The sequence below is a fragment of the Schistocerca americana genome, chromosome 5 (genome assembly GCF_021461395.2).
Source record: "Schistocerca americana isolate TAMUIC-IGC-003095 chromosome 5, iqSchAmer2.1, whole genome shotgun sequence".
Lineage (NCBI taxonomy): Eukaryota > Metazoa > Arthropoda > Insecta > Orthoptera > Acrididae > Schistocerca > Schistocerca americana.
Window position 1 is genome coordinate 407,770,678 of NC_060123.1, and position 144,179 is coordinate 407,914,856.

Below are 144,179 nucleotides of genomic sequence, written 5' to 3' on the forward strand. Positions count from 1 at the left end.
GCTGGCTTCTCACTCATGAATGCACTACAAAACAAATTACAGCATAATATAACATGTGGCAAAAGTAATAAATTTCTGTGGTCAGGTGTGTACAAACTCCAGCGCAGAAACTTCTTTAGATAATACTTATTTTATATTCCTTAGATGATATAAGAAACTCTTATATAAACGGAATAACAAAACATTGTATGTTGACTATATGAACACCACTCGGCACACTATGAATAGCATCCAGTCTGATTTAAAAGTTCTTTGTTGAGGACAAAGAGATGTTTTACCTAATGTAATTGGTGGAACTGAAATATATGTCAATCAAAAAATTACTGCATTAACTAACTAAATGAACAATGTGAGTCACACAACAGCACCTATTTTGACATCTTCAGACATTTTCTATGACAAAGCGCTTCTGGATGCCATTTAGGCCCACAATACCTCATCATAATTTCCTTCACCTTCATTATCAGAATTGTGCTTCACATCAATAGCAACCACATCACCCACTGATGTCAACATAGCCCAAAGGATTCCCCATCCCACGATCTGGTCTACACTATTGTCACTGGTAGGCAACCTGATCTCATCCAACTGCTGATGTCAACTGGGCTGCCTTACAAACTACAATGTTCAGGGTTCTCGATGTTTGATTTCATCTTTATACCACCATTTACTTTCTTACATTTTTATTCTAGCCACATTTATATCTCATATCTTCAAAGTTATTTTAAATCATTTTATTTTCAGTATAATGTTCAACACTATATGGTATCATCTATAAAGTTGTGTTGCAGCTGCGATGTGATGTGCCATTCTGTATGTAATGCTTTTGTGATCCAGCTGTATAGATAAAGCCTTAAAGTGCATTTTAAACTGGTTTTATGTTTTTAATTTTTATCTTACATGACATATTCCATTCTTTTGTCACGTGTGAAATTAGCAGATCTATAGCTTTTACATATATTAAATTTACATATAATTAATTTAGTATCTGTTTTTAAGTATAAAGATTATGTCTGATTTTAGAAAAGTATATATGGTAAAGTATTTCATTCTACATCTTCTAATATACACTATAAGTATTTCATTCTACGTCACTATTTTTTTATTTTCTTTATTTTTGTATGTTTATAACTTCCAATCATTTATAACTGGAATTTTGTTAGTGCCAGTCATTGTAGACTTTTTTTAATTTATAAGTAAGCACACTACCAGTCATTGTAAACTTTATTTAACCTATAAATATGCACTCCTTGCTATTGTTCTTGTATGTAATGATTATGTCCTGATGTTTCACTGTTGTAATTTTGGGTATCTTATTCATTTTATTCACACAGTTAAAGTCCGTTCTCTTGTTTCATAAATCTGTTGTTTTTTACATTCAGAAGTAAAATTCTGACGATGGCTGCAAAGCCAAAACCAGTTATCAGCTTCAATAAAGTAACATGTGACCAAGACAGTGACTTCTATAATCTCGTCCCATCTATAGGAAAAAGAAGTAAATAGTCTGTTACACTTACGATATTCCTTATTTTTTCCTTTTGTGCTATTTTGTCCTATAAGTTTATCTATTACAGTGGTATAGTGCTAACTGAAAATGGATTTGACTTCACATGGGTCTGAAAAATCCTTTTCTCCGTTGTAAGTATTAATCTTCCATTGTCTGTGCTACTTATTGTAGAGTCACCATTTTTGCTGATGGCACTACACTACTTATTGATAACTCAGTAGATAAACTTGAGGAAACAGCAAATTAGGTTTTAAGTGAAACAGTGAACTGGTTTAACATTAATGGCCTTTCTTTTAAATTACACTAAAACAAACTATGTTCAGTTCAATGCAACATTCAAAGATGAAGAAATAGTAGCAAAAATAGTTGAGCAGGTGATAACCAGGGTGGATACCTCAGAATACCTAGGCTTACATATTGACAGCAAACTGAACAGGTCAAACCACATGCTGGATCTATGCAAAAGACTGAGTTCAGCAACTTACGCATTATGCATTGTTTCTTCTTATAGAAGTATGGAAATCATGAAGTCAGCCTATTATGGTTATTTTCATGCCATTATGGCATATGGAATTATATTTTGGGGTAATCAGTCATTGGCTAAAAAAGTACTGTGTGCACAAAAAAGAGCCATAAGGATCATGTGTGGAATCCATCCTAGAGCCACATGCACAAATCTTTTTAAGAAACTTGGAATCCTTACATCCACTGCACAATATATATTCTCTTTGATGTGCTTCATAAGGACAGAAAAATCCATTTTTAAACTGAATAGTGAGTATCATAGTCATGAGATGAGAAGAAAACATGATATCCACTATGAACAGGCAAACCTAAGTATGGTAAGAAAGGAGTCCATTTCACTGGCTGTAAGATTTTTAATGCCCTCCCTTCAAGAATTAAGTGTTTGGTAGAAGATGAGCTCTTGTTTAAAAAAAACTTTAAGGGAGTTCCTATTAGAAGGATCATTTTATATGATAGAAGAGTTCCTGAATTACAGTGTATAGCATTTCTTGTAGTGTTAAATGCAAATATGTCCCAAAATCTACATTTGCAATGCTGACTATTCTTTATGGTAAAAACATATTTTGCAATATTTATTTTCTATAACACTTATTTTTTAATATTTATTTATCTCTCAAAATTGATTTTCTGTAGTAGAACCTAAGTTACTGTTTACTGTAATATGAAATCATTTTGTTTTGTTTATATGTGCTACCATAGATTTCTGACACATTCCATATCCTGTGATACTGTCACAACATGGACCACCAGAACATGAAATAAACAAATAAATAAAAATAAATAAATAAATACATAACTTACTTCTTTTCTATCTGCATTTGTGAAAGTCTGGGCAGTCTGTGCAGTATTAAGTGAATTTTCAATTGCTTTACATGGTTTGGTTCCTCTAACAATCTGTGGTAAACTCTCTTTCTGTTCCTGGAGACTCCATCATCATTTTATTTTATTATTTTTTTAAAATCACTCATACAAAAGTTTCAGTTCCACTCTTGCTCCATTGAAGTTTGGTGTGATTCATCCCTCAGCCAACTTCCTCTTCAGATTTTTGCTTCTCTTACATCAGCTTAAAGATGAACAGAAAGCTTCTCCAAATTTATCAATGGATTTTGCCATGATCAAATTGCTCTATTTTTATGAATTTAAGCATAACATTTAATATATTCACATTGTTCTCTGTTACCTGCCTTATGGTACTTCCATAAATGTAACTTCACTGTGTTCTGAGTTGTCTATTATTTCTAGTACTAGTCCAGAAGAAAACACTGACAATAAAGAGGAATAGGATGTTACAATATGTATTATGGCATTTGCGAATGTCTAATTTTATATTGCCATATTGAACATAAGACACAGTGTAGCTGCATAACTGGTATGTTACACTTGAAGAAAACTTACTAGTTACTATAGAAATCGAAAAAAAAAAACTCCTGTGAAAGTAGCTGAAAATTGATAAATATGGTCAAACATTTTATGTATCTATTGAAAAGGGGAAAAATGTGTAGTACACAACAGAAATATTCTGTTAATAAAGTCATGTGAGGATGACACATGAAACACAAGTTGTAACATCATATTTCTGAAGTAATATTGTATTTCTTATTAAGATGTGTCCTGGGTGAAATTTTAGCCCAATTTGGTGGGGAATTTATGATAAGTTTACACTTCAAAATCATTTACATTATCAAACTTAATATTTCAAACTGAAGTCACAGTGACACATTCACATTTACTTCCCAAATGGTTTGTGTGCTGACCCAATTTATTAGCATGTTTTTGCTTCTGTTATCACATACTTTTACCTGTGTCAGATTTTGCTACTACTAACGATACACCATGTATAGAAATTTTGCATTTGGCTGACCCTGGCAACCCTCCCAGCTTGTCGCTTCAAATGGCTGCTTGTATTGTTTCAGCCTTAAACCAACCCTGACTGTATGTCAGCTAGCAACTGAGTTTTTGAGTATTTGATATAAAGTCATAAGAAAAGGAAGTAAAGAAAATAGAACAAGATCACTGACTCAAGGACAGCTAATGAAATACCTGAAAATATCTACAGATGGCTGAAGGTAAATGGATTATCATTAAATTTGAGTATGTACAGTTTAGTACTTCCCATAGTACAACACAACCTGAGCTCATAATTTATTCAAGCAAAGAAATGTAGGGAGTAGAGGGTTCAGTTCTTTGAAACAATGAAGTGACCACAACCTCATATGAAAAACACGAGCCGGCCATGGTGGCTGAGCGGTTCTAGGCGCTTCAGTCCGGAACTGCGCGACTGCTACGGTCACAGGTTTGAATCCTGCCTTGAGCATGGATGTGTGTGGTGTCCTTAGATTAGTTAGGTTTAAGTAGTTCTAAGTTCTAGGGGAGCTGATGACCTCAGGTGTTAAGTCCCATAGTGCTCAGAGCCATTTGAAAAATGGATGTGTGTGATGTCCTTAAGTTAGTTAGGTTTAAGTAGTTCTAAGTTCTAGGTGGCTGATGACCTCAGGTGTGAAGTCCCATAGTGCTCAGAGCCATTTGAAAAACACGAATCCTGGGTGTAATGAAGTGCCTTAGTTCAATTACATCTGTAGTACCTCATCATCTGTACATTTACGAAATCTGTGCGCGCTAACACTTCCCTTCACCAGCAAATTACTGAATTATATATTGTGGCAGCTTTAAAGTGTTAAAATTTCAAATTACAGAGTATGTCATAAGAATGGTATTCTGTGTTTTTCCTAGAACATCATGTTGATGCCTTCTTAATAAATGGATTTCTGACAACTGTTTCACAATACTCATTATCGTGTATATTTATCTTTCCTCAATAATAATAATTATTATTATAGTAATAATAATGCAGCTAACAATAAAGTATACATCTAAAAAGAAAGATGATGAAACCCACCAAACAAAAGCGCTGGCAGGTCGATAGACACACAAACAAACACAAACACACACACAAAATTCCAGCTCTCGCAACCAATGGTCGCCTCGTCAGGAAAGAGGGAAGGAGAAGGAAAGACAAAAGGATACGGGTTTCAAGGGAGAGGGCAAGGAGTCACCCCAATCCCGGGAGCGGAAAGACTCACCTTAGGGGGAAAAAAGGGAAAAAAGGACAGACTTGTGTCTGTGTATGTGTGGATGGATATGTGTGTGTGTGCGAGTGTATACCTGTCCTTTTTTCCCTTTTTTCCCCCTAAGGTGAGTCTTTCCGCTCCCGGGATTGGGGTGACTCCTTGCCCTCTCCCTTGAAACCCGTATCCTTTTGTCTTTCCTTCTCCTTCCCTCTTTCCTGACGAGGCGACCATTGGTTGCGAGAGCTGGAATTTTGTGTGTGTGTTTGTGTTTGTTTGTGTGTCTATCGACCTGCCAGCGCTTTTGTTTGGTGGGTTTCATCATCTTTCTTTTTAGATGTATTTTTCCCACGTGGAATGTTTCCCTCTATTATATTCTTAACAATAAAGTATTGTTCATAAAGTGAAGATAGTCACTTTACATGTCAAACACACTTGTGTAGAAGAAAATCAGGAATAGATGCTATAAAACAAAGTGAAACATATATGGTCTAAATAAGATGTGACAGTCACAGTGGTATATAACTTTTCACAAGCTTGCAAAAGAAGGATTATACATGTTTACATGAACTTTTATGCATGTGATGAGATGTCTAGCTTTGAACAACTTGCTTTGCAACACTTTCATAAAAATTGCACAGCTCACATATCATAGTACACAGCGTTTTATGTTAGTCAGGTTTATTATTTAACACTGAGACATAACAGTCTTTTTTAAACAGCATAGAATAATGCCGTTACTGTTAAATAACATAAATTTACTCCACAATCATGTGCAAAAAACCTAACAATGTTGCTGATAGATTGTAGTAACCTCTACTCCAGACATGGATAACAATACTGAAGGAGCATGTTAACATACTGATGTGCCAGGCATTAATGTTGGCTTTAAAAACTGGAACTACTATCCTTGGGGCAGTTCCTCATCATTATATGTCTTTGTGGACTGCACTGCAGCCCGCTCACCATGGAAAATTCCTTTACAGTACTGAAATATAAGCCCTCATCATTCATACAACAATCAGCCAGTTGGTCATACAGAAGGCATGCTGTTTAGAAAAGCCATAACACAGTAAGCAGATGAGGTAGTGAATGTACTTGCCAGATGTGAGATCTGCTGGCCACACCAGCAGTACAGGAAGAGCTGGCCCACGGCTGCAAGGAAGAACTGCGCCGAACTCCACACCTGCATCTGGTCAGCGACTGTCTGCACACAAGATGTCATCAGCAGTTGCAATTACCTCAATAAACCCGCAATAATAATAATTTCTTTTAATTTTATAAAATTTTCTTGGGAAATGAGCAACAATGGAATTTTAACATGGATAGTGGAAGAAATCAACAATACGTTATTGAGAAAGCTATTCCAGAATTTGTCTAGAGTGATTCTGAGAAAATAAGATTCTTATTAATGTTGGTGCATTGATTGTTATTTTAATCCAGCTGCCACCAGATTCATTTTTTTTTTAATTTTATTGAAAACGGTGTAGTCAGGCACAAATTTTGTTTAGTGTTACATCTGAAGTGCAGCTTACAGTTATTTTAAACATTTATAAATTTACAAGTAATAATATTTCTTTCATTAGAGATTTATAACCTCTTCTTGCAGATTACATGATATAATATGTTCAGCATTGTTGACTTATTAGGGCTTTAATGTTTTGAACTGGGGAATCAGCATGTTCATGAGGTTTTCTCACAGTTTCTATTGATGTGGAGCTTATTTAGGAAATCTCAGTATAAGAAATTTCTGGACTCTGTCAACTTCTGGATGTACGATGCATGAGGTAGAGAGGGTTTACTACTATAATCCTGTGGTAACCCTCTGTTACCACTCCCATAACATTGGTACCTCATTGGCCATTACCATAATAGGTCACAAAATGCTGGTTCATTATGTTACAACACATTTCACCTGCACTGGTGGCTCATGTCTGGCCACCACATGGCAGTATGATCAAACATCAAAGGCAGCATCATACTGAGGTTGAATGCACAGCCAATGGACAGTGTGACCTCGAGAAACTGACTATAGCCTACATGATATTAACCTGGAGTGGAGAGCACTTACTCTCCTTCTGTTATGATTTGTTCCCACACACATTTGACTCCGGTCTCAGGACTCTTCGTACTTAATTGGACTCAACCTGGCATTGTGCCTGGACTTTGTACTGAACTTCTAAATTATGTTCTCATTAAACTGACTTTGATGTTATATGCACACTTGTTTGCATGTGTAGTTACTACAAGTGATGACAAGTGCAGCTGATCATTCATCATTTTTAATAAAATGATGATGCTGACAGGCACATTGCTGGATGTAGTGCTTCAGAATTTAAAGCACCAACAGCAACTGGAAAGCCAGAGGCATTTAGAAATGCAGCAGTAGGAGCACATGGGCATGCTAAACAGACCAACCTATTAGCACAACCTCAACACTTACCAGCTTACCTGCCACCTTTCCCTACCTACGATGAAACTGCAGAAGACTAGGACTCACACAAAAAATGTCTATGACAATTTTTGACAGCCTTCAAGGTAACGGATGCCAATTCCACTAAAGCCTTCTTTCTGCAGTGGATATCTTCCTAAATTTTCTTGTTGGGGAAGTTGGGCTAATTTAACTAACAAAAAAATTTGGTAAGTAGAGGTTTCCCTTGTGTAACAGGTATTGAGATGGATGGATTGGGCAATTGGCTCTCTGCTTATTCTCAATCATAATCAAACGTGTAGCCAGTCTGCAGCAGGCAAATGGCAGGTGATGGACATTGAACCTTGGACCCAGGTAAGACACTCTACTATAAGCATTTCCTGAAGAGGCAGTTGATAGCAATGCCAGCAGTTGGCTGCTGCTTGGTCAGGATAGCGTGATAGTGACATGGCATCAGGTGACTGCAGTTTGGTAGGCCAGTGGTGTACTCCAGTGCAAGATGCCAGTTTTGCCCAGGTTGACAAACACTGGACCAAAGACTTGAGAGCACTGGTTGGCAGTGTCTGACCCCCACGATGCAGACCTGGCAGGACCTCAGTTCATGCTCGGACCATGAGGCGAGAGTAAGAACCCCGGCATGCAGTCTCATGGTGGCAGTGGCAGAATGCTGTCATTGATGGTGAGGCCATCAAGCAGCGGTTGTTGGTTTGCAGCGCAGCTTTAGGAGAATGTTGTTGAACCCACAATGAAGACTACACAGGGTGGGCATTGTGCATGGCTTTTCAGTGTTGATGACCTCCTCAGCTAGCCTGGGGGTATATGAATGCCCAAAGTGAGCTTGTATATGCAGAAGACAAGTACTGCCGCCTATTTGCAGTGTCATCAAACTTCCTTGCTACTGCAGAAGATGATTAGGAATGTAGACGCTTCATGAACATGCCTGGAAAACTGGGTCACTACCAAAGGTATCAAAATGCTTTGGATGGCTGGAATTAATGCCATGGAAATGGCACTGAGCCCTGGCTGTCACCTGTGTTATTACAGTTTTTAGACCCTGTCTAATATCTAAATATGCCAAATACATGAATACCCCTTTACCATATTAAATAAATAGTTTTATTTTATATTTTAGCTTTCATTTTAACTGCACCACCACATAAAAATTGTTCCTTTTGCAATGTTCACATATTTGCGGTAGTATTTGCGAATATGAAAATTTTTCACTGTATATATAGCAAGGCAATAGCATGCATAACCAATGCCTGCCATCTTTGGACTTATCAGAATATATGCACTGCTGAGCAGAACATAAGGACAAAAGTAACTTTCAGATTATGTGTCACTGCCTGGTAACATAGATCAATGAAACTTGGACCACACATAGGAATAACTGCTACAGTGTAGTACACATCTAACTATACTTCCTATACTTCTATACTCTGCAAACTACTGTGAAGTGTGTGGCAGGGGATTACATTCCATTGTACCAATTATTAGGAATTTTCTCATTCCATTCACTTATGGAGCATGAGAAGCATGCTAGTTTAAATGCTGCCATGCATGCTGTAATTAATGCAATGTCATCCTCAATGTGTTGTAATATATTCCTAGACTATTTGACACCTGTTCTTGGGACTTTATAAGTAGGCTTTCTTGACATAGTTTACATCTATCTTCAGCAATCTACCAGCTCAGCATATTTTAGCTTCTCTGTGATACTCTCCCTTTCTAGATGGTCTGTGGGGGGGGGGGGGGGGGGGGGGGGTAGTATGAAAGAACTTTTGATATTTCTGGAGAGGGATGTCAGCTTGTAAGTCGCCATAAAAAGTTCCAGTTTGAACACTGCTAAAATCTTGCTTAATACAGACTTTTTATTCATTTATTGAAAGGAAAATACCTGACCACACTGTATTTTTTCTTTCCCGGAGAGCTGGAAGCAGAGGGGGCTGGCCTTCTCTGTATACATTCAACATCCCCCATCAGTCCTATTTGGTACATGTCCCACCCACTTAAGCTATATTCTAGGATGAAACATGTGAAAATTTTGTAAGCGATCTCTTTTGTAGATCGATGGCATTTTCTCCATATTACACCAGTAAACCAAAGTATAGCTCCCAGCCTTGCCCAGGACTGAGCCAATGTGATCATTCCATTTATATCCTTAAAAAAATGTTACACCCAGCTATTTGTACCTAGGTTAACCGATTCCAGTAGTCACTCTTTGATGTTGCATTCATAGGATGCTACACTTTTTTCATTTTATGAAGTGCACAGTTTTACACTTCTGAACATTTAAAGCTATTTGCCAATCATTGCAGCACTTTGAAATCTTATCAACATCTGACAGAAATATTTATGCAGCTTCTTTCAGACAGTACTTGTAGATAACTGCAGTATCTGCAAAATGTCTTCGGCTACTATTAATATTGTCTGTAAGGTCGTTAATATACAATGTGGGCAGCATGGGTTCCAACACAGTTTGCTAGGGTATATTCAAAGTTACTTCTACATCTGCTGAAGATTCTCCATCCAGATAATTTGCTGCATCCATCTTATCAAAAAATTCTCAGCCCAGTCACAAATATTGCTAGATACACCATACAATTTTACTTTTGACATAAAGTATAGATGTGGTATTCAGCCAACTGCATTTCAGAAATTAATCTACCTGACTGCCTTGATCCAAGGCTTTCCGAATGTCATGTGAGAATATTGCGAGCTGGGTTTTGCATGACTGATGTTTTCAATATCTATGCTGGCTGGCATGGAGGAGGTCATTCTGTTGAATATACCTCATTAAGTTTGAGCTCAGAATATGTTTTAAGATTCTACAACAAATTGATATCAAGGATACTAGACAGTAGTCTAGCGGATCACTTCCACTACCCTTCTTTTAAAGGGGTGTGACCCATGCTTTCTTCCCACTACTGGGCACAGTTTTTTGTAGGAGGGATGTATGACAGATTATAGTAAAAAGGAAGGCTAACTCAAGTGCAAGTCCATAGGAATTCCATCACCCTTTGCAACTTCATTCAATTTTAACAATTTCAGCAGTTTCTCAACACCACAGACACTAACACTTATTTCCCTCATGTTTTCAGTGGTACAAGTATTACAGTGGACCAATCCTCCAGGGTTTTCCTTTGTAAAGGAACATTTGAAAATGGAGTCAATCATTTGTGCTTTCTCTCTGTTGTCCTCAGTTTCAGTCTCTGTCTCATCTGTTGGTGTCTGGACACTTACTTCGACACCACTAACAGCCCAGAATTTCTTTGGGTTTTGTGAATGATCGTTTGGCAATATCCTGGTTCAATATTCATTGAAGACTCTTACCAGCCAAATGCGTTTCATTTAGCATCTCTCTATCTACACAATGTAACCGAAAGATTTTTTTGTGTTAAGGTCCTATGGAACCAAACTAAGTCACCATGATTTAAGATGGTCCCCTGGACATTAAAAAAGATGGGACATGATTTGTAATAGTGCATGTGATCATCACACATGGCAATGGGTGCTCTGCAACGTGCTCCCATGCTGGCCACAAGTACAGTAAGGAGTTCTTTCATTAGGTGGTTTTGCTCCTCCAACTGCATAGTTGACAGATACTGGATGGTCCTTAATGCATGTGGACATGCTGCAGTCATACCTGAAATATGTGATGTGATGTGATGGGTGGTGTGTGTGTGTGTGTGTGTGTGTGTGTGTGTGTGTGTGTGTGTGTGTGTGTGTGTGTGTGTGTGTGTTATAGTTACACCTCCATCAATATGCAGTTGCACATGGCAGTTTACTTTTATGTTCGCTGTTCTATGAACAAATTAGAGAATGTGTGCTTCAAGTGAGCCATCTAAATTGGCTAGTCCAACAAGTAAGTATGTGGATGCCACATGACTAAAATTACATTATTAGCTCAATAATGCTATATCACTTCTAATGCCATGCGACTGTTGCTGAAGACTGTTGTTAAGCCAGCACTGATTGCTTTACTTTGTTTTTAGTAACTAATTATTCAAATGAATAGAAATTTTACCAACAGAAATGCTTTATTTAGAAACAGCAAATTTAGTCATCACTGATATAGCAAGCTGAATTTTTGCCTGTATTCTATCCCAGTTATCAGTTAATAGCTACTTAAAAATATATATGCATAGCTGGGACCAATAAATAACCACAAAACTGGTTAATAACACCAAAAAGCTGGCAGATTTTTTCATATCACTGTTTCCTAACACATTACATGTCAATGGCAGACAGCATCTGCCAATTCTGAAGTAAAGAATTATTTTAATTTTGCCATCTCCAGGATTCCCCTTGCTGTTCCTTGCACACACTTCATACCTGTCAGCTGCACCAAGAGTAGAGGAAATACCGGAAGGAGTAATATTGTATGGGCTATAGTTTCATACACAGCAAGACCAAGAACCAATAGCACTGCACCTCCGCCTTGTCTAGAGATCTCTGAGTTTGCAGCACTGCCAGTTATTTGTTTACCAATTTTTGACAGTTGTGAGTTTGGTGTGCAAGAGTGAAAGCTTAATTTTATTGATATTAACATTATGAATTCTAAACACAAGTCAGTGACAGTGAAGGGAAAAGAAAAAATGAGAGAGAGAGGAGAAAGGAAAAAAGATCAGGTGAGTTTATTCAGCCTCAAATTTGTTCCTACCTCAAAGTACAATCATAAAGAAAACATCAAAATCAGTCATCTGATGCTCAAGCTGCAAAAGCGGAAAAGAATAAGGATAAATCTGTTATTTGATTGTGCAATAATTATTTTTTATTAATTTCTCATTTCATATAATTTTATTTTCTCGAATGCATTATTGTAAGTAATTTCCATTTGTCGCCTAATTGGTATGATGTCACTGCAGTGTCCAATGGTACGGCACAAAACATAACTTGTTCAACTGATGTTCAAGGTGCCTTTTAATTTAATGAGAATCATGCTGGAGTTAAACCAGTGAAAAATGGTAAGAATAAACCACTTTTTACTCTCTAGCAACTACAATTTAGTCCCTACCTCTGATCGATATTTGTTGATGGATGTCAGAAGCCATCGTCATTGGAACAACTGACAACATATGCAAACTAACAGTGGGCAGAGCTGTATTTTTACCAGTGTATTGATTCATCATACAGGGACTGACAGTGAGTGACCATGAATGAAGAGCTATTGCACACTTTCACATAACACTGTTCCTTCCACGCATAATTTCTACGACAGCTATGAGACGAAGTAGCCAGTACTTCACATTACTGTCTCCTCACACCATTCCTCTTCATTCTGTTGCCATTGCAGTCAAACAGTATAGCGTGTTTACTTTTTCTTAACACATGGCAGGGTGCTGCATATGGAAAAAAAAGGATAATTGTCACTGGCATCACTGGAAGTGGAATTTTGCAGGGGATGGTCTCCCATAGTGCTGGCAACCTTTTCAGTTCTTGATATTTTCTGATGTTAATGGGAAAAAATGTAGATGTTCATTTGTATGACACATGAAATAAGGGGCAGTGGAGAATACACCATAGAGACTGAGAGCTGCTGAAAAAGGTCCTCGATATTCAGATGTACAACTGGTGAAGCATTTTCCTAAATGTCTACAGGACAGTATGAGAAAAAAGACATTCCAGAAACAACCAAAGGATTACTTAATGGAAAAAGAATTTTAAAGTGTAGATGAATGTATGTGTTAAGAACAAGGAATGCTGTTATTATTTGTACGTATGTACTGTAATCTAATGAAAAATTGTAGTTTGATGTATGTAAAAGCTTCTGAATTCTATCACAGACTTCTGAGCAGCACTAAGGAATTCATACCTAAAGAAAAGTTGAAAATCCAATAAAATGTTGAAGAGTCATTGCTTATTAATTTGTCAGCCTGAATAGCTCATTCATTAGCAAGTTGGCTTTCAGGTGTAAAGGTACTGGATTCAGTTCACCAAGAACCCCCATCTTCAAAAAAATTGTAAAACAGAGATGTTATTTTAACGACAAAGAAAAATGTACGATAAAAATTGAATCATGATATAGGATTCAATTAATTACTCAACTCCAAATTTGAATGCACGATATTTATTATTATATCCACACATAACACGTTTTAATGAAAACAAACGAAAGTGAACTTATATTGAATTGAAAATGAATAATAAGTGTATTCTGTGAACCACACACTGGAATACAAGTATATGAACCTCACTAATATAGCAATTAAACTAATTTTTCAAAATTTCTTTCTGATGCACGTATTATTTCATTCCATTCTGTCCAAACAAAACATTGCATCTAACACAGCACTTCCTGGTTGATTTGTTCTGTGACCTATTATACTTCCAACAACTTCTCTTTTTCTATTTGTTTTCTCTTGTGGCCTGTATACAGTCTCTTCCACTCCAAGCAGTGAAAGTCTGCATGCCACCTGATCTCCTTAGGAACCTCTGGTGCTTGACATCTCCATTCTATTTGGTGTTTTATAAGTTCTCATGCCAGATTGGTTAGGAAAGTAATTCTGTTCAGTGCTTTATCTTCCTTTTTATTGAATTTTTAAATGCAAAATGAAATTATTACAACTAAGTTTAATAGATTGTAGTACATTACAATAGGCCAGTGCCTTTTATTTCTCGTCACATCATTGAGACAGATGGTCAACAAAGTCCATGCCAACTTCTGTCATGTTGTAAAATGTTATGATCGCAGACTTTTTCACATTCCCTGTATTGATAACATCATCATTGTGCATTGTAGAAACTACAAGGACAGCTTTTTTTATTCTTAGGAACAGTACCACACAGCAGTCTGGTCCCTTCAATCCCACAACCAACCAACCACCCAACAGTACCACACAAGGGTCTTGTCCTTTTGAAAGCTGAAGATTTTTCTGTTCTTTGTTTGTTTGGAAGAAACTCCACAGGTACATTGTGTTTACTTCAGTAAAGTTTTCCCATGTAAGTAACGACCTTATCTTTAAGGCTTTCAGTAAGAGAATACATCAGAAACCAATTATCGGTGCTTACATTTCTGTTACTGCCCACAATGGTTCCACCATTCTTATTACTACATCAAGTGGTTTATTGCTTTGTTTAAGTCTATCAGCCTGCAAACCAACATAGGTTTCAAGCATATTATACAATACTTAGTATAAACCCATTAATATAGGCACTTAAGACTGAAAAATAAGTAACTTACCTATCAAAATAGAAATGGAAATGGTAACACTAATAGTCACTTGGGTGACAATTGTCAACCAGGGCACACAAAGTGGATGAACATATTTTTATATTTCCTACCAATATCTATGTACAAAGGACAATGGTGAAAAACTGACCTTTAAAGTGTAACTCGACACTATACAAATTCATGTCTGTGGACAACACGAATGAGCGAGAAGATAACAAAAAGAAAATTGCTGGGTGAAATAAACAAGCATTGTGCTACTTTGCACTGTCACCAATCTTTACAATCTAACACTAGGTTATCAATATGCTAAATTTAATATCATATTCATTACTACACGTAAAAGTTCCTGCCACAGTTTAACAGGAGTATCTGTATAATGTGCCTTCATGAAACCTCATTACTTCTGCATTACTTTTCTGCCAAAACAGATGATCGACATTGTTAAAACTCCGCAAAATGGTTGGAACTGCTTTCCTCTGCACTAATACTCTTCCTCAGGAATTTATGTACTCCTTTTCCTCTAAAAGCTGTAATCAGTGGAAGTTTTACAGGCTGTACAGCTTGTCTCACTTCTTTTATCCCCATGTGAGTCCTACCTGAACTCATCGACAGAATTCGGAAGACTTCGTGTTGTTTGCAACTGCTGACAAGGTACGTGATCGAAGCTCACCAAGCAAAAAATTAGTCACCCCTAGAGAAAATATTACAAGCATCATTTAATACCCTGTAATTCCACCCCTGCACTTGATGACCACCTGGGTTCAGTTAGGAAGTGAGTCCACAAGGTTTTGCACATCCCCACTGAGGATTTGATCATGCAATCCCAACAATTTGCGGAAATGCTGATGTTGGCACTTTACTCACTGTTCCAACATGTCCCATAGATTTCCTATGGGATTCAGAACATTCAAGGGTGGAGGAGTGTTCAAAAAACCATTTACTTATTCTTCCAGTCCGATGAACTATGCTGTTGTCATCCTTAAAAATACGGGTATCAATAGAATATTCATCACGCAGATGTTGATTGATCATTCAGAAGTTTTAAGCAAACACGCTGGTTCATGTTAGTGGTCACCTCCATGATCAGACCCAATTCATGACAAGAAAAATACCTGAAAAACATCACAGACCCACCTCCAACTTGAACCTGACCTTGCTCACATTCAGGATGAAATACTTCCTCTCCACTCGATGACACGCATCATTTGAATATAGGCAAAAACACGATTCATCAGACCATATTACATTCCACTAGTCAGCCACTGTCCATTTTGAATGATTTCTAGCCCACTGAGGACACACAGCTTTACATGCCTTTGTGAGCAATGGCCTCATATGAGGTGACTGACTTCAAACTCTCATTGCATGCAGTACCCGTCATAGTGTTCTATCACTAATAAGTTGAGATGGACCTTCACTTAGTACCTACAGCAATTCCTATCAAGTTTGGAAAAGATTTTGATTCATAAGATGTGAAATGCATCTCTGGTCGCTCTGAGTAGGATTTTTTCTGACCACAGTTCTGATGACAATGTGTTTTGTAGTCATGTGTGTTACACCACTACTTGTAGACACACTGCAACAGTCTGTTGTGAAACACCCAGAAATCCAGCAACTTCACACATTGTGTGGCCATGTGCACAGCCAAACACAGTTGCCCACTTTTTACTACACTCCTTACGTTTACCCATGTTTAAGTACAATGTCCACTCGAAACATAAATGTCTCACTGATAACTACTTTTTATGCTCACACAGAAGCAGTGCTCGTATGGTTGATCACATGACTCAATCACTGATTGCTAGTTCCGTATGCTCAGAGAGAGGCAGTGCTCATATGGTTAATCACATGACTCAATCATTACACCATCTGTAAAGGCTTAATGCTTCAACTGTGAATGTGCACTGGGATGACAAACTTTTTTATCAGGAGAGTTTATCAACATGAGGCACTGCACTAGCTATTACTCAATGATCTGCGTGTTACATCTCTTTAGTAACATTCTCACAAAATGTTGTTACTTATGTGCATCACTTCCACCACAGCAAGTGATCAGTATAAATTGTGAACTGTTTGTGAGTGTTTGTGTGTGTAAAAAATCTTCTATCTTCTCATTGCACCATTCCTCAAGCAGGGGTGGTCATCTTGCTCCCCTCTGTGCTAACTGTGGCCTCATAATCTCAGGAATTAAAAAAAATAAGATAAGCTACATATTTGAGTGCTCAGTTACTGAGTTCATAGGTGTGAATGATAAAACATTATTTATACTGATATTTTACAAGTAATGCCCTGACGTTACTCTTTTACCATATTTTATTGAGTGATGTCAGGCAATTCTCCAACATAAACTCCTTCAGGGCACTCTGTTTCAAATATGCCCTCTCAATAGAGATTTTCTTGCATTTTTACGTTTTCTAATTTTAAATGCATTTCTTTGGTTTAGGAGAGTCATTTGATAATTGTTGGTGAAATTGTCTTCTTACGTTAGATAATTTTTGCCAGTTGACTCATTACTGTAATAGTTTAGGAAATTACATCTCCCAGTGCTAAAAACTTATTAATAAAAATTATTTAAAATATATTGAAATAAAATATTTTCCAACACTCATGGCGAAACTGCTAATGCTACAGATACTGGATCCAAACTGAAAAAAAACTCCTGGACTAAGATGTCAGGTACAAAATTTTGTGTCAAATATATGACAGAGGTAAACACTACTCCAGGGATAGGAATGAGAAGGTTTTAACAGTTAAATGATATTCCTTACTTCAAGGGCACTCACATCCCATCAACTGATATGGGGTGCAGCTTTTCAATGTATACAGTCTTGTTGGCTAATAACAGATGATCGTTCACTTTCGACAACATGAGAATGTCATTGCAATGCACTCAGAAAGAATAAGGTGAATTAAAAACTTTACTTATGGTACTGAAGATCTTAAGTTTATGCATACGGTATTAATTTGTAATATAATTCTAAACATTTATTATATGACAGTTTTCTTCTTTTTATAATGCGTCTTCTTAAGGTTTAGGTGATTTATTAAGATCTTCTTTTTTTAGGTGAACCACCCAAAAAAATTTCTGGCAGAAGTTAATTATTTTTAATTTTCTACAGCTCTACTTCAATGTAAACTTCCAAACACTGAATGTGTGCTGCATGACTAACTAATTACAGTGAAAATCAACAAGCATTATTTTGTTGTCTTTGTCATCTTTTTTCTACTCAATATGAGACAGTTCAATCATACTTCTCTTCAAAATCAGGGCATCAATATCAAAAGCAAAATAAATAAATGACTGGATCCCAGAACATTAATTTTGCAATCTTCATAAGGAATGTTACTCAAAATGGCGAAACTATGAGATTCTGTAAAAATCGGGTAGCAGATTGAAAACGGAACTTGTGTTTGGTAACATATACTAATATGTTTATTTGTTGTGATATTTCTTGGTCAAAGACACTAGGCCTTCAGAGGTTCACCTCAGAATATGGGAGATCCAAATTTGCTTGGAACATTAGAGCTCTTGAGTCACTACATTCCAATTCTTGCAAAACAGATTAGCAAGATCAGAGATGACCATGAAGCTGGAATTTACAAGTGAATTATCCGTGTAATGATAGAATGAATTGATTTCTAGTTGTGCCCTTTATGTATGTAGAGCCATCTTGAAAAAGAGAGAGAATACAAACTATTTTTCTATTATTGTAGGTGAAACTCCTGATTCAAAGCATGTTAAACACACAACATTCATTTGCATTATACTTTCTTCAACTTGGAAATTGATAAATATGAAATAAACGAACGGTTTTTGGAATTTGTGGATTGTCATAGCTACTTAATTCAATCAGCACTTGCAAAACAATCAATTCTTATTAGTAAATTATGCGAGCGAATGAGTTAATGGAAGTAATATGAGTGGAGTCCTATTGCAAAATTGTCTCCATCTCCAGTCATAGCATTAACTTACGTGGGGATCATGCAGCTGAGAGCTGTCAGGAAACAGATCTGTTAGAACTTCTCATCAGTATGTAAGGTTGTTGAATCACCTCAAATAAAGTAGAGATACTTTATTCGAGGTGATTCACAAACTTACATACTGACGAGAAATTCTAAATAGTGTGTTGGAATTTTGTTATATTCCACGTGTAATACCCGTCAGAGTGCTCAGGTTGAAACTGTTAAGACCAATAGCACCTCACCTGGGTAAGATTGTCATTGCTGTTGAAACTTTCAGTCAGTTAAATTTGTCAGCTGAAACACATTCTATGGCATGGGGTACTTGGGATTATGTGGAATCATGGCATTAATTCGGCTAAAGCTTTTGTTATCAATTGACTACAGAAGCAAATTACTACAAGTCTAAATACTAACACTGATGTTGAGGTAAGAAAAACAGAACTCATTAACTGATTTAAAATATTTTCGCAAAAGTTGGGACACTATGCTCTCTGAGTCGAAAGTTGCTGACAGTGCATTTAATATGATCTGGAACTTCAGGCGACGACGATGAAATCATTTAAAGATGAAATCAGAAATGAAGTTACAGACGTGAATTCAGAAGATTTATTCAACATAAATGTTTTTTGTCATTATTGGCATCTTGTGTGACTCCGGTATGAAACAGTGAAGGTTTCAGATGAAACATTTATTAGATCTTTATCGAAATACTAAAAGATGACAGATTATCGTTGAGGCATGGACGTTATCATTGACTATCATAATGATGTCACAACAGATTTAGAAGATGAGATTAAATATTTAAAAGAAGCCATACTTCAAACTCTGAAGAATTGCTTTGGAACCATTAGATCTATTAATAAGACGCATGAGCTTAAAGTTTCAAGTTTATTTCCGAATGCATGTGCAGCTTTCGCACTTTTGGTACTCTTCCAGTGACTGATCTGGAGCAGAAAGATAATTACGCACTCTGGCTCGTGTTAAAAATTGTCTCCGATCGACTATGCCTCAACGTCATCTCGCAGATTTGGGGACCTTGGCAAGCGAATTTAATTTGCCAAGGCAACTAGAATTCGATAATGCTTAGCGAAAGGCTCACAACGCATGCTTTGCAGCGTGTTCCTATGCCATAACGTTGAGGGTACTCATATATACATTATCGTTAATACGTGCGGGTTGACTCATATTGAATAAATGTAGTAGGGAAAAGGCGGCAGCTTGACGGCGTTTCTGTTCGTCTCGTCGCGTCTTTCTTTCATTTACGTTCTGTGCAATATTGTAGCAGTTGTACGTATGTCCAAGTTTCGTCGAGCCATTTTGCTTGGCAGTGACACACCATACGAAAGTTACTTTCTTTCTTAAGCTTTGCACAATTAACAGTGACTGTTTCCATAGATGACTATCTGAATAAATATCATATTCACTGTCTTCAATCTTATCATGTTCGAACTCAGTGAAACATCTCACCGATTCATGGTCACCACTGTCGCGAAGTTTTCTGCAATAATTTTCAGGCATTTTATATCAGGAAAACAGATACCGCTTATCACCTTCCTTACGACTAAGGGAAGAATAAATTATGCATAAAAATATTCGAGCATAATTCCGTTTACTTACTTAAAAATGAATATATTTTTTACGCGATATTCTTTAGACTGTATCTTACTGCAGCAAAGAAACGCTCACTCGTACTGGGTCATGTACAATAATAGAAGAACGCACACTCGCGTCAGGCTACTTGCTCAATAACAGCAGTTTTATCATCAATGTGGAACTATAATACCAACAATGACTCTGATAACACTATTCCAAACATGCATACAATAAAAGAAAATAAATTTCAATAGAAAGTTTCAAAATACCGTAGGCAAAATCTCTCGGGCCATTTTTGACGTGAGTAGGCCCTATTTTTTTGCGTTACATAGAAAAAGCGCCACACACAAGAACGTGAAATCGCAGTTACATGCTTTAACAAACGTTACAGTCGTGCAGTGTTGTTACATCTACTGTTTTTGCATGAGATTTCCGGCTTTCTACAGAAAAACCTACTGCTGAAAAGCAAATAACAGAGCAAAGCTCTTGTTTTTTTTTCATACTAATTTCTATCTCTTCAAAATAATTTTTGGCGAATTTTTAAACATCACTTGATAAACTCTTTCTTTCTTCCATATTAATCAAGTTTTGACCATCTCTTAGGTGCATTCCTCACCCCAGAGACTTCTCTCATTCAACTCACGTGCTGCGTCAAGTTGCTTTAAGTTTATCCATCGCATGGATATTACTTAAAACCCCTTTTTATATGTTTATAATACTTGCCTGGGTAACAGTAACCCACCGTATGCCTGACTGCGAGAAGCTAAACAGATTCTTATACCATAGGATAACGACACCTAATAGCCCAAACTGGAAATAAAATGTCATTTATTTTCTTATAATGTTTCTAAGCTGTCAAATTAAGTCTACAGTTGCTCATTTGTTATTCGTTCCAAAAAATAAAGCTGCTCACATGGTATCTGTATTTTCGTAGCTAAAATTATGCGAAAAACGTGGGTACCAATGACTGACACGCTTCAAATGTCAAAGCATTATAGGGTAACGAAGGTAGTGAGATGTGTCTTTTGGTGTAGACTGTCCTGAGTTTCTGTAATGGTATGAATGAAGGGTTCGGAAACGTAAATAATGTAAGCTGTTATTGCGATGCATACTGCTAATAGTTACTGTCTTACAGCGTTTCATTGTTGACGTTATGATTCCTCAGTTCGTTGTTAGTTGCGCGTGGTGTGTTTCTGTCCCTACAGTTAGTGAACAAAGGTTTGAAACAGTTTGTTTTCGTGATAGTTAAATGTGGAAATCAGTGCACCTGGAGCTCGGAAAAGGGTAAAGTACACTTAAAACTACAAAAGTCGTGGGAAAATAAAGCTAAATTGCAGTATTGCCTACAACGTATGAAAAAGGGCTATATTTTGCGTATTGTATGGTGTGTGAAAGTGAAACAAATATTTCTTCGGGAGGGAAAACTGCTCTTGATATACGTATAGAAACGCGAAGGCATGTTGTGTGATATGCTGCAAGACCGGAAAGGCATAAAACTTTAACTTCATTCTCATTCCAGGACCCAAATGTCAGCAACAAAGTTAATTACGGTACCTGTATGACGAAAACAGCAAAACTGAAATTATATTTCTATCGCCAGATCTTTCGGAATTTTAAAATTTGTTAACAATTCGTAGCTCATAAGGAAAGAAAGATTAAGAAGGATATCCCGGGTTATAATCCGTTTCAGAAATGCTTGCCTGTCTAGGGAACGAAAAAGTGACCCTCTCGGTTCCCACGTCGTTAAGTGCTCTCATTTTCATAAACTTGAAATCGCTACGTATGTAATAAAACAGTTGAATGACAAGAATGCTTCCAAAAATTACGCCTTAAAAATTCAAATAACGGTTAGAACCTGTCAGGCAGTAATCAGTAATTTAAAGTAGCTTAATGATGTATTTCTTTTCACTTGCTGAAAGGGTTATAGCATATCTTTTATTGCAGATGCAAGGGTAACTGTTGTACCTGACTGAATAGTAAAAAAAAATGGCTCTGAGCACTATGGGACTTAACTTCTGAGGTCATCAGTCCCCTAGAACTTAGAACTACTTAAACCTAACTAACCTAAGGACAACACACACATCCATGCCGGAGGCAGGATTCGAACCTGCGTCCGTAGCGGTCGCGCGGTTCCAGACTGTAGCGCCTAGAACCGCTCGGCCACCCTGGCCGGCACTGAATAGTCCTAAAGGGACATGATAACAGTAACAATGTCAAGTGATATTCCTGCGTTTGGTTTGCCATATAACATTCCTAATATTACGGTCCGCCCCCGGTAGCTGAGTGGTCAGCGTGACGGAATGCTAATCCAAAGGGCCCGCGTTCGATTCGGAGATTTTCTCCGCTCAGGGACTGGGTGTTGTGTTGTCCCAATCATCATCATTTCATCCCCATCGACACGCAAGTCGCCGAAGTGGCGTTAAATTGAAGGTGGAGGTGGCGGGGAGGGGAAGGGGGAGGAAAGATACTGATGATAACAACTGCATCGTGACTTTATGCGGAATCAGCGGCACCGAGTGAAAATAGATGTCGTATCGTGACTCGAATCCGGGATATCCTGCTTGCTAGGCACTTGGCGATCACTGCGCCACCCGGATACAGTGTTAATCGCAAAATGCGCGGACTATCTCGGCCGACCCACATACCGACCGAGCTCCACCACTTATCAACAGTCCTCGTCCATGCTCCCCGTGTTCGCTAATTTTAGTTTCCATCCAGAGGTCGAACGTAAATATGTGTCTGATCTGATGGTTGTGGATTCACAGACCATCGAAACACCATGCATTCATATTCCTAATATTATGTCAGTTAAGTTTGCTAGATTATACGAGTTCCATTGAGCGGGCGGAAAAAAAACCATTTCTTTTGTTTGTACTTATCAAAAAGCAAAGTCTTGGAAAAATTAATATCTCTAAGACTGATGTGCCAATTAGGCTATTCTTGTTATGGCATCAACACTACATGGATGTAAGTGTACTCAGTGCATCATTTTGCCAGTAATAATTGGATCATTACATTTCAGACTTGTTTCCATTTTATAAAACGACAAACCTCTCAGTCCTCTTGTTTTAATTATTCATAATTCAATTAAGTTCTGGCAGTTTAAATTAAGTTGGAAGAGACTTGCTTGGTGGCGCAACGACAGAGCGCCATAAGCGTTCTATTGTTATTTATGTTGTTATTAAAAACCCAAATATGCATTTTAATTCCAAGTCCGAGTAACATTTTACGAAATGATTTCTTTTGTATGAACTATGTGCATCGTCACTCATCACTAAGCGCACAGTTAACTAAAAATCACTTATTGGCGTGAAGCTCAGTTTTATTCATTCTACTAAAGCCAATGAAGATAAGAAAAAAGTAATCGGCATTACAACAATTTCAATTACAAATGAGAGTAGTTGAACTTCCAATTTTTTATCGCCTTTGGAGTGGATCCGTTTGTTTGAGTCTTTATGATACTTATAATCTGGGAAATCAATCAATTTATTTATACTAAAGAAACCACTTTAGGGTCATTTGTATTGTGTGCCCGCTGGTTGTGCTTGTCAGTAGTTGTTGGTTGTCGTCATTGGAACTATTGCCATCCTGTGCGATCTTAGAGTGGGTGGCGCTCATTGAATAATTTTTGTACAACAGCCACCATTTAGTCAATTTCATGACTACCGCAAATAAGTGCCACATTTGAGCTTGAAAACCTCTTTTATCTGGTGCCCATTGCATAACTGCTGTACGACAGCCATCATCTGTATTCTTCTGGGCCTGCTGCGTAGTATATTTATTTATTTTTTGATCCAGCATCAACTGATTACAAAAAATAATAAAAGTATTCTGGATGTTGTGTTATTATAATTCAAAGTACGCTGCTAAGTTTGTTTTATTTTTACAGGAGGCCTATTTCAGCTGAACAGGCATCAATAAAGTTATGTCTGTTGTGGCATCCATGCAGTGGTTCTGTCACTGTGTATCTGCTGGTTAATTACGTTTCTTTGGCGTTACTGGGGTAATAATCGTTGATTATTACTAGACGGGCGATTTTTAGGTCGTAAAAATGCACTACATGCGCCTAAAATAAGCTTTTTCAGTACCTCATTTAGGCTACATAATACCTATAATAGACCCTAAAAAGTATTATGCAGGGAAACTAAACAATATAAAAAACTGGTTGCACATGAGCACACTGTTATTCATTCAAAACAAGGAAAATGAAAATACACGCAGTTGGATAACATAGCAAACAGTACACGACTGTAATGTTCAAACTGATACCAATCTTTTTAGGTTTTCCAAGATAAAAATGTAAGACGCTTAAACCATATATTGAAATACGTGTAATATCTAATTAAATAAATGCGCGATAAACCAGTAGTTTCAAATATTCAAACCATTCAGCTTCACAGTAAACAACTGAAACCTTATCTAGATTTTCCAGAGAAAAACTATGACACTTGTCAGTCAGTGTTAATTTATATGCCGAAAAAGAATGTTCTACATCAACGGATGTGACAGGGGCATACTTCACTCTCGCCACATGTTGGACAGGAATGCTGCGATCAGCTGGCCGCTGTGACCAAACCGTTCTAGGCGCTTCAGTCCGGAACCGCGCTGCTGCTGCGGTTGCGGGTTCAAATCCTGCCTCGGGCATGGATGTGTGTGATGTCCTTAGGTTAGTTAGGTTTAAGTAGTTCTAAGTTCTAGGGGACTGATGACCTCAGATGTTAAGTCCCACAGTGCTCAGAGCCATTTGAACCATTTTGAAGCTGCGATCAGGGGAGCTGGATTTTCCGCCAAGCGTGTATGTGTGCTGCAGCGCGCAAGTCCTTTAGGCCGGTGTTCTTCTGCAAAACTTTCTGAATTTTTGCCCGTAAATTTTCTTTTTAACTTCTTCCAGTAAAGAAAAATTCTTGTAAATACGTCTCCCTGAGCAGTCTAACTAACTCGGGGATAATTCTTGGCGCAGATGTGTAGTTGGCTCTAATATAAGCCAAGTCCCTTGGATTGAGGGATCTCTGAGTAACTGTTTCGCTGAAGTTACAAAGGCCGGCATCCTCCGGTAGTTTTTCAGTTACCTTCTGGAATGCTGGAAGATTCTTACTATAGTATTCCGCTGCTGCTAACCACGTGTCCCATCGAGTAATAACAGGTTCAGGTGGCAATTGGAGATTTTCCTTTGAATGCTTCTACCCTTGATAGTTCTTTAACAAAAACTTACTTTACCGTGAAGATTAATTTATTTCCCTTAGGGAATTCTAGCTTTGAAACATCCTGGCAGATTTTAAAACTGTGTGCCAGTCAGAAAGTCGAATTTGGGACCTTCGCCGTTCGCGGGCAAATGCTCTACAAACTGCCAGGAAATTTCATATCAGCGCACACTCCGCTGCGGAGTGAAAGTTTCATTCTGGAATTCTAGCTATTCTTGCTCTGCTATACGATTGATATAATGTGCTACAAAAATTACATACGGCATCTAAGGGTAGAATACTTTATGCATTTTAAAAGCTGCAACCGCATATGCAGCGGCATCTGTGAAGGCCAGAAGCACCTTGTTTTCGTCCACCTCATTTGGGTATAGCTAACGTGACCATGCATCCCGCTTTGGGCGGGACAGTCCCGTTTTCAGGCTGTCTGTCCTGTGTCCCCAGCCAGAGCAAAAATACCCCGCTTTTGCAAACAGACCAAACGATAACTGATTAGACGTTCCCCCTACCCGTTTATATCCATTACATTCGAAAGGCGTTGTTAACGGCGGCGGCGCGAGCGGCGCGGCGTGAGAAGCGAGAGCGAGTAACATGCGCGAGCGAGACAGATGTGACGCTCAACTCAGCCAGGTCCGTAAATACAGGACGTACATTAAGCCGGGGAACACTTTCAATTACTTATTGCACAAGAACTAAACATTGTACAGATGTCATTCATATTGCATTTTGAAGAGAAACACTGGAAGTTTTTTTTTACAAACATTCGATATGCGAACCATGAGTGACATGGCAGATGTCAATATGGTAATCGAATTCTTGCCATACCCGTCCCAGTATGGCATCGTTGACTGTGGCAGTCGCTTCCCGTATTCTCTCCCGGAGCTCTGCTACATCGCGTGGTAGAGGCTGCACATACACCAAATCTTTAATGTGTTCCCACAGAAAAAAGTCCACGGTGTCAGATCTGGTGCTTTTGTCGAACTCCAACATACAAAGCTCGCTCCGCACCTGAACTCGCCATGTTTGCGACTATCGCTGACTATCGGAAATCTACCAAACTACGCTGTGGCGGCATACATGAAAAAAAAAATCTGGGTTACTCTTCAAATTGACACATGTATTATATCTGTACAATGTTTGGTTCTTGTGCAGTAAATAATTGAAAGTGTTCCCGGACTTTATGTCAACCCTGTAATGTTTAGTTTTAGCTTGTATTGGAATGTTAGGGCGCGCGTGCACAATCAAAAAGCTCATTCAACGTTTCGTGTTTGTAAATGCCTAAACGCAAGTATAACTTTAACATTACTGTTCTTTGCAAAATAAGTATACATATATAAAACAAAGGAGTGATGCATCTGATGTTTCGTGTGAAAAGTATCGTACTGATTTAAGTGTTGCTCATGATGGTGCTAGCGATATCTAGAAACATTTAAAATCGGAAAAATACAGCCTTTTCGATCAAGCTGCTGCTTTCATCCCGTCAAATGCTTTCTTGCCCCCCCCCCCCCCCCCCTTTTCTTTTCGATGTAACCGATATGCGGACATTGAAGGATTTGGATGTAGCTGCAGCGGAAGCTGCATGGGCGTATCACACGATTCAAGAAAACCACAGCTTTCGCTCAAATGACTGTGCCTCTAATTTAATCCAAACATGTTTTGAGAAAAAAAATAGATGTGCTGGTACAAAAGTCCAGGTTATTGTAGTAAATGTGCTGTGCTGGATGAACTGATAGAGCATCTTTGTGAAGCCCACTGCATTTCTTTATTAACGGATGCTTCAGATCATGGCTCAGTAAAATTATTCCTGTTTTGATTCGATATTTTTTACTTTATGAAGGTGTGAAAATCAAGATTTTAGAGTTTCAAGAGCACCCTGCTGAAACATCGGATATTGTTGTCGATTATTTCAAGCGTATTTCATCGTACGATGATTTAAGTAAGAAAATTGTGCCACTTTGTGGAGACAATACTAACTGCAATTTTGCAGGAGACAAAAAGGGAGTAACAATGTTTACGCAAAATTGAACCTATCACTCGGCAGGCGACTCATTGGGATTCGATGTCGAGCGCATATACTTCACAACGCGATCAAAACAGCTTCAGATTGTCTCCATAGGAACTTCGGATGTATCGTTGTGAAAATTTACTAATTTTTTTACAGCTACAGCGTTCGGGTGGAAGATCTCAAAGAGTTCTATGATTCCAATGACACAGAGCAGCAGAGACTGCTGGGCTACAGCAAAACAAGGCAGCTCCCGTTAAAGCCGGAGCTAGAAGGAATTTTAAAAATATGCCAGCCCTTAAAAAGGTATTTTCGGTGTATCGATAAAAGCTCAAATATTTCAAAAACATTTTTCGAAAATATTATACAGGGTGATTCAAAAAGAATACCACAACTTTAAAAATGTGTATTTAATGAAAGAAACATAATATAACCTTCTGTTTACATCATTACAAAGAGTATTTAAAAAGGTTTTTTTTTCACTCAAAAACAAGTTCAGAGATGTTCAATATGGCCCCCTCCAGACACTCGAGCAATATCAACCCGATACTCCAACTCGTTCCACACTCTCTGTAGCATATCAGGCGTAACAGTTTGGATAGCTGCTGTTATTTCTCGTTTCAAATCATCAATTGTGGCTGGGAGAGGTGGCCGAAACACCATATCCTTAACATACCCCCATAAGAAAAAATCGCAGGGGGTAAGATCAGGGCTTCTTGGAGGCCAGTGATGAAGTGCTCTGTCACGGGCTGCCTGGCGGCCGATCCATCGCCTCGGGTAGTTGACGTTCAGGTAGTTATGGACAGATAAGTGCCAATGTGGTGGCGTTCCATCCTGCTGAAATATGAATTGTTGTGCTTCTTGTTCGAGCTGAGGGAACAGCCAATTCCTGGGCTGCAAACAAATGCTTGCTGGATGCGTGCTACATTTTCATCACTCTTTCTCGGCCGTCCAGAACTTTTCCCTTTGCACAAACACCCATTCTCTGTAAACTGTTTATACCAACGTTTAATACACCACCTATCAGGAGGTTTAACACCATACTTCGTTCGAAATGCACGCTGAACAACTGTCGTCGATTCACTTCTGCCATACTCAATAACACAAAAAGCTTTCTGTTGAGCGGTCGCCATCTTAGCATCAACTGACGCTGACGCCTAGTCAACAGCGCCTCAAGCGAACAAATGTACGACTAAATGAAACTTTATAGCTCCCTTAATTCGCCGACAGATAGTGCTTAGCTCTGCCTTTTGTCGTTGCAGAGTTTTAAATTCATAAAGTTGTGGTATTCTTTTTGAATCACCCTGTATTTGATTATAGTTTTCGCATGCACACACTAGTGAGTTTCCATCAGACGGTGTTAAAAATTGAAACATAATGTCTCCGAGATATGACACGTAGAGATATTTCGCTTTTTCTTCTCCACACCGCCCGTAATCATATAACAAAATTACAAGAAAATGACGCTGTTGGTCAGAGCGTAGAAGTTGCGGCGGCTGAATTTTATAAGACTAGTAAAGAATACTTGGTTCTGTGGTGTCAGTTTAGTGGAAACTTAGAAGTGTTTGATTGGGCAAGTTTGACAAAAGTACCTACATGGGAAAAAGAAATACAGAATGTGACAGACTTGCTGATTACACAAAGATTTCTTAGCAGCGACCAACATACGAACGTGTTCAATGAGTTTTCGCTTGTTTCGAACTGCGTCACAGATGAAAAAATACCAAGCTGGAACGCTAAAAATGTTGCTACTGAAGACCATCTGGTGAAGTTGTTCACACATGTCCGTGAGAACAATCTGGACTGTGCGGAATTTCGCACAAGAATTCAATACATTTTATGCTTGCCTGGAAGTAACGCACCTGTTGAAAGAGTTTTTACTGTAACGAATAAGATTTGGGTAAGTGACAGAACACATTTAAATGTGGCAGATTTGAAAGTCAGTTTGATTACCAAGACTAACATCAGCAAATTATGTGTTAAGCTCCAATTCAACTTGAAAACTGGACCCGACATTTTGAAACTGGTTTCCTCCGCCGACAAATATTAAACAAATGCCCCTGCAACTGCAATTTAATGTTGATTAATTCAAATTATATATAACTACTACGTTTTTTGGATAAATTATAAATAGTAAAATAAGTTTTTTCCTAAATTCTGCAGGCGTTCCGCTCATGCAAAAACAAATAAATAAATAATCACATTAGGTATAGCACCTTCATGAGCCCATTGTTGACAAAGTGTGCAATTGTTTCTTAGTTAGTTTTTGGGAGTTGTTTTGAACAAATGAAATAACCCCTGGAAGGTGCATCTTGCAAACAATCAGATTTGCAATGTACCTGCCAAGACTGTCAGTAGTTTTATCAGCAGAAAACCATATTTAAGACTCCATAATATCTTCTCGGATTCTGTGCAATGCGTCAATGTAAGTTGAATCCACATAATTTTATACTCAACGCTGACTCTGCAGGAACAGACTGATGACAGTACTTATAAAGAAAACCTTTGGAAACAGGACTTTCTAGTTTTTCAAAAAGGGGCATTTGCTGTCCAAATAGCACAACACATACCACTACAGAATCGGTTGTTTTTGGTGGATTCACCAGATGTCTTTACTAAAGACGTTTGTTTCAGTTTTGGTATGCCTGAACATTTGCCACATGTAACGCTCCATCTTTATGTTAAGTAGGGTTCTTTATCACTGGAAACCTAATGTAAGAAAGAAGATGCTATATAGAAGTGTGTATAAAATATACTTGGTATTTTTAGGGTCAACGGTACCTAATTTTAGCAAAATAAAATAAAAAACTTACATCACAGTTTAGCAGTTTAAGTTTTCCAACTATCCTGTATTGAAAAAAGATTTTTGTTACAACACAAAACTTTAAAAAAATAAAATGCGTGCCATTTTTTTAAAAAATATCATGCTTTGTCCTATAGGTACGACATTTTCAGATTACTTACCTTTCCTTTACACTATCAAAACTGAACTCAGCAGTGTAGGAATTATAATAGAAGTGTTCAATTGAGTCCCGGAGATTCATATTACAATTTTACATAAAATTTACAAAATAATCTGCTTCACAAATGCTCTGGTGTCGAAAGATGTGAGAAGAAATTCGCAATACTGAACTGACAGGAAAAAGTAAAACGCATAAAAAAATTAACAACTGATCGCTTTGTTGCGTGCTTGGTAGAAAATTATTTTTTACTTCTGTCGTATTGTACGGTAACTTTGGCAGCACAGCCTTACATCAGAAAACTTGGAACTAGCTCTTTTCTTCCGTTGAACTATTTTCGCGCACTGGAACTAGAATAGATTTTGAACAATGACACTTCCTACGTTCATTGATACGCTACGTATTACGTTAGTTTGGCGGTTGGATAGCAAACATTTGCCTCGCTTTCCTACAGTGAGAGTCAGTGAATAACAAAAGAGAGAGGCGAGGATTTTCTTTTTTTTTTACTAGGCAGTTTTAACTTTCCCCTGTCAATATCTATTTTTTTTTCATGTGAGGTCAGTTCAAAGCCTATTCTTTGTAGAGACAGGCAGCTGGTCAGGATTCTATGTGCTACAGGTTTTTATATATATCGCCTTCAGTTCTCTTATCTTCGATTCTTGTACGCAATTGTAATCTTCTGGAAATACATGTATTTTATGTCTCATTAAGGTACAGGTAACTTCTATGATTTTAAAGCAAAAATAAACAAAAATAAGCAATAACTTCGAAATGAGCCGTTTTAGGTGCTGTAAAATTAACAGTTTCGAGTTTAATTAGTAATGAAACGCGACAGTACAAGTTTATTTGCAACTAGGAACTCAGGAAAAGACAGGGTTCAACCAAAATGTCCACGTTCTAATAATTACACATACATCCTCTGCGCACCATAGTATTAAAACAAAGACTTTTCGAATTTCGTTTTTAGCTTGCAGCCTAGACACTCGCTGCTCAATGATCCTGCACTGGTAATGAGCCCGCGATACATGACGCGGAGTACAGCAAACTGCATGTGATAATACTAATACCAAGTACACTTTTCATAATAATCTTGGAAATTTCACACGAACATAAAGAAATTATTCTCAACACAATTATTTGTCATGTGTGAACTAAATATTCAATGTGTTAGCTAATGACGATGAGCAGTAGTGAACACGACACTTTATCAAAGAACCACTAGACGGTTTTGAAAAACGAAGCCCTAGATGATTGTAAGCGTGCAAATGTTTCCAGATTTCGCTGCTTTGTGAATATTAAAAACAACTCAAAAAGAAATTTGGGCATTTATAAAAAATAGTGTAAGATAGCTTACTGTTGTGGCCATGAAAGCAATCATGCACATGCGGATTGTATTCTCGAAGCACTGGAGGAAGAAGCTGGGACCTGCGCATGAATTGAGCTCTTGGATTGTGCTGTAACACACGCAAAGAAGGCCATAGAAATTTTTATTTATAAAACATTATTACACATCAGTTTACAGCCCTGCACAAGAGTTTGACATGTCACTATTCAACATTTGCTGTTTGTTTTTTATTTTTATCTTCATTTTCATCACTCTAGATTACATAGCACTTTATACATTTTCTTTCGTTGTTGCTACTTAAGTTTCCAGGACTTTTCCCCCATATTGCTTCTGATGATGGTGTTGATGAAGTCCCATACTCCTTGACAGAGCGTAGGGGACGACGCGGGAGACCCGCACCGCTGTACTAGGCAAGGTCCTAGCAGAGGTGGCTTCCCATTGCCTTCCTCTGACCGTAATGGGGAATATTGCTTCTAACCTCAGTTTATTTTTTTCCTGTGTTCTTTATACCTTCGTAGCATCTTAGCTCATTAACGTTGTAACCGTTAAAATTTTCTAGTTATATTAGTTATTTAAGAGCTTTGAACTCCTTTCTTATTGTATTGCTTCAGGCTGTTGTTTACTTAACGTTGGCAGAAATGCCAGAAATATATCTATTGTTTAGTCAGTTATCATTTATTCCAGGGAAATGGTAAAAAATATTAAACTTTTGCTTTGTCACTGCTTTTGATATTTTCTGCATATTTCAATACATCTCTTGATTATTTACTGTTCGTCTCCCCTCTTCTTTTCCATGACAATCTTCATTTTTCTTACACTCAATCTGCCAAGCGTCAGGGGCATCCAAAAAGTAAAGTAAGATTTTTTTCTGAATGCAAATTGGTTTTATTTATGATTCCAATGCACTGTATTATTCCGCACTCTTTTCCCTACAAAACTCTAGTTTTAAGCATAATCTCCGTTCAATGCGACTGTCTTTTGCCACCTTACTAGAAGGCCACGTATGACCGCATGGCACGACTCTACTGGTCGACGTCAGAACCAACGTCTTGCTACCTCAATAACCTCCCCATCATCCACGTACTGCTTCCTGTGGAGCCCATCCTTCATAGAGCCAAAGAGATGGAAGTCGGAAGGTGCGAGATTCGGCTGTAGGCTGGATAAGGAAGAACAACTCAATGAAGTTTTGTGAGGTCTTCTTCGGTGCGAAAACTTACGTGAGACTTCGCGTTGTCAGGAAGGAGAAGTTCGTTTGCATTTATGTGGCGACGAACACTTTGGAGGAGTCACGACTGTGTGCGGCCGGCGGGCACGCGGGAGATAGGACAGGTCTGCACGACTTTGTTGCGGCAATAGATGCCTCGCCCAACGACTCACCGTGCTTTTGTTTACTGCCATTTGCAAGTGCCTTTGCACATCCATATACAATGGAGTTTGGCGTCGTCCGCTAACATAGGAAGTTGATCTATTCTCACTATGCTCACTCATGGTATAATAACGGATTTTGTGCTTTTATTTCCTATCAATATTTTTCTGGTTGCTTTGTTTCGTGACACATTGCAAAGATTGCACGGAGAGGTAATATTTTTCCTTCAAGAGCGACCAAATTTATGGAACCAAACAAATATTCACGTTTCACAATATTTATAAATAAAAATGTAAACAAATAATTTTTTAATGAAAACTGATTCAACAGTAAAAACGTCAGATCTACTGAAGGACGAAAATCCTTGATGTTATTTTGCACGTAAGAAATGATTCAAATGGTTCTGAGCACTATGGGACTTAACTTCTGAGGTCATCAGTCCCCTAGAACTTGGAACTACATAAACCTAATTCAATTAAGGACACCACACACATCCATGCCCGAGGCAGGATTCGAACCTGCGACCGCAGCGGTCGCGCGGTTCCAGACTGTAGCGCCTAGAACCGCTCGGCCACTTCGGCCGGCTGCACGTAAGAAATAAGACACAAAGGATAAAGTAGAAAGGCGCTATTTACTGTCGTCTAAATATTATTTGATGTGTCTGTAGGGATGCTACATACTTTGTCGAGCAAATATATGTTGGTATTGTGAAATGTTTGGACGACACTTTTCGTACCCCTTCAGTTCTCAGCGGCATGGAGAATTTATCACACTACTTCTGTCAAGAACACCCGCTTTATATTTTGCTTTGGTATTAAGAAACTCTATTGTCACTGCTAGTCCCTTAATTCAGTCCGTAATTTCGACTTCATAAACTTAACTGTACCGTTGACGTGCCAAACTGCACTGCAGACAGCTCTCACAACACAATTTTGGGGTTGACGTGAACGATTACACGCGACAGAAGTTACTCAGTACAGGAATAATACGCCAGGGGCGGTGCTGTACATTTAGTCCTCGTGTAAGAGGGGCTAGGCTGGTTGTTCACTGGAAGCAACTACGTGCGCCTATTAGAACAAACGATTTTTGCCAGTGCGAACAGGACGGAGAGTTTTGCGTCTGCACGGACGCAAAACGTAAATAAGTTGTGAATTTGCGTTTTCCTAGAAAATGAAACCGCAAGCACATTAAGTATTCAGTCCACACGTGCATTCTGGAAAGAGCGTTCAAATAAAGTGTTTTTATTTAACGATGATGTTAAGATAGACCGTTGATGGATCGCTAGGGGTAAAAGAAAAGGAAACTCCTGAGTTTGCTGATAGCTAAACTGGTAAGTGACGATGAAGAAGAGGATAATTTGCTCCACACTTATACGAAGCGCTGAAAAAGAAACAGCAATATGCTTTTGACACTGCGTGAGTTAACAACTTAGTTTCCTCGATCTTGAAACGCACCTGTAGTTTTTTGTTATTTGCTTATGAATTTGACCGTCTTGCAGCAACCGTTTCGCCGGCCGGTGTGGCCGTGCGGTTTTAAGCGCTTCAGTTTGGAACCGCGTGACCGCTACGGTCGCAGGTTCGAATCCTGCCTCGGGCATGGATGTGTGTTATGTCCTTAGGTTAGTTAGGTTTAAGTAGTTCTAAGTTGTAGGGGACTGATGACCTCAGTAGTTAAGTCCCATAGTGCTCAGAGCCATTTGAAACATTTGAACCAGCAACCGTTTCACTAGAACGCTGCATGCAACGGATTAGACTCTTTTAGAGCTAGTTGGCCTGTCACACTTCACGTGAAGTTCTAGCGCACTACGCATTGTTCTCTATCGGAAAACACCTTCACTATTTTGTCACTGACAAGGAGACGACGCTTTTCCTTGGACGCATGACGTACTACACGGTGCAACAGTATCGCTCCTATGAAATTCCCTGGCGTATTAAAAATTTGTGCCGGACCGAGACTCGAACTCGGGACCTTCGCCTTTCGCGGGAAAGTGCTCTACCATCTGAGCTACCCAAGCACGACTCACGCCCTGTCCTCAGAGCTTTACTTCCGCCAGTACCTCGTCTCCTACCTTCCAAACGCTACAGAAGCTCTCCTGCGAACCTTGCAGGACTAGCACTCCTGAAAGAAAGGATAGTGTGGAGACATGGCTAAGTCACAGCCTGGGGGACGTTTCCAGAATGAGATTGTCACTCTGCAGTGGAGTTTGCGCTCCTAGGAAAACATCGGGGAACCGGCTTAGGAGATATCGGGGAGAACACGCACAGGCTACGTACCTGAGGAGGTCGCTGTGATGCGCGACACAGGCAAACAGTAGTTTCTTGTGCTCGTCCGTGTCTGTAACCCGGCGAAGGCGGCGCAGGTTCTCGGCGAGGTAGCGCAGCTGGGCGCACAGCAGCAAATGCAGCCACAGCACGAACAGGTCGAAGAACACGGACAGCAGAATGTTCTGGAGGCCCGCGACGTACTGCAGGCAGTGCACCACCTGCGGAACGACATCTCCACTTTCAGCTACTAGGCCTGGCGCGTCCAACTGCGCGGAAGGAGGTAGAGCTTATGGCGTTCTGAGTGTCCTTGAACACTTGGTGACGCTCACTCATGTGTTTAGCCTTACCCACGTGCCAGAAGTGAAGGTAACAAAACCGCGAGATGGGTAGCGATCTGTCTTCTGTGGTAAAATGGGTGCAAAATCAGAGACTAAAATTGTACTATCTTTTAGAAAGTGTCCTGAGACCAATATACAACGCACAGTTGGCCATTAGATGTCACGAGAGGCGGATTTGCCAACATAAAAGGAGGCGGGGAGTAATGTGTTGTCAGTAGAGAAGCAGTAAGAGCAGTGTGGATCGGCAGGAGAGCTCAGTACCTTCGAACGTGGACTAGCCGCTGTATGTCACCTGAGACACAGTTCTATTAAGACATTTCAACCGTTCTAAAGGCACCCAAGTCGACTGTTGTGATTGTGAAGTGGAAACGCGAAGAAATAATGGCATCTAAATCAAGACCAGGCAGACTTCATCTACTAGCCGACAGGGACCGTTAAGTATTGTGGAAGGCAATTGTAAAAGTTGCATGACATCGAGGAAGGAATAAGTCGCGAGTCCCAAAGTGCTATCAGCAGTCCCCAGGTCGTTATAATTAAATTTTCTCTATTTAACACGTTATAACACGGAAAATAACTACTGAACGAGTACCAAACTTGTAGCATTAGTGTCCAGAGTACGGGCTGCATGATTTCCACGCATCACAGCGCCACCGTCCAGTTCCAACTATGGCAACCAGGTGCCGTGATAAGTCATCATAATTCATAGTCTCACACACCCGTCCAGTCGCAGTGCACTTGTTTCCTGCCAACATGAGATTGGACAATAGGAGCAGGGCATTATTGGTGAAGCTCCATTATCAAAACAACAGTAATGGTGCGGCCGCACTTCGAGAATATCGCCGGCTGAAAGGATTATGGAAGGGACATCTTTCTGCACCTGCTGAACTAGAGAACTGGGCGTCGCTCTGGGAAGAGGCCGACGACCGTTTGCACCACAGGTGGTTGATGAAATCGCTGTTGCTATGGCAGACAACGCTGCGTGCAATTCCCGTTCGTCGGGCAGTACTCGTGGTGTGTCGCGACAGTTGAACATCCTATGATCCACTGTACGTAAGGTGCTTCGAACCATTCTAAAATGGTATCTGTGCAAGATCCATATTGTGCAGGAGCGTTCGCAACGACGTGTTGACTTCGCCCTACACTTCCTCCCAAGGACTGAGGTTGCCAAGGATTGGCCCTGGACCATTCTATGGACAGAAGAAGCTCATTTTTCTCTGATGGGTGAGGTTAAAACACGGAATTGCCGAGAGTGGGGATCTTCACCTCCAGTAACTATGAATGAAGTTCCTCTGGATGGTGAACATATAGCGGTATTGTTTGGCTTTACGATTACGTTCGTTATCGGCTCCTTTTTTGAACAGGCTGGCGTTCAAAGACGTGCACTGTGACTGTCCAGCGCTACTGCGATGTGCTTCGCCAGCATGTCATACCCGCCCTGCAGGAAATGAAATGCCGTGTGGCTAGGGCCTCCCGTCGGGTAGACTATTCGCCTGGTGCAAGTCTTTCGAGATGGCGCCACTTCGGCGACCTGCGTGTCGATGGGGATGAAATGATGATAAGCACAACAGAACACCCAGTCCCTGAGCCAGAAAAATCTCCGACCCAGCCGGGAATCGAAGCCGGGCCGTTAGGCATGACATTCCGTCGCACTGACCACTCAGTACCAGGGGCGGACGCCCTACAGGAGAGAGACGCATTTAACTCAATAGTTTTCAGGCAAGATGGGGCCCCACCGCACATCGCTCGTGAAGTTAACCTGCTTCTTTGAGATTTTCTGCCGATCGTCTGCAAATGCTTAGCCTGCACGAACGCCTGATCTCACTCACTGTGGTTTCTGGTTGTGGGGCTACCTGAAGGACAGTGTTTACCAAGGGAACATTCACACGTTTGCTGATCTGAAGCGCAGCATATTAACAGAGGTAGCCAGCATACCTAAGGACCTGCTTCGTTCTGCTGAGCAGAATGCAATCCTGCGCTTTCAGACTCTTCTGGGGCGCTGAAGGGCGCCATACCACTAGCCATGCTACAAGCAGTAATCGTAGCGGTATGTAATGGTACGATGTACCGTTGTAGCACATTAAAAGTGTTTCAGTTTATCTGATTCTGCATTATTTCTCTTCACCATGTCCTTGACATTAATGCTACCAAGTTTGGTACTCGTACGGTAATTAGTTTCCGTGTTGTAACGTGTTAAATAGGAAAAGTTTAATTATAATCACCTCGTATTACTGTCCGTAAGGAGTTAAAAAAAAAAGAATGGGGTACATACGCCACAGATTCGTGTCGTCATTGCCAAGAGATGCTTGTGGTGGTGCGAAGAGCGACGCCACTGTCCAGTAGACGACTGGAAGCAAGTGATATGGAGTGATAAATCACGCTGTACCTTACGGCAACCCGATGGTAGGGTCTGGGTTTGGCGAATGCCTAGAGAACGTTACCTGCCATCGTCTGTAGTGCCAACAGTGAAGTACAGAGGAAGTAGTGTTACAGTATAGGGGTGTTTTTCGTGGTTAAGTTACATGCGGGAGAATACGAATGCGTTTTACAGCACTGTGTACAGTGTACAGTAGATGAGCAGTTCGAAGACAATGGTTGATTTCATCAGCATGACAGCGCAGCCTGCCATAAGCCAGCATCTGTAAGGCAATGATTTATGGACATTAATGTTCCTGAAATGCACTAGCCTACAGAGGGTCTCGATGTGAACCCAACTGTACACGTTTGGAATGAGTTAGAGCTTTAACTTCGTTCCGGACCCCATTGTCCAAATCTACTACCTTCGATATCTTGCCACAGCATATTGTTAGCAGCGGGACAATTTAGTTGAAGTACAAGAAATTAGGATTCCAGAACAACTGATAAGTTAGATCTTAGAGACTGGAAATTTGATGGATGGCAGACAGGTTGGGACAGTGGAAATACTGAATGTTGGGTATACTTCCAAACATCAGAGAGAGAATTCGGATGAATCAAACGTCCCCAGCAGAGGTATGGTTCACTTTACGACAGAGGACGGTCCTTACCCTAGTACATACATAGAATAGGAAAGATACCGCCAGCACTGCCTGACTGTGGTGATTTAGAACCTCCAGAGTATGCAGCGTTCGCGCGCCTATTCCAAGTGGAAGTTAGGAGACATGAATCCCCTCAGAGCGAAATGACATACCTTATTAGGTATGCTTACACATTCCATTTACTGAACATAGTCACGAGTAATATATCTAGGAATGAGCTGAACAAGTTCAGAACAGCTTTTAGAAACATAAATACGCGTATAAGAAACATCAACGGAAGGGAGGGGATGAGTGAGCGGGAATATGCGAATGATGAGGAGGCATGAAAGGACGACAGTAGTACCGATAGTGAGGAAGAGACAAACACTGCGTGATGAGTTACATGTTGTGCGGAGTCTGTTAATGATTCAAACGGCTCTGAGCACTATGGGACTTAACATCTGAGGTCATCAGTCCCCTAGAACTTAGAACTACTTAAACCTAACTAACGTAAGGACATCACACACATCCATGCCCGAGGCAGGATTCGAACCTGCGATCGTAGCAGTCGCGTGGTTCCGGACTGAAGTGCCTAGAACCGGTCGGCCACTGCGGCCGGCAGTTTGTTAATAAGAGCGTATTCATCTGCAATTTAGTATTAATATAAATACATTTCTTCCTAGTTATATTAATTTTGATGACTCGAAGTGTTTTCCAAGTCGCTAAAAAACTAGACAATTGATTACACATGGCAGAAGTTAGCATGTTTTCCCACTCAGTGCAGACAAAGCTCAAAGATGTATCGAAGTAGCCGCAATACACAAATAGCTAAAAAAATTCTCATAAGAATTAACACAAAATATTTTAATTCTTTCGCTTTTTGTTTCATTACCTAATTTCGTCTTATTTTCTTTCTAATTACTTACGTTTTCCTTAGATATGTGCTTATTGTTAAGTTTTATTGTATAGTTTAACATCTTCGTATTGCATCGTTAGAGCTAAGAAAAAATGTATCCTATTATGTGGAATATTTTCAGTGTACTGCTGTATGGTATGACATGTTTTAGATACATTGGAGGGCAGGCGTATGAGGACAATGAATATATAAATTAAAATCACTATCGTATCTGGTTTTGGCTCTTAAGGAAAAATGGGCTGCCACTCTTACATAGAACTTCAGACACCTCACTGAAAGTGTCGTCAATAAGAGTTCCAGCTGTCTTAAGGAGAAGGATGGTCACAGCCTTTACTAATGCCCACTAATGGGTATCCAGATATTTTTGATAAGATAGTGTACATCCCACAGAGAGCTCACATTTCTTTTGTCAGTAGTTGCTTGGCCACCACAGGGCTCTGGCCCTTGCAGTGCTACTTCCCTTTCTTTGCTGCAAGTCTACTATTCAGTTGTTCTTCTCCCCTGTCTGCCTTTCTATCGGAGGGTGTCGTTAATGCTTGGATTTCATTTATGATCTTGGATACTAGTTTTTTTTTCTTTCTCTCTCTCCCGGTACTTTATACAATATTTCATTCTTCATTACATGGTCTCTATTGCTGAGTTTGACCTACCGTTCCTCTTCCAAATTTCACATAAATGCGGATTGTGTAGTGAAGTCACTCCACCATTTGCGTCCTTCTATCTTAGCATCTTTTCCTTCTGCCAAAACCAATACACGCAAAACCCAACACAATAACCATCCCATTGTAGTAGGACCGTCAAGTACGTGCATGGTAGTAGACTACTGACCACGCAGGGAACGGACTATTGGTGCCTAAGCAGAAAACTCTCCGCGTATGTCACGTAGTACATGCCCGTTGTGCCCGTGGCATGGGGATCGGGGCGACAGCTATCTGGCCAGGTTGCCGTGGCTGTGGCTGTGTGGCGGCTGTGAGGAGAGCCCTCATTTGGAGTGGGTGGCACCAAGGCGGATTACTCGCAAAAGAAGCGGATCAAACTCTGTTCTGCTGGTGGCTGCACTTCTTCAGCAGTCTCTTCTGAATGAAAGGATTACTGCAATGCAGAAAGATATGACCCCACAATGTTTCTTTCCCTGGCTAAGCAATGGGAGCAATGTAGAGCTAAGAGATAAGAGGAGAAATACTCCCTACAATACTTTGTTTGCTCTAGGACAGACGAGGATTTCTTTATGGCCTCAGAGCCATAATTATTTAGTGAATACCTTGAGAACAGGTCTGAGGAAACAGCAGCTTTTTCGAAAACGAAAAGTGGTTCACTTCTGATTAAAATGGCATCCAATGCTCAGTCACAGACGCTGCTTGCCTGTGACAAGCTGGGTGATATTATTGTAACTATCACCCACCATAAAAGTCTTAATATACCTAACTGTCACCAACAGAGTTCATGCCATCATAAACACACAGTCTATTGATTCCCATTAGTAAGTGTCCAGATACTTTTGATCACACCTGCAAGATTGATGACGAGTTGTAAGACAGTTTGGGGTGTTGGGTGTGCATTTTATGTCCTCTTCAGAAGGGACAAAAGGACAATAAGGTTGATACTGGGGCCCTCATCTTGATCTCTGAAGGCAACTCGGTACCCGAAAAGATCAAGTTGATGGTGTATTTTCCCCCTCCGATGACGTGATTTAAATGCCTGAGATTCATCCATATGGATTGTGGATGTCAGTTGCAAATGACTGCTCTTACTGCCTCTCCCCTCCCCCCCCCCATACTCCCTCCCATCTGTGTCAACTGTGGGGAGCATACTACCCCTGATTACTGGGCTGCATCGTCTTTCAGAGAGAAAAGAAAATCCAACAATACAAGATTCTGTACTGACTTGATTATAAGGAGACCAAGAAGAAATATGACTGTTTGCTTCCTGTGTGTATGACAATGATATATGCTGCGGCTGCTATAATGTTATCCTGTCTCACTACAGTAAAATTCCTGTATATATGGTTCTCGGGCGAGACGTCGGATGTCATAATGAAAACTCCACAATATTTCATCAGCGCAACTGGTCGACATCTTCAGGTGCGACGAACACACTGCTAAGGGAGTTTTTTTTTCCTTATTGTTATTTAACACCTTACATAAGGTGGGCTGGCAGCAGCACACTACGCTGCTCTTCAGCCACAAGTTTTACAAAGAAAAACAATGGAGACACAGAATATACAGAACAAAGTGGGGGGCAAAGAACAGTAGACACAGTAGCGAATAACACGTAGCCGTTCACATGCGAAGACAATGGTTCAAATGGCACTGAGCACTATGGGACTTAACAGCTATGGTCATCAGTCCCCTATAACTTAGAACTACTTAAACCTAGCTAACCTAAGGACATTACACAACACCCAGTCATCACGAGGCAGAGAAAATCCCTGACCCCGCCGGGAATCGAACCTGGGAACCCGGGCGTGGGAAGCGAGAATGCTACCGCATGACCACGAGCTGCGGACATGCGAAGACAACTAAAGAAACTGTTGGCACTGCACATGGACACTGATGATGGAGACCACACGTGAACGATGGAGCGTGGGCGGCGAAAAACACTGAGGCACAAACACGATGGCACATACACTAAAACGATGGCGATGATCTCCGGCGTGCGATTATCCACTTAACATGTGCGAGTCTGGGGAACTGCCAAGAGCGGAAGAAGGTGGTGGGGGAGGGAGAGGGGACAGCAGAGATGCCAATGGCAGAGGAGATGGTGGGAGGAATGAAGATATGGGGGTAGGGGAAGCCCGAGGGAGGAAGGGGGAGAACTGGAGGAGGGAGGGAAGGGGGAGAGAAGGGAGAGAGGGTGCCCATAGGAACAAACACAAGAAGTGGGAGGGGAGTATCAAATTTGGTAGGAGGGGTAGATGGAGGAGGGCATCATCAGGGAGGGGGAGCTGGCGGAAGCCACCTTTTGGAGAGGGTAAGGAGAGTGGAGAGATGGAGAGCAGGTGGGACGTGGAAATACAGGCACGGCAGTGGGTGGGGCGGGAGGGACAAGCGGGTGAGGAGGATCGAGTTTATGGGAGGTGTAGAGGATCAGTATCCATTCGAGGAAAAGGAGGAGGTGGGGGAACGGAATAAAGTTGTACAGGATCCGCATGGGGGAGTGGAGATGGATGCAATAGGTGAGGCGAAGACCATGACATTCAAGGATCTGAAGGGATTTGTAAAATGTAGGAGGAGCGGAGATCCAGGCAGGGTGAGCGGATAGGGCTGATGACGGATTTATGGGTGTGGAGGATGGTGGAGGGGTCCAGACACCATGTACAGCCAGAAAGGAGCATGAGGAGACGGAGTCGGGAGCGTGCCTTGGCTTGGATTGTCTGGAGGTGGGGGGTTCAGGAGAGGCGACGGTCAAGGGTGACGCCAAGGTACTTAAGGGCGGGGGTGAGGGCGATAGGACGGCCATAGACTGTGAACCAACGTCCTAAGTACGCCACTTCATTGCAAAAGCCACATCAGACTCAGATAGTTTATCCAATGAGCTACTCCGTTTGCGTACCACTTTCCAACAAGATGGATACTGCGAACGGGAGATTCACCGTGCCTTACACCCAAAGCGGGTTACCCAACGTGAGTATCTGGAAGAAGGCGAAAAACAGAGGGAAATGGTCTTCTTGCCATGCATCGGCGGTGTCTCTTCAAAAATAGGGAGATTATTGAGGAGGTATAAAGTTAAATGTGTCTTTCGTCCGCCGGCAAAATTCAGAGCTCTCTTGGGCTCATCTAAGGACAGCCTTGGCCTAAGAAGACCCGGTGTTTACGAGATTCCTTGTAGCTGCGGCATGTCGTACATCGGACAAACTTGTCGCACTGTAGAAGAGAGATGTACTAAACACCGACGCTACACTCGTCTGGAGCAACCAGATAAGTCTGCAGCGGCCGAGCATTGTCTCAGTACAGGCCATTTTATGAATTATCAACACACCAAAATTCTCGCACCGACGAGTTCGTACTGGGACAGTGTTATTAAGGAAGCAGTGGAAATACGTAGTTCGACGAATCTTGTAAACAGAGACATGGGCTTTCAGCTCAGTACAGCTTGGGATCCAGCAGTGGCCATATTGAAGTCGCATCGAGCAGAGAGGAGTACTATCGGTCATACGACGGATGACGATTCGCCAGCAACACAAATATTCTGTTGACAACGGGAGGATGGTCACGCGCATATGTAGACGCGCATTTTTGCTTGCAGCTTCCGACAGAGGTCGCTGGGACGGCCGATGGCAGCGCAGAGCAGCAGCGACAGCCTGCGCGCGTGTGCCGAAGTCTTTGGTTCTTCATCCTGTAGGTGACGTTGCTGTCCTTCCAGCTATCGGTTGATATCGTCGCTATTGGCCATCGAATTTGGCGCCTCCATGCATGCGCACTTCCTGCCTAAGACTGGCATAAATAGGGGGCTCTGGTCCTGCCTTAGCAGTGTGTTCTTCGCACCTGAAGATGTCGGCCAATTGAGCTGATGAAATATTGTGGAGTTTTCACTATGACATCTGACGTCTCGCCCGAGAACCATATATACAACATGTCCGTCGGGAAACCCTCAAGCAACACAGTAAAATTCCTCTTCATGCCTTCTACGTTGGACCTTTGGGCCCACTTCACTACACCTGTTCCCTTGGTTATTGGATGCCCTCCTGCTGATGCTTCCTCTCACCCACTTTGGGAGTTTTGATTCCCCACCCACTGGGGACATCATTATTCAGCCTCCAGCAGGGGAAGCATCACCCAGCATCTCTCCTCAGGAAGTGGTTTCTCTGGATGCTCCCTTCCCAGGATTCTGCTGTGGACCAGCCAGTGGTTGAAGGAGCCACAGGTTGCTGGTTGTAGGCCTTCAGATTCCTCCTCTGGCCCTGAAACTAGGCCAGACAAACCCTCACGAACATCAGAATCATCCAGGTAGAAGAGGACAAAGAAAGAAGATCTCCAAGACATAGGAGGTTCTGGAGGTTTCCACACCACTGGACTCCCCATTTTCTGACTCTGTGCACAATACAGAGTTCCTGGTGGCCCCTGTGGCACTGAAACCTCCCCACACAACCCTATTCAAAACTGATGTGCATCAATAACGTATCCTCACAACCATTAGCAGCAGATGACCCTAGGGCATACCTGCCTCCTTGGCCCCTTCACATTCCCAAAGTATACTGACAGCATGATCCTCCAGTGGAACTGGATATTTTCTCCCAACACCTGCCTGTGTTATTTGTCATATGTATTTTCCCTGCTTTCTGCACTGAACCATGGACCTTGCCGTCGGTGGTTAGGCTTGTGTGCCTCAGCGATACAGATAGCCGTACCGTAGGTGCAACCACAATGGAGGGCTATCTGTTGAGAGGCCAGACGAACGCGTGGTTCCTGAAGAGGGGCAGCAGCCTTTTCAGTAGTTGCAGGGGCAACAGCCTGGATGATTGACTGATCTGGCCTTGTAACACTAACCAAAACGGCCTTACTGTGCTGGTACTGTGAACGGTTGAAAGCAAGGGGAAACTACAGCCGTATTTTTCCTGAGGGCATGCAGCTTTACTGTATGGTTAATGATGATGGCGTCCTCTTGGGTAAAATATTCCGGAGGTAAAATAGTCCCCCATTCGGATTTCCGGGCGGGGTCTACTCAGGAGGACGTTGTTATCAGGAGAAAGAAAACTGGCGTTCTACGGATCGGAGCGTGGAATGTCAGATCCCTTAATCGGGCAGGTAGGTTAGAAAATTTAAAAAGGGAAATGGGTAGGTTAAAGTTAGATATAGTAGGAATTAGTGAAGTTCGGTGGCAGGAGGAACAATACTTTTGGTCAGGCAAATACAGGGTTATAAGTACATAGTCAAATAGGGGTAACGCAGGAGTAGGTTTAATAATGAATAAAAAAATAGGAATGCGGGTAAGCTACTACAAACAGCATAGTGAACGCATTATTGTGGCCAAGATAGACACGAAGCCCACGCCTACTACAGTAGTACAAGTTTATATGCCAACTAGCTCTGCAGATGACGAAGAAATTCAAGAAATGTATGATGAAATAAAAGAAATTATTCAGATAGTGAAGGGAGGCGAAAATTTAATAGTCATGGGTGACTGGAATTCGGTAGTAGGAAAAGGGAGAGAAGGAAACGTAGTAGGTGAATATGGATTGGGGGTAAGAAATGAAAGAGGAAGCCGCCTGGTAGAATTTTGCACAGAGCACAACTTAATCAAATGATTGAAATGGCTCTGAGCACTATGGGACTTAACTTCTGAGGTCATCAGTCCCCTAGAACTTAGAACTACTTAAACCTAACTAACCTAAGGACATCACACACATCCATGCCCGAGGCAGGATTCGAACCTGCGTCCGTAGCGGTCTCGCGGTTCCAGACTGTAGCGCCTAGAACCGCTCGGCCACCCTGGCCGGCAACTTAATCATAGCTAACACTTGGTTCAAGAATCATAAAAGAAGGTTGTATACATGGAAGAACCCTGGAGATACTAAAAGGTATCAGACAGATTATATAATGGTAAGACAGAGATTTAGGAACCAGGTTTTAAATTGTAAGACATTTCCAGGGGCAGATGTGGACTCTGACACAATCTATTGTTTATGAACTGTAGATTAAAACTGAAGAAACTGCAAAAAGGTGGCAATTTAAGGAGATGGGACCTGGATAAACTGACTAAACCAGAGGTTGTACAGAGTTTCAGGGAGAGCGTAAGGGAAGAAATGGCATGAATGGGGAAGGAAATACAGTAGAAGAAGACTGGGTAGCTTTGAGGGATGAAGTGGTGCAGGCAGCAGAGGATCAAGTGGGTAAAAAGACGAGGGCTAGTAGAAATCCTTGGGTAACAGAAGAAATATTGAAATTAATTGATGAAAGGAGAAAATATAAAAATGCAGTAAATGAAGCAGGCAAAAAGGAATACAAACGTGTCAAAAATGAGATCGACAGGAAGTGCAAAATGGCTAAGCAGGGATGGCTAGAGGATAAATGTAAGGATGTAGAGGCTTATCTCACTAGGGGTAAGATAGATACTGCCTACAGGAAAATTAAAGAGAACTTTGGAGAAAAGAGAACCACTTGTATGAATATCAAGAGCTCAGATGGAAACCCAGTTCTAAGCAAAGAAGGAAAAGCAGAAAGGTGGAAGGAGTATATAGAGGGTCTATACAAGGGCGATGTACTTGAGGACAATATTATGGAAGTGGAAGAGGATGTAGATGAAGATGAAATGGGAGATATGATACTGCGTGACGAGTTTGACAGAGCAATGAAAGACCTGAGTCGAAACAAGGCCCCGGGAGTAGACAACATTCCATTAGAACTACTGACGGCCTTGGGAGAGCCAGTCCTGACAAAACTCTACCATCTGGTGAGCAAGATGTATGAGACAGGTGAAATTCCCTCAGACTTCAAGAAGAATATAATAATTCCAATCCCAAAGAAAGCAGGTGTTGACAGATGTGAAAATTACCGAACTATCAGTTTAATAAGTCACGGCTGCAAAATACTAACACGAATACTTTACAGACGAATGGAAAAACTAGTAGAAGCCGAACTTGGGGAAGATCAGTTTGGATTCCGTAGAAATATTGGAACACGTGAGGCAATACTGACCCTACGGCTTATCTTAGAAGCTAGATTAAGGAAAGGCAAACCTACGTTTCTAGCATTTGTAGACTTAGAGAAAGCTTTTGACAATGTTGACTGGAATACTCTCTTTCAAATTCTGAAGGTGGCAGGGGTAAAATACAGGGAGCGAAAGGGTATTTACAATTTTTATAGAAACTTAACGGCAGTTATAAGAGTTGAGGGGCATGAAAGGGAAGCAGCGGTTGGGAAGGGAGAGAGACAGGGTTATAGCCTCTCCCCGATGTTATTCAATCTGTATATTGAGCAAGCAGTGAAGGAAACAAGAGAAAAATTCGGAGTAGGTATTAAAATCCATGGAGAAGAAATAAAAACTTTGAGGTTCGCCGATTACATTGTAATTCTGTCAGAGACAGCAAAGGACTTGGAAGAGCAGTTGAATGGAATGGATAGTGTCTTGAAGGAGGATATTGATGAACATCAGCAAAAGCAAAACGAGGATAATGGAATGTAGTCGAATTAAGTCGGGTGATGTTGAGGGTTTTAGATTAGGAAATGAGGCACTTAAAGTAGTAAAGGAGTTTTGCTATTTGGGGAGCAAAATAACTGATGATGGTGAAAGTAGAGAGGATATAAAATGTAGACTGGCAATGGCAAGGAAAGCGTTTCTGAAGAAGAGAAATTTGTTAACATCGAGTATAGATTTAAGTGTCAGGAAGTCGTTTCTGAAAGTATTTGTATGGAGTGTAGCCATGTATGGAAGTTAAACATGGACGATAAATAGTTTGGATAAGAAGAGAATAGAAGCTTTCGAAATGTGGTGCTACAGAAGAATGCTGAAGATTAGGTGGGTAGATCACATAACTAATGAGGAGGTATTGAATAGAATTGGGGAGAAGAGGAACTTGTGGCACAACTTGACTAAAAGAAGGGATCGGTTGGTAGGACATGTTCTGAGACATCAAGGGATCACCAATTTAGTACTGGAGGGCAGCGTGGAGGGTAAAAATCGTAGAGGGAGACCAAGAGATGACTACACATCAAACCAGTCTCAGAACTGAAGACCACAACAACAACAACTGACAGCATGATCCTCCAGTGGAACTGGATCTTTTTTTCCCCAACACCTGCCTGTGCTATATCTCATATGTATTTTCCCTGCTTTCTGCATTGTGCTCCAGGGAACTTGGCTCTCAGTGTTTTAAACTCCTACCCTCCATAGCTATTTGGGCTGCTTTATTAATCGAGCTGTCTATGGTAGAACGTTGGGTGGAGTTTTCATGCACATCCTGGAATCTGTCTACAGCAAACACTTGCCACTTACTACAAATTTGAAGCTGTGGCTGTTCGTGTAAGGATGTTTCTGGATTTTACCACCTGTAATGTGTATCTCCCTTCTGATGGCAAACTGTCTCAAACTACATAGTCTGCACTGATTTCTCAGCTCCCACCACACTTCTTCATTTTGACTGACTGTAATGTCCACAACCCTTTGTGAGGTGTAACTATGACCACTGGCCACAGTAAAGCTAACGAAACTTTGGTCACAGAGATTGATCTTTGTCTCTTGAATACAGGTGCTCCCACTTTTGTCCAGCATTTGGATGTTATTCAGCCATTGATCTTGGCATTTGCATCTCTAGCCTTCTCCCCTCCATCCTGTGGAAACTTCATGGTGGCCTATGTGACAGTGATCATCTTCTGATTGTCATGTCCCTCCCGCACCATCACTCACCTGGACATCTACCCATATAGGCTCTCAACAGTGGTAACTGGAATGCTTTTGCCTCTGCTGTCATCCTAAGCACTCATCACATGGAGGTATAGATGTGGTTGCCCAGAGCACAATTGCAGCCACTCTGTCGGCCATAGACTTAGCGAACCCTTGTTCCTTGGGATCCCCCCACTGAAAGATGATACTTGGTGGACTTCAGAAACCGATGGACTCTCCAAAAACATAAGGCACATACATCAACAGAGCACTTCATTGCCTTTAAATGGCACTGTGCCCAGGTCTGCCATCTAATAAAACGACAGAAACTAGTGCTGGGAATTGTAGGTTACTACCATCGGATTGCAGCCGGCCAGCGTGGCCGAGCGGTTAAAGGCTCTACAGTCTGGAACCGCACAACCGTTACGGTCGCAGGTTCGAATCCTGCCTCGGGCATGGACGTGAGTGATGTCCTTATGTTAGTTAGGTTTAAGTAGTTCTAAGTTCTAGGGGACTTATGACCACAGCAGTTGAGTGCCATAGTGCTCAGAGCCATTTGAATCATCGGATTGCATGCCCGTTCTTCGCAGATCTGGGCAAATGTTTGATGTATCTGTGGACGCCAGTATACCACAGGTGCACCTGATGCCTCCCTGAATGGTATTGTCTGCACTGACTCAGATGCGGTCGCTGAATAAGTTGCTATGAATTATGCTAGAGCCTCTGCATCCGAGAATTACCAACTTGCATTTTGTGTTCTCAAACAGAGGGTGGAGCAAGTTCACTTACCTTTCACTACACATCACAGAGAACCATATAATACTCTGTTCAGTGAGTAAGAACTCCTCAGTGCCCTATACCTTTGTTCTGACAGGGATCCAGAGCCAGACCAATCCACAGCCAAATGCTCCATACCTATTGCTGGACTTCCAATGTCATGTTCTAGCCATTTCCAACAATATCTGGAGCAAAGGCGTGACAATGTGATAGTCCCAGTACTGAAACCAGGTAAATATCACCTTCAGATGGACAGCTGTCGTCCAGCTAGACTCAATAATGTTCTTTGCAAATTGCTCCAGCATATGGTGAGTCAGAGGCTGTGTTGGTACCCTGAGTCTTTGGTTCCTTTGGCTTCGTACCAGGGCAGTTTCCGCCAAGGTCATACTACTGCTGACAATCTGGTCTGCCTGGAGTCTACTATCCATTCAGCTTTTGTCCAGCGCCAACACTTTATCACCATTTTCTTGGACCTGCAAAAGGTTTATGACACCGCATAGTGTCATCACATCCTTGTTACCCTACATGAGTGGAGCCTCTGGGCCCATTCCCAGGTTTTGTCCAGAACGTCTTGTCATACCGGTTTCCTGCAGTATCCCCCTCCCCCCCCCCCCCCCCAATACAAGAGAATGGGGTCCCACATCGTTCTGTATTGGATGTGCTCCTTTTTATAGTGGCTATTAAATGTCTAGCTGCAGTTGTGGGGCCTACAGTGTCACCTTCCCTGTATGGTAACTATTTTTGCACTTACTGTTGCTCGTTCACTGTGGTTATTGCTAAATGTTGACTGCAGAGTGTTGCACTAAAGGTCTAGTCCTGAGCTCTCACCCATGGCTTCCAGGCTTTAGCCACCAAGACATGCATCATGTATTTCTGTCACTGTCCATCCACAGCTAGAAACCTTTCTCAACGATCAGCTGCTCAGTGTGCTGGAGTCTTATCCCTTTTTGGGGCTGGTCTTCTACGCCCATTTGATGTGGATTCACCATCTTCACCAGCTTAAGCAAATATACTGGTCACACCTAAATACTCTTCGTTGCCTCAGTAACACCAGCTGGGGTGCAGACCGCTATACACTTTTGTGGCTTCACAAAGCTCTGATCCTGTCTCATTTTGATATGAGAGTCTGGCACATGGCTCAGCATCGCTTCGAGCACTGCAGTTGCTGGACCCAATACACTATGGTGGGGTCTGATTGCGGCAGATGCCTTTCGGACCAGCTTTGTGAACAGTCCACTCATATGGGCTGGGCTCCTTTCACTACACTACAGCAGACAACAACACTCCTCAGCTAGGTGATACACATTCGCTGCTCCCCTGAGCATCTGAACTACTATTATCTGTGCTGGTGGGGAGATCCACCTCCCACAACAGAGCCTCACACCTAGAGTTGCGATGGCAGCGTTACAGTTAAGTAAATACAACTAGAGAATCACCAGTAACCACTCGTACTGCTGTGTCTTCCACACAACGCACTCAACCTTGGCTTGCTAGGTTGGTAGTAGTGTCCAGAAGGCGTCGGTGATGGAGGTCAGGCAGGAGTCCCTACAATGATAAAAAATCCGCTCCAAGTATAGAGTGCGTCACATCTGCTACGATAAATTGCCATTCAAATTTGCACCGCAGGTTCAGGTTCAAAACTAATGTGACACGACCATACGTTGTTATTGTGGAACCACTGGCTGCGAAAAGGTGGCAGTCATCACATTTGCGACGTGGCAGACAGGCAGATGGATAGACTGACACTCAACACCCGTGTCTACCAAGTACTGTAACTTTGTGCTATGTTCCGCTAAAAACAGTCGACGGCTGCCGTCTGGAGAGCCAATGGCCGTCATCACTGCCTTCCTGCTGAATTTCCCTGTTCACACAGCAGTTTACACTTTCGCGCCTCAGAACCATACCGTCGGTGATACCAACAGATTCTTGTTGACGAAGGTGAGCGGCTGCGCTTACCTGGTGAGCGGTGGCTACGAGATCGGCGGCTGGTAGTCTGGGACCGTAATGCAGCTACTTGCGGGGTGAGCTCGGCAACCTGTGCTTGTAACTCGTCAAGATTATCTGCCCGAGGTTGTGATCAAACTGTTGCGACGCATGCGGATGGATACATTTCCGCTATGCGATCCGCGGTTTGCGCGAGTACATCCAGATCGCCGGCACACACTGTCAATATTTTCTGCGAGTCGGGTGGCAGGCGCGATAGCCAAATATTCCGCAAAATGTCGTCATTGACCACGTTGCTCGCTAACGTACGCAGTCGGCGTAGTAGCTGCGATGGTGTGCGATCGCCTAGCTCCTCTGTGCGGAGTAGCTTCTCCAATCTCTTCGCCTTGGACCGCGAGAGCCGGGTAATCAGAGCGTTATTGATGGTTGTGTAACGATCAGTACTCGGTGGTGACTTCTGTTGCCATATCTTCATTGAGTGCAGCAACTACATAACTGTACTTCGTTTCGTCTGCGGTGGTGTGCGGTAGCACAAATTGACTTTCTACTTGAGCAAACCACAGAACGGGATTCTGTTGCCAAAACGGTGGCGGTTTTACTGCCACGCGATTAATTACTGTGCCAGCAGACACTTCTGCAGTTGGTGGTGGATCTGCCATCGTGAGTTACGATGAAATGGAACACAGAAGATGCGCGACGCGGCTTACGCGGATGTTCATATTTAACGCGAGGCGGCACGATACGGAGCGTTAGTGATCTTCGAATTTCACGTTAGTGACCGTCGGACATCCCGTCGGGGTCACCACTACATGCTCGACCGCGCCGCTTGACACCCCAGAAACTGAGATGGTTAAGCAGGAATTCTCCTACATGCTAGCACAAGGAATCTACCACCCATCGAGCAGTAGTTGGTCATCTCCTCTACACGTGGTACCAAACAAGAATAACGGATGGCGTCCATGCGGCGATTACAGACATCTCAATGCCAGAACCATTTCAGATCTTTATCCAGTCCCGCAACAGCAGTTTGCATGCAGTGTCCCTGCTCTGAAGTCCAACTTCCACCACTATCGCCATTTGCCAGAGAACAATCAGATATGTCTAGATGGTGTGTTTTCTGCCCTCGGATCTACACTCCTGGAAATTGAAATAAGAACACCGTGAATTCATTGTCCCAGGAAGGGGAAACTTTATTGACACATTCCTGGGGTCAGATACATCACATGATCACACTGACAGAACCACAGGCACATAGACACAGGCAACAGAGCATGCACAATGTCGGCACTAGTACAGTGTATATCCACCTTTCGCAGCAATGCAGGCTGCTATTCTCCCATGGAGACGATCGTAGAGATGCTGGATGTAGTCCTGTGGAACGGCTTGCCATGCCATTTCCACCTGGCGCCTCAGTTGGACCAGCGTTCGTGCTGGACGTGCAGACCGCGTGAGACGACGCTTCATCCAGTCCCAAACATGCTCAATGGGGGACAGATCCGGAGATCTTGCTGGCCAGGGTAGTTGACTTACACCTTCTAGAGCACGTTGGGTGGCACGGGATACATGCGGACGTGCATTGTCCTGTTGGAACAGCAAGTTCCCTTGCTGGTCTAGGAATGGTAGAACGATGGGTTCGATGACGGTTTGGATGTACCGTGCACTATTCAGTGTCCCCTCGACGATCACCAGTGGTGTACGGCCAGTGTAGGAGATCGCTCCCCACACCATGTGCCGGGTGTTGGCCCTGTGTGCCTCGGTCGTATGCAGTCCTGATTGTGGCGCTCACCTGCACGGCGCCAAACACGCATACGACCATCATTGGCACCAAGGCAGAAGCGACTCTCATCGCTGAAGACGACACGTCTCCATTCGTCCCTCCATTCACGCCTGTCGCGACACCACTGGAGGCGGGCTGCACGATGTTGGGGCGTGAGCGGAAGACGGCCTAACGGTGTGCGGGACCGTAGCCCAGCTTCATGGAGACGGTTGCGAATGGTCCTCGCCGATACCCCAGGAGCAACAGTGTCCCTAATTTGCTGGGAAGTGGCGGTGCGGTCCCCTACGGCACTGCGTAGGATCCTACGGTCTTGGCGTGCATCCGTGCGTCACTGCGGTCCGGTCCCAGGTCGACGGGCACGTGCACCTTCCGCCGACCACTGGCGACAACATCGATGTACTGTGGAGACCTCACGCCCCACGTGTTGAGCAATTCGGCGGTACGTCCACCCGGCCTCCCGCATGCCCACTATACGCCCTCGCTCAAAGTCCGTCAACTGCACATACGGTTCACGTCCACGCTGTCGTGGCATGCTACCAGTGTTAAAGACTGCGATGGAGCTCCGTATGCCACGGCAAACTGGCTGACACTGACGGCGGCGGTGCACAAATGCTGCGCAGCTAGCGCCATTCGACGGCCAATACCGCGGTTCCTGGTGTGTCCGCTGTGCCTTGCGTGTGATCATTGCTTGTACAGCCCTCTCGCAGTGTCCGGAGCAAGTATGGTGGGTCTGACACACAGGTGTCAATGTGTTCTTTTTTCCATTTCCAGGAGTGTATCTCGACATAGCCTTCAGATCGAAATACCCATCAAGATGGACAACCAGTAGTCTTTATCTGGATCCCACATCATGTTGGTATCCCAGGAAACAAAGTGCTGACTGGTTGGCCAAGTTTCCCACGAGGATGCTGACGTTGGAGATGGGGATACCGAAACTGGACCTTTGGTCGACTGTATGTTGTCAATTGTTGGACACTTGGAACAAGGGTTGGCGTGCTCTGGTTTATCCAAACTAAATGTGAGCAATAAAGGAGACCACAACTATGCGGTTGTCTTTGCTTTGTGTTCCTTTCAGGGAATCTACCATTCTCTGTAAGCTTCACATTGACCACAATTGGCTGACCTACGTCCACATCCTGAGACGTAAGGATCAATCCCACTCTGAGTGTGGTGCCCAACTGATGGTGGCCCACAGCCTACAGATCTGCTCCAAGTTCGCTGCCTTATGGCAAACCTTAAACTTGCTGACACACTGCCTCTGATGCTAGCGGACTACTCTAAAGTGGCTGATCTGGCTTTACGTTTCATCATGAAGGTGGTTTATACTCCTCTTTGAGAGGAGGGATGTCCCATTGCGTGATCCACCCATAGGGCTTGGGGCTGCCCTTGCTCAACGATCCATCCGGCCCTTGCCTTCCCACCTTTTCAGTTTCTCTTATTCTTTTGCGTCATTTGTTTAGTATTTCTATGTCATTGTTCTGTTTCCTGAGATTTTAACAACCTGTCCATATTTCTAGTTTTCTTGTGAATAGTGGAGGTGAGGAAACGCTGGTCAGGTGCAGAGGGTGAGTGTCCCATCGCCTAAAATCTCCTGGGGGCCTTCATCAGCTTTCTGGATGGATTTGTCTTCTGTGTTCTTCCCCTTTAGGACTCTTTTTAGCTTGACGTATGTAGGATGGAGGGACTGATGACGTAGTAGTTTGATTCATTTATCGCCGTCAATCGAATCCACTTAGTGTACGTCGTAGGGTCAGCATGCAGTGTGTGTTCCTACATTTTTCGGAGCCCAAACTGAGTTTCCTCTAGGTCAGCTTCTATTAGTCTTACCACTCTTCTACAAGTATTTCGTAATACTATTTTCCAGTCACGATTTATTGAGCAGATAGTTCGGTAATATTCTCAATTACCAACACCTCCCTTCTTTGGAACTGTGACTATTACATTCTTCTCGAAGTGTGAGGCTAGTATTATTTGATTAACAGAATTATTGCGGATAGCTTCATGTGCCATTAGCAGAAATACAGGAACCAACCTAGTTTACTTACGTGTCGTAGTGGCGGCAGGCTGGCGTCGAACAGATAGAGAGCGTCGAAAGGCAGCGAGTTGTCACCGATGATGAGGGGGACGAGGCACCAGTGTGTGACGCCGTACACGCACACCCACAGCCAGAAGGCAGTCGCCCACATGCTCAGGCGGCGACACTCGCTCAGCTGTTGCTGGAGCCTCGTCACGGCTGCCTGCCGCATTGTGATACCACAGCACATGAAGAGGAAAAGAATTTATTTTTATGTGAGGGGGAGCCTGTCCGCAGCTGAGAAAATGCACGTGACAGGAATGTGGCAGCCAGTCGGATGTGGATTGTGACAAAAGCATGGATCCAGTGTTCGTTCTGGGGTGGACGGATTACAGTTTGTTACGGTCTATCCCTCGCCACTAAAAAAGTTAACTAGCCATCACCCTCACCTTTAATGAGCAATATATGCCTACGACTATAAAATAATAATAATAATAATACTTGTATGCTCTATGTGTAAACGGACGGACGGATCTCTGACGCCGATTTCGTTTAGGGCCACATTTACAACTTGCGCGCGTGGGTTCGGAGTGCACTGGATGCACCCGTGGTATAAGGGCAGTCCGTTATGAGACGCTTACTCTGCCCTCACGGGATGGTGGCGTCGGGCTCGTCAATGTCCGTATGCGAGCTGCAGCCTTGTTCGTGAGTACCAGGAGAAAACAGTGGATGGGCCAGGGTACATCTCTAACACGCAGCTTGCTTGAGGTCCTCCTACCTGCTTCCACCTCACCACCGGTGTCTGTCGGCCATATCGTGCCTCATTTGTCCCATATTTCGACCTTTTTTGTCGACTACAGTTACATACATACCAGTCTCCCAGATACGCGCCCACACAGGACTAAGGATTTTTACAGCCTGCTGCTGCGCTGTGTTCCCCGGAATGTGATGGAGACCAAACATCCCTCCATCCAGTGGCCCATAGTGTGGACTACCGTCCACCAGCCCTTCCTCCCTACGAACGTCCGGGCACTGTGGTATCACATAGTCAACAGGAAATTTGCCACGAAGCAGCGACTGCACAACATTGGCTTGTCAGAATCCCCTCTTTGTCTCCTTTGCCAGCAACTGGACACTGATGAACACCGCCTGACATGCGCCTCATCGCAAGACGTACGGCGCTTCATGCAGCAAATCATTGCCTGCTATCTCCGGGTGCCACCAGACACAATCGAACCTCGAATGTTTCTATACCCGGAGGACAGACATTTTCCCGCTGCCAAATGTCATGATATTACGTTGGTTAAAGGGTGGTTGGTCGCTTATCTCTTTCATGAGGGACCTAAATCCCTCCTCGACTTCTGGACCTATTTACGAACAGCCCATGCAGCTCTCTAAAACACGCCACGTTACCGAACATTATTTTTTTTTTTAAAAAAAGAAAAATCTTTATTTACCATCAACAATAATTATACATCCAACCCACCTCCTTATTTGATTAGTGGGTCTTACTTGCTACTGCTAGTTACAATTAGCAGCTAATTCTATTATATATTAAGTTGTGAGCTACAGCTATAAGTTAGTTTGAATGGGCAGTTGTACAATTTATTTTAACTTCTAAGTTCTTAGCTAAACCTACATTCTACTTCCTGCAGCGTCACAGGTGTGTCAGCAATGTACAAACCTACTGTATTGCCTTGCCCATCGAGCTAATCCCGATGGGCGTGCCCTTGACACTGGGCTGGCCAGGATGTAAATCGCTGCAGGTTCCTAAATCTAGATTTCTAATCTAATTCCTACTAACTAGTTCTAACCTACATCATCTCCAGTGTATTGTCAATTCCGGGTTATTCATATTCCCCACCCCCTCTAATCCTGCGCATGGCGGATTCCAGACTAAGGGTTGGCCTATCCACGCGCAGGCGGAATGGGAGTAGGGAACATTAGTCATAATCGGTGCTATTTAGTCTTGTTCCCTCATGTATTCCCTCAATACCTTCTGTGATACCTCGTTGGCAAGTCTATTTATTATTTGGAAGGTGTCTTCTTGTCTTATTAGGTTGTAAGTGTTATGGTCAGGTAGTTGGTCCCGTAGTGTAGAGGCAACATCATTGAAGAGGGGGCACTCGTAAATCACATGATCGGGAGTGCCCTCCGGTTCACCACATTCACACGCGGGTGTGGCCCTTTTCCCAAACCGGCATAGGTATGCCGGGTAAGGTCCATGTCCAGTGAGAAAATGGATTAGCGCTCTGGTGGGTACGAAGTACTTCAGTTTTAGCCGTTCCCTAATACTTGGTATCATCTCATGTGTCCTGCGCCCTGTTCCATTCGCATCCCACAGTTCTTGACATAATTGTACTCCTCTTTGCCGAATCTCACCCTTGTCCCTTGCCCCAATACCTAAGATCTCCTCTATTTTTGTTATATTTCCCTTTTTAATCCAGAACCATGCAGCTTGCTCCCTAATTTTGATGTCCAGGGGGCAAAGCCCCATTATGACTAGTAGTGCTCCCCCTGGTGTTGTTCTATAAGCACCTACCGATGTAAGAATCATGCTCCTTTGAACCCTTCTCACTGTCATGGCGGGCACCACCCTCGTGAGCCTGTGTGCCCAGACTCCCGAGCCGTAACCCACTATCGATGTTAATATACTGTTGTGATAAAGTTTTATAAGATGTGGTGGAAGGTGAAATCTTCTGTGTCCTATGGATATGAGGTTATTCAGTGTTTGGAGGGCTTTCTGGGTTACGGTTTCAATGTGTTTCCCAAAATTCCACTTCTCATCAATGATGATGCCCAAGTATCGTGCGTCACGTCTCCGAAGAACCGGCGAGCGGTTGATTCGTACAGTCGGGTTACGGATTAGTTGTCCCTTCAATAGTAGATAGGTGGACTTACTTGGTGACACCGTCATTTTGGTGTTTTGGCACCATAGTTGTAGCTTGTTTAAAGCACTCTCTATTTTAGGTTCAATGTCTTCGCGGCTACGGCCGCCGACCAGCAGGAGGAGGTCATCTGCATAGGCTATCACCTCTAGCACTTCTTCACTTTGTTGTAGTGTGTCTAATAAAGGCTCCATATGGATGTCCCAAAACAGGGGCCCTAGCACGGAACCCTGAGGACAACCCTTTGTTATAACTTTTCCAACTCTCTTGCTAGAAGATGATAGCCAGACCTCCCGTTCCTCACAATAGCTCCTCAGACAACCATATAGCGGCCCTGGGCACTCCTTCTCCCGCAAGCAGGAGAAGAGCGAAGGCCACCACAGGTTGTCGAAGGCGCCACTGATGTCAACCATAATGCCCACCACGTACTTATGTGGGGTAGAGCCACAGACCTCAGCAGCCAGGGCGATCACATCAGATGTCGATCGCCCAGACCTGAAGCCGAATTGCCTGTCGCTCACCCCACGCAGCACTCTATGTGCAGCCAGTCTGTCAGCAAGTAGCTTTTCTAGTATTTTCCCTAGTATGTTGATTAGACAGATTGGTCTATAGGATTTTACGTTTGTAGGATCTTTATCTAATCCTTTCCGAATGATGACTACGTTTGCGGACTTCCACACCCTTGGAATTTTTTGCTGTATCAGACACTCATTATATAAGTGAGTGAGTGGTGCAGTCAGCTGGGGAGCTAGGAACTGCACCACCTCAGCTACAATGCCGTCTGGCCCGGGAGCTTTGCCCCTTTTAAGTGATTTTATGTGGGCAGCCACCTCTTCCTCCGAGAAAGGGTAGACTGCCATATTGTTGGTGTATTCATTAAGATTGTCTCGTCTTAGTTGTTGTTGCTGAACAGATTCCCCATCCGCGCTATCGTCAGGCAGCAGGGACCGGAGGAGGACCTCAGCAGTTTCCTGCCAGGATTCCGTCATCCTGTCCCCGTGCCTGACTGTTGATAATTTCAGTGGAGAGCGGATCTTTTCTCGTACTAATTTATACGGTGTACCCCAGGGGTCCAATGCCAATTGGCTCTGGACGAAATTTTCCCAGCTTTGTATCCTAACAGCCTGGAGTTCTTTCTGAAAACGAAGTTTAGCCTCCCGATACTGCATCAGCCATCTTTGCCGTTCTGGCCAGACGACACTGCGCTGGTAATACCTTCTCAGCCTTCTAACAGACCGGCGCATATTCTCTAGTTCGGGCGACCATGGTGATGGAGAGGCTGCAATGGCCCTCCTCCTGGTTGGTACGGCAGCTTTCACCGCGCTGGTTATTGCATTGGTCAGTTCTTCTGCTCGGTCGTTTACGTCAATGTCAAAGTCTGCTTCACCCTCTGGCAAGGCAGGAATGACGCACTCCGGCTAGTCGTTCCCAATCGGCCCTTCTGTAATTAAACTGCATCTCCCACCCCATGGCCCAGCAGGACCCCCTTCCACCTACAATGAATGTAATTAGGTTGTGGTCACTTGTAGTTGCGTTTTCTTCCACTTTCCACTCTTGTATTGTGTTAATTACATTGGGGGTGGCTAAGGTTATATCAATATTCGTACCTGGTCCTCCTCCCGCCGCATAGGTTGGAGGATTACCAGGTTTGTTGGCTATCACTAGTTGTGATGCCATGATAAAATCCTCTACTTTCTCTCCATTGGTGTCCCTTGTGCTGCTGTGCCACAGGGGGATTTTGCATTTATGTCAGCCGTAATTATCATCCTTCGTCCCTGCAACGCCGTGGTTACTGTTGTCAGATGGTCAAGATGCGTTTCAATGTTATCTCCGTACTGAAAGTACATGTTAATTAATATGATTCTTTCACGGGGAGATAGCAACTCCACGACATTGCAGTGACTATTAGTGAACTGTGATAATGTAGTCACTTTCAGGGCTTTGTTCGTGATAATTATTGCCGCTTTCGGATTATCTCCTTGGCTGATTACCTGCCACGTAGCGGCTGTAAATGTAATTTTTCCGTCCAGGGAGTACGGCTCTTGTAGACAGAGCACATGCAGCCTCCTCTCCTCCACTTCCCTTCGCAGCTCCTGCATTACAAGTCGACTGTTGTGTGTGTTAAGTTGGCCAATGGTAATTTTTGTCATCTACGGAAAGTATGTATGTATGTGGTCTTCTGGCCAAGTCTCGTTCCAGTCATACGTAATACGTCCATTAGCCAGAACTGACTGTTCATAAATGTCGTTTAGGTCAAACTTTTCTCCACGTGTCTCGAACACTTTCTTTAGTAAGCCTCGCAGGGCTCCGAAGTCAGTGGGGAGATTCACTGACTTAAGCTGTATTCTGTCTACAGCCTCCATTACCGAGAAGGTGACTCTTCTTCCATATTCGTGCCCTACGCGGACCACATGTCGTAAGGCAGTGGTCAAGGTAGCCGGCTGCTCCAATCTCGCCAGTTGCATGGTGAACTCTAAGTTTGGAAACATCCGAACCGGATCTATTGGCGGTAGTCTTACCACTGGGGTGTCTAGAGAGCTTTTATTGTGGTGTCTTGCACAGGCTTTTGTACCTTCTGATTACTATCATTTGCTGAGACCTCAGGCCCAGGATGCCTTTGCCGTTGCTGATGTTTGGTCGGCTTCACTTCCCTGCTGAGAGAGGAGGGAGTAGCCATAGGGATAGTTTCTGTCTGGATACATTTATCTATTTTTGGTGGATCTGTTTGGATGCTTTTGTCAACTGTTTCAGGTATCGGATCCCTCGAAAGAGACTTTATGAATTCTTTGAATCTACTTGCCCTAATGGCATCCCTCCTCCTTTTGCTAGGGGATTTTCGCTTTGGCATCCTGTTCTGTTTTACGTACTCAGCCATAGTCCGTTCTAGATATGAGTCTTTGCTCTAACATGCGGTATGTAGGGCAATTTCGTCCTGTCGTAAGCTGGCTCCGCAGCTTTTCTTCCCACGTCTTTTGCAGGGAATGCATACGCTTGCGGCTTTACGTTCTTTACGTGTGTGACCATCTTCGCCGCACCTGGAGCAAGCCGACCCCCTGGTGCAATGCCTTAGAATGTGGTCCAGGTCTCCACAATTGTGGCAACGAGGTACCACAAGGTAATCCCTAATATTGATGGCATGGAAGCCAATATATAGTCTGCCCATTGTCATGATTTGCTTCCACATTGGTGCTGTTACCTCGGCGACGTGATGTACAACATCACGATCGCGAGGTCTCGTTTTAAATCTTAGCTTGAAAGAATCCTTAAATTCATTTTCAGTCATTTGATCAAAATTTTGGTCTTTTATGCTTTGGTACAATTCTTCATTCGTCATTGTTGATGGTACATCGTATAGGATGACCAGTGGGTTTCTTTTTCTCGGCGGTTCACACTTGACCACCGAGTTCAGTTTGGGATTCTTTAACAATTTCTCCTTGTCTTCTTCTGTAGCCACCTCCACTATCACCGAGTTTCTACTGGGTTTTACTTTATTTATTCTAATTTTGTCTTTTGCCGGGTCAATACTTTTGGTCAGCAGTTCTTGTATCTTTTTAACGCTTGTGTCTTGGCCTGGTAGAGTTCTTAGAAAGACCGCCGTGTCTGACCGCTTGGTCACCTTGGCGATCGTTTCTTTCGTGGTTTGTGGCTTTGGCGGTGCTTGCGCGACCACCCCAGCCCAGGTTTTTGTTGGTTGCCTTCTCAATCGATCATTTTCTTTTTCCAGCTCCTCTACGCGGCCTTCGAGCTTGGCGTGGGCGATGGCCCATGCAGCCAGCTCGTTCTTAATAATGGACAATGCCGCTTGGCTTATTTTCCCATTTTTAATATTCTGCTCCAAGAGCAGCGTGATACGTGCATGTCTTTGCGTAACTGTTCCATCTTCTGCCAGTCCCGTCTCGTCTTGAGGAGAGGGATCAAGCATCGCAGATGCTCGCTTGAGCGCACTCGATTCACTCGTCTCAGTTGTAGCCATATTGATTGACGAGTGAAAAATAGGGTGGGAGCCCATCTCTTGCCCCAGACCGGCTCCTCTGGCATGGGGGGGGGGGGACTTCTTGCAGCTCGCCCACCAACCTCGCCCCCAGGTCAAGGGCACTCTAGAGCTGCTGGGTTCAGCGCGCCGTTGCCAGCGCCCTGGTCCCCGTCGAAGGCCTCGTCGTCGACGATTTCACACGACGCTCCTCGGCAAGTGCACCCCGCACTCCGGAGAGGCGGATGCACCCTCGCCCTTCGCCGCCTACTAGCCCGAGCTTCCACCTGAAGGCCAAGGACCCACTCCTACTCAGGTGGTGGGTCGGTCCCCCAGTCGTTCGGCGGTCTGGGCCCATCTAACCTGGCCCAGGCGATGTCACCACCTCCTGGGTTTGGCAGAACACGCCCCGGTTACCCTGGGGCGCGGCGAAGCACCCTTGCCGACTCGCGCCGTGATCCCACGCCGACAAACGAGGTCGCCGGCATGCAGAGCACCTGCTGGACTGTGCCCTGCGAACAGAAAGGGACTGGTGTTCGGTCCCTTGACACAGCTCCCCCTGTGCCACGCACCCTTCGCTTTCGCATCGGGTTGGGTCGCAGCTCTCCCTTTGGTCGCAAGGCAGACTGCCAAGCTTAACGTCTGGCACCACGGGAAGGCGGAAAGAGCCACTTGGGAAGGAGAGGCTATGGGAGACGCATCACTTCCCCTGTGAGGACTGCCGCCGCACACCCGACTGGAAAGCGGTACGCCCCAGTGCGTACATTTCGTCGAACATTATTTGCTAACTATCTTCGAGCGGTCTTTGTTAGACCTCCACTGAGTTGGGGGGTGCCTGGCTCAGAGGGCGCCTACCCCTCCTTCCATGGCGGTGTCTGAGTTTAAACCGCCTACGATCGATTCTACTTCTGACCTCCGCGGATGGGAGAGCGCGTCGCAGATTGCGCGGATATTATTTCTTTTTGCTTTTCCTTTTTCTTTTCTTTTTCTTTAACCAGAATTTATATTTCTTTTCTCTTTCGCCGATGTTTTCACGTAATTTCATGATAATAGTCAATATTACAAAAACACATGCAAATAAATAAATAACAACAACGCCTTCCACTACTGTTGATGCCTGTGTCTCCCACTTCCCTAAGCACCACAGGCTCGATGGTGGTGAGGGGGACACTGTGGCCAGGCCTCGGGTTTCGACCCCTGCCCACTTTGCCCCCCGAGCCCCCACCGGTCCACTACCACCCCAAAATAAAAGAAAAAAATAAAACAATGAAAAAAACAGTGATAAAAAAATAAAAGAACTAAAAAATAAAAAAAGCCGAGTAAGTAAGCACTTATATAAGAAAAAAAGGGTAGCGTATTTGGTTAGTAATTAAAACTTGCTCGGTCCCGGATTCGAAAACCGTTACCGAGTAAGATTTTATTAATAATCAGCATTGGCGGCCGAAGACTTCCAGCCTAAGAAGTCACTCTCATTCTGCCAACGGCCTTGTCAAAGAGGGCGGTGGAGTTGACAGAATCTGTAAAGGGAAATGCAAAGGCCCAATCTAGATACAGTAGGGACCAGTGAAGCGAAATGGAAAGAAGACAAGGATATCTGGTCACATGAATATAGGGTAATATCAACAGCAGCAGAAAAATGGTATAAAGGGAGTAGTATTTGGTTCAAATGGCTCTGAACATCATGGGACTTAACTTCTGAGGTCATCAGTCCCCTAGAACTTAGAAATACTTAAACCTAACTAATCTAAGGACATTACACACATCCATGCCCGAGGCAGGATTCGAACCAGCGACCGTAGCGGTCGCGCGGTTCCAGACTGTAGAGCTTAGAACCGCTCGGCCACCCCGGCCGGCAGTAGAATTTGTTATGAATAGGAAGGTACGGAAGAGAGTGTGTTACTGTGAACAGTTGAGTGATAGGGTTTTTCTTATCAGAATCGACAGAAAACCACCATCGACGATAGTTTAGATATACAGGCCGACGGTGAAAGCTGAAGATGAGTAGACAGAGAAAGTATACGAGGACACTGAAAGGGTAATACAGTACGTAATGGGAGAAGAAAATCTAATGGTCATGGTGAACTGGAATGCAGTTGTAGGGCAAGGAGTAGAAGAAACAGTTACAGAGAATATGGGCTTGGGATAGGGAATGAGAGAGGAGGAAGACTAATTGAGTTCTGTAATAAATTTCAGCTAGTAATAGCGAACAGTCGGTTCAAGAATAACAAGAGGAGGTGGACTACAGGATTTGGTAAGTTTCTATGGGACCAAACTGATGAGGTCATGGGCCCTAGGCTTACACACTACCACACTCCTTAATGTAACTTAAACTAACTTACGCTAAGGACAACACACACACCCATGCCCGAGAGAGGGCTCGAACCTCCGCCTGAGGGGGGGGGGGGGCGAACCGTGGCAAGGTTCCCAGACAGCGCGGCTACACTCTCCGGCTTAGAGGAGGAGGGTATACTTCAATTGATCGATGAAAGAAGGAACTCCGAAAATGTTCAGGGAAATTCAGGAATACAGACATACAAGTCGCTTAGTAACGAAATAAATAGGAAGCGCTGAGAAGCTAAGACGAAATGGCCTCGTGAAAAATGTGAATAAATCGAAACAGACATGATTGTCGGAAGTACTGACTAAGCATATAGGAAAGTCAAAACAACCATAGGTGAATTAAAAGCAAAGGTGGTAACATTAGGAGTGCAACGGGAATTCCACTGTTAAATGCAGAGGAGAGAGCGGATAGGTGGAAAGAGTACACTGAAGGCCTCTATGAGGGGGAAGATTTGTTTGATGTAGTAGAAGAAGTAACAGGTATAGATTTAGAAGGAATAGGGGATTCAGCATACGAATCAGAATTTAAGAGACATTTGAAGATCAAATAAAGGAGAATGGATAGATAACATTCCTTCAGAATTTATAAAATCATTGGGGAAAATGGCAACAAAACGACTATTGACGGTGTGTAGAATGCATGAGTCTGGTGATATCCCATCTGACTTTCGGAAAAATATCATCCACACAATTCCGAAGACTACAAGAACTGAGAAACGCTAGAATTATCGCTGCCTAGGCAACAAAATAACCAATGACGGACGGAGCAAGGGGGACATCAAAAGCAGACTAGCACTGGAAAAGGACATTCCTGGGCAAGAGAAGTCTACTAGTTTCAAACATAGGCGTTAATTTGAGACGAAGAAATTTCTGAGAATGTACGTTTGGTAGTCAAACAGACTATGGGGAATCCGGACCAGAAGATAATCGAAGCGTTTGAGATGTATTTCTACAGACGAATGTTGAAAATTAGGTGGAATCATGAAGTAAGGAATGAAGAGGTTCTGCACAGAATCGGAGAGGAAAGGAATATGTGGAAAACACTGACAAGGAGAAGGGACGGAATGATAGGACATCTGTACAGAAATCAGGGAATGAATTCTATGGTACTGGAGGGTGCGGTAGAAGGCAAAACCCGTAGAGGAAGACAGAGATTGGAATACATCCAGCAAATAATTGAGGACATAGGTTGCAAATGCTCTTCTGACATGAAGAAGTCGGCTCACGAAAGGAATTCGTGATGGGCCACATCAAACCCGTCAGTAGAAAGTCACCTTGTCTCCAGTGATTCCCATTTGAGTTCCCGAAGCATCTCCGTAACACTTGCATGTTGTTCGAACCTATCGGTAAAAAATCTAGCAGCCCGACTCTGAATTGCTTCGATGTGTCCTTCAATACCACCCGGCGCAGATCCCAAACACAGGAGCGGTACTCAAGAATAAGTCGCATTTGCGAGCTATGTGCGGTCCTTAAAGATGAACCACACTTTCACAAAATTCTCCCAATAAACCGTCGTCGACCGTTCGTCTTTTCTATCACAGTGCTCACATGCTCGTTCCATTTCGTATCGCTTTGCAAAGCTACAGGCCGGCCGAAGTGGCCGTCTTTGTAACCACGACACCATGCAGCGCGGTACAGATGGGTCCAACAACATGCCGAATGGACCGCTCAGGATTGGCATCACGTTCTCTTCACCTATGACTGTCGCATATGCCTTCAACCAGACAGTAGCCGAAGACGTGTTTGGAGGCAACCAGATCTGGCTGAACGCCTTAGACAAATTTTCCAGTGAGTGCAGAAAGATGGAAATTTCCTGATGTTTTGGGATGGCATTATGTGGGGACGGCGTACGCTGCTGGTGGCCATGGAAGGTGCCGTAACGGCTATACGATAAGTGAATGTCATCCTCCGAACGATAGTGCAACCATATCGGCAGCATATTGGCGAGGCATTCGTCTTCATGGGCGAAAATTTGCGCCCCCACCGTGCACATCTTGTGAATGACTTCCTTCAGGAAAACGACATCACTCGACTAGAGTGGCCAGAATGTTCTCCAGACATGAACCCTATCGAACATGCCTGGGATGGATTGAAAATGGCTGTTTATGGACGACGTGACCCGCCAACCACTCAGGGATTTACACCGAATCGCCATTGAGGAGTGGGACAATCTGGACCAACAGCGCCTTGATGAACTTGTTGATAGCATGCAACGACGAATACAGGCATGCATCAGTGCAAGAGGACGTGCTACTGGTTAGCAGAGGTACCAGTGTGTACAGCAATCTGGACCACCACCTCTGAAGGAAACCGTGGTGATGAAAAACATTTTTGATGTGTGTAACGTAGATAACTACATAAAAGTTTTCAATTTTCCTGACGACTCTGCATTTTATTAAATACTGAAGTAGTTTTAATCGATACTAACTAATGAAAGTAGCTTGTAAAAAGCTGTGATCATATCTTTCTATTTTTCAATATATTTGAATGTTTTATTTATGTGTATAGATACTGGAATACAATGTAAAATAAGTTAATTGTAAATTACTCTTAAACTTCCAAGGGAATTTTATTATTTTAAATTCGCTGTTGTAGTAATCATCCACATAAGCTTACGTTGTCTTTTCCTCTGGTGCGATTTGTGGCTGTCCTTGGCGCTCAGTGACAAGGGAACTGGTGAGGAGTGAAACTGGCTTGTAGGCAGTGAAACCGTGCAGGTAACGTTTTAAAGCGAACAGTTAAAATGTTCACCATAGTGCGAAGAGATTCTCCTTAAAATGTCTATGAAGTGGTGCGTCAAGAGTTTACACAATTATACGTCGTCTCTAAAAAGCACAGGATGATTAAAATTAACGTTCCACTTTCAAAACGCCGTAAAGAAAGAACCTCTGCTCAAAATGACGTCGAATTTGAACGGAATGTTATCGAAAAAAAGCGAAACGGTATGGAAAAAAAAAGAAATTTAACGAACATTTTACCTCAAGATTGCTCTGTAAGCGGTAGAATAGGCAAAAGAGAAGACGTGGGGTACACGGGTATTTCCCAGTTTTGCGTATGCAAGGCTGTCTCAAAGCTGGATAGCACGCTGCTGGTAAAGCTCATTTACAAGAACTGTGACTGTGCCTCAGTAGCTTTTTAGAAGTTCCGAACCCTCAGGGGATATGAAAAAAGGCGTTTGTCCTATGTTTGCAGAGGGTCTGAAGAAATTGTTTGCGACATTCGTAAAGACAGGTTCTTTTGAAGTGCAGTTCGCAGCGGGAGGAAAACAATGGATCTGATGTCAGATGTGGCCACAGCTTTGCAGGAGTCGGGTAGTGGTATGTATGCATGCAATACACGGGGAATTGCCCCAACTTCGGACATATCTATGAACACGGTGCATAAAATTCTTCGAAACGTCCTGCATTGCTATCCATACAAAATTACCCATGTTCAGGAGTTGCTTCATGCTGACCTGCCAATGAAACAAATGTTTACTCTAGACTTTCTTGCTAGCATGGAAGTGGACAATGAACAGCCATTGGACATTCTACGGACAGATGAAACCCACGCCCATCACGAAGGAATGTCAATACACAGAACTGCAAAATATGGGCAATCAAAAATCCACTAGCACATCAACCGGTCCCATTTCAACCTGCAAAGGTAATTGTATGGTGCTGGTTGACAGCATCGTTTGTCTTGGGGCAATATTTTTACAAAGAGATGGGCCCTGTGGATCCTGTTATCTGTAACGTCACTGGTAAACGAAGGTCTTTTGCGCGCCATCGTCATTCCAACCCTTCAACAGCGTGGACGTATAGGTAGGATCATTTGTAGGCAAGACTGCGCTCCATCGCATAGCCAATGAAGCAGCTGCTGCAGAGGCATGTAGGAAATGCTAGAATTAGCTGTTATTTCCCTACATTCTAACCATCCAGATCACACAGTCTCAATCCGTGTGACTTCAGCCTGTGGTGTTAACTGAGAGATACTGCGTTCAGTTCTCCAACTACAAATATAGCTGAATTGAAGACACAAATTGCGCAACATGTTGTGAACGTGATCCCTGAGTCAATCCGATCTGTTGTGGGACGTGCTGTTTCTTGAGTTCAACATGTGGCAGAAAATGGTGGACAGCACACTGAACACATATTACGCCATTCTCACGATATTTAAGAACTTACTTCATTGTTGCTTTTTATGTGGTTTTTGGTCTCCTGGACAATTAAAAATCGGTTTTACCCATCCGATGGGGTACAACTTCGCTGTGGTGTATGAGATTAGTATCGGGACAACATTCGTATCATTCCACTCTCCATTGTTGCCAGATGTATCCAAGATGGCGGCGATGAAGTCGTCCAAGATGATGATGTGTAGACTTCGCAACAGTGAATGACATCATCCAAGATGCAGGCGATGACGTCATTCAAGATGGCGGGAAGTTTCAATTTTGGCTGGAAAGTACCACTCCCCCTCCCCCAGAAAAATGGCAGGAAGTTCAAATTCCAACATGATTATGCACAACACCCCAGCAATTTTTAATAAGCAAAAAAAAAAAAATCACAGGAAGGTAGCTCACGTGGGCTACCTCTGCCAACCTAAGTCACCTGTCCGCCACTTCCTCCCACAAACTGGACCCAAGTTTTAATTTTGGTGGTGGCTGTGCGGGATTTGTCGAGCGATCTAAGGCGCTGCAGTCATGGACTGTGCGGCTGATTCCGGCGGAGGTTTGAGTCCCCCCTCGGCCACAGGTGTGTGTGTGTTTGTCCTTAGGATAATTTAGGTTCAGTAGTGTGTAAGCTTTGGGACTGATGACCTTAGCAGCTAAGTCCCATACGGTTTCACACACACATTTAACTTTGGTGGTAAACAAAGGTCACTTGGGGTTTTGCTGCTAATCTAAGAAAATAGCGCTAGAAAAACACTTGTACTAACATCAGTCGGCTGACAGCCACTTCCTCCTAAGTATGTGTGGGAAAAAAGGACTTGGACAGAAGTCTTTATTTAAACAGTTTCATGCAGGCGTGTTCGCCACTGGGTCCAGAGCCCAACTGACTTAGTACACAACACCACCACCAGAGGGTGCTCTCATGATGTCACATGATGATGCAAGCACTGTAACCCAAGATGGCGCCACCCAATGTTTTCACCATGAGGTCCAGAGCCAAACTGACTTTGTGCATTTTGGCTCTGGCTCTGAGCACTATGGGACTCAACTGCTGAGGTCATAAGTCCCCTAGAACTTAGAACTACTTAAACCTAACTAACCTAAGGACAACACACACATCCATGCCCGAGGCAGGATTCGAACCTGTGACCGTAGTGCTTGCGCGGTTCCAGACTGTAGCACCTAGAAACGCTTGGCCACCAGCGGCCGGCTTGTACATTTTGTCACCGCTGAGGGCTCTACCGTGATGTCAGGTGATGGTACAAGTACTGTTATTCAACATGGTGGCATACAGTGTGTTCACCACGAGGCCTAGTACATAATGATACCACCAGAGTGTGCTACTGTGGACTTGGAATAAATTTTCGCGAATGCCACACCGACCTGAACTTGGAATGAAATAGTTAAACTCTCCACCATGATCCTCAACCTACTCCCATGTTTGCTTACCAACCCATGTTGTCGGGATAACGTACACTAATGTGCACTAACGTGTACTAATGTGCATAGTGCATGGCGGCATACAAGATAGTGGGGTGAAATGGCGGGAAAATGACTCTTCCTATGATAAACATAAGTCTTTATTATTTTGCAAGCATTGTCTCCACTACAAGATCAAGACTCCAACTGACCTAGTACACATTACTGCCACCAGAGGGTACTGTCATCCCTCCTGTGACCTAACCCCAGCTAGTGGTTGCAGAGGGAAAAAGGCGTGAAAATGACTCAGGCTGCGCTGGGATGCTGGGGAGACTAAGGATGGAGTGCACTCTATTTAGTTTGGAACATTTTATTTAGTGATTGAGTATATTTATCATACTGACGCGAAACACTTGCCCCAGTCTGCTTGAGATCACAATATACAGTCTGCAGACACGCAGACAACTCCTAATTTTCCGAAATAATTTCAGTACTGACCGGCAAACTGCTCCTAAAAAATGCAGCGCAGTGATCTGTAGACACGCTCAGTACTCGTAAACTGTCCAAATAGCACATGGCACAGCCTACAGACCAGCTCACAAAATAATGCAATCAATGTGCGCAAGCACTGCCCCCCCTCCCCCCCCCCCCCCCCCCCCGCCCTCCCCACACTCTGTTCATTGGACTGTGAAGTGATGCAGCCATCAGCTGTGAAACCATGCTCTGGTCCTGCAAGCATGAGGTGGCCACATCCCTTTCATACTTGATTTCTGAGAAATTCCTATCCAAATACGTGTTCACCTAGACACAGGTCCTGGTGCGGCTGGCCAGGGATGTGCGTGCTGTCACAGTCGGGAGTCGCCACCGAACGCAGCTGAAAGTTGCATCTTGGCGCTGTTGATGATGCAATCCGATGGGAGCGAAGGCTTATTTACAGACGCTCCAAGCTTGACCGCGCATGTGGGTTCGTCATTACCCTCGCTCTGACTGCGGTCCGGCGAAGACGCTGCAGAAATCAATTCCAGAATAGCACAAGCTGCTTTCTCTTTAGTCATTCTAATGGACCATGCTTGAGGTGTGGCTAATGCTTTGCCACGCTTAGCTACTTACCATCACAAGCGCATCTCGCAACGTTCTCAATGTTATACTCAATGCACATTTCTATCTAAAATAATAACCAAGTCGAACTCTAGTAAATTGCATAGTGTCCCAGAAATACTTAACGTGCGCTTTTGTAGGAGTTTTCATGTTGTCTCAGCCTGTATGCACGGAAATTTTTGCCCTAACAGAACCTCTTTACGAAAATAACGCACAATAACGTCGATGCAGTCTTCTTCGTGGACCTAATGTGATACCTGTTTCATCATGTGCTACTCTTTCTGCTCTCAACATACGCAAATCTTCTCACAGCGATGTAGAGGCTCCCATATCCAGGCACAAAGGATGTCAATGAATCAAGCATTATAACTGGCTCTTATCGAATTTACTCGCCAAATTACTGATGCCGCCGGTATCCAAGCACCATCCACATCTTCTCTCTGGGGCTTTAAGCAGTAAAATTATATTGCACAGATCGCTAAAGTGCACTGGCTATTAAACTCTTAAACTTGTCTATAGACCATCAAATACATACCAGACTCACAAGGATGTTGGAAGCCAGGAACATATCTACCAGCGTAAATACAATTAAATATTACCATTGCTGCTACAGTCTGACACCGATCGTCGTATAGGTAATGTCTCCTCTTGACGGCAGTGCCTCTGGAACCAATCTCACTATCTATAGCGCACATAATTTTCAACATAAAAAATCTCTCGCCATTATCCATGTACTGAATCTGTATGTCCCTCATCATAGGACCCACAGTCATCCTCGCTAGTCATGCCACAACATAAAGAACATAAATTTTACAGTGCAATATATACACAATTTACGCGACATAAGCCACATTAACTTTATAATGCAATGTATACACATTTTACACAAACAGTGCAGTTATCTTTCATATCTGTACAGCAGCCGAAAAAATTATGCCTGTACGCACACCGACTTTATGTCATTATGCTCCTCAGTCATAGGGAAGCACCGTCTACCTTTTCTTTCTTTCTACAGACGTGACATTGAGCTGCAATAAACTATTTTACACTGATCGCCATATTGCACCGACAATTAAACCTCGCAAAGTGCCATACATATCGTCAAATATGTAAACACACCTACTCATTTACACTCTCCTCCCACTGGTGCCAGGATCTTGAATATTAGTGCGTGAAACCCATCTCCAACCCAGCAATGTATCAACGTGTACCGTATCGATGTAGTAAACATACAATTCGTATCCTACACCATACAAAATCACCCCTTTTACATCAGAATGCCCTCACTGAATCGATGTTACTGTCAGAACTGATGTGCAAAGACAGGGTCGTTTCCCCCTCAGTACAAACGCGCTTCTGTTTCTGGTCCGGACCTACCTACCTACTTACTTGCGTTTCTACACCCATCTCCAGATTACACGAACACAAGTATTTCCGCATAGTCAGCCATAATATTATATCATTATCGCAGTACTTCTCGATATCAAGCACACAGCAGTAGCCTCCTGATCGCTCACGCAACATAATTCCGAAGATATAGACTGGAAACTATTTCCCTACAAACCCGAAACTTTAGCTATGTGGAGCGTGCTCTATACTACTAACTAGAAACAAATAGATGAAAGTTCGAAGTTTGGTCCACCATCGGAGAGGACTGGGTCCTGGGAGCAGTCCGTGAGGCGTGCCTATACACAGACATACAGAAGACAGAGCAAACGCCCTCTGAATGTGGAGGTGACTGGATACAGTCAAGTACAGTGCTATATTACGCCTCCCAATCAGTGCATTTGGGCTAGGTGTTGGCAGCTGTGCTACATTTAGAGGCAATTTTAGAACACAGAACGAGAGATTATGTCATGATCGCATGGATAGATCTGACCTAAAATCGATAGAATTGCGAAAAATGACGACGGAATAGCTATAAATTGGCAGAATACAATCAAAATTTTGTGTACTTGCGTATCTTCCGGTTCGCGCCGAACAATTTGTACATGGGAACAAGTATGCCGCAACAGGTGGAATCCGGGAAAACGTTAACTTCAAAACGATTGGAATCAGGGAGACAGTCAATTTGTTTCGTCGAGGTAGTGTTATACTGTATGTCTATTGAGGTACCAGCGATACACGCAAGTTGACTACTGTATTTGATGCTTTTCAGGAGGACAGAGAACCACTCAACTTTAAACTCACTAGCATGTGCGTTAAAGGATAACAGAGAGTGGACAGGGTGATCGATTGAGATAGAACTCTAACGAGGTACGATTTAATGGCTGACTGATTCATTCTAGAGAAGGAGAAGTTGCTGGAGGTCAATTTTTTTCCAGTGTTCTATCCGGATGCATCAGTCGCGTGACATAGCCTGCATTCTACTAGTATTCAGCCACGTGTTCTGTATGGGGTTTAAAGGACTGTCTACTTGCGATCGTTAACGGTAAACCTGTCCGTCATCAGAGGACTTCCATCTCATGTGTGATGAAACTTGACACTTTTCTCTAAACGAACTTTGATTTATGCGATCACCCCTGTCGCATCTTGGGTGTAAAATCGAGACTTCAGCGTCATAACTAAGTTAGCGATAGGAGCTTGTGAGGCACTGCAATCCCCATGTACACATTTGCCAGACAGATGTGCTGTTTACAGAGTTAGTGATGAAATGACTTTTACTTTTCACGTGTCGGACGCTGCTGCTATGAGTTTGTTTCCTTGTAGGACGTCTCACCCGTTACTAACGATTAGTTTATATAGGCTTGATGTAGGCATCGTATAATTTATGAACGGTGCTCAGATGTGAACAGTGGGCACTATACGTTTCTGGAAAGCTATATTGTGCTTGTATCACACAGAGCAACTGTTTTATTGTTCGATGACATAGTTTTTCGTAGAGAAACCAGGACGGAGGATGTATGTCATGCGCTTGAATATATCACTCACAAAGGAATACTAACAAGGCTACATTCGATATGTCTCATAGTCCAGGAACACAGGTGATCTAGCATTATAGACCCATTTTAAGGGCAGAACGTTGTAGCCCTAGGAGTGAGTGTGTTTATGTTCTCTCTTACCAATACCTTACAGGTACCGATACTAGCCTCTAGAACAGTAGAGTTTATAGCTTGATTGATTTACGTAAAACTGCGTGGAATTCCATCAGTATGGAGCTCCATCGCCTATAAAAGTCATTCATTTCTTGTTCTTCTTAACTGTCTGCTAACACATCATTGCTCTTTGAAATCTGTTACTATACATCGATAAGGAGTGCTAAGCTCGAGGTGGGCGAAGACCCTGAAAGCTCCATTCATTCACAAGAGGTGGAGTGTAGAGCTCTTCTTCTCGTCGGTTGCAGATTAATTCGATAATGGTGCTGCAGGGCGGGTTGGTCAGTGACAGTGTGAGGAGGGTCTTTTACCCTAAGACAGCGAGAATTCTCTGTGACCCCCATACGCATAGAGATAGATCGTAAATTAATCACTATGCTCGAGGTGTTAGAAATATGTAGACCGCTGTGTGGTATACTTTGATGATTCATGTGTTCGAGAATTAACACTGAGTGTACGTACTGAGCTGTCATCTATCTACATTCCCAACGATACTCGCAGAGTGGAGAAGGGTTGGTTTAGTTATGATACTGAAATGCGGGAGACATGCTGTCGCATCATTTGCCAGTGATCAAGTTACTCTAAAAGTGCTAAAATTGTTCGCACTATCAACTGTGATTATTATTATTACAGTATACGGGCGGAGTCTTTTCCATCCCATCCGTGCATTGGCGCACTGTTGGTTACCACATAATGACAGACTGACAGCGCTTGTCTGAGTTGGGGAATGAGGTTTGTGGATGGGTGAGATCTCCTGAGGGCTGCTAGCACCGAAACAGTGCTCACGTACTTGAGTGCAATATGAGGAATCAGTCGAAATGGAATGTACAATTATCAGCTATTCCATCAATGTGAGAGATGAGTCTAAATGCAGAGCTCGTGAATGACGTTCGGTCTGTAGTTTTGGGACTCTGCACAAAGCGAGCAAACTCTTCCCACTTACTTATGTTATAAGTGTCTATTATTTAAAATCAGCCAATATGTGGTGTGTTATGGTATCTCCCGTAAGACACAGGAGGCAGTAGCAGCAGCAGTTTGAGGTTTAAATTCAGAGAGGGCCTGTGTGTACGGTTAGGAATGTTTGGATGGCTGCACGCTAAGCTATTCTGGGGAGCATTGTGAAATCTCTTCCTCCGAACTGGACCGCACCGCAATTGTGTCATTGCTCCAGCATCGGTGCCTTGCTGACTTCTAAATAAGATGAGTTTTTATAGTTCGTAATTTAACGATGATAACATGTCATGCTACTGATTTGAATGGAAGCGGATCTGTAGTACTTGTATGTAGTTTGGGGATGTACAACATTGCGCGTATATCCACCGAATGGTCGAAACACAGTCTTGTTGCACTAACTCAGGTCGTTCTGTTTCTACATGGGTTGCAAAAGTTGGTGGATATGTCTTTCTCTAACTTCTGCTCAGTTCCGACTTAAATTGGAACGGTCACATGGGGAAAGCTGTAGAAATGGAAGCAGTTGCGAGATGCGTAGGGGTGACTAAAACCATGTTGGAATTTTACTGCAGCAGCTAGGTACGGGGAAGGTGACTCGTTTAGAGATATGGGAGTGCCAGAAATATGACTGAGTAGTGGTTGTAATGATTAAAGGAATTGTCAATAGGATCCAAGGCAGGTATGTGCTTGAATGGAAATACCTGATTGGAAATTATGGACATCATTTCTAGCAGATAGCGTAACACTAGAGATCTGAAAAGCTAGTGTACATTTCATACGACATCAATCGGCACATCATCTACTACTTCTACTGTTTGTGTTCTTTCTCAATCAGTCGTCGTCTATAACTCAGTGGATATATCGCTGAACTTCTGATATGGTCTCGAGACAGAATGCGCTAGAAATACTATAGAATTATCTAGCTGGGTCGGTGTGAGGGAGTCGCAGATACCGCTTATATACTACGTTCCTTAGCCCAATCACTTTCAAAATGCGGTAATTTTGTCCAGAGAGTGCATCATGGGCTTACACACTCCTACGATCACCGTCACGAGATTTGTCCGGAAAAAACCTCATTGAGATGTAATGTCGTATCTGGATTCGTAAAGTGGGTATAACTTTTAACCTGGATACTTGTGTGCACCTGTGGAACAAGGATCGCTTGTGAAAGTAACATGCAGTAGTTGTTGCGATAAGGTTTTTCTTTAAGATCTGGCCGATTACGTGTCTCTTTCTAAGACACAGTGGTAGCACTTGCAAGAAAAAGATAAGAGACATGCCCACGCATCGTTGATTTTGGGTCAGTATTATTTCGTATAGCAGACAATGATCTATTGACAAACTACTTAGTAGTAGGGGATGCGTGATATGTTCGCATTTGAGCATCAGGTTTATAAAGTATATGTTTGTGGAACGGAAATGACTATGTCCGGTCGTAAGGAGGATTGACTTTGAGTACTGTGACAGCATAGGGAAGAGTATGTCAAGTCATAAGAAAGGTACTGATATTTATATTTCCAGAGCCACTGCCGACAGCATGGTGTATTTCTGATACTTGGCTCATTGCAGAATGATGTTAAATTGAGACTGCAACCGTAAGATGGGCGGCTTTCGTGAACAAGTGGAAATATGAGAAGATTGTGTATGGAAGTGCGTTTGCGCTAGGCCGTTATTCCCTCCCATGTAAATTGTTCACTTGACTGCTTCTGCACATTTCGCGCCTTTATTTAGTTGTGAAAAGATCGATTGTGGTGTATGCATATGGCATATCTGGCATATGGAGGACATGGTTGCCTGTTCTCTAGACATGGGAAATACCTTAGTTGGCTTGTAAATTATAGGGATGATTTCGAATCTGTTATATCAATGACATCGGTATTCGAGAGCGGAAATAACGTTTTCATCTGTTTGTTTCTAGTTACTCAGTGGTTTACAGCAGGCTGCCTCTCTCTAAAGTTTGGGATTTGCAGGGAAATAATTATCACTCTATATCTTGGGAATAATGTGTGAGCAATCGGGAGGCTACTGCTGTGTGCTTGATATCGAGAAGCACCGCGATAATGATATAATATTATGGCTGATGATGCGGAAATACTTGTGTTCGTGTAATCCCAGAGTCTGGAGATGGGTGTAGAAACGTAAGCAAGCAGGTAGGTCTGCACAAGAAACAGTAGCGCGTCTGTACCGCGGAGGAAAGATAACTGCACTGTTTGTGTAAAATGTGTACATATTGCATTATAAAGTATATATTGCACTGTAAAGTTAGTGTTGTTTATGTTGTGGCATGGCTAGAGAGGATGACTGCGGGTCCTGTGATGGACATATAGATTCAGCACATCTATAACTGTGAGAGATTTTTTATGTTGAAATTTATATGCATTATAGATAGTGAGATTGGTTCCAGAAGCACATTACTTGTACAACGATCGGTGTCAGACTGTAGCAGCAATGCCAATATTTAATTGTAGTTACATTGGTAGATATGTTCCTGGCTTCCAACATCCTTGTGAGTCTGGTATGTATTTGATGATCCATAGACAAGTTTAAGGGTTTAATAGTCAGTGCACTTTAGCGATCTGTGCAATATAATTTTACTGCTTAAAATCCCAGAAAGAAGATGTGGATGGTGCTTGGATACCGGCGGCATCAGTAATTCGGCGAGTAATTTCGATAAGAGCCAATTATAATGCTTGATTCATTGACATCCTTTGTGCCTGGATATGGGAGCCTCTACATAGCTGTGAGAAGATTTGCGTATGTTGAGAGCATGAAGGGTAGCATGTGATGGAGTGGGTATCACGTTAGGTCCACGAGGAAGACTGCATTCGACGTTATTGTGTGTTATTATCGTAAAGAGGTTCTGTTAGGGCCAGAATTTCCGTGCATACAAGCTGAGACAACACGAAAACTCCTACATCTAGATCTACATGACTACTCTGCAATTCACATTTAAGTGCTTGGCAGAGGGTTCGTCGAACCACGATCATACTATCTCTCTACCATTCCACTCCCGAACAACGCGCGGGAAAAACAAACACCTAAACCTTTCTGTTCGAGCTCTGATTTCTCTTATTTTATTTTGATGATCATTCCTACCTATGTAGGTTGGGCTCAACAAAATATTTCGCATTCGGACGAGAAAGTTGGTAACTGAAATTTCGTAAATAGATCTCGCCGCGACGAAAAACGTCTTTGCTGTAATGACTTCCATCCCAATTCGCGTATCATATCTGCCACACTCTCTCCCCTACTACGTGATAATACAAAACGAGCTGCCCTTTTTTGCACCCTTTCGATGTCCTTCGTCAATCCCACCTGGTAAGGATCCCACACCGCGCAGCAATATTCTAACAGTGGACGAACGAGTGTAGTGTAAGCTGTCTCTTTAGTGGACTTGTTGCATCTTCTAAGTGTCCTGCCAATGAAACGCAACCTTTGGCTCGCCTTCCCCACAATATTATCTGTGTGGTCTTTCCAACTGAAGTTGTTCGTAATTTTAACACCCAGGTATTTAGTTGAATTGACAGCCTTGAGAATTGTACTATTTATCGAGTAATCGAATTCCAACGGAATTCTTTTGGAACTCATGTGGATCACCTCACACTTTTCGTTATTTAGCGTCAACTGCCACCTGCCACACCATACAGCAATCTTTTCTAAATCGCTTTGCAACTAATACTGGTCTTCGGATGACCTTACTAGACGGTAAATTCCAGCATCATCTGCGAACAACCTAAGAGAACTGCTCAGATTGTCACCCAGGTCATTTATATAGATCAGGAACAGCAGAGGTCCCAGGACGCTTCCCTGGGGAACACCTGATATCACTTCAGTCTTACTCGATGATTTGCCGTCTGTTACTACGAACTGCGACCTTCCTGACAGGAAATCACGAATCCAGTAGCACAACTGAGACGATACCCCATAGGCCCGCAGCTTGATTAGAAGTCGCTTGTGAGGAACAGTGTCAAAAGCTTTCCGGAAATCTAGAAATACGGAATCAACTTGAGATCCCCTGTCGATAGCTGCCATTACTTCGTGCGAATAAAGAGCTAGCTGCGTTGCACAAGAACGATGTTTTCTGAAACCATGCTGATTACTTATCAATAGATCGTTCCCTTCGAGGTGATTCATAATGTTTGAATACAGTATATGCTCCAAAACCCTACTGCAAACCGACGTCAATGATATAGGTCTGTAGTTAGATGGATTACTCCTACTACCCTTCTTAAACACTGGTGCGACCTGCGCAATTTTCCAATCTGTAGGTACAGCTCTATCGGTGAGCGAGCGGTTGTATATGAGTGCTAAGTAGGGAGCTATTGTATCAGCGTAATCTGAAAGGAACCTAATCGGTATACAATCTGGACCTGAAGACTTGCCCGTATCAAGCGATTTGAGTTGCTTCGCAACCCCTAAGGTATCTACTTCTAAGAAACTCATGCTAGCAGCTGTTCGTGTTTCAAATTCTGGAATATTCCATTCGTCTTCCCTGGTCAAGGAATTTCGGAAAATTGCGTTCAATAACTCCGCTTTAGCTGCACAGTCGTCGGTAACAGTACCATCGGCACTGCGCAGCGAAGGTATTGACTGCGTCTTGCCGCTTGTGTACTTTACATACGGCCAGAATTTTTTCGGATTTTCTACCAAATTTCGAGACAATGTTTCGTTGTGGAACCTATTAAATCATCTCGCATTGAAGTCTGTGCCAAATTTCGCGCGTCTGTAAATTTTAGCCAATCTTCGGGATTTCGCGTTCTTGTGAACTTCGCATGCTTTTTCCGTTGCCTCTGCTACAGCGTTCGGACCTTTTTTGTGTACCACGGGGTATCAGTTCCATCTCTTACCAATTTATGAGGTATGAATCTCTCAATTGCTGTTGCTACTATATCTTTGAATTTGAGCCACATCTCGTCTACATTTGCATAGTCAGTTCGGAAGGAATGGAGATTGTCTCTTAGAAAGGCTTCTAGTGACACTTTATCCGCTTTTTTAAATAAAATTATTTTGCGTTTGTTTCTGGTGGATTTGGAAGAAACGGTATTGAGCCTAGCTACAACGACCTTGTGATCACTAATCCCTGTATCAGTCATGATGCTCTCTATCAGCTCTGGATTGTTTGTGGCTAAGAGGTCAAGTGTGTTTTCGCAACCATTTACAATTCGCGTGGGTTCGTGGACTAACTGCTCGAAATAATTTTCGGAGAAAGCATTTAGGACAATCTCGGAAGATGTTTTCTGCCTACCACCGGTTTTGAACAAGTATTTTTGCCAACATATCGAGGGAAGGTTGAAGTCCCCACCAACTATAACCGTATGAGTGGGGTATTTATTTGTTACGAGACTCAAATTTTCTCTGAACTGTTCAGCAACTATATCATCGGAGTCTGGGGGTCGGTAGAAGGAGCCAATAACTTCGTTCGGCTGTTAAGTATAACCTCCACCCATACCAATTCGCACGGAGTATCTACTTCGAATTCACTACAAGGTAAACCACTACTGACAGACACAAACACTCCACCACCAATTCTGCCTAATCTATCTTTCCTGAACACCGTCTGAGACTTCGTAAAAATTTCTGCAGAACTTATTTCAGGCTTTAGCCAGCTTTCTGTACCTATAAAGATTTCAGCTTCTGTGCTTTCTATTAGCGCTTGAAGCTCAGGGACTTTCCCAGCACAACTACAACAATTTACAATTACAATTCCGACTGTTCCTTGATGCAAGCACGTCCTGTATTTGCCATGCACCCTTTGAGATTGCAGCCCACCCCGTACTTTCCCGAGGCCTTCTAACCTAAAAAACTGCCCAGTCCACGCCACACAGCCTCCGCTACCCGTGTAGCCGCCAGCTGAGTGTAGTGAACTCCTAACCTATTCGCTACGGTCGCAGGTTCGAATCCTGCCTCGGGCATGGATGTGTGTGATGTCCTTAGGTTAGTTAGGTTTAAGTAGTTCTAAGTTTTAGGGGACTTATGACCACAGCAGTTGAGTCCCATAGTGCTCAGAGCCATTTGAACCATCCTGACCTATTCAGCGGAACCCGAAACCCCACCACCCTATGGCGCAAGTCAAGGAATCTGCAGCCAACACGGTCTCAAAACCGTCTGAGCCTCTGATTCAGACCCTCCACCCGGCTCTGAACCAAAGGTCCGCAGTCGGTTCTGTCAACGATGCTGCAGATGGTGAGCTCTGCCTTCATCTCGTAAGCAAGACCGGCAGCCTTCACCAAATCAGATAGCCGCTGGAATCCAGAGAGAATTTCCTCAGATCCAAAGCGACACACGTCATTAGTGCCGACATGTGCCACCACCTGCAGCTGGCTGCACCCTGTGCTCTTCATGGCATCCGGAAGGACCCTTTCCACATCAGGAATGACTCCACCCGGAATGCACACGGAGTGCGCACTGGATTTCTTCCCCTCCTTAGCCGCCATATCCCTAAGGGGCCCCATTATTTCTGGGACACTATGTAATTTAGTAGAGTTCAACTTGGTTATTATTTTAGATAGCAATGTGCCTTGAGTATAACATTGAGAACATTGCTAGATGTGCTTGTGATGGTATGTAGCTATGCGCGGCAAAATGTCAACCACACATCACGCAAGGTGTGCTAAAATGGCTAAGGAGAAAGTAACTTGTGCTATTGTGGAATGGATTTCTGCAGCACCTTCGCCGGACCACAGTTAGAGCCAGGGTAGCGACGAACCCACGCGCGCGGCCGAGCTTGGAGCATCTGCGATCTGTAAATAAGTCTTTGCTCCCATCGGATTGCGTCATCAATGGCACCAAGATGCAACTTTCACCTACGTTCGACAGCAGCTCGCGACTGTGACAGCGTCCCTGGCCAGTCGCGCCTGGACCTGTGTCTTGGTGAACATGTATTTGGATAGGAATTTCTCAGAAATCAAGAATGAAAAGGATGTGGCTGCCTCATGCTTGCGGGACCCGAGCGGGGGCCTGTGCGTGATTTAACAGCTGACAGTCGCGTCACTTTGCGCTCCGATGGACAGAGTGTGGGGGCGCGGGGGGGGGGGGGGGGGGCGGTGAGTTGATTGCATAATTTTGCGAGCAGACCTATAGGCTGTGCCATGTGCTATTTGGACAGTTTACGAGCACTGAGCGTGTCTACAGATCACTGTGCTGCATTATTTAGGAGCAGTTTGAAGTTCAGTACTAAAACTATTTCGGAAAATTAGGAGTTGTCTGCGTGTCTGCAGACTGTATGTTGTGATCCCAAGCACATTGGGGCGAGTGTTTTGCGTCAGTATGATAAATATACTCAGTCACTAAATAAAATGTTCCAAACTAAATAGAGTGCACTCCTTCCTTAGTCTCCCCAGCATCCCAGCGCAGCCTGAGTCATTTTCACGCCTTTTTCCCTCTGCAGACCACCAACTGGGGTTAGGTCACAGGAGGGATGACAGTACCCTCTACTGGCAGTAATGTGTAATAGGTCAGATGGAATCTAGATCTCGTGGTGGACACAATGCTTGCAAAATAATAAAGACTTATATTTAGCATAGGAATGGTCGTTTTCCCGCCATTTCGTCCCACCATCTTGGATGACAAAATGTGCTGTGCACGTTAGTACACATTAGTGCACGATAATACACTTTGGTACATGTTAGTACACGTTAGTACACGTTAGTGCGCGTTAGTACACGTTAGCGCCCGTTAGTGCCCATTAGTGCATGTTAGTGTACATTAGCCCGACAACATGGGTTGGTAAGGCGACATGGCACTTGGTTGAGGATCTTGTTGGATAGTTTAACTATTTCTTCCAAGTTCAGGTGGGCGTGGCATTCACGAAAATTCATTTCAAGTCCACAGTAGCGCACTCTGGCGACGTCAAAATGTACTATGTCTCGTGGTAAACACATAGTATGCCGCCACCTTGTGTAACGGTACTTGCACCATCACCTGACATCACGGTAGCGCCCTCTGGCGGCAACGTAATGTACTAGGTCAGTTTGGCGCTGGACCTCTTGGTGAAAACATTTGGTGCCGCCATATTGGATTACGGTACTTGTGTCATCACGTGATGTTATGAGAGCGCCCTCTGGTGGTTGCGATGTGTACTAAGTCAATTGGGCTCTGGACCCAGTGGCGGACACGCCTACATGAAATTGTTTAAATAAAGAGTTATGTCCAAGTCCTTTTTTCCCAGAAATACTTAGGAGGAGGTGGCTGTCGGGCGACTGCTGTTAGTGCAAGTGTTGTTTCTTTAGTGCCATTTTCTCAGATTAGCAGTGAAACCCCAAGTGACTATTGTTTACCATCAAAATTCAAAATTTGTGCTAGTTCGGAGGAAGAAGTGGCGGTCGGGTGACTTAGGTTAGTGGAAGTAGATCAAGTTAACTATTTTCGAGTGATTTTCTTTGCTTAGAAGATATAACTGGAATGTGATACATTATCCTGTTCGAATTCAAACTTGTCGCCAGTTTGTAGGAGGAAGTGGCGGTCGGATGATTTAGGTTAGTGGAGGTAATCCAAGAGAACTATATTCGAGCGATTTTCTTTGCTTAGTTGAGATAACCAGGGTGTGATGGATCATCCTGTTGGAATTCAAACTTGGCACAGGTTCGTAGGAGGAAGTGGCGGTCGGATGACTTAGGTTAGTGGAGGTAGCCCAAGTGACCTATCTACCCGCGATTTTCGTTGCTTAGTAGAGATAACCTGGGTGTGAGGCATTATCCTGCTGGAATTCAAACTTGGCACCAGTTCGTAGGAGGAAGTGGCAGTCAGATGACCTAGGTTAGTTCATGTGACCTATCTTACAGCAATTTTCTTAGGTTCATAGCGAAAGTCCAAGTGTCCTTTGTTTACCGAAAAAATTCAAACTTGGCGCCAGTTCATAGGAGGAAGTGTCGGTCGGGTGACTTAGGTTAGTAGAGGTAGTCCAAGTGAATTATCTTCCCGCGATTTTTGTTGCTTAGTAGAGATAACCAGGGTGTGACGTATTATCCTGTTGGAATTCAAACGTAGCGCCAGTTCGTAAGAGGACGTGGCAGTTGGATGACTTAGGTTAGTACATGTGACCTAACTTCCCGCAATTTTCTTAGGTTGGTGGCGAAGGTCCAAGTGACCTTTGTTTACCACAAAAATTCAAATTTGGCGCCAGTTGGTATGAGGTAGTGGCGGTCGGCTGACTTAGGTTAGTGAAGGTAACCCAAGTGAGCTATCTACCTGCGATTTTCTTTGCGTTGTAGTGATAACTGTGGTGTGGTGCATTATCCTCTTTGAATTTGAATTTCCCGCCATTTTTCTGGGGGAGGGGGTATGGCACTTTCCCGTCTAAATTCAAACTTCCCGCCAAAATCCGCCATATTGGATGACGTTATCGCCTCCATCTTTAATGATGTCATCGCCGCCATCTTGGATAATGGTACTTCAGCGTACCCCCCCCCCCCCCCTTGTTCCAATACTGAGATTACGTAACTAACAGTTGAATGGTAAACTTACGTGGTCATGCACATTACACAATACAGTTGGTTTTATGTGCATCTCACACCATGGGCGTCATATTGTGTACCATCTGTCATTTGTAGCTGAAGACGTTTACGTTTTGACAGCATAAAGTAGTGGGAAAATTTTCGATAGTTTTTCCCATAACGTTTCCTCTTTCTTGATAACATTACCTTCAAATCTGACGCTTTCTGACCAGTGCTTCTTTTTTCACAGCATTTTGAAACTGGAACTTTAGTTACAATCACCCAGTTCTTGTCACTGATGTAAGAATTTCCGGACGTAATTGTATGCGAGGTTACTGCGCCGCTGCTACTTCAAGCACCATTGCTCTCGATGGCTAGAATTATCTGCATTAGAGACGTGAAGAAATTGTGTAACATGTTCGCCACCACAAATTACGACTCCGCATCTGCTGCATGGCAAGAACTTCTATGAACACTCGTAATTAGCGGTGTATAGGGATTGCACTTATCTCACTGCACATGTTTTATTTTGAAATTTTGGAGCAATATAGATTATGTATTGTTGTAGTTCTGTGTTTCGATGTCACCTACAGATATTCATGATCCTGTTCCCTTCGTCATTTTAAAAAAAAGAGTTGATTTGTTGGTAAATTACTATTTCAAGAAACGAAGTTATCTGAAAAGACAGTGTCAATATGTCGTTTATTTAACAAATATACTATTGGTATAAACTGCCACGAATGAAAATGCCTTTTTGACATGGACACCTTTCGACTTACTATGGTCAAATTCATTAGCTGTCAGTCTTTAAGTTTAATATAAATGATTTTTAGGGTCAAGAGGAACGTTGGAAACGAGTCGTTGGTTTTGACCAATGGTGTAATGTTAATGGGTGCTGTCACGTCAACTTTTGATGCATATTTTCATCATTTTGTTGTTAGTTGGCGAAGGCAAAAAAAGTGGGACCAAAAAACTGATGGTGGTGACATATGGGTCTGCAACTTAGTCCAAAGTATAGATAAGGTTGGAAAGTGACTGTCTGGTTGTGACCTAGCGAAGCCAACGAATGTGAAACGAAATAAGCCTGGTTGTGATGACAGAGTGGTCTGTAGCTTTGCTGTAGGTCTAGGTTAGGTTGGAAGACTCCAGTTTGGTTGTGAGTTGGCGGAGCGAGCGAATGTAACAGTAAAAAAAAAAAATCAGGTTATGGTGAGAGGCTAATCTGTAGCCTGTAGCTTACGTTAGTTTGCAAAAAATCGGCTACAACATCACGTTATAGCTGTCATATTGTTCACGCCATTTGTTGCATGCTTCCTCAAGTTTCCTATGTCACTGGACGAAGGCTCATATCGAACATTCCTCTATATTCGATTTTTAATAATTATTAATAATTATTTCTGATTACTTACTTCAAACATGTTGTTTTTCAAATAACTTTGCAATAATAAAGGAAATCCTTGCATTGAAGTATATCACTTAATTACGAAAATAATACACAGGGTTGGCGACCGTCATATTTTATTTTTTAGTATTTGTTTCATAGGGATATACTTACGGTAAGCAAGTTGCTGTAGGCATCTTGACGCTGAATATAATCACTGTATCTCTGACGGATATAATTAAGTTATAAAGAACGCAGGCAGCAGTGCATGAAGTACATCGTACATGTATTCTCCATGGACAAAACCGAACTCTATATCCACCCAAAGCATCGAAAGTGTCCGCAGCTAGTGGTCTACATATCTACATCTACATATCTACATATATGCTCCGCTAGCAACCAAGCGGTGTGTGGCGGAGGGCACTATTCGCGCCAATGTCATATACCCCCCCCCCCCCCTCCCAGTTCCACTCGCGGATCGCACGAGGAAAAACGACTATCTGAACGCATCAGTACGAGCTCTAATTTCCCTTATCTTTGAATGGTGATCATTGCGCGATTTGGAAGTTGGTGGTAATAATATATGCTCTACATTCTCGGTGAAGTTCGTATTTTGGAGTTTAGTGAGCAGCCCCTTCCATTTAGCGCGTCATCTGTCTGGAAGTGTGTCCCACTTCAAAATTTCTATGAGAGTTCTAACGCTCTCGCGATGGCTAAATGTACCAATCACGAATCTTGCCGCTCTTCTTTGGACCTTCTCAATCTCTTGAATCAGACCCAACTGGTAAGAGTCCCATACAGACGAACAATATTCTAAGACTGGACGAACTAAACCATTGTGAGCAGTTTCCTTTGTTGAAGGACTGCATCGCTTCAGTATTCTACCAATAAACCGCAATCCTGACTTCGCCTTATCCGTTACTTGTGTAATCTGATCGTTCCATTTGAGATCATTTCGAATAGTCACACCCAGATACTTGACGGATGTTACCGCTTTCAAAGACTGGGCATTTATTTTGTACTTGTATATTAATGGGGATTTTCGCTTTGTTATATGCAGTAGGTTACACTTACTAGTGTTGAGAGATAACTGCCAGTTATTACACCACGCATTTATTTTCCGCAAATCCTCATTGATTTGTTCATAGTGGTCTAGTGACTAGCGTTACTGCCTCTGGATCACGGGGCCCTGAGTTCGATTCCCGACCGAGTTGGGGATTTTCTCTGCCCCGGGAATGCGTGTTTGTGGTGTCATTATCACCATTATCATTCGTGAGAAGACTGGACTGCGTAAAAATTGGACTATGTAAAAATTGGGACTTTGTACGGGTGCTGATGACCGCGCAGTTGAGCGCCCCACAAACCAATCATCATCATCATCACCGCTTCGGAAGTAAATATTCGATTTCTTGTAACAATAGTTCCAATGCAGATTTACACACGTTTGTAAGTGGTCAATATTGCTACCAGAAACGTGTTTTCCTGACACAGTATCAATGCCTAAATCTAAATGGTTATTAGAAAAGTTAAAACTCTAAATTTATAATTTCTTTCGAGCGTAAATATTACGATACGCTCGTAAGTCAAATGTCACTCGCACAGACGCAACCAGCCATTCAAAAGTAACAGTTTGTGGACGGTACGTCCTGTCATAAAACATGTGGCTTTACGCTACTAAATATATGCCAAGAGGAAATGTGGGATATGTTACAGTTTCACAACGGCATCCGACGTCTCGTCCGAGAAAGATTTCTATAAACTCTCACAAATTTAACATCGAAATGAGCAGCCATCATTATCAGTATTTCACTTAGTGCCAAGAGCGCCCATATCCGGGGGTCAGAGAGGGCCGCGCCGCCCCCCACCCTTTAACTCTCAGGGAACGGAAAAAATATTGCGTTGTCAGGTGTTTTTCCTTCAAGAAAATGATTTAAAAATCGGTATTACGCAAGCTTTTAACAGGCAGTTTTTATGGCCATTCTCAAGTCGCATTCGTCCTCAAAAATATTAAAAATAATTCATAGCCGCCGGTTTGCCCCGGCCCCCGGCCTCTAATTGTATGGACGCCCTTGCATAGCACTACGACTGTGAACAGAGGTCTGCAGACTGGTTATGCGGGCTTGTAAATAAGGGGATTAACTGCTGTTTGTTCCGGTCGTTACCGCCTACGTTCGGGACGTCAGTACTTCTTTACTCAACTTCCTATGATTTGGCGGTTCTACCTGCCGACTCTCGAGCCTTGTCAGATTTGCTGTGGGCAGCAGATGTAGTCAGCCAGCGAATGAGCGCCTATTCCTGTCTGGAATCTTTTCCACAGGCCGTCACCACCAAACCTACCCAAGTGGTCAGGAAACTGAAAAGTGTCCTGTTCTAAACACGGCTTGTAATTGTCTAGATTTCCATGCAACTTTCAGAGACTGTTAATTTCCATGCTACTTGGTTATTTGAAAGTTAGGGAAGTGATTTGGAAATTGATATAAGTAAAAATATAAATGCTTTTACTAAAATTTTTCGTGGGCGTATATCGTAAACTCACCCCCCCTCCCCCCTCCCCTCGCCCCCCCTAAAGTTAAAGGCACTGATCTGTAATTTTGTGGGTCCGTTCTTTTACCTTTCTGATATGATGGAGTCACTTGCGCTTTTTTCCAATCGCTTTGGGACTTCGCGCTGGGCGAGATATTCGCGGAAATTGCAAGATAAGTAAGGAACCACCCCCGAAGTACACTATGTGATCCAAAGTATCTGGGCGTCCTCAACAACATACGTTTTTCTTATTAGGTGCATTGTGCTGCCACCTACTGCCAGGTACTCCATATCAACGACTTTAGTAGTCATTAGACATCCTGAGAGAGCAGAATGGGGCGCTCCGCGGAACTCACGGACTTCGAACTTGGTCATGTGATTGGTGTCACTTGTGTCATACGTCTGTACGCGAGATTTCCACGCTCCTAAACCTCCCTAGGTCCACTGTTACCGATGTGATAGTGAAGTGGAAATATGAAGGGGCACGTACAGCACAAAAGCGTACAGGCCTACCTCGTCTGTTGACACAAACCGCCAACAGTTGAAGAAGGTCGTAATGTATAATAGGCAGACATCTATCCAAACCATCACACAGGAATTCCAAACTGCATCTGGATACACTACAAATACTATGACAGTTAGGTGGGAGGTGAGAAAACTTTGATTTCATGGTCGAGCGGCTGCTCATAAGCCATACATCACGCCGGTAAATGCCAAACGACGACTCGCTTGGTGTAAGGAGCGTAAACATTGGACGATTGAACAGTGGAAAAACGTTGTGTGGAATGACGAATACAGTACACAATGTAGCGATCCGATGGCAGGTTGTGGGTATGGCGAATGCCCGGTTAATGTCATCTGCTAGCGTGTGTAGTGCCAACAGTAAAATTCGGAAGCGGTGGTGTTATGGTGTTGTCGTGTTTCTCATGGAGGGGGCTTTCACCCCTTGTTGTTTTGGGTGGCACTATCACAGCACAGACCTACACCGATGTTTTAAGCAGCTTCTTGGTTCCCACTGTTGAAGAGCAAGTAGGGGAGGGCGATTGCATCTTTCAACACGATCGAGCACCTGTTCAAAATGCACGGCCTGTGGCGGAGTGGTTACACGACAATAACATCCCTGTAATGGACTGGTCTACACAGAGTCCTGACCTGAGCCCTATAGAACACCTTAGGGATGTTCTGGAACGCCGACTTCGTGCCAGACGTCACCGACCGACATCGATACCTCTCTTCAGTGCAACACTCCGTGAAGAATGGGCTGCTATTCCCCAAGAAACCTTCCAGTACCTGATTGAACATACGCCTGCGAGAGTGGAAGCTGTCATCAAGGCTAAGGTTTGCCGACACCATGTTGAATTTCAACATTACCGATGGAAGGCGCCACGAACTTTTAAGTCATTTTTCAGCCAGGTGTCCGGATACTTTTGAACACGTAGTGTATATTCTCCGTAAAATCGAGTTGATATTCCTTTCGGACCTGGCGATTTCGTTATTTGTTTTTTGAACTTTTCAGTTGCTTTTGAATGCCATGGATGCCTATTTCTATATTCGTGCAGCGCTCAAGTTATCGTATGTCTGTACGATCGTCCAGCGTAAATGATTTTTTAGACGCAAAATTTAAAAACTCGTCTGCCCTTTTGCTGATATCTAGTGGCACTCCAAAGTCATCGACGATCCCATGTTATGTAAGGCGAGAATTTTCTAGGCTTCTCGGCAATATTTTTCACTACTCTATGATGGCAGAAATTGTTTGCTTTGTGATCAAATGGTTCAAATGGCACTGAGCACTATGGGACTAAACATCTGTGGCCATCAGTCCCCTAGAACTTAGAACTACTTAAACCTAACTAACCTAAGGACATCACACACATCCATGCCCGAGCAAGATTCGAACCTGCGAGCGTAGCAGTCGCGCGGTTCCGGACTGAGCGCCTAGAATCGCTAGACCACCGCGGCCGGCTGCTTTGTGATCGATCTTTTTATGGAAGCATGAGCTTCTACTACCTTTTGCCTACCAATATTTCCGCATTCTCTTTTGAACAGAGTACAACAGCCACTCTTCTCTCAGCATTTTCCGAATTCCATAATTAAACCACTGTGGGTGTTGTCCATCCCTAACGCTCTTACTCGGCACGTGCTTCTCCAGAGCATGATTTAAAATCAATTTAAACTTTGCACTTAAGTCATCTACATTCATCATATCGGCACTGAATGACCTCTCTCATCTTCCAAGTAATATTCTAACAAATGCTTATGTGCTTTTTCCATCATAAAAACGCTCCTAGCCTTCCTGATAGATTTATGAACTTCAGAAACCATTGTGGCTGTGTTGATACCGTGATCGTTAACCCTTGCCCCTATACTGACAATGTCAATATGGTCAGCCCTGTTTGTAGCTAAGAGGTCTAAAGTATTTATGTGTTGCCCAATGTAGCATAGATGGATGACAATGGCGGCAGAGGAGAAATTAGAAGTGATTTTACTGTAGAAACCTTCCGATAATCGGCATAAGGCGATGTACAATGTGGACGTGACGTTTCTGTTTCAGCGTGTGATGCTCGGCATCACAGTGGCTATGGCGATGGTTTCTCATTGAGCGGGTTACACAAGAAACCTACAGCACTGGGAAGCCGTGCAGTGCCAAGACTGAGTCATAGCCATCCACTCACGGAAACTGGCAGATTAGGGTCTGAGAACGAACACACATCATCCCATATGTGGAATTGTATAACCTAGCTTCCTATGGGTTGTCACTTTCCGTGGCCATTGGCTTACTCTATCGTCTTTGTCTGGAGCAAATCGTGCAGATTATGGAGTTTCATGCATCATCCAACTGGTACCCACTATCACGTTTATCAAATTTTCCATCATGTGTATTTCCGCGTATTCTTCAGTAATCGTGTTCCAAAAAGAAGATGTTATTGGTAAAATTATTATTGTATCGTAATAAATTGCAAATTCAGTGGAGATACAATTTTCAGCAATAGCTGACTAGGTTGGTTGCAAAAGACAGATACAGCGTTGATATTCGATCACTGTCTTCCGTTAAGACAGTATGGTTGAGTTAGGCCAAGTATGTTAGTTGTGATACCAGTGTGCGTACGTTACAGTTGGCGACCGTCACAGGATGGTTTCCTTGTTCTTTTACAAGTGGTACAATTATCACCATGTACAGACACTATGCCATCTGGAACATACCTTTTGGGCTGTCTCTGATGTAGCTAGCACAGAAGCACTGTCGTTGGTATCAGCGAGGCCACTCAGACGGAAGCAGTGCTGGAGGCGGTCGACGAGCCTGGTGTAGCGGCGGCGGCGCGCCACCGTGAAGGCCCACTTTCCTAGCCCCTGCAGGTGCAGGTCCACCACGCTGAAGTTGTAGATGAAGCGGTACAGCTCGGTCGGACCACTGACTGGTGAGGCTGCTAAAGCCATCACCTCTGCCACCAGTTGCATCAGAACGAGTGACAGCATCGCCAGACCAGTTGTTAACGCCACTACCTACATCGAGTACAGTACCACTATGGTTCACGAACACACAGCCGGAATTTCAGTCACTGTTTACGATACAAATATACTGCTGGCTGTCCATTAAAATTGCAACACAAGAAGGCGGCATGCAACAGGTGGCAAAATGACAAGAAGTATTGTACATGTTTTGACATGAAAATGATTAGAATCTGAGCGCAACTGCACAAAATAGATATAAGCTACGCCATCTACGTTTTGTAAACAGGGTGTTCCAGAAATGTCGCGACAAATTTCGAGGTATTATAGAGGGTATATCGAGAAACAAATCAAGGATGGAATCCATGTTCGGAAACGTCATCCAACGAGACTAAAGAGCATCGAAGTTACAAGCGTCAGCGTCTACCACTAGACCACCCCTTCGGCAGCAAACGTGACTTTGTATACAGCGGACCGTAGGTGGAACATCCAGAAATGTTGTTTGTTATTCAGTGATCGCGACTGATTCCACGAACGCCAGTGGAGAAGATGAAGCTACTAGCTGCTGCGAAGATAGGCCCTCGTAAGAAAACTATGATCTATTGGCTTGGTAAACGACTGTTTCGAACACGAGTTTGCGTCTGCTGTTTATTTTTGTCCTAGAGATTTTATGGGGTTCTAGGAGATAAATGGACTGCTGATGTTAACCTGTATCTGAAATTGTCATCCACCAAGGTAACAGAACATCGCATTCATAGGAGACAAGGCCCGTCTATAAAGCAGCTGGCTCTATCTTCTCCACTTGCTTTCGTGGCAATCAGTCGTGATCACTGAATAACAAACAACATTGCGAGACGTTCCACCTACAGTCCTCCAGCATACAAAGTCACGTTTGCTGCCGAAGGGGTGGCCTAGTCGCAGGCGCCGATCCCTGTGACTTCGACAGTCTGTAGCATCGTTGAATGACGTTTCCATAATAGGGTTCGTGTCCTTGATTTGTTCCTCAAGACGTCTTCCACAACCCCTCGAAGTTTGCCACAACATTTTTGAGACATCGTGCATAAGGAAAGATCACACAGATGATTTTTCGTTCTGAAATCCCATTTGACTGTTGGTTTAAGATCCTGTTATACTTTTCCGCTTGTGTTGGTCAGGATCTCATAACTGTCGTGTGAATATGGAATCGATCGATACAGGAACGCTATACTCAACGCCTAGCAGGATCAATCTAGTGATCGAGAGGTCAGACACGCTGCTCGACCAGACGTACAGGATCATACAGCACGTCACGTACCGTCAGTCAGGAAATTGGCTTGTTCCAACAAGACAGCTATGGATACAGACAATGCGACGAAGTCTGTAGCACCACAGACTGTACCCAGCGACAACAGTGGACACAGAATTGCAACCACGTCTTCTTATGAGACGAGTTCCGGTTCTGAGCAAAGCATAGCATTGGAAGTACCTCTTCGTGTAGGTTACTAGGCTGCATTCGACGTCGTCATATGGACCTAACACCTGGCGTAATGGTATGGAGTGCCACTGTATATGCAACTCCATCACATCTGGCTCGAACAGCTAGGAATTTGGACAGAAGGCGTTACATTTATGACGTGTTATGGGGGATGGCTGTGACTTATATTCGAAGTCTTCAACAGGATAACGTAAGACAACAAGATAACTGCAGGTTTTTCTGTGCAATCCACACCTACCTCGATATAGAGGAGGGTTCGATTGCTGCCCTGGACAGCATTTTGTCCCATCCCTCACCAACTGAATACTTCTGGCAATGGGTTACCGAGATACGGAAACGACGCCATTCGCCAGCCACTACGATTAGTGAACCCAAGAATAGAGTTGTAGCAGCATGGAATAAAACGCCTTTATTTGCTATCCAAGCTTACATCGACTCGGTTCCCAGCCGCGTTAGAACAGCTGTAGCTGCTAGAGATGGCGGCTACAAATGGCGTTCAATAAGTAATGCAACATATTTCTTTTCTCGGCCAATATCGGTTGAAAAAAATGCGGAATTTATTATGGGACATCGTGAAATATACTCACTTGAGTTTCATGATGTTCCTATAGGTGGCGGCGCAATATGTACCCTTTAAAGAAATAACGTCTGTAACGAAGGTGCATTTCAAGCAGAGTGCTGTCGAGTTTCTTCTGGCGGAAAACCAGAGCATCGCAGATATTCGTAGATACTTGTAGAATGTCTACGGAAACGTGGCAGTGAACTAAAGCACGTTGACCCGTAGTGCGAGACGTCTGCCATCATGACATCAAGATCGCGCAAACCTGTGCGATCTCCCGGGTACCGGCCAGCCACAAACAGCTGTGACTCCTGCAATGTTGGAACGCGTGGACAGATTCATTCGATGTGATCACAGTGAAACACTTCGCCTCTCAACTGGACGTCTCTACAGTGTGTGGCGGAGGCACTTTACGTGCCACTCTCACTACCTCCCTTTCCACTACCTCCCTTTCCTGTTCCAGTCGCGTATGGTATGCGGGAAGAATGACTAGCGGAAAGCCTCTGTGCGCGCTCGAACCTCTCTAATTTTACTTTCGTGATCTCCTCGGGAGGTGTAAGTAGGGGGGAGCAATATATTCGATACCTCATCCAGAAACGCACCCTCTCGAAACCTGGACAGCAAGCTACACCGCGATGCAGAGCGCCTCTCTTGCAGAGTCTGCCTCTTGAGTTTGCTAAACATCTCCGGAACGCTATCACGCCTACCAAATAACCCTGTGACGAAACGCGCCGCTCTTCTTTGGATCTTCTCTATCTCCTCTGTCAACCCGACCTGGTACGGATCCCACACTGATGAGCAATGCTCAAGTATAGGTCGAAAAAGTGTTTTGTAAGCCACCTCCTTTGTTGATGGACTACATTGTCAAAGGACTCTCCCAATGAATCTCAACCTGACACCCGCCTTACCAACAATTAATTTTATATGATCATTCCACTTCAGATCGTTCCGTACGCATACTCCCAGATATTTTACAAAGTAACTGCTACCAGTGTTTGTTCCGCTATCATATAATCATACAATAAAGGATCCTTCTTTCTATGTATTCGCAGTACATTACATTTGCCTATGTTAAGGGTCAGTTGCCACTCCCTGCACCAAGTGCCTATCCGCTGCAGATCTTCCTGCATTTCGCTACAATTTTCTAATGCTGCAACTTCACTGTATGCTACAGCATCATCCGTGAAAAGCCGCATGGAACTTCCGACACTATCTGCTAGATCATTTATATATATTGTGAAAAGCAATGTCCCCATAACACTCCCCTGTGGCACGCCAGAGGTTACTTTAACGTCTGTAGACTTCTGTGTTGGTAGTGCTGACACACTCGACTGCCAGTTGCGGTACTCACATGTGTGTGCTCGCTGGGTTCTTCATCGCCTGTCACAAGACCATAGAGAGCAGCGAGAGACCATCTGTGCAGAACTGCTTACGCGTTACGAGGCGGACTGTGAAAATATTTTATCGAATGTCGTCGCAGGCGATACAATATTGATTCATCACTTCGAACTGGAAACAAAACAGCGATCCATGGAGTGGCGCAACGCTCCTCCCAAAAAGAAAGTTCAAAGTCGTAGCCCCAGGCGGTAGAGTCATGGTGACAGCCTTCTAGGACTCTAATGGTTATTCCGTTTGATGTCCTCCCTCATGGTGCAATGATCAAGTGTAATGTGTATTGTGCCGCCGGCCGGAGTGGCCGAGCAGTTCTAGGCGCTACAGTCTGGAACCGCGCCACCGCTACGGTCGCAGGTTGAATCCTGCCTCGGGCATGGATGTGTGTGATGCCCTTAGTTAGGTTTAAGTAGTTCCAAGTTCTAGGGGACTGATGACCTCAGCAGTTAAATCCCATAGTGTTCAGAGCCATTTGAACCATTTGAATGTGTATTGTGCCACCCTCAGGAAATTGAAGAAACGACTTCAGCGTGTTTCGTCGCCACAAAAATGCAAATGAACTACTCCATCACAACGCAAGGCCTTACACCACAAGTCTGTGCAACGAGAGGAGCTCACGAAACTTCATTGTACTGTTATTCCTCATCCACCCTGCAGCCCGGAACTCGCCCCTTGCGACTTCCATCTAGTTTTCTGGGAAGCAGTTTGCGGATGATGGGGAGGTTACTGATACAGCAACATGTTGGTTCCGACGTCGACCAGTAGAGCGGTAACGTGCGGGCGTACAGGCCCTTCCAGTTAAGTGGCACAAGACCAGCGCATTGAATGGAGATAATGGTGAAAAATAGGGTTTTGTATCCAAAAGAGTGGAGAATAACATGTTGCACTGGGTCCTGAATAAAACCAACCTGCTTTCAGAAACAACGGTGTTGTATTATTTATTCAATGACCCTCGTAAGTGTACTAAATATCGAATTCTGTATATACCCCCTCGCCATATATCATTCCTACTAAAGAGCATACGCACAGTAAATAATATTTCGCCGTTTGCTATACTTCTTCATGGTGCATTTTTAGATGTCTGATAGCAGTAAGTCAATACCAAATACACTGCTAGACAACAAAAGTGAAGGACACAGAAGGGGCGGAGGGAACGAAATATCATCTTACGGACTGAGATTATTTGAATGATTAAAATATCGAGACAGATTAACAAAGCTCTTGGTAGTACAAGCCCTCTTACCAATACGGCTTTGCACCCACTCTGGCCTCGATGAATGCATTGATTCGCTTGGGGAGGGTGTCATAAAGCCGTTGTATCCTCTCTTGAGACAAAGTGGCCCTCAACTGTTGTAAATGGTCCGTGATGTCTTGGATGTTGGCAGTGGGGCGGAATTGACGTCCAAGTTGGTCTCAAGCATGTTCTATCGGAGGTAGGTCTGGGGATCTTGATGGTAATGAGGTTAGCTCAACATCTTACAGACAATAAGTGTTCTACAGGACTTCAACATAGTGCTTTTCTTTTTTTGTAATGTTCTATCAAGAACCGATGGAAGAATCATTTAACATAGTTGATAGAGACAGGTACCGTGTGTGGACTAGCATTGTCCTGTTGAAAATTGGTACTATGATACCGTCGCATAGAGGTAACATATGAGGATGCAGGAAGTCTGAAGCACGATTGTACCGTCAGGTTCCGTCACTCACTAAGTCGCACATAATGACTTCTCACACCAACATGTCAGGTGTAACACCGCTGTGTCGTATCAAAACACTGGAATAATGGGACTCTTCGCTAGCTGACTGACATACTAATCGACGATAGTCATCCAGGATAGAGGAGAACCGTGATTCATCGCCGAAGAGAATGCGACGCCATTCATCAGCAGTCCGTAATCGCCGGTCGCAGCACCACTCCCAACGCAGCCGTCTGTGTTGTGGTGTTAATGGCAGCTTATGGATGGGATGGTAGTGCCCTAGTCTGATTACTGCTAGTGTCTGGCTAAAGCTACAGGATGCCACAGAATGTTTCAAGAAGTTCATTACTTCTTCTCGAATGGCAGGCGCAGACGTGAAGGGGTACAATTTTCAAACATACGAGTACGGAAGAAGAAATTTCTGAGACCCTACGTCTAGAACAGAGAACTGTGTGGTAGTGAAATATGGACTGCGGGAGGAATAGAAGAGAATCGAAGCATTCGAGATGTGATGCTACTGGAGAATGTTGAAAAATAGGTGAACTAAAAGTAAGGAATGTGGAGGTTCTCTGCAGAATCGGTGAGGAAAGGAATATATGGAAAACACTGAGGAGAAGAAAGGACAGGATGGTAGGACGTTTGTTAAGACGTCAGGGAATAACTTCCGTGGTACTAGAAGGAGCTATAGAGGATATAACCTGTAGTGGGAGACAGAGATTGGAAAACACCCAACAAATAATTCAGGTCGAAAGTTGCAAGTGCTACTGTGAGATGAAGAGGTTAGCACAGGAGAGAACTTCATGGCGAGCCGCATGAAACCAGTTAGAAGATTGATAACTCAAAAAAGTGTATATTTCAGTTTTTTCATACATTTGTGATAAATTCACTGCAGTGAAAAATACTCTTTCCGCGAATCTTCTCGTTTAACAACTCTAACAATTGACCAACTGTAGTAGCTTTAGCTTTCTCGATACACAACTGACTCTACGCTTGGCACTTTCCGTTTGGTAGATGTGAAACTACAAGAAATTATTCATCATACCCCTATAGCCACCGTCCCCCGATTCGCTCTATTTCTAGAATTACTTGCAATTTGAGGGACTTAGTTTCTATGCTACTTTATTCTCCGAAAGGTAGCCGAGAAATTTGGAAACTGATGTATAAACACTTTTACAATTATTGACCGAATGCTTTGAAATTTTGATACAACGTTGCATTTGAATAGGCGTGTGTTTTTATATACCTATTTCTTAAATATATGTAAAATAACTTTTTATAAATTTGATAATTAAACGTAATTTTAATAATGGGGAAACGTTGTTACACAAAATCTCAAAAAGTTACATACGCATATATTAAAGAATTAGGTACCTAAAAACAAGCTCGTATTAGAATTTAACGTTGTTTCAAAATTTCAGAACAATCGATCAAGAACTTTCGGAGATACACGATTTTGATAAAAAACGAACATTTACTTTTTTATTTATGTAGATTAAGAAGTAAGCAGATGATACGGGAACTGGATCAGCGGTAAGAGAGGACCTGCAGAGGACACTGCAAAGAGTAGAAACTTGGGCAAAGGAAAATCACATCAAAGCAAACCAAGAGAAGACAGTTTAAACGCGGAAGACAGGAGAAACATCACCCAAAGATAGTATAACTTTATAAAAGAGCCACTGTCAACAGTAGGGACATATCAGGTCGTGGGAATTACATTACAGACAACAGCAACATCTACCAGTATGTGTACTGAGGAAAGAGCAGTAGCAACCATCAAAGACTCTTAGAGCATTTCGAACGTAACTAGTCTGTCAACAAGCACAGCAATGACACTATTAAAAGAAACAGTCGTGAACGTCATGACACACAGAATAGAGATCATATGCAAAAAAATTAAGACCGATCACGTAAAACGAACAGAAAAAGTCAAGACGAAGTTCATGTAATGGGTACAGGGAGTGCGAAAGCGACTTGCATATGAAGTCATGAAAGACAATTGTTTCATAGAGGACATGAGATAACGTCACTGGCTGTCTTCCACAGGGCCATACCAGTAAATGATTAACTTCATGGATCGAAAGAAGGAGGTGGACCTAGAAGACTAGAACACACCAGCCATGCTGGACGACAGCTGTACTATAGAATGAAGTGTAGTGACACCATCATTTAGGATAGGGAAAGTTAGTTTTGTGCAATATTCTGAGCACCAGTTACAGCCAGGTGCAGGTCGGATTGCAGTGAGTTACACATACCAACAGTTGCGAAGTAAAATAGAGGCCACAGGGCCGTCAAATGGTTGAAAGAGTATACATAGTGGTTTTGCATGTCGCAAATCACAGACACAAGGGGCCCACTGACCAACCTAGCGTGTTATGAGTACGTGACGCGAAGCAGCGTGTATGGCAAAACAGAGGGGCACAGCAGCGTTACAAATAGGTGAGGGTTTCTAACGAGACTCATTCAAATGTGGCAGCTCTCCTGGATGGTGGGGTGTGTCACACCACCAGCTACACGCAGCATCAGATGGGGCGCCAGCATTCCAGTCCACAGCGGGTCGCTGGTTCGACCATCTGAGGCCGACGCTGGCTTCGTAGCCAGCCAGCGTTGAGCCACTCCACAGCTCGCCACCGCAGCCAGTTGTCCTGGCTTCCAACACATGCTGGAGGCATCCCAAGGCGAGGGCCGCAGATTCGGACGCCGGATTGCGGGCGCTTACTGTCGCCGCGATCTCAGCCACACTGGCCACCTGCGGCCCACACCGAGCGGCGCTGAGTTAGCACGGACGCCGACCGCTGAGTCGACTGCCGGCACCCTGACGACGCTGCAGTTCCGCTGGCGTACAAAGGCCGACACACAGTGCATGCACGGGTCGCTGAGGCAGCCATTCCGCACCAAGCCGTTTCGCAGACAGTGAAGTGGTGACCTCAGCTTGCAGGACCCGGTGAAGCAGACTGAGGGAAACATGGCACTGTAGTTGGAAACAATAAATCACTTGGAAAGCACGGACGAGTCTTAAAATGGTGCCTTCTACCTCTTCCTGCTGCATTTGGTCGTCCTGATACATTCGGTGAGCAGAAGTTACCACTACAGAAGGAACCAGTGACATGCAACGACAATACTCACAGTATGTGCATTTCATCATAAAATATGTGCCAACAACAAATTCCACGAACCGGCTGAAGAGTGTAAATGTTTGCTAACAAGCATGTAAGAAATCCTTCATTATAACATATATGAAGAGAACGAAAACTGTAAGGGGTGGTCAATAAGTGATGCAACACTTTTTTGTACTAATAGAGGTTGGTTTTCTTCAGGATCCCAATAAACCATATTGTTATTTTCCCCTTTGGTTACAAAAAAATGTGTGTGTAATCTTATGGGACTTAACTGCTAAGGTCATCAGTCCCTAAGCTTACACACTACTTAACTTAAATTATCCTAAGGACAAACACACACACCCATGCCCGCGGGAGGACTCGAACTTCCGCTGGGACCAGCTTTTGGTTACAAAACATTGTTTTGCAACATAATCTCCGTTTAATGCAACGGCCTTATGCCACCTTAGTGGGAGGGCCCGTATGTCTGCATGCTACCACCCCATATTTCATCATTGGAGAAAACATCTTGCTGCATCAATACTCTGCATCATCCACATGCTGCTTTCCGCGGAGTGCATCCTTCATTGGGCTAAAGAGATGAAAGTCTGAAGGTACGAGGTCCGGACTGTATGGTGGATCAGGAAGAACATTCCACTGAAGTTTTGTGAGCTTCCTCCGGTGTGTAGACTTGTGTGTGGCTTTGCGTTGTCATGGAGAAGGAGAAGTTTGTCTGCATTTTTGTGGTGACAAGAACGGTGAAGTCACTTCTTCAATTTCCTGAAGGTAGCACAGTGCACTTCAGAATTGATCGTTGCACCATGACGGAGGATATCGAACAGAATAACCCCTCAGAGTGCCAGAAGACCGTCACCACGACTTTATTGCCCGACGGTGCGGCTTTGAACTTCCGAGGAGAGATGGTGTGGCGCCACGCCATGGTTTGCAGTTTTGTTTCCGTTTCGAAGTGATGAAACCGCTTGTGAAGATGTTCGATAAAAAATTGTCACGACCAGCCTAGTAATGAGCAAGTAATTCCGCACAGACAGTTCTTCGTGCTCTCTATGGTCTTCTGTTAGACTATGAGGAACCGAGCAGGCAAATCCGTGAGCATTCCAACAGGAGGACGAGAGTTTCAGCACTACCAACTCAGATTTACAATTGTGCAACGAGGTGTTTGGGTTGTGATCCGTCGATCACCTCAAATTAGAGCGTCCTCACGTTCCAACACTGCAGGACTCACAGCTGTGTGCGGACGGCCGGTAGGCGGGAGATCCGACAGGTTTGCATGACATTGTTGCGATGATATAGACGCCACACCCAGCGGTTCACCGTGCTTTTATTCACTGTCAGGCCTCCCTCAACGTTCTGTAAGCGTCTTTCAATACCTGCGTTGCTCTGTTTTTCCACCAAAAGAAACTCAACGACTGTTCTCTGCTTGGAAAGCACCGACGTTATAAAATGGTTGGAACTTAAATAGTGGCCACTATTTATTCACAACCGATATAAAAGTTACATGTTTGCACCTGTTACTGTCCTTCAAAGTAGTCACCAGCGTTGTGTAGAACCCGTTGCCAGAGATGTGGAAGGCGTAGTGTACCATTAGCAGAGCCTCTTCTGTTGATGGTGCGAATGGAGCGGTCTACTGCCTGTCGAATCTCTGGAACAGTTCTGAAGCGAATGCCACGAAGTGGTTTCTTCATCTTCAGACTCAAATTAAAGTCACAAGGACTTAAGTCCGGGGAGTATGGTGGATGGTACAGTACTTCTCAGTCCCATCGACCGAAAAGAGCAGCCACAGCTTGCGCTGTATGTGCCCGCGCATTGTCGTACAAAATGATGGGTGGGTTGATCAGAAAGTGTTGCCGCTTCTTTCGCAAAGCTGATGGCAGGTGATGCTCCAAAACCGAACAGTAATACTGTGGATTGACGATCTGCCGTGGAGGGACGTAAAGCGTTAGGATAACATCATCACCGTCGTACACTAGAATCACCATAACTTTAGACCGCTCCATTCGCACCATCAACAGAAACAGGCTCTACTAACGGTATACTACGTCTTCCACATCGGTGGCAACGGATTCTACACAACGCTGGTGACTTCTCTGAAGACAGTAACAGGTGCAAACATGTAACTCTTTTGTATTGGTTGTGAATAAATAGTTGCCACTATTTATGTTCCAACCCTCGTAGATGCCCTTCGAAGGCTATCTACAAAGCCGTCATTTATCAGAACTCCACAAAACCATATGAGCTGAAGTGGGAATATTCCACGATGTCCCAAAACAAATTTCGCATTTTTTTCAACCGAAATTGACCGAGTAAAAAGGGTTGTATTACGTGTTGAACGCCCCTAGTACATTAATGCTCAGTCTGAGCACACTTTTCTCATTAATAATAATTGGTTACCATTCCATGCATATGGCTATGAATTATTAGGCGATATTTCTTTATGAACTGGCTGAATAATTTTTTCAGACTGTTTAATTATTTGCATGTCATGTTATTGTGCAGTTACACAAGCTGGTCGTAGAGTAAGATATTCAAAGCAACAAACCTATAAATGAAAACGAATTTATGTGGCAAGCAGCTTGCTGAAAGCCTTTGTGGTTGAGGCTGCTTTGGCGGTTTGTATGTCAGGGGTCTTAAGTGTGTCTGATGTACGAATGGTGTTCAATAAGTAATGCAACACATTTTTTCTTTGCCAAGTTCGGTAGAAAAATGTGAACCTGTTGTGGGACATGGTGGAATATTCCCACTCGAGCCGCTATAGTTTCATGAAGTTCCGATACGTAGCGGCGCTAAACGTAGTCTTCAAAATGACATCTGTAACAGAGGTACTTTCCAAGCAGCGGGTTGTCATTGAGTTTCCTTGGCGGAAAAACAGAGCATCGCAGATATTCACAGGCGCTCGCAGAATGTCTACGGACACCTGGCAGTGAACAAAAGCACAATGAGTCGTTGGGCGAGGCGTCTGTCATTATCACAGCAAAGTCGCGCAAACCTGTCCGATCTTCTACGTGCCGGACGGCCATACACATCTGTGATTCATTCCAAATGATCGACGGATCACAATCGAACACCTTCCTGCTCGACTGCACGTCTCTGTTGGCACTGCTGACACACTCGTCCACCACTTGGATACTCAAAGGTGTGTGACCGCTGGTTTCCTCGTAGTCTAACAGAAGACCATAAAGAGCAACGATTTTGGCCGAATGAAGGATGCTCTTCGCAGGGAACAGTACGTGGATGGTGGGGAGGCTACTGATGCAGTAAGACGTTGGCTCCGAGATCGACGCCGGCCGCTGTGGCCGAGTGGTTCTAGGCGCTTCAGTCTGGAACCGCGTGACTGCTACGTTCGTAGGTTCGAATCCTGCCTTGGGCATGGATGTGTGTGATGTCCTTAGGTTAGTTAGGTTCAAGTAGTTCTAAGTCTAGGGGACTGATGATCTCAGATTTTGAGTCCCATAGTGCTTAGAGCCCTTTGAACCATTTTTCCTACATCGACCAGTAGAGTGGTAGCATACGAGCGTACAGATCCTCCCAGTAAGGTAAAGTAAGGCTGTCGTAATGAACGGAGATTATGTTGAAAAATAGGGCTGTGTAGCCAAGAGTGGGGAATAATATGGTGTACTGGAATTCTGGATAAAACCAATCTGCTTCCGGGAGAAAAATGTATTGCATTACTTATTGAACGCATCTCGTAAGTGCTTGATTATGTAAGGCAAGTGAACATGCGTCTTTCAGCAAATTATATAATCCGGACCTCGCCAATAGTCGTACTAATTACAACGGTATATACTGATCGTAGCTGCAATCCTTCAACTGAACCAAATGATAGAGAACTCCTACACAACGCACCTGCCCTACGGGAATAGAGATGTTAAGATGCAGACAGAGCCCGCCAAGCTATTGGGACGGTGGCAGTTACCAACAGAAAGGGGAAGAGTGACTTGCGTACCTTTGCGGGGACGCGTGTGTAGGCGGAGGTTGGCCACATGCCGAACACCGCCAGGCACTTGAGGATGGGGCTGAGATGTGCGTGGAGGTCTACGGACGGGAGATGGGTCCAAGGGACACGCATCCCCGGCCCAGACGCTGCCTGCCACTGTGCGGTCATCGCAAGAGTGGCGCCGGGCGCGGAGGTAGCGCGCGGCTGGCGAGCGACCTTTCAGCAGCCGGCCGCGCCCGTATAGCGGCTGGGAGGCTACCAGCTGGCCGGTTGCGACATTCCACGGCTCCTGTGGCGCCACTGCAAACAAGTACCGTAACTCTCGGCCTTGAACTAGTTCGATCGCTCTAGTAATCGTACGCCGTTCAATAGGTTACATCCGAAACACCCATGTGTAATCTCACGAAAGGGTTGATGTTCAGTATTCGTATGGATTTAATTCCAGGATCCCAAGAAGGAATTTTGTGGGATGTATTTTGATTGATATATGGTTGCTGGCCATTAATTTGTCCTTAAACATCAAGGAGACACATTAAATACAGCTCAGAACTTATAGAAGGTCCCCTACCCTCCCCCCTCCCCCCCCCCCCCCCCCCCACAGTATATGTAATGAAATTAACGACAAGCCGACAGAAGGAGTTGACATAATTTAGTTCTTTAAATACGAACTTCATAAAAAAATCCAATTGTACTTTATCTCTCTCTTTACCGAAATATGTTGAATGTATGTGACTTTTTATTTGTTGGTTTGTTATTTGACAACAGAACTGAATGTATCTACAACAAGGTACATGTGATGCTTAAGGCGAAATGATTTGTGTACCATGTCGCGTATCCTGACGAGTTCGAACTATACAGCACACTCACACAGACCGCACCATTTAATGCTGAGAAAATTATAAAGTTCGAAATAGCTAGATATTCGAACTCTTGAACCGTTAGTTCACTAACTGGTACTGCCAGTTGACAGATTTTGCCTTTAAAGTAGCTCTTCGTTCAAAATGGCGATCGCGCGGTTCCAGACTGTAGCGCCTAGAACCGCCTGGTCACCCCGGCCGTCAAGTAGCTCTTGAGTAGGAACTTTTAACTGATTGCAATCGTTGTCATGAATCACGAATAATTACACTGAATGTGCAAAAACAAAATTGTGAACTGATTTTAAGATGCAGTTATCTATTTTAATCTTGAGCGAAAGAATTATTCAAGTGCATAATCCGTCGAAATGGCTTCAACTCTTGGTCAGTCACATAACTCATATAGATTCCACTAATATGAGGAAGTTCTGTCACCTTATACGCTGATCTCTGGAAGCTGCCGCCCCCCCCTGAAATTCTTTAGTACGACACACACGGAAATGTATTCTACGCCGTGCAGATAGATTATAGGCTCACCTGTGTGCAATGGTGGACTGTCATATATAAATTCGGAGTTCGTGGAGCGGACTGAATGCGATTTGCAAGTTACGTTGTCCAATGATGACAAGAGGTGTATTACAACCTCGTAGAAATCGCATATTCTTCCACACAACCGAATTATATGCAACCCCACTCTATAGCGTAGCAATCAATGTAACGATTCTTGGTAAGTCAAAAATTAACTTTGAAGACGCACCTAGTTCATACATGTACTGTATAATCTCCTTACAGCATTCTTCGTACATTTAACATCGCATTTTCATCTCATTTTGACTCCAGACATGAAGCTTCTCTTATGTTCCTAAGATGGTGCACGCTAATTAACAAGAAATACTCAAGTGTACTGCACGCACAAACTAAATTGACATACGGCGCAGTGGCTGATGAGAGCGACCGTAAAGGAATTTCCCATTTACAGTGGCTCCTTTCAGCCACCGTGCAGAGTGTCACCCCAGTTTGCGCATATAGTAGACAATTAAAGCCGGAGTCGCTCCTTCTAGGTCTTATTACTCTTAGCATTACACAAAACAGAATATTGAAGAGGTGAGCGACAGTATTGCACTGAGAGGCTTATGCGTAAGTATGTCGTCTCTCATATATGACGTAGCAACGTACACAGGATTAGCTCTTTACATCACTCTGTATTTTCTTGCTTTGTGAAATAAGTTTTCAGCCGAGCACTCCCGAAGTCAAGTCTTCACTCGAGAATTCACGACAGTCAGAAACAAATGGCCGCAGAATACCAATATCGATAATTTTTCAGAGGTGCATTTGCGGCCTGAAGATGGCATAATGAAATGGCGAAACTGATACTGGAAATCAAATAGCTTCTCGATTTGTACAGCTGTTTGGCGAATTTCTTTGTTAAAGATTTGACCAGCCGCTATCCCACGTTCGCAATGGATCAACAGAGAATAAACCTCTATTGTCAAAAACTGCAAATAATTGGCTTGAAGACTTCGCAGATATTATTGCATGTCCACCAGCAGAAAGAGAAATATTACGGTTTGAAAAGAGCATTCTCGAAAAATCACAGGCATCTAGTGAAAGATTTACAAAATCTTTTACAAACAGAGGATTCGAAACGGTACTTAAATGGTCAAATAAATTACCGATAGCAGAAAAAAACATACTGTTACAAATCTTTAATGTGATATGGGTAGAAAGAGAAGTTTCTCAAGAATTGACCACACAAATTACTGTACCTATACTAAATCCTAGAAAAAAACCTTCAACAGCAGATTCATGCCGTCCAAATGCACTGTCATCGTGCTGAGCAGCCGGCCGCTGTGGCCGAGCGGTTCTAGGCGCTTCAGTCTTCGCTATGGTCGCAGGTTCGAATCCTGCCTCGGGTATGGATGTATGTGATGGTTCAAATGGCTCTGAGCACTATGGGACTCAACTGCTGAGGTCATTAGTCCCCTAGAACTTAGAACTAGTTAAACCTAACTAACCTAAGGACATCACAAACATCCATGCCCGAGGCAGGATTCGAACCTGCGACCGTAGCGGTCTTGCGGTTCCGGACTGCAGCGCCTTTAACCGCACGGCCACTTCGGCCGGCTGATGTATGTGATGTCCTTAGGTTAGTTAGGTTTAAGCAGTTCTAAGTTCTAGGGGGCTGATGATCTCAGCAGTTAAGTCCCATAGTGCTCAGAGCCATTTGAACCCTTTTTTCGTGCTGAGCAAAGACTTTTGAATGTCTTCCCATATTACGTTTCGAGTGGTGGTCAGAACATAATAATTTTTTGCCTGTGTCACGGTATGGCTTTCAGAAAGGGAGGAGCACTGCTGATTATTTAAGTATCCTCACGATGGACACTGAAAAAGTGTTTGACGAAAAAGGTTATCTTACAGCTTTATTTGTGGATATGTCGGGATCATATGACTGTTGACGTATTCTTACTCTTGCAGAAGTTAGACAAGTTAGGTTTCCCAAACATTTGTCTTTGTTTTCTTCAAAATTATTTAGACCGTACAACTGTTTACATTATAAAGCATGACAACAGTTTATATTGACCCCCCTCAGTGTGAAAAGCTTGCCTCAAGGTGCTATCCTGTGTCCTCACTTATACGCATTATTTTTAGCAGATTTGAAAAACACATTTGACCCCACTATCCATGTGCTACAATACCCAGATGATGTCTGCATATACTGCAGACAGCATCCATCAGCCTGGAACGTGTTGCTCGTGGACGAATAATGCCGCTGACCTGCTATCTGGACGGCTGCTGAGGAATGGTCTCAATTTGTCACAATCAAAGGCTTCTGTAGTTTACTTTACACGAAAGCACTGAACATATCTGAAATGTGAAAATACGGCCTCTGAATTTGGCCAGGAAGGAAAACGAGGAAGGTCTAGACCAATGGGGATTTGGCAGAGTTCATTCACTGGCACAATTTACAAATTTATTTTGCCTAGACTTAATTACATTAAACCCAGTTAAGAATTTAATTAAACAACAATTAATTTGTTCCCAGACCGTAAGATAAAATGCTGATGATACACTGTATTGAACTGGGGACCTAGAAACCACGGAGAGGCTTCGTCCCCGGCGTAGCCCTCAGCGGTTCACAACCACACAACTGGCTACAGCAGTCCACTCACCCCACTGCCGCTTATACCGAACCCAGGGTTATTGTGCGATTCGGCCATCAGTGGACACCCCTGGGAACGTCTTACACCAGACGAGAGTAGCCCCAAATTTTTGCGTGGTAGAGTAACTATGGTGTACGCGGACGTGGAGAAAGTGTTTGCGCAGCAATCGGCGACATAGTGTAACCGAGGCGGAATAAGGGGAACCAGCCCGCATTCGTCGAAGCAGATGGAAAACCGTCTTAGAAACCATCCACAGACTGGTCGGCATTCCAGACCTCGGACACTAATCCGACGGGCGGATTCGTGCCGGGGACCAGCACACCTTCTCGCCCGGAAAGCAGTGCGTTAGACCGAATGGCTAACCGCGCGGGCTGATGATGCACACTTCAAACCAATTTAACCAGCCATAAAAATTACCAAAATTTCATGAGCAAAAAACACCAATAAATAATTTAATGAAACAACCGTCCGCATAATAGGCCACTCCCAAAAAATTCTTATACTAAAATACTGAGTGACCAAAGAAGGAGAAAAAAAGATTTACAACCTCATATAACAGAAATGGTAGCAAGGCTTACACGGTTTCACAATAATACTCAAATAATTAAAATTTACATTAAATAAGAATGTCTGTAAAGATCTCAGCCACTAGTAGAATATTTAAGTAACTTAAAGGTTATAAAAAGGGAGGCTCTTAATTAACAATAGAACGACTCAGAACTGCTCTAAAATTTCAATTTACCTTTAAACAGCAGCGTTAAAGGCCACGGCTGCGCTTGGAAGGAATAGCACTGCACATCATGGATAGCACGAGCTTTCGCTGTCCAAGGTTTGAGCACAGAATGGCACAAACAGCGTGCTGTGTTAGCCGACTGGGCCCAGAATGGAAACGATCGTGTGGCGTCAGTGGCCGGGAGTTCCCAGTCAGTGCAAGTGTTATTGAGTGCGACGCCACATTGGGCGACTTGCGCGTCGACAAAAATGGTTCAAATGGCTCTGAGCACTATGGGACTTAACTTCTGAGGTCATCAGTCCCCTAGAACTTAGAACTACTTAAACCTAACTAGCCTAAGGACATCACACACATCCATGCCCGAGGCAGGATTCGAATCTGCGACCGTAGCGGACGCGCGGTTCGAGACTGTAGCGCCTAGAACCGCTCGGCCACTCCGGCCGGCATGCGCGTCGACAATGGGGATGAAATGATGATGAGGACAGCACAACACTGAGGGGGAAAAAAAAAATCTTCCGACCCAGCCGGGAATCGAACCCGGGCCCCTGTGCGTGGCATTCCATCGCGCTGACCGTTCAGCTAATGGGGCGGACTGGGCCCAGCATGAGTGAGCCTGACAAGGCTCGGTAAACAGCAACGACGCCAGAGCACAAACAATCTTAACGAAATTCCAGTTGGCTTAAGGAAATTTCAGAATTAAATAGTTATAATGAATCCTGCTGGAACAAATGATTAAGCCAAGACTGAAGCAATTCTTCTAAATTATACGGCTCCTGGGTACGCACACAATCCCAGTCAAGCTCAGAACAGAAAATGTGTCCTAAAACAAACTTTTTGACCCATAAATTCTTGTTCAAACAATTCAACCTGCAAATTCTTCAGTACCAATAACCAGAACGGGAGCACCAAGAAATTCCGGTAAACACGCCTCTGACATCTCGGCGGGTTTTCAACAACCCACTCCTGAGTTTCATCGGTACTATAAGCCAAATACAGGCCATCATGAACCCAGCATATACTTCCAGTTTACGCCAGCACAGAGACAGGTGGGTAGCAGCCTCCTTTCCGCTTGATTGCTCCACTGATACTCCCATCATCATACTAACTCTCATACTACCCTTGCGGGCCCAGAAAGCCGGCCCTCTAGGCCACTTCAGAGGGCACTTTTCTCGCTGGGTGACATGTTAGAGCCAATGATATGAGCATATCGATATCGATACAGTATGACAAGCCGCCATGGCTCACAACCCAATGAATACGATAAACCTGGGACCTTTCAGCTTTAATTTACGAACATCAGCAAAGGTATTAGGGTTTTTTCTGGATAGCAAACTATCCAGGATAGAACATGTTAATCATTTTGTTACGAAAAGAGAAAAAGCTCTGAATGACTTATGTTCTGTAATCCGCATGTGGTGGGGAGCCAATCCAGACATACTCCTTATCTTATACTATGGACTAATACGCTCTGTAGTGCACTGCGGAAGTTTTTTGTTTGGAAATGCGCCACGAAGTACTAAAAAAACTAAATTTACTTCAATACCTGGCTATTAGACAGTGCCTAGGAGAATGCAGTCGTCACCAACTAACGCCCTTCTAATACAAACCAAAGAAATGCCTCTTGACGTCCTTAGAGAACTACTTGCTAAAAAGTTTCTGCTTCAAAAATCAGTAGTACTTAATCATCCCGTCATAGTCAAAGCTAAGCTGTTGGCAAAGAGAGGATACTTAGATAAACACAAAGGAACACAACTGTTAGTAACAGACTTCCGAAGCCTCAGATTTACAGTCCCTTTCGCATGGAAGGATCGAATGTTACCACCGTTCAGTAAAGACTGAAATAACAGTCTACCAGCCTTAAGTTTTTTATCTGCCAGACAGAACGAGGCAAGAGCTGAGAGCTAATGCGGAAGTAATAAACTACGTGGAAAGCGAATTACCAGATTTTTTACGTATCTATACTGACGGATCCACTCATAAGGAAGTCGTCTGCGCATATTATTGCCCTAGGCTGCAGGTAGCTAATAAATTTTTATTACCACCATTAACAAGTATTTACACTGCAGAACTAACAGCTGTTAAAGAAGCAATCAGGCTTGGAACTGAAAAAGGGAAGAAAACAATAATTTTTAGTGTGTCTAGAAGTACTTTGGAACAGTTACACCATCGAAAGCGGAAATTTGTTAACAGTTGTATCTTCGATGATATTGAACGAATAACGAAACGCAACAACGAAAACAAATCTGTACATCTAATGTGGGTAAAGGGGCACTCAGGTATTCGGTAGAACGACGTAGTAGATGATCTTGCAAAAGAAAGCATCAAAGTCGGTGACCGGATATTTACACAGCTTCCTTATTCTGACTTTATCCACGTTTCAAAGAGAGAGGCATACGTCAATGGGAACAACTGCGGAAAACATTAGAGCAGGGAAAAGGCTTTTCGTTGGCAATATTAAAAAAAAATCGTGGTACAGTCAGAAAATTCTTCCAAGGAGGTATGTAACAACAGTTAGAGTAAGGTTTGAACATGCGTGTATTCCTGCACACCTCTAAAGGATTGGCGTGATAAACTCTCTCACATGCAGTGAACATCCGGAAGACACCGGAGTCTTGACCACATTATTTTTGGATGTTCCAAACATGCTTCACATCAATATTAAGTGTGGAAAACCTTGTAAATTGAAGATTCCCTTACCAACAAACATGAGAATGTTAGTGAGTGAGAACAACCTGAAAATCAATAGTTAAATAGTACGTTACCTACAACAGGCGGAGATAAAGCTCTGACATACAAAATACTGAATTTGTAATTGTAATTTCGTATATGTATAAAGTAGATGTGTACATAAAATTTAACTTAAGTCGCTGAACTAAGCAAATGTAACGCTCTATAGTTTGCTACAAAAAGTCAGTAAAATTAACTGAAAAGAAGCATGTCGTCCTTAGAACTTGCGGTTACACATTAGGCGTTCAACTGTTCAGGGGCACATTAGACAACAGCACGAAATGCACTACTCAACATCAACAGATCCTACCTCAGTTCAGTGTTATTTGCACTTGTTATAAGTTTGCATATGAAACGAAAGGAGACTGCACAGTAGCGCAACCGAGAACTAATGAGGCGCTTAAAGAAATCTCTATTTGGAAATTGGATGTTGCAAGAAACACGTGACATAAAAATAAAACCATCATACTTCGCTTGCTTTCATTTAATGACGTCATACCGGACCATTTTTTCCAGGTAACTAATCAAGCCAAGCAAAAGTTTAAGGTAAAACCATGTAATACGAATTATTTGTGCTGTGACCTTAAATACGTCCTGCAGAGCCCTTCTTAAGGAACCGAGGTTACCGACTTCTGCATCTCAGTATATTTATACTTTATTAAAATTTGTTATAGGTAATATTCCTCATTTCCAAACTAACATATCAATTTATGGAATCAATACTAGAAACAAGAGGTCGACTGACAGACCCATTTTGTTCGTTTGACCGGACGGTCGGTCGGCCGATCCTCCCTGCCCCACCTGTATAATATGTCGCGTTATCGTAGCAACGGCCCAACTGAAGTCCATTATCTGTCACTGCGCGCGGGTATCAGGAATAAACGCTGTTCAAATATGTCTACCATGATAGAGAGCGTGGCAGACTAAACTTTGATATCAAAGTTCCTGATCAGTTTTTTTTAATGAACTAAATCAGTTTTTTTGGGATGAACTAAGTAGCCTCCATCCGAAGCTTCAGTTTACGATGCAATATATATATTTGAGTTGATGCAGCCCGCCACCGAATGCCTCTCCTGTGTCAGCCTCTTCATCTCCGAGTAGCACTTGCAATCTACGTCCTCAATTATTTGCTGGTTCCATTCCAGTCTCTGTCTTGCTCTACAGTTCTTACCCTCTTCAGTTCCCCCTAGCACAACGGAAGTTATTCCCTGATGTCTTAACAGATGTCCTATCATCCTGTCCCTCCTTCTTTTCAGTGTTTCCATATAGCCCTTCCCTCTCCGATTCTGCGCAGAACCTACTCATTCCTTATCTCATCAGTCCATCTAATTTTCAACCAACATTTGTCTGTAGCACCACATCTCAAATGCTTCGATTCTCTTTTGTTCCGATTTTCCCACAGTCCATGTTTCAGTACCGTACAATGGTGTGCTCCAAACGTACATTCTCAGAAATTTCTTTCTCAGATTAAGACCTATATTAGATACTAGTAGACTTCTCTTCGCCACGAAAGCCCTTTTTCCCAGAGGTAGTCTGCTTTTCATGCCCTCCTTGCTCGGTCCGTCATGGGTTGTTTTGCAGCCTAGGTAGCAGAATTCCTTAACTTCATCTACTTCATGATCATCAATCCTGATGTTCAGTTTCTCGCTCTTCTCATTTCTGTTACTCCTCATTACTTTCGTCTTTCTTCGATTTACTCTCAATCTGTAATCCGTACTCAGCTTACCGTTCATTCCATTCAGCAGATCCTGAAACTCTTCTTCACTTTCACTGAGGGTAGCAATGTCACGAGCCAACCTTAACATTGACGTTGTTTCACCATGAATACTGATTCCACTCTTGAACTTTTTTGAATGCCACCACTGATTCTTCGACTATAGATTGAACAGTAAGACTCTGAATCACTGTCTTACACCCTTTTTAATCCGAGTACATCACTCTTGGTATTCCACTCTTATTATTCCCTCTTAGCTCTTGTAAATGTTATATATTACCGGTCTCTCCCTGTAGCTTACCCCTCTTTTCCTTAGAATTTCGGACATCTTGCACCATTTTACATTCTCAGACGCTTTCTCCAGGTCGACAAATCCTATGAATGTGTCTTGATTTTTTTTAGTCTTACTTCCATAATCAACCACAACCTTAAAAATGCCTCTCTGGTGCCTTTGTCTTTCCTGAAGCCAAACTGATCGTCATCTAACACATTCTCAGTTTTATTTTCCATTTTTGTGTATAATATTCTTGTCAGCAGCTTGGATACATGAGCTGTTAAACTGATTGTGCGATAATTCCACTTCTCCCAATGAGTTTAGAAATTCTTGATGGAATATTATCCATCCCTTTTGCCTTATTTGATTTTAAGTCTTCCGAAGCTCTTTTAAATTCTGATTCTAGTACTGAATCCTGTAAGCCTTACCTATCGACTCATATTTCTTCTTCTATAACATCAGATAAGTCTTTCCCCTCATAGAGGCCTTCAATGTACTCCTTCCACCTATCCGCGCCCTCCTCTGCACGTAAGAGTGGGATTCCCACTGCACTCTTAATGTTACCACCCTTGCTTTTAATTTCGCCGAAGCTTGTTTTAACTTTTCTATATGGTGAGTCAGTCCTTCCGACAATCATCTCTTTTTTGATAGCTTCAAACGTTTCATGCAGCCATTTCGCCTTCCTTCCTACTTATTTCATCCTAACTGATTCCTATTTTTGTATTCCTGAATATCCCTGAACATTTTCGTACTTTCTTCTTTCATAGATCAGCTGAAATATGTCCTCGCAGTTATCTTCTTTGTACCTATGTTTTCTTTTAACTTCTATGACTGCCCTTTCTTAGAAATGTCCAATCCTCTTCCACTGCACGGCCTAGTGAACTTTCTTCTGCTCCTTCCCTTACAATCACATTCCAGTCCCCCATGACTAGCAGAAGTTCATTTTCTTTTACGTTCTACATCACCCGTTCAATATTCTCATTTAGTTTAATTATCAATCACTTCATCTTCAGCTTGCGGCATATATACCTGAACTATTATTGTCGGTATTGGTTTGCTCTCGATTCTGATGAGAACAACCCTATCATTGTACTGTTCACAGTAACTCATTCTCTGTTCTACATTCGTAATCGTAACGAATCCCACTCCCGTTATACCATTTTATGCTGCAGTTGATATTACCCTATACGCATCTGACCAGAAATCCTTCTCTTCTTTCCATTTCACTTCACTGACCCCCACTATATCTAGACTGCGCCTTTGAATTTCCATTTTCAGCTTTTATAGCTTTCCTACCACGTTCAAAATTCTGACAACCCACGCCCCGACTCGTAGAAAGTTATCCTTTTCGTTCGTATTTAATCATTTTGTCATGGTCACCTCCCCTTGGCGGTCCCCTCCCGGAGATCCGAATGGTGGTTTATTCCCGAATCTTTTGCCAGTGGAGAGATCATCATGACACTTCTTGAATTACACGCCACATGTCCTGTGGATACACATTACGTGTCTTTAATGCAGTGGTTTCCATTGCCTTCTGCATCCCCACGCCGTTGATCACTGCTGATTCTTCAACCAGGGACAGTTTCCCACCCAAATGGCAAGAGAGTGCCCTGAACCTCTGTCCGCTCCTCTGTCCTCTTTGACAAGGCTTTTGGTAGACTGAGGGTGACTTCTTAAGCCGGAAGTCTTCCGCCGCCAAAGCTGATGATTTGTATTCAGCCGTGCGGAGTGGCCGTGCGGTTTAGGGCGCCATGTCACGGATTGCGCGGCCTCCCTTAGGCATTCGTGTGTGTGTTGTTCTTAGCATAAGTTAGTTTAAGTTATAATAGTTTAAGTAGTGTGTAAGTCTAGGGACCGATGACGTCAGCAGTTTGATCCCTTAGGAATTCACCCACATTTGAAAATTTTTATTCAGAATTTAAGCGATGGCGGTGTTCGAACCCGGGACCGAGCACATTTCGACTACTAATCAAAGACACTATTCCTACACGACAGACGCTTAGAACTGACTGTTAGTAATATTAACAAGGGTATTTTAAAGAAAAGAGATTTTGACCTGAGATCTGGTTATATTCATGGTATTATTCTCCAGTCTATTGTTAACAATACTGAGGTCCTGGTTTACGATAAGCTCCCATTCTATGGTAAGATTTCGGAGAAGATTGGTGCCAGTCTCAAAACAAAAACATTTTGTACCTCAGAACATTGGTTGTAAATATAGGTGTAGAGAAAGTTCTACAACTTGTAAATTTGATGAGTCTAGTGTTTATAGTATCCAATGTGGTGACTGTCTAACGCAATGTATTGGCTAGACCATTTAATACACGATTCCGGGAACATCTTAATTTGACCATATCGAAGTGAGCCTTAAGCCCACATCTCCGCGAAACGGGACATACAGTTACAAACTTGCACTCCAATTTATCTATGATGGACCGTCAGCAGAAAGGCCTCATTCTCAACATCCTTGAGCAGGTTGAAATTGTTCGCAGTAAGAGCACACTTCTATTGCATACATTAAGAAACCGAATAGAGCTAAGACTTTGCGATGTTCTAGGTAATCCGTTGGCTCCCATGACGTTTTGTATTTACTTTTAGTGCCTTATTCCGTCACTAATTCTAGCATTCCCGCTAATACAATGAGCTATCCTGATATAGCCACGTCTTCGTTTCTACTATGTTCTTTGGTTCCTAGATACAATGTTCTACTGTTAGGGGGCTCCCCAGTGTTTGGAGTTTAAAATTCCTCTGAGGCTTTCATGTGTTGTGGTCTCCATCGGTCGGTCGCTATCGCCTCCGGACACATGGCGAACCCAGAATACAGCGGACCGCCTTCCTTTGCCCACGCGACAAACAACTACATGGTATGTAAATTTCGCATATTCAGGTTATGTTAGGTGGTTCATTAATCTGTTCTTCTGGTCCCCCAGGTTTTCCATTATAAATCAAATATCAATAGAGTAAGGTTTGTAACCTCGAAGGAAACGGTCTATTAACACACAGGCAACATGGGTTTAGAAAACATCGTTCCTGTGAAACACAACTAGATCTTTATTCACATGAAATGCTGAGGGCTATTGACAAGGGATTTCAGATCGATTCCGTATTCCTGGATTTCCGGAAGGCTTTTGACACTGTACCACACAAGCGACTCGTGGTGAAATTGCGTGCTTATGGAATATCGTCTCAGTTATGTGACTGGATTTGCGATTTCCTGTCAGAGAGGTCACAGTTCGTAGTAATTGACGGAGAGTCATCTAGTAAAACAGAAGTGATTTCAGGCGTTCCCCAAGGTAGTGTTATAGGCCCTTTGCTGTTCCTTATCTATATACGAGTGCTAAAAGGAACTCGTTAAACTTCGGTAACACGATAAATCAGTCTAATCTAAAGGCCGTAAATTCAACTAAATACCTAGGTATTACAATTACGAACAACTTAAATTGGAAAGAACACATAGAAAATGTTGTAGGGAAGGCTAACAAAAGGCTGCGTTTTATTGGCAGGACACTCAGAAAATGTAACAGACCTACTAAGGAGACTGCCTACACTACGCTTGTCCGTCCTCTTTTAGAATACTGCTGCGCGGTGTGGGATCCTTACCAGGTAGGACTGACGGAGTACATCGAAAAAGATCAAAGAAACGCAGCACGTTTTGTATTATCGCGAAATAGAGGAGAGAGTGTCACAGAAATGATACAGGATTTGGGCTGGAAATCATTAAAATGAAGGCGTTTTTCGTTGCGACGGAATCTTCTCACGAAATTCCAATCACCAACTTTGTCCTCCGAATGCGAAAATATTTTGTTGACACCGACCTACATAGGGCGGAACGATCACCACGATAAAATAAGGGAAATCAGAGCTCGTACGGAAAGATATGGGTGTTCATTCTTTTCACGTGCTATACGAGATTGGAGTAACAGAGAATTGTGAAGATGGTCAATGAACCCTCTGCCAGGGACTTAAATGTGATTTACAGAGTATCCATGTAGATGTAAACAATGGTTTTTGATCTCTTTTGCCCTTCATTTGCATTCAGTTTGCATAATCAGGTGATATTGCATAAAAAGGAAAAAATTCTTATAATCCGCATAATTAAAAAAAATTGAGGACAGCCAATAAAATGTACCTAAATAAAAAGAGTTTACAACGTGCTGGATTAATCGCAGGATAGCAACTCATATTAATCATTCAGATATAGTAACAGCCAGACTTGCAGGATTAGGTTTTTATTTAGTTTATGATCCGAATGTAGTCCTCGGTTAAATAAAAAGTGAATCTTGCGATTTTGGCTGTTTCTCAATCGAACTAAACGAAAAGTTTAGCGCATCGACACGCCCCCAACTTTCGTAGTTGAATCCAAACATTTGAAGAGCGGAAGTAGTCAAACAATAATAACCTGCAGACGCACTGTGGTTAACAAATCTTTAGTAGATGTGTTAAAATGATTAAAATGTAATACAAGAAGAATAAAATAAGATAACATCGGTAGAGGGTCTGTGTGAGAAATGTAGTCCATTAATCAGCCCCGTAACGATAAAGGGCGTAAATGGATAGCGATCACGCACCCTTCTCTCCCAAGTAGGCCAGAAAGCTTCAATAATATTAATATTTATTGACCAATGGACATATGAAAATTCATCCTAATGTTCACCAGTCCTGGACGATGAGAGCTGTGTGAACAGTGCCCTTTCGTCTTGTAAGACATCATCACCACTGGGGAACAAGCATTGTAGCATGGGATGGACCTGATCAATCAGAATGTTCACATAATCCTTTCCAGTAATCACAGCCTGCTGAGTAACCGTGTGGCCTATGGAATACCACGGTACTGCCGCTACGTCATCACCGAACCCCGCCATGCTTCACTTCTCGGACCTAAACTAGCCGCGAAGTTGGAAACAGCATGAAAAAAGACTCATCCGACCACACGACTTTCTTCAATTTCTCCATAGCCCAGGTTATATGACTTCGGCACCACGTTTCCCTGTTACGGGCATTTGCGTCACTGATAAGTAATTTTCGAATCCTTATTTCGTGTTGTTTTGGTGCTGACAGGGTTTACGACTGCAACATTCTGTTCCGCAGTGACTTTTACGGCTGTCGTTCTCTTATTTTTAATCACAGTCCTCTTCAACGACGACCACTCAGCGATAACACAACACGCACTTCCATCCGCTTTGTGACTTACCGAATGTTGTTTTTCTGCTTTCTGTGTATGCAATACAAATCTTCGATACAGTGCCTCTTGTAACACCAAACACTTCGGATACCTTGGTTACGGAAGCGCCCACCATACGAGAACCAACATATTGCCCACATTCGGATTCACGTAGCTCCGGCATAATGTACTCACAACTATACAAAACGGTGTCCTGACCACGACTGACACTTGCAACGTATTTAGGACAGTGCCCGAGTGCCGTTCATGGTCAAATACAACAGTGTAACATACAGACTTAAATAGCGTACGCACTTTATGTTCAAGACTGCAGGTGTCGCACTATTGTACACAGGGCGTCAGAGGTATAACAGGAGATATTTTTATTCGTGGCTGAGGATAGTATACTGAGCAATATTCCATCAGTATTTACTTCATTTGCAGACTAATAACTATAACCATTAGGAGTAGAATGTTTTTAGGTTTGTTAGTACTTCGAAGTACATGTGGCAAGAACAAGCCATTGCTGCTCATTTACCGAGCGAGGTGCCGTAGTGGCTAGCACACTGGACTCGCATTCGGGAGGACGACGGTTCAATCCCGCGTCCGGTCATCCTGATTTAGGTTTTCCGTGGTTTCCCTAAATCGTTCCAGGCAAATGCCGGGATGGCTCCTTTGAAAGGGCACGGCCGACTTTCTTCCCCGTCCTTCCCTAATCCGATGAGACTGATGACCTCGCTGTTTGGTCTCTTCCCCCACACAACCCAAACCCAACCCTAATGCTCATTTTCTGGACGCAAAACGGTTAGTCTATACTAGCAAGTGTAGTCCCACCGAGCGGTGCAGTTACGACTGTGCAGAAAACATTCGGTAATAAATAATGTGACGTGTTTGCGGGAAGACTGTTGAACACAAAGAAGAAATAATGAATCCCAAGAGTTGGTCGGCTATATTTCGGTTTTATTTCCTATACGTATCACAAATAAAATCTAAAACCTGAAATACAGATTGTCGACGGGCTTCTTTTTACAAAACATACTTGCTTCATTGTTGGATGTGTTTAAAAGAGCCAAGTCGAAGGCTATGCCATCTGAAATGAAGAGCAAAGTGTAGAATTGATTTTTTTAATTCTGACAATACCTACATGTGTTATGTCTTCTGTATCTGTTGCTGTGCACCACAACTCTTTGTAATTTTTCTGTTTATAGTTTGAAATGAGTTTCTTAAACTTATAGGGGACATCTTTCACGCTTCATATAGTGTGTACAGGCTAGAAGTATACAGAAACATTTGTTTATATTTCAGTATCTATCAAGGTTTATAACTTTATCTGTCCAACATTCTGCAAAGGAGCTTCAACATTTTATGCACGTTGATATAGTTCACTGTGGACACCGTTTGTAGCTTGACAGATATCGAAAGGGTTCTCCATAAGCATGACAGGTTTACGGCCTCTACTGTGGCGTAGATCCGTTGTCTCAAACCTATCACATCTCTAATCTTTATTATATAAACAATGCCATTGATAAACCCCCATGTACTGAAATCCAGTGGAGTCAGATCGGAAGACGGATAGGGCCAGGCAGTGCCCCTGCCCCTCCCCGCCACCCCTTTCGATCCAGCGCTCAGGAAATGTCTCATTGAAAAGTGTGGTAACATCGCCACGTTAGTGGGGGGGGGGGGGGGGGGGGGGGCGAGCACCAGCCTGCTGGATGTGAGGCATCTGTAGTACTGCATAGCTCGCTAGCTTGTCGCGATAGGTGTGCCCTGTCACTGGCATGATGCGTCATGCGACGCAGTGCTGTTCATGAAATGGCGAGGATCACGTCTTGGAGAGTGTGTCTATCGACTGCGTATTTATCCAACAACATAAAATGTCCAGTTCTTTCGTTGAAAGGATTTGTCTGTATACACCAGTAGCCCGAACACCCTGTACACAAATGAACATATATAGCTTACATGAAACAATTTGTTTTGATTTACGACGATCTTGTTCCTCAGGAAAATTACGTTTCAGGTTTCAGGAATAATTTTGCATAGTAACTGTGGAGATACAGCTGCAATGAATTAGAGGTCTTAAGTTGTGCCAGTACTTAAAAACCGAATCATAGGTAAGAGCGTATCCTCACAGCTTATAGCTTCTCTCTTCACATTATCGATATTCAGGTCATTGACGAACATTGGCAGCTTTGATAAGTGTTCTCTGTCCATTCGAAAATAATTTCGGAAATCGTCCGGTCTCAGCTGGCGTGGGTGAATTTCTTCTTTTGAAGACGCTACTTCTTTCCTCACAGCATATCAGCTGTACAACACCAAGGCAAGTCCCAGTTTTTTTCGTTTCTGCAGATGCCTCGTAACGTCATAATGCGTGGCATCAACAGTAATACAATCTCAACGTACATAAAATAAAGAACAAGCATCCAGCGATAGGAATAAGGCGGCGCTGTGGTCGTTGCGTGCCGTTGGTCCGAAAGTGTGCAGGATGCCACGAAATTAGTCGGCTCGTCGGTCGGTCGATAACTTTACCTTTAGGTATAAATATTTTGTTGTGTCCGGTTGGAGTCCGGTGAGCGTGCATCGTTGTTGTTAACAGAGCTGCCGTCTTATGAAGTTTTCGTGCACTCAGAGCCACTGTTATCATGTGAGTCGGACGAAAGCAATTTTGTTGCCGTCAGGATCGGTTATGGCGCACATAATCTAGACATCCAAACTAGATGGATTCTGGGACTCTGGGCCCCCGCTGCAATGTGACAAGCCCGTAGTCTGATAGGACCGGGCCAGTGCAGGCACCACTAGACATCTGGATGAGGAAAACCTGCTGTCTTTTCCAAACGCGACCGTGAACGACAGAGTGCCAGTACCAAAGGTGAATTCGCACCTGACGAAAGATGCTCCTCCAACCTGTCGAGAGGTCAACCAGAAACGTAATAGTCGCTACAAGATGTAAGACGGTCGACAAGTTCAGGACGGCCGAAAACGGCGGCGCAAAGAGAAGATCGAAGAAGTGCGATGCGTCACGGCGAACAAGGAAGACCAAGAATCGGACCCCCCCTCCATCTCACACCTTGTTTTTCGGAGGAATTTGACCGCACGTCCGTAGGCCAATCGGACGTTGGTTAAAATGGCTCTGAGCACTATGGGACTTAACAGCTGTGGTCATCAGTCCCCTAGAACTTAGAACTACTTAAACCTAACTAACCTAAGGACATCACACACATCCATGGCCGAGGCAGGATTCGAACCTGCGACCGTAGCAATTGGGCGTTGACTCAGCCACTTTAACCAACGACGGGACTGACTGCCAGGAAATACAAGCAATGACGGCACCACACTTTTGAAGTAGCCAAAGGGAAGAAGACCTTCAGTCGCCGATCGCCACAGAGATATCAGGCCGCTCAGCGGGCATAACAACATATCTTAACCAACAATGCATATCAAAGCCTGAGCCTGAACGCGCTACACCACCGCAGAAGAAAACAGCATCCAGCCGATTTAACATGGCACCTGTTCTGCCTTATCACGCTGCCAACCCAGATAAATCGAACGGTGCCCTCACGGCCTTTATTAACAGCGTTTTACGAGCCGTATGTGGTCTGCTCCAAGTACTACGTCCACACCATGGAAGAATACACAAAGCTTTTTAAATTCTGCCACTATGTACCTATCACAAGCCGCCCAAAGGATGAAGAAAACTGTCATCAAACGACTATCATAGTCAGGTACCGGAAGGAAAAATAAAAGAGGAGCTCATATGGGAAGGAATTCAGGCATTCACGTGCATCAATTCAAGCGAATGGACAACGACGATGGCGGGTTAATACCACAATCGGTGTTCGCAGTAACGACGCCCAATGACGAAGCAGCTCAAGCGATTCACGACGTTAAGTATTTCAACCATATGAAAGTTCGTATCGTGGACAATAGTGTAAAGGTAGAACCGACACCTGTGTGGGAAGTCTCGTGCCCTCAAAGTCCTACTGAAGAACAAGGCCGCGAATTGCACCAACTGCGGAAAGGCGCACCCTGCATCTTGGAGACGGTGTGAGGATTACCAAACAGCACTGAAACGCTACAAACCGCCAGCAACCAGCATGCTTTGTACCGCACCTTTCACTGCACAGAAAAAACCGGACAAGGGCGATTTCCCTCCATTACGGCGGAAGGGAAGAGCTGCTCGACGACCACCTAGCGGATTCATTTCGACCCCAGCCGCTCCTATGCTGATGCCTCTATGCGTGACATGGGAGACGAGCAGCGACCTCAGCAAACAACGCTGAAGTCAACGAGGCCTTGTAAAATTACATCGGTCATTGCAAGAAGGGCAGTCTCTTGAAGAACGTAGTGGAAACAAGCAAGGAGATGAAGAAATCCTAAGAAACCTTCATGAAGACTATCATCCTTGTAGAAGCGCTTGTTACTTTTGCAGATTAAGTTAAATCGTGGCGAACAACGACAGGAAGAACCTACTTATTTGCATTTGGTATGCAAATGGAGTATGCTGCAAAAAGGTGTAACTTCAGGATTTCATCTCCCAATTTACCGTTGCTGTTTTCCTCCTAATGCAGACCCGTCTCTGGCCAACTGGGACGTTCAAGTTACGGGCTATGATCAGCTATCATTCTGATAGAATCAACAGATGAGGAAGTGGCACCACCACCTTCGCCATCAAACCATCACCCGTACAGATTAATTTGGAGGCCAATGCAGTTACTGTTAGGACAGTGATAGACTGAATCACTTTTGTGGTGACATAACAACACCATCCCCCCTCCCCCCACACACACACAAACTCTTCATTGTTCGAATGGACTGTATTGCTTCTTCCAAAGCTATTATAAAGTTTTTGTGAGTAGAGATATGAACGATAAACATTCCTCCTAGAATTTCAAAAGAGTTAATGCTCAATGGAAACAACTATTGGACTTCTAACATGACCTAGACGACGACACATGAGGGCTCACGAACCCGATGTACATTCTGAGGTCCCGCGTATAGTGTCCAAATGTATAGGACATCGCACTAATGAAGGATCTTGGACATGAACCGGAGCTGTGGTCTATTAATAATCTCACTTCGGATCAGTGGCCAGGGCTTTGGAACGTCAGGAGTTCAGTGTCGCCGCCTTCTCCTAGGATGGCGCTGTACCAGTTCTCAAAATGTCTAAACAGTAACATACAGCCTATAATGGACGTGTGATCAAGGTAACAAATCAGTGCAGCCATCGTATTTCTGACCCCCAAAATTATGAACGCTGATCACCTCGCCTCCGTCACTGTCATCATAGATCAATTGCAACAGGATCCGCTGCCACCCCTGCTTCAGGAGTTAAAAGCGCAAAAGAATACACACAGAAGGCAATGGCAAACGACACGAAATCCCTGTCACAGGTGGGCATTACATCGGCAGGAATGTGAACTCCACACAAGCGAAACAACAATGAGAATGGCGAGTAAATACCACAGTCGGTGTTCGTGGTAACGACGCCCAGTAACAAAGCAGATAACGTGATTCATGATGTTAAGTATTTCAACTACATGAAAGTTCGTATCGTGGACAACAGGGTAAAAGCGAAATCGATGCAGTGTCGGAGGTGCCAGTGGTGGACCCACATCAACAACTGCTGCTGGCTTCCGGCCAGAATCGTGGAACAAAGTCTGGGAAGACAGAATGACCACCTTTCTGTAGCAGTCAGGACGAGTGGCGCCTTGTTTGAAGGGTCAGGGCGGACAAAAACCCCGCATACCCGTTATGCAGTGGTCACGGACTTACAGAAACCCTCTCTGTTAGGCTGAAACGTTTGCTACATCTTTGAAAGCCCAGACTTCACTGCTCCAGGAACGGTTGGATGTTGTGGAACGGGCATATGAGCTCACCGCCAATGAATTGCTAACGGTTTACTACGCCTTCCACGTCGGTGGCAACCAGTTCTACACAACGCTGGTGACTACTTCGAAGGACAAAAAATGGTTCAAATGGCTCTGAGCACTATGGGACTTAACTTATGAGGTCATCAGTCCCCTAGAACTTAGAACTACTTAAACCTAACTAACCTAAGGACATCACACACATCCATGCCCGAGGCAGGATTCGAACCTTCGACCGTAACGGTCGCGTGGTTCCAGGCTGTAGCGCCTAGAACCGCTCGGACAGTCCGGCCGGCACTTCGAAGGACAGTAACAGGTGCAAACAAGTAACTCTTTTGTATCGGTTGTGAATAAATAGTTGCCACTATTAAAGTTCCAACACTCGCATTAACCTTGTGATTTTCTTATCCGAATAAATTAGCAGTGTCGCGAATCCACGGTGCTTACTGTGCAATCTTCCAGAAGAAAATTGTATATTTGTAAAACCTTTAGTGGCACATAAAAAATTGTCCCCATTCACTTGCGGCAAAACTTGGTGTGCTCTACGACAGTTACAATTTCATCGCGTATGTGTTCTGGTCTTTCAATATTGCTTGAAGCATTTTCTCAGGATTTCAAAAATTAGATGATACTTTTGGAGGGAGACAGTAGGACCGTTGCAAAGACAGGTAAAACTTTGGATTTTAACAATGGCACAAGCTATAACAGTTTCATCATAAACACTGATTTTCGTTAATAATACGGAATTTTAAAATTAAAAGTGGGAAGTTTTGTAATATCAACTATTAATCGCAATTAAGTGTACCTAAATACTGACATTGAGCAAAGTTCACTCGGATGCACGAATTTTATTTGAAATTACTGTCGCAGACGTCAGAGCAGCAAATGTTCTTGTCTCTCTCTCTCTCTCTATCTATCTCTCTCTCTCTCTCTCTCTCTCTCTCTCTCTCTCTCTCTCTCTCTCTCACACACACACACACACACGTAACCAAACAGAAATAGGATCCAAAACGATTACAAACATCAAGCTCAGTTTTACGAACATAGCGTCCCGTAATCACAGCCACTGAGTCACTGACAGAATAAATTACACAACACCTGCATGCATAACTAATTTCTTATTTAAATGTTATGGCAAATGTATGCTCTGCTTGTCAGTGTCATTTGTTTTGTCAAATGGAACAAGCTGCGTTAAGTTACCGGTTGTTACAAGTGGAACAATATTTTTCAGTTCGGCGTATTGCCACGGATTCCACTGACTGAAGATGTAGAGAATATTCACCAGTGGAGCACAATGGATTTACATTATATAACAACACTAACTGATCAAAAGTATCCCGACATCTGTTAGTAAAAATTAATACTGGGTGTGTCCACCCTTGCCGGCCGTTGTGGCCGAGCGGTTCTAGGCGCTTCAGTCTGGTCGCAGGTTCGAATCCTGCCTCGGGCATGGATGTGTGTGATGTCCTTAGGTTAGTTAGGTTTAAGTACTTCTGAGTTCTAGGGGACTGATGACCTCAGATGTTAAGTCCCATAGTGCTCCGAGCCATTTGAACCATTTTTGTTCACCCTTCGCCTTTATAAGGGCTTGGACTCTGCTTGGGATACTTTCAGTGCGGCACCTGAATGTATGTGGAGGAATGGTAGCCCATTGTTCCTCAAGTGCCGAAACCAGAGAAAGTAATGATGTTGGACAGCGGGGTCCCTAGCGAGATCGACGTTCTGACGCCTCCCAATGGTGTACCATGCGTTCAGGTAGGGGCTCTTAGCCAACCAGTCCATTTCAGGAATGTTATTGTCCAGAAACCATTCTCTCACAGATGCTGGTTTATGGGACGGTGCAACTGTCTTGCTAATACAAGCAATCGTCGTCTCCAACCTCTTCGTCTACTGTATGCTATACAATATGTCCATATGCATATGCATTTAGCGTTTTCTTCAGCAGGAAGAGGATTACAACCTATCGCGAGAAACGCCCTCATATCGTAATACCACCTACTCCATTCTTCACTGTTTGCACTGCACATAGTGACAGATAACGTTCACCAGGCCATCGGACGGCTAGAAAGTATAGCGCGATTCATCAGTCCAAATCACTCGCTTCTAGTCATCCGCTGTCGAGTGACACCACTCTTTACACCACTCCATGTATCGCTTAGCACTGATTAGAAATGTGTGACTTCTGCTCGACCATTGTGACACACTCTTTTCAACTCCCTGCTCATAGTCATTGAGCTACACACACTTTTGGTAACACTATAGAACTCACGTGTAACATTGTGGATAGACTACAACCGTGTCTCACTCCCTTCTCAACCACCGCTTCCCATTCCTGTCCTTCGACTTTCAAAACTGCAGTCTGATTTCTGTACAAATTGTAAATAACTTTTCGCTCCCTGTGTTGTATTCCCATTGCCTTCAGAATTTCAAAGAGTGTATTCCAGTCAATACTGTCAAAAACTAGCTCTAAATCTACAAAACCTATAAACGTAGGTTTACCTTCCTTCGTTCTATCTGTCTTCTAACGTAAGCCGTATGGTTACTGTTGCCTCGTGTGTTCCTACACTTCTCCAGAACCCAAACTGATCTTCCCCGATGTCCTCTTGCACTAGTTTTTCATTTCTTCTGTAAATAATTCGTATCATTTGTTAGTAAACATGACTTACTAAACTGATGGTTTGGTTTTATTCACACCTTCTTTGGAATTGGTGTTATTACATTCTTTCTACACCTTTAACCAGTATACAATGAGGTGATAAAAGTTATGGAATGGCGATATACACATATACATATGGCGGTGTCATCGCGAATACAAGGCTTAAGAGGGCAGTGCATTGCTGGAACTGTCATTTGTATTCAGGTGATTCATGTGAAAAGGTTTACGACGTGATTGTGCTCGTACGAAGAGAATTAACAGACTTCCTACGTGGAATGTGATTGTCCACAGCATTATTGTCCAGAGTGGAATTGTAGTTAAGAACTAGACGCATGGGACATTCCACTTAGGAAAACGTTAGGAAATTCAGTGTTCCGAGTGAATGTCAAGAGTTTGCTACGAATACCAAATCTCATGCAACCTTTCTTCACGAGCAATGGAGTGGCCGACGGCCTTCACTCAACAACCGAGAGCAGCGTCGTTTGTATAGAGTTGTCAGTGCTAACAGTCAACCAAGACTGGGTAAAATAACTGCAGAAAGCAATGTGGGACCTACGACGAACTTATCCGTTAGAACAGCGTGGCTAAATTTGACGTTAATGGGCTGTGGCACCAGACGACCGACGTGAGTGCCTTTGATAACAGCACGACATCGCACGCAGCGCCTCTTCTGGGCTCGTGACCATATCGGTCGGACCCTACACGACTGGCAAACCGTGGTTTGGTCAGATGAGTAAGTTTAATTTCGGTTGGCAAGAGCTAAAGGTAGAGTTCGAGTGTGGCGCAGACCTCACGATGTCATGGACCCAAGTTGTCAACGAGGCACTGTGCAAGCCGGTCGTGGCTGCATAATGGTATGGGCTGTATTTACGTGGAATGGACTGGGTCGTCTGGTCCAACTCAACCGGTCATTGACTGGAAATGGTTATGTTCGGCTACCTGGAGACCATTTGCAGCCATACATGGACTCCATATTTCCAAACAACGATGAAATTTTTATGGCTGACAATGCGTCACGTCACCGGGGCATAGTTGTCCGCAATTGGTTTAAAGAACATTCTGGACAATTCAGACAAACGATTTGGCTACCCAGATCGCCCTGCATGAATATCATCGACATTTATGGGATATAATCGAGAGGTCAGCTTGTGCACAAAATCCTGACCGGCAACACTTTCGCAGTTATAGATGGTTCAGTATTTCTGCAGGGACATTCAAAGAGTGTAGTCCAGTCAATACTGTAAAAAACTAGCTCTAAATGTACAAAACCTATGAACATGTGTTTGCCTACCTTCGACCCGACTTCTGACGTAAGTCGTATGGTTAGTATTGCCTCGTGTGTTCCTACACTTCTCCGAAACCCAAACTGATCTTCCCGACGACTTGTTTGAGTCCATGCCGCGTCGAGTTGCTGCATTACGCTGGCCAAAAGGAGGTCCGACTTTCGTCACTTCAGTGTAATTCTTGTGGGAAATATCTTCTGACGACCGATTTCGCACAGCTTATTCCTTATAGACTTACGTGTTATGGTTTTTTTTTTAATATATGGATGGGTAACCTACTCATCGCACTGGTTACAGAGGAGTAAATAACTAAATCTCAGAACAACCAGGCTACAGAAGAAGAAATTCGTGTAGTGAAAATATACTTGTAGTAAGTTAAATTATTGAAAAAGTCGGAAATTAGAATTAGGGACGCATTTAGCATTTAGCCTTTAGAAAGCCTTTTTATGGAAAACGTTGGCAATAAAAGATTTTACAGAACATCTTATTAATATCATAAGAATGTATATGTAAATACAACAATAGTTATAAAGTCAGGTGTGAAAATGTCAGCTGAAATTTTAATAATTCAAGGTGTTCGACAAGGGTGCATTCTATCATCAGCTTTATTTAATTTACATATTCACGACCAGTTACCAAATGAAAAGATGAAATACACTTAGGAATTAGAATAGGATGTATTGTATCATTAAATACTCCGTTATATGCCAATGACCAGTTAATTACACATGAAAAGGAAGATAATTGACAGAGAGCAGTATATTACAATATAACTATATCTTAAAATAAAACAAAGGTAATGGATTTCAAAGGAAGTCAGATCGAAAAAATAATAAACGGGAAAATTTTAAAGCGAGTATTCTATTTCAGTTATTTAGGACGTGATATTAGTTTTACCTACGACAATGACATTGAGAAGATGGTAAATAAATATGATGTTATCTGCGGAACAATTGGAAGAACTTCGGAAAGAAAAACAAAGAAAGAAACACAAATGAAATTCTACAAAGTTATCGCTGTACCTACTCCTGTAAATGGTTCCGAGTCATGAATACAACAAAAAAAGAAACATCACGTATACAAACAGCATAGATGAGTTTCATGAGGCTTGTAAGAGGCTGTAATCAAATGGATAAAATAAGGAATGAAACAATAAGATCAGATCTGAACACCTTTTCAATTGATTGCAGGATAGAAGAGAGTAGAATGAAATGGAATGATCGCATTGATAGAATGATAGAAAATAGATCTCCAATAAAGATAAAGATTTATCGGTCGAATGAAAAAGAGAACCAGGTAGACATCGTAAGAGTTGGATGGGTGGATGATAAGAGACCAGAACAGGTTATTACATCACCTAACCCTTGAAGGAGATGATGATGGTTTCGCACCGCTTCATTTTATTAAACGTGATTACAAAATTAAAATTTGTTATTTATAGATAGAAAAAAACTGAAGAATTTTTTGAGTATTTGGGCTGGGGTTGGGGCCGGGGACACAGTTTTCTCACTTCTGGAGGACGCGCATTGTCTCCCTGGCACGATTCTGGACACGACGAATGTTGTCCTCATTATTTTGTAGTGAAACTCTCCGTTATTTCAAGTTGAGTTACTTGACATGATACACATGGCATTCTGGTTCGTTTAGGTACTTCAGACGATAGAAAAGTGCATGTTGAGAGTAACTGCGTAATAACTCACGCCAGACCTACACGCTGCAGTAAACCAGTTCGTAGGAATCAGAGCGCAAATCAATTATCAGCGTGACAGTTTGGTTTTTATTCAGCCCTTGCCCCACTTTACTTGAATTACGGAGTTCGGTTTCCGACATAGCTGTGTCCACGGTGAGGCAAAGAAGTCCCAAAGAGATTTCCAAAGGCGGCTACTCCATATTTAAGTGGCACCCGTCGCCTGTTGCTTAACAGACGCCAGCGGCTCTCAGATACATTAACCAGGAGCGGCACAATGCAGTACCAGGTGCGTCGTTTCTCCAGCAGCTAACAGAAGATCACAAAGAAGCGAACATAGCAATCTCCGCCACACACCAAATTAAAGGCGCCGCCAAAATCTCGAACGATTGAGCCGTTAACCGAGTACTTCCCAACGCTGCCCTTGTGCTGGAGATGAACCAGACAGAAACAACAACGTTACATGTCGTATCTCTCAGTATCATATTATTCAGATTTCGTTTTCATTTTATAATACAGGTAACGTAACCACATAAGAGCGGCAGCAGATATGTCTAGTATAACATTTGTTACTTTGATATCCTCAATAGACTTTATTCATACGTATCTCACTTGCTAACAGAGAACTATAAATATGTCCTAGCGACAGATGTTAGATTCGTTGGCATGCTACTCTGGACATATAATTAGTCACTGACACAGAAGTACCGTAAGGAAAACTGAATAGACCAGACGAAGCCATGTTGCATGTTGATAACATGATGGGCATTGTTAAACTTAGTCTCCGTCTTTTGGGACATGATGTGGTTGGCTTGAAGTGAAGAAAGAACGGGCTGAATTAATTTCCAATCAGAGATTGGCAAGATTTCCAATTGCTGCAAATATTGGTTATTTACTCTAACTCTAGAAATATTTACAGTCGCCTGTTTTTCAAAAAATGGATTTACACCCTCTTAAAAGAAGCAAGTCACTCATTGAAAATGGATACTTGAGAGTTCTAATAAACAGGAATACCATACTAAACTGTCATGTACATTCTGCGATTCCATCGTTAGTAAATTCAATGACAGACTTTATATCATTGGTAGTGTACTGGAAATCAGGAGCTGAAGAAATGAAGGGGTTTTAAAATGAGCAAATACTGGAAGACTGCTAGAGTACATAGGATGTAGATAAAGTTAGACTAAGAGGCAACGTAAAGTCTATACAAAGAAGGGCACTTAAATTGGTTGTACAGCGATGGAAAAAAATGTGGTAACAACACAAAACACACATTACTATGCCTAATACGGTGTAGAAAAACTGATGGCACTCTAAATAGCTTCCAGTCGTCGCTGACTGGATGAATACAAGTGCTGCATGGCTTTTAAGGAAATCTTACACCAGCCTTCCTGCAAAATAGTGGCAAGTCCATTTAACGAAGATGGTGGTGAATAGCTACCATGCATTATTCTCTCCAAAGCAGAACACAAAGGCTCAAAAATACTGTGATCTGGTGAGTACGGTGGCCAGGGAAGACAATTCATCCTCGTGCTCAAAAACCAGTCTCGGACGATGCAAGCTGTGTGAAGAGGGGCCCTACCATCTTGGAACACAGCATCAACATTGGGGAACAAACATAGTACTGTGGGACGGACTTGATCCACCAAAAGTGATCACGCATCCCTTGACATTAATGCGACCTTCTAAAGTAATTGTGTGGCTCATGAAATACCACAATCCGGCTACCCGAATCATCTTCGAACCCACTACATGTTTCACTCTTGGGACGAAAAGTCAGCCAGAACTTGAAAACAGTGTGAAAGAAGATTCATCCTACCAAATGACATTCTTCCACTGCTCCATAGTCCAGGTTTTATGACGTTTTTCTTCTACGAGCAATTGCATAACTGGTGAGTGGTTCTGGAATTCCATCCCTCCCAGCAATTCCCTTCATATAGTGCTAACAGGTTTCGCGTGTGCGACTTTCAGTTCTGCAGTGATTTTGCAGCTGCCGTCCTCTTATTTCCCGTCATAACCCTCTTCAATGACCGTTTGTCACCATCACTTAACACACACTTTCGTCCACGTTGTGACTCAGCGGATGAAATATTTTCTGTTTTACCTGTATGCGCTGCAAATTTTCACGGTGCCTTTTGAAACACCAAACACTTCCCTATCTAGGTTATGGAAGTACCCACTACACGAGCACCAACAAATTGCCCACGTCTGAATACACGTAGCTCAAAGGTAAAGCAGTCAGAGCTACAGAGAACACTGTTCTGACCACGACTAACATTTGCGACGTATTGAGGACATTGGACAGGTGCCGTTCGTTGTCAAATATAATATCACATCCTCCAGGCTTGCCAGGCATCTGCATATATCTTCAAGGAAGCATTTCTTGCGGCTTTTGATATTTTTTCCAACCGCAGTAGGTTTCAATTGGTTAAGAGTCTCAAGAAAATCCATAAATGCACTCTCCCAAGCACCACAAGTACGTAAAAATCAACTACAGTACTGGCCGTTAAAATTGCTACACCAAGAAGAAATGCAGATGATAAACAGGTATTCATTGGACGAATATATTATACTAGAACTGACGTGTGATTACATTTTCATGCAATTTGGGTGCATAGATCCTGAGAAATCAGTACCCCGAACAACCACCTCTGGCCGTAATAACGACCTTGATACCCCTGGGCATTGAGTCAAACAGAGCTTGGATGGCGTGTACAGGTACAGCTGCCCATGGAGCTTCAATACGATAAAACAGTTCATCAAGAGTAGTGACTGGCGTATTCTGACGAACCAGTTGCTCGGCCACCATTCACCAGACGTTTTCTGGAGAATGTGCTGACCAGGGCCGCAGTCGAACATTTTCTGTATCCAGAAAGGCCCGTACAGGACCTGCAACATCTGGTCGTGCATTATCCTGCTGAAATGTAGGGTTTCGCAGGGATCGAATGAAGGGTAGAGCCACGGGTCGCAACACATCTGAAGTGTAACGTCCACTGTTCAAAGTGCCGTCAATGCGAACAAGAGGTGACCGAGACGTGTAACCAATGCCACCCCATACCATCACGCCGGGTGATACGCCGGTATGCCGATGACGAATACACGCTTCCAATGTGCGTTCACTGCGATGTCGCCAAACACGGATGCGACCATCATGATGCTGTAAACAGAACCTGGAGTCATCCGAAAAAATGACGTTTTGCCATTCGTGCACCCACGTTCGTCGTTAAGTACACCATGGCAGGCGCTCCTGTCTGCGATGCAGCGTCAATGGCAACCGCAGCCATGGTCTCCGAGCTGATAGTCCATGCTGATGCAAACGTCTTCGAACTGTTCGTGCAGGTGGTTGTTGTCTTTCAAACGTCCCCATCTGTTGACTCTGGGATCGAAACGTGGCTGCACGATCCGTTACAGCCATGCGGATAAGACGCCTGTCATCTCGACTGCTAGTGATGATTCAAATGGCTCTGAGCACTATGGGACTTAACTTCTGAGGTCATCAGCCCCCTAGGACTTACAACTACTTAAACCTAACTAACCTAAGGACATCACATACACCCGTGCCCGAGGCAGGATTCGAACTTGCGACCGTAGCGGTCGCGCGGTTCCAGACTGTAGCGCCTAGAACCGCTCGGCCACCCGGCAGGCTGACTGCTAGTGATACGTGGCCGTTGGGATCCAGCACGGCGTCCCGTATTACCCTCCTGAATCCACCGATTCCATATTCTGCTAACAGTCATTGTATCTCGACCAACGCGAGCAGCAATGTCGCGATACGATAAACCGCAATCGCAATAGACTACAATCCGACCTTTATCAAAGTCGGAAACGTGATGGTACGCATTTCTCCTCTTTACACGAGGCATCACAACAACGTTTCACCAGGCAACGTCGGTCAACTGCTGTTTGTGTATGAGAAACCGGCTGGAAACTTTCCTTATGTCAGCACGTTGTAGGTGTCGCCACCGGAGCCAACCTTGTGTGAATGCTCTGAAAAGCTAATCATTTGCATATCACAGCATCTTCTTCCTGTCGGTTAAATTTCGCGTCTGTAGCACGTCATCTTCGTGGTGTAGCAATTTTAATGGCCAGTAGTGTAATTACTAAAAACACACCAACTAGTTTTTGGCGAAGACCCAATTAAAACCCTGCGCAATTCGACATAATGCTCCAACGGAGCTTGTGAGAATAAGCTTCGATTAACAGAATTGTTTCATTGATACATGTGTGAATATAGCCTGAATTACATTATAGTAGAAAGTAGCTATGTTTATGAAGTATCGATGTAAATAAAGACACGTAAATTACTGCAATGCATAACTTCAAAATCACTTTAACGGTCGGTATCGGTGGTTAAAGATAGAGCAAGGTCTTGGCAATTATATAAACTGTAGTGCTCCTTTTCAGTAAAATGCTGACTATTTTTAACTTGTTGTTTTACTTTCATATGTTATGTAAAGGTAATATCTACGGAAATTTCATTTCAATAATCTAAGCACTAATAACATAAGCTGTTGAGCACTTTGGTTTTTGAAACATTATCTGACCATCATAGGAAACATTCTGTTGCCGCATCGGTCTCAAGCACGTCGCAGCAGCCACTCAAGAGATATGCGGACCAGTCACCTGTGTAATTCTGCAGTTTTATGCTGCAATAATCCTAGCGTAGTGTTCCGCAACGCAGCCGTCTGCCGTAGCGGTAAGCTGGGTTGATACATCCTGTGGCATAAACCAACGTTTCGCAGTCAGCTGCATGAAGTGAACCGAGCCCCTATCACAACACACTCAGCCAGGACAGGTGTATACACTCTAACACAAATAAAATAAGAGCGACACACTTTCAAGGAATTATCAGAAGGGGATGGAAAGTGATAGATGTGATGTTCTTGTACAGACAAACAAATGATTACAGTTTCAGAAAACTTGAACGATTTATTCAATAAAAAGAGTTTCCCAACCAAGAAAGTGTTGGTCCATCTCTGGCCCCTATGCAGCCAGTTATTCGATTCGGCATTGACTGGTGGAGATGCCGGATGCCCTCAAGAGGGATAACTCGCCAAATTCAGTCCAACTGATACATTACATTATCAAAATCCCGAGCTGGTTGGAGGGCCCTGCCCATATTGTTCCAAACGTTCTCAATTGGTGTAAGATCTGGCGACCTCGCTGCTCAAGGTAGGCTTTGGCAAGCACGAAGACAAGCGGTGGAAACCCTCGCCTTGTGCCGGCGGTTATTATTTTGCTGAAAAGTAAACCCAGCATCGCTTGCCACGAACGGCAACAAAACAGAGCGCAAAATATCGTCGACGTACCGCTATGCAGTATGGTTGTCTCAGATGACGACCAAAGAGGTCCTACTATGAAATGAAATGGCACCCGAGACCATCACTCCTGGTTGTCAGGTGGAATAGCGAGCGACAGTCAGGTTGGTATCCCACCACTGTGCTGGCTGTCTCCAAACACATCTTTGCAGGTCAGCGGAGCTCAGTTCGAAGTAGGACTCACCACTGAAGACAAATCTACTCCAGTCAATGAGATTCCAGGCCGAACACGTGTCTGGAGACGCCCCAGGCAGCAGTGAGACACCAACATGAATGTCACCTGCCATACGGCACGAGTGATGGTCTGGGTGTCATTTCTTTTCATAGAAGGACCTCTTTGGTCGTCATCTGTGGCACCTTTACAGCACAGCGGTATGTCGACTATATTCTATACCCCATTTAGTTGCCCTTCATGGCAAGTCATCCTGACCTTACATTTCAGCAGGAACATGCCCATCTGCACACGGCGAGAGATGCCAAACCCTAACTTGGCCAGCAAGGTCGCCAGATCTCTCCCCAGTTAAGAACGTTAGGAGCATTGTGGGAAAGACCCTCAAATTATCTCGGGATTCTGACGATCTAGAGCACCAATTGGATAGAATTCGCTGCAATATGCCTCAGAAAGACGTCCAACATCGGCATCAATCAATGCCTAGCCGAATAACTGCTTGCATGAGGGTCTGGGGTGCACCAATGCATTATTCTCTTGTTCAGATTGTGAAGCTCTATCTCTTGAATAAATTTTCTACGATTTCCGAACTGTAATCATTTGTTTGACTACACATGCACATCACATCTACCGATTTCCTTCCTATTCATGCTTTTCTTTCTGTTAGCGTGTGTGCCCCAGCTCGTTCCATTGGCGCTGTGCCTCCGTCCAGGGCAGGGTTTGCGCCAGTCATGAGCCTAACAACTATAGCTTCGTACAATATCAACATTAACTAAGCAAAACTGCTGGTCCATGAGCCGTCACCTGGCCCTGATGGTATTGGTCTTCGAGCTGGTACTGCCAAGGCAAGGCCTCTGATTTTGTACCATCACCTGACATTCCAACCACGCTTCAAGAGTACTGGGTTTGACTCAGGGCACATGCCCGCCCCTGCCAGCTGCGTTGGGCCACAGGCAGAGTAGGCAAGTCCAGTTGTAAGCTGGCTATGCTTGTGCCAGTAAGGTGGCTGTCTCTGCCAGCTGTTGCGTCGCTGTCGCAGCATTCTGCTGTCTCATTGAATCCGCCCATTGCGGCTAGCGACCGTCAGCACCTAAACTACAGCTGCTGGTCTGCAGTAAAGAATCATTGAACAATAAAGAATGTTTCATTGAGCCAACACTGTTGATTGAGCATTCAAGGTAGGACTGAAAAATCCTATCCCCACAGACCCTCCCCCCGCCCCCCCCCCCCCCATTTGATACTATCTGCGGACAGAAGCAGTTATCCTGCAGCAAATAGTTAACACTAACACAACTCAATTACATGTGGCGTCAGCACTGGGATTAGTGGAGGTCCTACCATCACCATAAATGCTGTCGAGAGTGAGAAGTAGCATGTATATCCTGTAATCACTTGTGGTTTCTGTGTCACTATCATTTCTGAGATTGTCCTTCCTCTTCTTTGTCTTACTGGAGTCCAAAGGATGGACTCAGGAAACAGTTATATGCTCCCAGTAGGTTATGTGCCTCCACGTACTGAGTCACATGACGTAATATTCTGAACATACTGACAAAGGTGACATTACTCTAGCCTATGTAGACTGAGTGCATGGCTGAGACGTAGAAACCCATGGATATCGGCGAATTTCAGATGAATTTAAGTATTAGCGACTGGAGGCTTAATTTGTAGTAAACAGTGTTGGCATGCGAGTTAGGAATTTAGGAGACCTCCAGGGATCCAAGCTAGCAGATATGTGATATGACGTCCACAAAGTGTCTGAGTCGTGTGTTGAGCTTTTCTGTTCTTTTCCACTTCTGCGCCATGCTCCTTTTGCTTCTGTCTGTGATTCTATTCACTAGAGAGGTAGTGAAAGCCGTGGTACAACACTGATGGAATAAAAAATAGATCAGTGTCACGACAGTGTCTTATGATTCAGGTTTTTTGTATTCTTATCATGCAATGTTGGCTCAAAACAGCATAGTAGCGCTCTGAGATACCATACAGATGTGAGAGACGTCACTGGCCGTGACGTCGTCGTTATACCGCTCCTGGTCCCTGGAAGTTCAGTTGGCATGATAGCAGCAAATGAAACCAAGATAACTGTCGGAATCGGTGTAAGAAGTGATGAAAGTCGTAATGGGAGAACACATCAAGTTTTAGAGGACTACAGTGAAAGTAAAATGATGTTGAGAAATAGAAATGAATTCAGGGTGAACGTACTGAAGCTGGTAGAGCCTCTGTGGTTAAATAAATATGTCAGTGGTATTGCAGAGCATATGGAGCTAACACACAATAGTTGTAGAGAGGGCAAAGCGTAGCCACAACACCAACATGTTGTTTTGGTAGTTCAAACGTTCAGCAGCAGCCTGGAATTCAGAGGACCAAGCATGCAGCTACAGATTTATCGAGCATCACCTTCAACTAGGTCTTTGTTAGACTGATGGTTCTGGAATTCAAACTGGTACCACCGAGCCGAGGCTTCTCACTGTGTGCTATCACTTAATGCTCCATCGAGCATTTGAGTCTTGGGTTCAGTGCGGGACATCTGCACGCCTTAGTCCATGGGCACTGTATACTAATCCATCCATAAGTTTACTGTGCAGTAGGGAGGACATTTGGCTTGCATCAGCAAGGCCACAGTCACAAGCAGTCATTGTGACGCTCTCTGAGCATTCCATTGCCGCAGTGGATTTGCTTGTTGCCACAAGCCAGTCAGCAACTGGGCTGCAGCCACCGACCTCCTGTGAGGGAATCATTGGATAGTGACGAATGTGCCACGAGGCCAAAATTACTGACTCTACACTCAGCACAGTACTGGCAGATTCCATCTCACAGCCTCCTGCACTTGCCATTCTCAGTGCTGAAATGGTCATCCTGCAACACTGGTGTCATCACAGCTGTGAATAGTAACATAACATGTTTATAATTTGTCAAGGCACTTAAAATTCCCACCAAAATTGACTGTTAGTAGCCCCTGAGCCATGTGTGGCTCATGTTCCCGCCATCATGTATTTTACATCCTGTTTTTAACGTACTTCCACCTCACTATGTTAATTTAAATTATTGGTGTCACTGAGTACCTGACCGTGAGCGGCGCTAGCACTGCGTATCGCTATATTCCCTCTCATAGTATCTTTGCTCGACTGCTATTATTTTCTGGTCGTTGTCTGTCGTAAGCCAGTCCGGGTCGCGAGTTCAGGCTCCCAGTCAGTTGGAACGCGTCTGGAGTGCAGTCCGGACCTGCCAGTCAGGGAGTTGTAATGCGGCACTAGTGCAGTCGGGTTGGAACAGTGAGGTCTGCTTCGACATGGCCCGCCCGACCATTGCCGCCACGCATCACTTGAGCCAGGCCATGGTCTTGGTGGATCGTTGATCGGTCGTGTCCTGCCGGACGACGCGTTTTGGCTCGCCGATCGTTTATGACTCGGCTGTGTGTGTGTGTGTGTGTGTGTGTGTGTGTGTGTGTGTATCGACTCCCGATTTGTCTTTGTGCGTGCTTAGTTACTGTTGGATATCGTTCAGGTCTTTGTGCAAGTGTTTGTGAGGTTGTATGTGTAGTTGCCGCTATTTCCACTGGCGACTATTTTAGATGTTGTCGGCATTCTGAGGGTAGTCGGTCGGTTGGTACGGACCAGGGAGGATATCTCCGTGTGGCGCAGTCGGCCGGGTCCACTGGCAGTCCCGGCACAGTGTCGGAGCGTGTGTGGAGCTGTCCGATCACCACGAGCTTCGTGGCTTACCGACGCAGGACGTTAAAGTTGAGTGGTGTCTTAAGTACGCAAGCCACGTCCGTTCATGTTGTGTCGTTCGTTTCGGTGGTTCACTGTTGGGAGGTTTTCCAGTGAGCAACACTGAGTGTTTGTGGTGGTGAAATTGAGCCGCCATATGGTGGAATTAACTATATTAATTCACTACAATTCAAGTGCTCCAGCGGAATTTTCTGCCTTGTGGGCGTTAGCGTTCTGGTTACCTGCCCTGTCCACTAACGTAATTTCAGTCAGTGTCCTTTTCTCACATGTCGCTGTCCAACATGGTGTGTAGTTTTGACAGCTTAATATATATTTCATTGTGGATAATCATGTCCGTAACAGTTAGGTCTTTGAGTTTTCATGTACTGATTGGTGGCTAGCAAGTCGTTTGCTCGCTCGGTCTGTGACTCTCTTGGTTGGGTTACCGATGGATCAAGTGTAGTCAGGTCCACCACCTGTCTCACCTAAGTGAGACCTCACTGACGACGAGGTGAAAGAAGAGTTTCATAACTTTCTGAAGAGTATGGCGGCGAGCTGGTATGACATTAGCATACAAAAATGCATCGACAGAAATGCTGATTATGTCGAAAAATAGCTATATGTTCAAGCTGTAAACAGATGTAAACCATTGTAGAAATAGAGTTCTATGTACTTATAAAAAATAGGAGACATTTCTTTTGGGATTACCCTTATATTATAGCCAATGCTTTAAAGTAAAAGTTTTTTGTGTTTTAGGTAAATCAAGCGCCTTCAGCCTGTATAAGTAAGTTTGAATTCTGGCAAGTGGATATTTCTCTGAAAGTTACTGTTGTGCTATCTTTTCATTTAGTGTGCTGTCAGCTACTTAAAACTTAAAGGTTTAAGCTATTTTTTTGAATTTTTGGAAAATCAACTGTGGGCCTTTAGCCCCTTAAAGCCTTATTCTTCAAATTTTCCCTTAAGCAAAAACATTGCGGTCTTCTGCCTTGAAAGATTACGGTAATATATTTTAAAATTTTGAAATTTAATTGTGACCTTCAGCTGTTGGTATTGCACCTTGTTTATGTCTGAGGCTTTCAGCCTAGCTGTGATATATGTATATATATTTTAATTATTTTACTTGCAATTTTAACTGCGTATCTTCAGTCACTTGAAATTTATCTTGATTTTTAATGTTTCTTGTTTGGATGCCTTCAGCTGTGAAAGAATTGGATTTTGGAACTCGTAGTTGTAAAGGTTCAGCTATGTGGCATTTTCGTTTAAATGTGTTATTAAATTACAATAAATTACAATTTTGAAGTGAAACTGACTGCCACCTTATTTGGTTGGCCCTTTCCACAATCCAAATCACCTGCACTGCCCTGCGGGTTTAGCGGGCTTATGAGCCCCATTTACATGCAATGGAAAATCACTGCTTACACGAATACATAGCTGAATCTCATCCCACTTTTTGTGTCCTTTCCCAAGAATACAGTTATTAATCTACTGAGGTGGTTAGACAGTACAGTGTCAAGACCGTTAAATCACTCAAGCGAGTACGATCTGGTTCCAAGTCAGTTATGCTGATCAGTTTGTGATTTTTAGGCAGGTACACATCCAGGGTCCAGTTTTGGAGAGGGTGTCACATTTTACTATTGGCTCCCCCACACCTTCAACAATAACGCCATCATGCCCATTTTTGACAGGCCACAGATGATAACATTTTTAAAAACAATAACAATGAAATAAGTCATCATGCCCATTTCAAAGTGCCACAGATGATTATGATTTTAAAAACAATAACAATAAAGTACACTGCCAGACAAAAAGTGAAGCAGCTAGGAGGGGAAGGGCAAACAAAATAAAACTTCATGATTTGAAAGAATATACAATGTTATTTTAGTGACTATAAAATTAAGTCAGATTTGCAAAGATCTTGCAGTATGGGGCTGCAATCAGTAGGACGTTGCACCCACTCAGACCTGGATGCACGGACCAATTCAGCTGGGTATGGTGTCATAAGGCCATTATATTCTTCCGTGAAGCAAGATGGCTCACAGATGTTATAACTGGTACTTGATATCCCAGATACAGCTATTAAGAAAGCTGCCTGCATTGGTCCCACACATATACCATTTGAGGCAGACCTGGGGACATTGCTGGCTGTTTGGATACCTAAACATCACACAGACAGTTCTTAGAGACCTGTGTTAATGAGTAGTGTCCTGTTGAAAACTGTCATCATGATACTCTTGTATGAGGGGCAACACGAGTATACAAGATGTCCATGACATACCATTGTGCCATCACAGCTCCCTTTGTAGTTACCAGATATAACCTGAGGTCATACCCTACCACACTATAATGCTTTGATTAATACTGCTGTGCCTGTTCAGAACATTGGAAGAATTGGACCTTCCCTCAAGTCACTGTCATACTCACTGACAATAGTCTTCTGAGGTAGTGCTAAACAATGGTTTACCCCTGAATATAATATGACAATGTTATGCCATTCATCACCTCTGAACATAATGTGACAATGTTATACCATTCATCAGCAATTCGTGGCTCCCTGTCATACCACCATTTCAAACACATTGGTTTGTGTTGTGGTGTTAATGGCAGCCTGCACATGGAATGGAAGTTTCCTAATCTGGCTGTTGCTACTTAATGACTAATGGTGTGAGATGACATAGAATGTTGCAGGGAGCCCATTACCATTCCTTGGATTGCAATGGCAGGTGCAGATGTGAATGACCTGTGATGTGCTTGGTGTAAAATGCAATCATCCGCTGTCGTAGTGCTCATAAATGATCAATTGAAATCTTGACGATGACTATGCATGCTGTCACGTTGCCACACGGACAATATCAGCTATTGTTAAATCCAAATGCCACACAAACCTGAATATTGCACGATTCGACTAGTCAGCTAAATGGAGATGCCCACTGAGGCCCTTTATCAGATGCTAAAAATACTGTCTCACATAAATGTCTGGCATCTCCATGTCCTTCACATTAATCACTCAAAGTCTGATACCAAACCAGGCCAGGTAACACCACTAAACATGAGCAACACTAATGTACTCTGGTGGCTGTTTTACCCATCACAGAGAATTTCAGCTATAATCATTTATGTAATCATCAAATGTGCATACATTTATAATGTTATATATCTAAAAACAAAGATGATGTGACTTACCAAATGAAAGTGCTGGCAGGTCGACAGACACACAAACAAACACAAACATACACACAAAATTCAAGCTTTCGCAACAAACTGTTGCCTCATCAGGAAAGAGGGAAGGAGAGGGAAAGACGAAAGGATGTGGGTTTTAAGGGAGAGGGTAAGGAGTCATTCCAATCCTGGGAGTGGAAAGACTTACCTTAGGGGGAAAAAAGGACGGGTATACACTCGCACACACACACACACATATCCATCCACACATATACAGACACAAGCAGACGTCCTCTGCCACCATCCAAGCGTTGTCTGCTATCTTTTGCATTGAAGGTCTTCCACACACTATTGTTTCCGACAACGGCCCACAATTCATGTCCGCAGAATTTCAGTCATTCTGCCAGGCCAATGGTATTCAACATCTGACATCCGCGCCGTTTTCGCCTCAGTCAAACGGTGCCGCTGAACGATTGGTCCGGACTTTCAAGTCACAGATGTTGAAGTTGAAAGAGTCGCATTCTCGGGAGGACGCGTTGTTGCTCTTTTTGTCATCGTATCGCTCTCAGCCCCGCGGTGGTCGCTCGCCGGCTGAGTTGCTCCACGGTCGTCCTCATCGAACCTTGATGTCTTTGCTGCATCCGCCGCTTCAGGTTCCTGTGCAGTGGCAGACTCCTGCTTTTGCTCCAGGCGACGTTGTATTCTATCGCAACTATCGTGGTTCACGGCGTTGGCTCGCAGGGCGCATTCTTCGCTGCCTCGGCCGCGCGATGTATTTGATTTTGGGGGCCTCTGGTGAGGTGCATCGGCATCTCAATCAGCTGCGCCTCTGTCGTCACACGGGTTCTGCCGCTCCCCGTCTGCTTTCAGCGACGGTGCCGTCCGGTCAGCGCCCTGGGGACCCATCTACTGGCTCGCCTCATCTCCAGGTGTTACCGACGATGCCTTCCATTTTGCCCCATGGCGACGCGCCGCCGCAGCCGCCGCCGCCGCCGCCGCCGCCGCCTGTTCTCCCGCCGGCGCCGCCCGCATTCGACGCTTCGCTGCAGCCGCCAAGTGCCTCCCTGGGTCACGCGCCGCCGATCGCTTCCCGTGACCAGCTGTCCTCCGCCATGGAACTCTTGCCCGCTCCGGACCACATGACGTCATCGCGCGTCGGATACCCCGACGCAATGGAGGTCGACCCTTCGGCCCCTCCTGTCTCTTTACGGACGCATACACCGCATGTTGACGTGCACTCTGGACTAGGTTTTCAGGCGTTTCCTAGCTCCCCTCGGACCGAATGGCCGGGTGCGGGTGGCACAGCCTCGCCTGTTGTTAGGCTCCCCACCTCATCGCATACGTCAACATGGGGTCCTCCCCACGGCGGGCAGAAGCCTTATC

At 43.6% G+C, this 144,179-nt stretch overlaps 1 protein-coding gene across 1 annotated transcript; it reads right to left on the reverse strand.

Moving 5' to 3' along the window:
* Nucleotides 1–6,001: 6,001 nt before the first annotated feature.
* On the reverse strand, nt 6,002–55,702 carry LOC124616404 (odorant receptor 83a-like). Its single transcript, XM_047144708.1, has 5 exons — nt 55,502–55,702; nt 35,403–35,611; nt 31,773–31,872; nt 6,200–6,304; nt 6,002–6,085 (listed from the first exon to the last, which is right to left on the reverse strand). Exons 1-5 carry the CDS (start codon nt 55,700–55,702, stop codon nt 6,002–6,004), a joined length of 699 nt encoding a protein of 232 aa, XP_047000664.1.
* Nucleotides 55,703–144,179: the final 88,477 nt, after the last annotated feature.

Bases quoted from the DNA above. Each gene is read 5' to 3' on its own strand.
- LOC124616404 (XM_047144708.1), bottom strand. From the start codon at position 55,702: ATGCGGCAGGCAGCCGTGACGAGGCTCCAGCAACAGCTGAGCGAGTGT. The intron at 35,612-55,501 runs GTAAGTAAACTA...GTCGTTCCGCAG, and splicing joins GCCTGCCGCCACTACGACAC to GTGGTGCACTGCCTGCAGTA. The intron at 31,873-35,402 runs GTACGTAGCCTG...CGTGTGTTACAG, and splicing joins CATCACAGCGACCTCCTCAG to CACAATCCAAGAGCTCAATT.